We start from the raw sequence: 122,768 nt of genomic DNA, 5'->3' as shown, positions 1-122,768 counted from the left end.
TTTTAGACTTAATTATGATCAATGGGCCACTGTTGGTTTCAGACTTTTTAAAACAAAGGCTCCTTCTTTCCTCCCTGCAGGGCTCCAAAAAGGAAAAAAATCTAAGCTAAGCAAAGTAAAACAAAATGGAGACATAAGAAGCGAAGAGGAACAGACCTGTATTGTACTTCATTTGTTCTCAATGATCAAAAACATGAATGTTTCAGTTCAGTGTAGAATCTCCCTGTGCAATCACATTCTGCTCTTGTATTCATGTTCTACCGATTCCTTGGGTTTGTTTTCTCAGGGCTTTTGGTTCGTTTTTTTGTTTGGTTTTTTTTTTTGTTTTTTTTTTTTAGATTCTTCAGAGCAGTACAGGGATAAGAGAACAAGAAGTGATTTTTTCTAAGAACAAACAGCAGCACGGTTACTGCGAAATACAGCTCTTCTGCAGTTCAGTACTGTGACTACCCACACCCTCTCCTCCTCTTCCCAAGTGCTGTGTTTTCCTCTGCCCTTTCTTTTAAAGAATTGTCTAAAACGTAAAGAAATTCTGTCAAACTACTATCAATTGCTGCTAAAAGTAGTTAGCAACCAGGTACCAACAATTGTGAAGGCCTAACACTAACACAGTTTAATTGCAGTGGAGTTGATTTACATCTCACTGAAAGTAAGGGAGAAGGTTTCTGGCCTTTGATGAAAGCTGTCTATTAACCCTGTTCAGAGCAGGTGTGACTGACATAATGTTTAGACCTGCAAGAGTACATCTCTAACAGTACCTCTATCCAGTGCCATTAAAGCAGTGTTCACAGCAGGGAGATATACATATACAGATATATATAGATATACAAAAATATTTAACATGGATGTCCACTGACACTTGAGATTTTCAGGAAGTAGCCTTTTTTGCATTTTAGGATGATGGGGAGTAGGGCAGGAACATGAAAATTACATTGATTCTTTCTAGAACATGAAATCTCATCCCCTTTGTTTCTTAGATATTAACATAGAAGCAGATCCTTCCATGCCAACTTCACAGAAGAACCATGGTAACCATCCAGAGCCACACTGATTTCAGGGCTCTTATGTCTGTCATCACAGCAAAAATCAGAGCCATAATATGGATTTCCAAAGCTCAAATATGCTCTCTGAATGTATATATTGAGAAGAGAAGTATAAAAGATGCCCTAAAATTCAGCAGTAAGGAATGGAAACATCTAATGCAGAAACTAATCATGTTATCCTTTCCTCCAGGGAAAAATAAAACCCAAACGCTTAGTATATAGATTAAAAATCAACCAAACTTAAAAAACCTCATTATGTAGCTCCTTTAGAGGAAAGACTAGAAGCCTTCAAATGTTCTGTAACACAGACCTGCTGGAGCTTGCATGCTGGATGGCCCTGCTGGAGCCTCATCAGCATCCCATCAGCAGCAGCGGGTACTTGCCAGAGACAGTAAGTCTTGGGCCACAGTAGAACACTGAAGTGAGGGTAACAAAGCCCATCTCAGGGTTTGGTTTGTGTTTTGGCATGCTTGCCAACAACTGGTTAGCTGGGAATAGAGAGAGGATATCAGCTTCATTATGACACAGCCCTAGAGGAGAAAGGATCTTTGCAGAACAACTTTCTAGTAATTGTCAAATTATTAGTGAAGTGCTTTACTTTTCTTTAATTCAAATACAAGAAAATAAGCAATTATGCTTATTGCTTTTTATATCTACAGCTTGCTTTTACTTTACACTCCTTGGAGTCCAACTCTAGTTATTATCTAATCACGCAGAAAAGTGCTGCAAGAGGTGTGTGGGACTCTGGTCAGGCTGTTTGCCCTATGGCCTCCACACTGGGCAAGTCAGAGCTATGTAGGTGCCCTAAGCAGGGACAGAACTGGAGTTGTCATTGCTCTTTCCCTCTCAGTCAGCCCATTAATGTCCTGGAGCATTTCTTTCAGTTGCTTATTATGTGTCCATTTGCTCCCATGTTAGACATACCTGTGCCATACCCCTGCCGAACTTTTTCTTTCCTTAAAAAGAAAAAAAAAAAAGCCAAACAAGACAGTAAACTAACACAAACATACATGCTCATTGCCAGTATTTTTCAACCCTTCTGTACAGCTAATTCTGTATCAGAAAGAGCACAAACCCAGTTTCTTTTCTTTCATGCTGCAGTAGGCTTGGATGTGGGTTTCCTACAGGAACTGTTCACAGAGATACAGGACTGCCCATGCGCCTGTGCTTCCTTCCTCAAAACTGCCATGAAGTCACAGAGACTTTAAAAATACATTTTAAAAAGGGGGGTGGGGGGGAAGAACAAAAAAAGGTTGACTGTGTATATATATTTGCACTTGCAGGCCACTTTGTGAGCCTGCTCAAGTTTTGCTCGAGTTTTATTCTTTTTTTAAATTGTTTTTTCTCATTTTTAATGTATATTTTTTATTGTTACTTAAAGCTCAAGCTTTCATGCTTTCTTGAGTCAGACTGCAGAGGTGTGCAGCAAACACTGTTACAAGAGTTGTGATAGAATCACCAGCATATGATTTGACATAACATTTCACATAGTTTTTTCACAAACCATTTGTGTTTTCAGAGTACTGCATGCCAGGAACAATTTCCACATGGCTTGATACATCCTGCTATGAGAGTGTTCAGCATATTTTCCCTTAAATTGTGTTATGTTGGTGAGTATTACTGAAGGACCTAGAAGGATTTTTCCTATAGTGCAGGAAGGGAAAATTGCCCTTTGTTTTTGCTGGGTCTGTGATACAGTGTGTACATCATGGAACAAGTGTGTACAACATGGACAGTCAAACTTTCATGTATTTATTTCCAGGTTAGTGCCATTTTACAGGGAATGCTGCATAGTTTTATGAAAACAAGGCACATATGCAAAATTCTTTAAAAAGTATAAGAGAACAGCTGCAGCTTCTCTCTCATTCGTGCTTACTTCCCATATACTTCAAGAACGACAGAAGCAAACCCTTCACTGTTCAAGGCTCATAAAAAATATGCTGCACGTTTCTGCATCAGATTTGTGTATGTACTGCAACATGAAAAATTAATGCTGAATATAGTAATTGTCTGTGCTTCCCATTTGTTTTGCTTTGAATTAATCCATAGTGAGAAACCTCACATACAAATATTGCAGTTTCTGTAAAATGTCAGATGATTACACACAGTTAGCTCAATAATTGTGCTGGTAAACTTACTTTGGAGCTTTGGTCTAGAGACAGGATAGGTTTATTCACTGCAAAAGGTGGCTGCTGTGCCACCCTCCACGTGTCAGCAGCCAGGGCAGCAGCTCTCAGTGTGTCATGGATATGAGTGCCTTGGCACTGACAGAGGTCTCACATCCTCCCAGCTCTTCTCTGGGAAAGAAACCTCTCTTTAGGGTCTGAAAATGACTTGTGCCATGGTAACTCTGCTGCTCCACTCTGCAGTGCAGCTCTGCTTGCCAGGAGACAGCTTCTTCTACTCAGGTCAAATCATCTCAGAAAATGACAGAAAGCACCTGCTCATTAGCAGCTTTTCCTTTCTCCTCCTCTTGCACTGCACTTGTTACTCTGGGTCACAAGTCCTGGCATGAATGTGGAGATGCTCTACAGAGCCTGTGCATATTCATCAGTCTGAGTATCGCACTATCTGTCAGTATTTCCTCTGCAGTATTTGACAGTATTTCCTCCGCAGTATTCGGGAGCACTTTGAAAACAGTCCTGGCTGTCTCTCAAAAATCATTGTGAAACAAGGTGCTCAGCTCCCACCCAAGTAAAGAGCAGCTCAGGCTCCATGTGGGTCAGAGTCCAGGTGGGACTTGGCTACCCCAGGAGCTGATGCAGGCTAGACTGGCTGTAGCTGTATCCTTGTATTACGTTCAAGGAATTTTTCCTGCACTGTGCTTGTTCAGTGGAATTTGTATGCAGAGCTCCACAACCACCTCAGGAAAGTGTGATTCATCAGATGGCATTTGAAAAGGGCCATCCCACTGTCTGTCCCCTGGAAAACCCCTGGCTGTACCAGCAAAATTCTCTGGTGGCAGTGCTTCTGGAGGTGGAATCCTGTTCCAGCAGGCATTCCTAGCAGACACCCATACATTTGTATTATCTTTCCAGTTTATTACTAACAAACACACTTAATTTACTCATCTAGAACAGATTTTCAGTATTACAGGAAAAAAATGGTTTCTGTTATTTCTGAAAGCATATATATAAATTTTTCCACTTTCTCCTTTCCTTTGGTCACCACCTCCCTTTGCATAATTTCATTAAGACATATAAACTCTCCAAGATATATACTGGGGGAAGGAGGCCAAAAGCAGCAGTAACAGAAAAAAACACTGAAATATCACCTTCCATCCAAGTTACACAAAAAAATTGCAAAATTCCTTGGCACCAGAAGTATGGGAAATCAGAGCCACCTACTAGCCAGTGAAGGTGGAGTTCCTGTGTGCACAGTCAGGGCTCTGCCAGCAACAGTAGGAGAGATATTTTTACAGACATCTGAAGTAGAAAGCCTCAAGACCCTTTGCTGACATCCATACCCCTGCTGGTCAAACCAATAAAAGGCAGCAGCACTGGAACTGTGCTGTGGTCATACCCCGCCTTATCATGTAAGCTCAGCTCAAGTTAAAAAGTCAGAGATCTCTGTGTACTTTTTTAAAACACAGAAACCAAATCAACCTGCTGTTAAATGTGAGACACGTAGGAAATCAACTGTAGGATATAAGGTGTTGAATTAAAACTTGGTGTCTTCTCTGCCTGAGGATCTAAGTAAGAATAGGGAAAAAGAAAATTAAAGTTGTTTATGAAGTCCTATAGCTGTGGAAGGTTTGATTCCTTCAAATTAAAGAAATTTATAAGCTGAGCACAACTAAGGTAGTTCCCAATCTGCCCAGGATTCCTCCAGCCTAATGAGGGCTCTGCTGGAGCAACTGTGTCTCCATGAACTTTCACCAGTTCCCTCCTGAAAGAAGACATACAAGCTATTTGTTTAAAGCTACTTTCCAGATGCTCTAAGTCCCAAGAAAAGCAAAGCTATATATCAGCAACCATGGATGTGGCATTGTCAGTTCTAGCTCTGGATTAAATCGATACGCTCCCCATTCATGGGAAATGAAAATGAATTGATGGTCTTGGATCTTTTCCCAGCAGGCTGGTGTCCACTGCTCCGTGCCACTGGAATGAATGCCACCATCTGGCTCTCCTCTTCAGCAGAACACACAGAGCAGAGCAAAGGAGTGACCTCCCCTCTCAGCTCCCTGTGTAGCTCTGGATCCGGGTGCTAGGGCAGGCTGACTGGCCAGGTGCTCACTGCTGTTTCCCTGGCTCAGCCAGATCAGCAGAGACAGGGACAACATAAAGATTGGACTTTCTTATCAGCCACAAGCATGTTTCTTTACCTGTAAGTAATGTAAATATTTATCCCCAAATGGCATCTGAAGATCCACATTCTAAATGGTATTTGTATTTTTGCTTGGTATGCCTGGAACAGTGACAATCAATAAAACAAAGGCAGTTTCACTTGCAGGAGTTTGAAGCCATGGTATTTTCCCAATAATCATCCCACACAGTGCTTTGCTACTTAAAAGAACTGCACCAAAGTAAAAACATTGCAGGTACTAATTCTGATCCTAGAGCTTGTAAAAAGATACTTACATAAGCTGAAGGATTGGGTTGTACAACCCTTGCACTGAGCACTTACCTGAGCACAACCAGCCCATTGAGAAGGCCTTGCACAGAATTGTTCCCCACAGTTCTGTTGCTTCAGTAGAAGAGCAAATCAGTTAATGAAAAATGGCAGCATCTCCAAAACAGCCCTGAATTTTAGAGAGTGGGTTTTTTTCTGATAAAGTTAAAGCATAAATGTACAGAAACATCCTTTCAGGAAGAAAATGCTCCCCACATACTAATAGAGGGATTCAGTAGAATAGTTCCTTCAGATAAGAAGTTTTGCACTAGATTTTATTAGGGAGGAAGAATGTAGCCAGAATTTTTCCTGTTCCAAATCAGCAGCAAAAAAGAAGAAACCAAAACAAAACCCACAGGGAGGAGAAAATAATAACTGCAGATATTGTTGTCAAACTTTTAGCAGGTTGATATCAGACCTACCATGCCAATGGCTCAAGTGTACAATTTTCAAAAGAAGCATCTGGAAAAAACCAATTTTCAATTAATTTTGAATGTGAAGCCAAAGAAATTCAGAACAAACATTTTGGTAAAAGAAAAAAGTCCTTTAAGAGGGCTTAGAGCAGGAACAGTTCACCTCTGCCCCAGTTAGTGATGAATCTTTGAGAAGCAACCCAGGTTTTTTAGATGATTGTTTCACTGGAGCTCATTTAACCATATGCTTTGTATGACAGAGCTTCAGGAGGTGAGCAGTGAAGAGGCAGAACAGCCCTGTGAACAGTCAGCACATTGAACTGCAGGATTTCTTTGCTTTCTGTGATGTGTTAGGACCAGTTCCAAACTCCTCATAATCATTGCATTAATCTCACAAGCTGTGCCTCACTTCAACTCTGCAACATTAGAAACAGGAAATTTCCATCCCCTGGCCTTTGACAGCCACTGCCTTTGTGCAAAACCTCACAGAAGGAAACAAGAGCTGCATCTCCAAATGTCGTGACTGCTCCAAGAGACAGTAAGAGTCTCTGTCTGCTCAGTCTGAAAAAACCTTTGCATTTTTAAGTCAGCTTAAAAGAGCTCCAAAACAGTTGGCTCATTCTGCCCCCCAATAAGCACGCCCCTCAGCAACCCCCAGCATGCAGGTGAGTGGAGGAGCCCATCTGGGCCCTTCTGTGGACAGTGCTCTGGAGAGACAAACTCAGCAAAAGCCAGGCAGCAGCCATCCATCCCTTCCCCTCCATGTGTCAGACCAGAGGGGCATGCCTGTCTTTAGCTCAGAGAGGGAGGATGGGGGTATCTGACAGTCCCTTCTCCCCCTCTGTGAGCAGAAGTAGGACTCAAATATCTCCCATCAACTCCTTTGCATCCTCTTGAGACTAAGAAAACTTGTATCATCCCCAATATCCTGTAGCAAGGCATTTTACAGCAGTAAACCTGTTAAACAGCACCATAGCAAAATAATTTGTACTAAAATGAGTTGCTCTTCTTCCCCAGAATGTATCATTCAGAGTTACTGACAGAAGAGAAACCCCTGCAGGCAGTGGGGCTGCTGAGGGCCAATGATCTTGGGGCTCAGGGCATTTTTAACCCAAGTACTTGTAAACAGCCCAGCCTCACTACGCACCACAGCATGGGAAATCCATCCCAGGCACCCACCTGCTCCACTCATACACTGAGGAGCAGCAGCTCATACTGAGTCCTATTAGCTGTTAAACACTGGAAATGCTGTGGCCAGCAGGATAACAAGTGGAGAATCAGCATCTACACACTTTGTTCCACATCACACAGGACTGATGTAGTTTTATAATACCCAGCACCTAGTCCAGTTTGCATCTGTCCATTCATCCTTTAATCTTCTTTGAACTCCAGTTTTGCACAGAGCTAATCACACCACCATCATTTCGCTAATAATAGCAGCAGCCCTTCAGGCTGTCAGGGGCACTGATTGCTGCCTAACCAAACCACAGTGATGCCACATCTCTGAGGTATCCATTACCAGACCCTTCTCAGTCTGGTGAGGAGAGAGCAGCAGAATGTAAAGCTAAAATGCTCATTTTTGGAGCCTCAGAACCCCAACAAGGCTTTTCAGTGTTTCACAACCCATGCTGTCTGCTATGAGCTCCTCTGGGGCACTCAGCAGTTAGAAGCCCTGTAAAGAATGTTAAAAGCATTTAATTAAACAAATATATTCAGAGTTAAATATGTTGCTAAGGATTATCAATGCAAGAACAAACACAAACAAAGCTCCACAGGCACAAGGACCTGAACATAGGGCAGTAACCCTGCCTGCCTTCCTCTGAAATAACCCTTCACAGTGGGTGTAATTCTTCATGGGGCAGCTCCTTCGGAGACACCCTGGCTGGGAGCATACCTGCTGTTCTGGGATAGAGGTGGCCAAAATTCACTTGACTTCCTGTCAGGAAGAAAGGCAGGTTTCAAACCATGCTGTAGCTGCTGTCTACATGATTATTTTACAGTTTTTTAATTACTTCAGAAAAATGTTTTAATTAAGACCTCTTCTGCAGAGTTCTAGTTCAAAACTGCAGCCTGTCAGCTTTGCTGGTCCTAAACAGAAAAGGAGGTCCCTGAGAGAGGACACACTAAAACTCCTCTGTGCAATGCCTGTGTGGACTGTTGGAGCTGACCTCCGTCTTGCAGACATGACACTGAATCACTGGGGTTTCAGATCAGCAGCACCCAGGGAAAACACCCCTGTTCTGGGTGAAGGCTGAAATCTGTGCTGACGGGAACATACACCATAAATATGTTCCCATAAGTAGCTCAGAAGGTCTGAGGAACATTCCCAAGTACTGTTATTCATCCACACAAGCGCTGACTCGCAGGGACAGCGGCACCACACACACACTCCATTTTAAAGCCAATTTACTTAACTGGATTTTAGTACAAAGGCAGCTAGAAACCTATCTCGTTCTCTGGGGTCAGATCATGCTGGCATTTTCTTAGGACTCAAATACACAAACCGATAGTGACAGTGAGCAATTTACAACCCAGCTGGCCTTTGCCTTTTGTTAGGCACATTTCACAATTTCAATAGCTTAAGACCCGAGGCCCTGAAAGGCACCTGGTTTCCAGCTCTGCTGTGCATTACAGCCCTGCAGACCTGAGTACATTCTCAGAGTCTCCACCTGCCAGCATCTTACATCCACAGGACATTCTTGCAGCTACAGTGTGGGAAGAACTCCACAATAAAACTCTCCTGATAGGTAATAATCTGGAAGGCTTGGACACCAACCACCACCTTCGGATGTATCCCCTGGACCTCAGAAAAGCCAAACAGCAAACGAGGGCAGCAGACCCTATGCAACATCCTGCCACTGCCTGACCAGCTGCCAGACCAAAGGCACCTTGCAGAATGGCCTCTGAATTCCCTTTCCATGGAAGGCACCAGAAGTCATGGCTAGATGGAGGGCTGGGCAAACCACACATGAGTGACACTGCTGCTCCTGGGGAGTCTTCTGGCTGTGTGTCCATCCTCAGCATCAGGGCTCCACACTGGGGGGTCTCAGTCCACATCCCGCTACAGACACCACTATTTTATCAAACTTGGTAAACTGAGAGGATTGAGAGAAGAGAAACAGAAGTTACAAACCACACCCAAACAAGAAAGAAAGGCTGAAGGAAGAGGTTTAACCCAGGGCAGAGAGGAAAAAAAGGGTAGAGGAGAAGCACTCACTGCAGGAGAGGCTGTGACAATCATCAGGTGTTCTCTGCATCCTCTTTGAACAGGGTTAGAAACACACAACCCAATTTCCAACAATACGGGAGGCTCTTGAGACACAAAACTGCAGGAGCCGTGGGGATGCCTATGGAAAATGCAATTTTAGGATGTTATGGCAAGCTTTGGTTTGGAAGGCTGCAGGAAGAACATGGTTCCCAGCAGCTGTGTGAGCTGGAAGGGGACAGGACCGTGCCTGCCCAGCACTTTCATGCAGCAGAGTGGAGTGGGAGGCTGGTGGGGAGCTTCAAGCTCTGCTGTGCTGGCAGAGCTCTGCCCCACCCCACCCGGGTATCACCCGCCAGCCAGGAGGGACAATCCCTTCACGGAGAGGCTGCAGCTCCCAGATTAGACTCTGGCCCGACAGTGCCAGGGTTTCCCTGCAGGGCACTGCAGAGCACGCAGCTGGGCAGGGGTGCAGCTCGTGGTAGGGCCCTGCTGGGGAAGTGCCAAGCTGAGCTTATCACAGATAAGTATGTGCACAGGACCAGGAGGGGAAGGGGAGCACGTAAGCATGCCCTCTGCCTCTCAGAGCAGACAGATGTGAAGAAACAAAATAGAAAAAAAACAGGCAAAGTCATTCAGTGCCCCGAGAATTTGAACTTGACTAGGCAGGAGCACCTATAACTTGCATTCCAGATTTTACACTATCTTTCAAAAACTTCTGAAATTTCGAGCCAGAGGTGGGGGCTCTACCTCCTCTCAGGACCATTTATTCTCTTTTTTCTCCCACTCATTCTGCATTTCCTCCTATTATCACAGTCTCCATCTTTCAGAAACATCACATTTCATTCAACAGTATTTCCTTTATTGTGTGGTAAGGGCACGCTCTTTCTTGTATGGCATCTCCCACAGATGCCTCAGGAGGAGTGAGGTAAATCTGGCTTCCACAGAAAAGCAGACCCTCTGTGGGGTGCTGGTAGCAGCCACAACACCCAGGGCACCTCCAGCAACTCCCTCTGGGGTAAGCCTGCAGCATGGGGTTAAGGAAAATGGTTCTAGAATCCATTTTAACAAACCATGGGAAGTAGCAAAAATACTCAGAACTGGTTAGCAGAACAGCAACATGTTCGTGCATTTATTCCTAATGGTCCACACAACCCAGTCCTAACTTGAAATTTTATTGTTTATGGGCACAGCATGTTCATTTTATGGGAACAGACCTGCTCTGTGCTGGAAGACTTCCTGCAAGCAACTGTGGTGTTAATTTAGAAGATGGCTTTCTTCCCAAACAGTCATCATTAAACCAATAACCCCGCATTACCTCCAGCATCAAGGGGCAGTGTGCTGTAGGAGGCAAGACAGAACAAAGGTCCCAGCGATAGTAATTGCAAAAGGGCTTAGGGGCTGTTCTCTTCATGGAAGGGAGAGAGATGCAGCCTGGCCAAACTCCAGGATCTGTGGTTTTAAGGATCCTCACTTGAGTTGTATTATGTTAATGTGCAGCATTACAGAGCTGCCACTTCTGCACCCATGCTCGGCTGAGTTACAGGAACTATTTTCAGCATCTCAGCTAGAAATGACATCTCTCATGACTTTTATCGTGGAATGAGTGCGTGTTTGTAATCAGCTTGGAAAATCTGTTTCTGAGCTTAATTCTAAAGCCTCATCTTTGCTACAGAAACAACTGTACTCAGTGACACAGTGTACCCTCCCTTGAGCAGCCTGGGGAATGATTTGCTGTCCTGGGAAATTTGTCACAGCATAAACCCACAGGGTTTTGCAACCTCAGTGTTTGATGCCTTTGGTGTAAGTGCTGAGCACACTGTAATAAGCACAAGCAGAGAGCCTGAACTGGGAACACTTCAGTAGTGCTGAAATGCTAATCATGTGGGTAACGATGTGAGTTAATCATTAGTTTGTGCAGTAATTTTATCAATTCACAGAGCGAGGCAAGGGATTAATGCCAGGGTCAAAATCACTACAGAGTTAGTCTGAAATCTTTCCATTTTGGTAATCTTAAGGATCAACTTGCGTGTTCCTACAGCACACTTGCTCAAGAAACTTTTTATTTAAATGCCTTCATAAAATGTCTTTCTGAAGAAAAAAAGACCCAGGCATTGCAAGGGCAAGGATATCAGTCTCCAGCCTAAGACAAGGCAGACCAGTCATGGATGCACTGCACCATGGAGAATACTGCACTGGAGAACACAACTGTCAGCACTGTACCTGTAACTGAACTGATGCAAGCTGTCCCTCAGGGCTTTTTTCAAAGGAATTCTAAACTTCAGTCCTCCCAGGCTGCTCAGGATGCAACACATCCACACCTCTGCAAGCAAACAGGTCAATATATTTCCAACCATTTGGTTTGGTTTAAACAGAGAATTAGCAGTTGTCTTGCTGCGTTTCTTCAATCATGGAGATGATTAAGTAAAGAGCTTGTCTAGAGAGGATGGAATTTCCATTGCTGTCTAACCTATCCTAATATTGACAAACATCTGGCAGGAATGAGTTAGGGAACCTTACTTCTGCATGAGGCAGGGTGGCAGGCTTAAAGACATCCTGAGGTATATTCTAGTCCTGCCCAGACTGCTGATGATTTACTGTCTAAATTAAATTGTGCTGGCATCACACATCAGAAACACATTGACAGGGCTCTGTCATGCAGCTAATGATGAGACTGCCTCTGCCTCTTGAATATTTCTACGTGGCATAATTTCTACATGATTTGCATTTTTCATAATCATTGAGACATTTTACCTCCCTCAAAGAATCCACAGCTTATAGACAGGAAAGTGTTTTCAATTCCCTTTACCCCAGGTGAGGAGATGGCTGTACCAAACCTTAAAGTAGGTCTCGAGTCACAGGTTTAGCCTCCCTCCTTGCTGTGGTCTGAAAAGCAGTGCCATCGTCCATAGTGGCTCTGAGGCCAGTTCTTGCATAGAAAATAATCCCATCACACTGGGTTACAGCTGCCCAGATAAACTCCCTCAGCTCAGTGCCACTGTGGCCCACGGCTCTGCTCCCCACAGCCCTTGTGCCCCATGGCTCTGCTCCTCTCATCCCCCAGTGCCACTGTGCCCCATGGCTCTGCTCCTCTCACCCCCCAGTGCCACTGTGCCCCATGGCTCTGCTCCTCTCACCCCCCAGTGCCACTGTGCCCCATGGCTCTGCTCCTCTCATCCCCCAGTGCCACTGTGCCCCATGGCTCTGCTCCTCTCACCCCCCAGTGCCACTGTGCCCCATGGCTCTGCTCCTCTCACCCCCCAGTGCCACTGTGCCCCATGGATCTGCTATCAATACTACAATCCCTCAGCAAATCCAAGACTTTTGTTCTCATGTTTAGCACCCTCACAGGGTTGCAAACCAAAGACTCAACAGAAGCCCGGTTTTCCATTTTCACAACAAGCTGCAGAAGTTACATGTCAAGTTACTGTCAAGTTTCCTGCTCAACTCCCTGTCTTGAGAACTGAGAAGTCTGAAAAACCAGAATCTGCAAGAAATGAGAATGACAGTCAACACAACAGCTGTAGAAGCATCTGCTTTGTTTAACTTGATTTTAAGTAATCACAATGTAATCCAATGGCTTCATATAACTGTATACCACTTTCTCTGCACATCCACGGAAACACAATATACAGCTATTTCTATAAGATTTTTATTAAAAATGCAGTCCACAAAGCAGAACCCCCATACTCAGACATGATGCACAGTGCCTGGGCATCCTGCTTTACTACCAGAGAGGGCAGCTCAGGACTGCAAGTCATTTATGTAGCAGCAGAGAGACTTCCATCAGTGTCAGCATCTTCCCTTACACCAAGAGGCTTGATACCTGCCCAGAAATGCCATAGTTCTGTCTGCAACATTGGAAGCAGTTTCCAAATACAGGTGTTTCTTCTAGGGCCATACACATGTTCTGCAGAATTCAATTAGCCAAATAAAAACAGTGGTAGTCATTTAGATTGTGTACATGGGAAAAAAGACCTTTTTTTCTAAAGTACTGTATTCTAGATAGAAACATACCTACAGGATTTACTGGGAGCAGCAACTCATACCTCTTCCTTCTTGGAGTACAGGTACCACAGAACAAGTTCAGCATGAGGTACTTGAAATCAGAGCTTTTACTATGCAAACACACTTTTCACCCATTAAAAAAATAGATTAGAGGAAGATATAAACATCTTATTTATTAAATCAAATAGAAATGCAAAATATATTTCACATGCCTTACATGGAAAAGAGATGAACTTTCAAGACTTTAAAGCAAAACTGTGTCAGTTGACACGCAGGAAACAGGAACATTATAAACAGTCACAGAGAGGAGGAAGGACTGGGGGGAGGTGACATGGGGCTGCTGGGCAGTTCCTCCTCACTCTGAGAAAGATCTCCTAAAAACAAGAATGGAGTTTATGCTAAGCAAGCATTAGAAGCCTGAAATTAAAATTAACATACACTTATTTTGGAGGAAATTGTCTAAAGTAGTATAGTTGGCTACTAACTAGTCAAAACAGTGGTCTAAGTATATAATGGTATGTATACCATACTCATTAAGTGGACATGGGTTTAATTTTTGAGTATACCATAGTCATATGAAATAGGCATGGGTTTGTTTTTTGAACATCAGTAGGGCCAGCAGGAGAATCAGAAACACCAAAAACAGCTTTTAAAAACTAGATCAATACACAGCCACGTTCTGTGCGACTCTGCTATTTAAAAAGGGGAAAAAGATGAAAAATAGAACTTTTTCTAAATATTTTAATAATTTTGTCATCCTCCAACTCTTCCTCCCTCCTACACACAATTTCTTGAAAACTGAAATGACACTCAACAGCAAATACAAAGCATACACCAATAGTATAGTCCACAGTTTTTCTAAAGAGTCAATAGTCCAGCAATTTTAAAGTGATCTATGTGCAAAAAAAATAAACAAATGAAAGTTTCTTTAAAAAAGAAAAGTCTGCTGCAGCCTTAACTTCTACTTTAAAAAAAGAATCTGAGGATTAGCACTAAGTTTCCCAGTGGAGGATCAGTAACTCCAAGTACTCTGCCTAACCTGTGACTTGGTGTTGCAAAACTGTCAACATCCCAAGTTTACTACCTGCTGGCAAGTGGAAAACAGACTGTATCCCCATGAGAAATAGGAAAACCACTATTCATAAACTGGTCTTCTGAGATACATAAACATATGGTGCAGGTATGTATTCAGAGACTGCTACCTACAGCTGAGAACAGTCCTCCCAGCATGACTAACAGTAAATTATTAACAATAAAATGTGCAAGACTTCTAAGAGCAGTATTTGAAATGTTCCTGCCTGCTCAATGCCTCTAGGCCTAAACTATCTGCTCGTTAATAGTGGTGTAAGTCAGGGCAGCTCTGGTGAAGTTACAGTAGAAATCACTGTGCATGAGGATTTCTGTGTGAGAAGAACAGTCCCTTGAACGACAGACTAGTTCAGTCCTGACCACACTACAATAGGGAATTGTGTTTAAACCATGAGTAATCATGCAATCATCTCCCAGCATAGTACTTCTTTTCTGCACACATGGAATGTAAATGACTGAGATTTACAACTGATGATTTTGCAGATTTAATGGATTATATTTCTCTAATGGTTCTGGCAATGCAAACTCAGTTAAAAAAAACCCAAAAACACAAAAAATGCCAACAAAAAAAAAATTAGAAAATCCCAAGCTCACTGCTGTCTACTTTTTTCTTTATTGGATGACTTATCTGGCACACAGTTAGGATTTCTAACAGTAAGTGTTCAAAGACATCAGATTAGTTGGGCTGGGGTATGGTAAAGTCCAGGTGTGGAAGACACCACAACAGGTGATAAAGCTCAATCATGGTTGAGTGATTATGTCTGTTATTAGTCTAGTAAATGGAGATGACACCCCACATCCTAAGCAAGGGCTGTGAAACAGAACAATCACCAACTCATAAAATGCCTTGAGTTTTCCAGATAAAAACTCAGAAGAGCCAAACATGAGCAGCAAAGCCACTTGGTGTTCAATGGCTTTCAAAATCACCTTCTAAAAGGGTTCAAACATCAAAACTTTCCAACTTGAAAGCCATGTGGCAATATTCTCCCTTTTGCCACCCACTGCTGCACGAGACAGAGGAGAATTATGGAGGCTGAGGGGACACCAGCTGCAGGAAGGTGCTCAGTCTTTGCCAGTGTGGAGGACTAGCACACCAGTCCACAGAATGAATCTCGCCCAAAAACATGAAGCCTTGAGGAGAAGAATGAAGGCAAACACACTTAGCCTGATGCAAAGCATTGAAGTACTGCAGAGTGTCCAGAGGGCAGTGGAGCTGGTGAAGGGTCTGGAACACAAGTCCTGTTAGGGAGGACTGAGGGTGTTGAGCCTGGAGAAAATGAGGCTCAGGAGGGACCCTTATCACTCCCTACAGCTACCTGAAAGGATGCTGCACTGAGGTGGAGGTCAGTCTTTTCTCCCAGGTAACAAGCAATAGCACAAAAAGACACAAGTTGTGCTAGGAAAGGTTTAGATTATTAGGAAAAAAATTTTCACTGAAAGAGTGGTCAAACATTGGAATAGGCTGCCTAGGAAACGGTGGAATCACCATCCTCAGAGGCACTCAACGAAAGCGCAGACATGGTGATTAGGGACATGGTGGACCTGGCAGTGTCAGGTTAATGGTTGGACTTGATGATCTTACAGGTCTTTGCCAACCTAAATGATTCTATGAAACCACATAGTTTAATGCAGGAAAATGGTGGTTGTGGTGCAGTTCAAATCATAGCCAAACTGGTTTCATTTGCCAAGGATAGCTAAACACTAACAACACAATTCAATGTGTGTTTCAAGTGCTGTTAGGCCCATTCCACATATAACATTTAGCCTTGGTCTGTCTCCCCATAATGCACTAAAGTAAAACCAGACCTTAAGGAATAACTTGCATAGTAAGAAAAGGTCATCAATTTAATCATTTACTTTAAGCAGGCAAGCAAATTTGTAAACATTCAAAAGCGGCAGCATCCAAGTTACAAACAATTTAAGGAAAAAAGAATTGAGATTATTAAGGTTCTTTATCCTCTCAAAAATTTTGGAAATGAACTTTTAAAACACTGCAAACATTGAACACTCAGTTGCACTTTTTCTAATCCTGCTAGTAATTCTGCCTTCCAAGGAATTCTGCTTTCTAAAACACATGATCTCACAATTGCCATACTTTTCAGCATTTGCCGTTTGGAAGTCAGCTACCAGAGCGTTTCACCTCAGTCTAAATCCCATTAGCAAAGGGAATGCCTGTGTCTTGATTCAACACCTCTTTAACTTCTGAGGGTAAAGTGTCAAAGAGGTGATCTTCCACTACGAGCCCGCTTTTCCTGAGAAGCTGACACTGCCCCAGCGTAGCTGGCAGACGGTCCAAGCAGTTTCCCTTCAGTTCCAGGTAAGTCAGCTGCAAAAGCTGACTTACTTTATCTGGAATTGAGGTAATACAGTTTTGTCCCAGACTCAAAGTCCTCAATTTAACACATTTAAACAATTGTTTTGGCAAAACGTCGACTTTGTTTCCTGTGATGTGAAAATGCTGAAGATTTTGCAGCAAACCTATTTCTACTGGAATCACCGCAATGGAGTTGTAGCTTACATCCAAACACCTAAGCTTCTGTAAACTGAACACTGCGGCGGGTAAGGTTTCAAGTTTGTTATTGGAGAGATAAAGAGATTCCAAATTCTTTACGTGGGTAATGGATGAAGGAATGCTGACTATTTTATTGTGCCACAGCTTTAAACAAGTCAATCTTTTTAAATGCTGGAAACTGATGATTTCTTCAATTGTGCGTATGCTATTTGACTTTAAATCCAGTTCCTGTAAGTTAGAGAGACTGAAGATAGCGTGGGGAATTCTCTCCAGTTCACAGTTCTGCAGTTCCAACTCTGCAACATTTGTCATTTTCTTAAGGCTATTGAGTACCACAAGCTTAGTGCCATCATTATGAATGACTAGTTTTGTCAGATGTGGTGCTACATCTGTAATATTGGGGGGAATTTTGGTCAAATTGCTCTTCACGTGGAGAATTTTAAGGTGTCTCAGCTCTCTAAGAGATTCAAGCCCTATCATTTTATTATTTTCAGAGTTCAAGTTGCCTATCAAATACAATTCACGGAGGGTTTTGAGCAAATACACCCACGCAGGAATTTCTGCAACATCTGTGAATTTCACATGAAGGCATCTCAAGTGGTCCCGGAGGAAGCTGAAGGCAGTCTGCTCAACCTTTGCAGGGCAGTGGTACAGATGAAGCTCCTGAAGATTTGTCATCTGGGAAATTTTGGCCGTAATTTTCGCTTCAGGGATCAGCTCCAGTTTCAACACATCCAGATCCGTCAGATCAAACACTGCATCGGGGACTCCCGACAGCATGAAGAGATGCAACTCCTGCTTGTCCTGGGCGTTGCGGGAGACGTGCTGCCGAAGCTTCTCGTAAGTCCATTCGTGGTTCAAACTAATGCCGCGCAGTTTGTTCTCGCTCACCTCTGACAAAAACACACCAAATCGCTTGGAATACAGCTGGTCATACTGATCCACCATGTGCAAGAGAAAGGCAAAATCATTTTTGACATCAGGGATATCGCTGAAGCTGCTCTCTTCTCTGACCTTTTCAAAAGAATATTCTTTTAAAGGTATTCGGAACAGCCAGAAAAGCGTGTAGAGGCAGATAAAGCCATAGACACAGATGAGGGAAATATAGCTGATCAGCAGCTTCTTCAGCATGTAAGCCATATTGTGTGTACATTCAAACTGTGTGTAGCCAATCAGGTGTTCCACTTTCGGGTTGCAGATGTGTTCAAAACTGATGGTGTTGACAAAGTTCGCAGTATAGCAGAGAATAAATATGAACTTGACAGTCTTGATGACAGTCTGGCCAACATAGAGCTTATAAATCAGATCACTGTCTTCCACGTGAGCCCGGAACTTACGGACTTTCTCGAAGAGCGCCTTGGCTTGCTCTCCATCTTTCTTATCTAAAATTGTGACACTGGGGATCTCGATCATTGGTTTGTCGGCTGAAAATTTGAAGCCAGATTTGGTTATCATGGGAGTGCTAGCACTTGGGCTTCCTTCATCACTGCTAGTGGATACATACTTGGGAAGGGACTGGGCACCAGTTAACCTCTGTTTGTTCTCCTCAGAGTCCTCACACGCCGTTTCAGACAATGCTTTTGTAGTCCAAGGAGACTCAAAGCACTTCCCCAATATAGACACAAAATGCTCAATTTTTGAGCAAGTCTTGGGATATTTGAACCAAAAATTACTACTGACTATTAAAATTATAGTATGGATGAGAACAAGATAGGGAAAATACTTTGAGTACCAAGGAAGAGCCAAATGATAGCACATCTGGTTAATAAATACGTACTGCTGAAAATCCAAATTTGTTTTACGGCCTGAGGAATCTTTCTGCTCCTTCTTCAGCTCCTGGTCTGATTCAGTGGGTTGATACTGAGAAGAGGTAGCTCCGCTCAGAAGAATGTCAGGTCTTTCAGTAGGGGGACTTCCGTAGGAAACAGTTCCAATTGACGCTTCTTCTTGACCAGTGGTTGTTTCAACAGTGGTGAAGTCAGCTTTCCCTGTTGTATCAGGCTGCACTTTTGGATTTACAGTAGACTGCAAAACTGGCAAGCAGACCACCTGGTCTTTTGTCAGCTGCATGGTTCCAGCAAAAATGGCAACCATTAACATAACAACAGCGAGATAATCCATAAATACATCCCACCATGGTTTCAAGATACGGTAAGTTGGCTGGATGTCACTGAGCGATGCAACTTCTGCAAGGGTAAACATTCCTACAAGAGAACAAAGACAAAATCAGAATTGTTGACTGGGACATTAATTTTGCCATTTAAAAACAATCCCAGCATGACACACATATCCCTCAGAAGGTTTTGGTTTTTCTTATGTTTTTTGGCCTGTCACATACTATCCATCATTCCACTTAGCAGTTTTTCTAAAGGATATGACCAAAACAATGCAGTATTTTAGCAAAACAGAAGGCTTCCACTTCAGGCTAGATCATGTTTGTGTATCTTTGCCACTTCACAGAATCAAAGACTGCTCTGTGCAAGTGAAATATCTGAAAGGTATAATACTATAGCTGATATACATTAATAAAAGGAAGAGCAACAATAGACTACACAGCACAAAATCCAGTTCTGCAAAAATGATAGTTTGACTCTGAACACATAAAATTCAATACTAACAGTGCCTTGCATTTAAACACGCATTTAAAATAGCATTTTTCTAAATGCTTTGCACTCTGCTCATGACTTGGACAGCACATTTTAGGTCCTGTTACATTGTCAGCAAGGTCTCTAATTTTTTTTCCTCTAGCACAACACAGTATCTTCCACTCCTTCCTCCTGAGCATCCACCGGTGTCTCATCAGATTGATTAGTTCCTTTCCCTTTTAAGTATCACTGCACAAGTGAAAGCCTTGCAGCCACTATGTGAAGATTTAGCATAATCTTTTCTAACATACTTGGATATTTTAAAGTAAAAAACAGTTGGATGGGGCCCTGAGCAACCTGATCTAGTGAGTGGCATCCTTGCCCATGGCAGGGGTGTTGGAACTAGATGTTATTTTTAGGAATCTTCCAACCCAAACCATCCATTCAATGATTGGACCAAATATCAGTACTGTATACATTTTTCTCCCCAACTGATTTAACCCAGCTAACCAAGAACAAACCCCACAACTCTTGCTTAATATAATGGGGAAAACATTTTTTCAGATTATCATCACATCCTAGTGATCGCAGGAAGCTGGTTAGTAGGTAGGACAGGAGCTGAATGCAAGGCTTTCACTTTATCTTAAACATATGCACGAGACAAAGCAGTAAACTGACCAAGTGAGAATTCAAACCTCTCTGCAGCTTTGAATAACTTGCTTTGCTTTTTGTTTTGACAAATATGGAGGAATCAACTTATCAGCTTTAAAAAAAAAATAAGCTTCCTGCACAAGCAGGATGTGGTAAAATCATCATTTTGACTGCTGCATGTGTGACCCATATTTGCCATTTCTAAAGAAAAATATCTAGCTTGTGTGCACACATGCAGCTGGGAAGGAGACAGTATGTACACTATCCCACAGGGTCTGTCTCCCTTTGCTTGGGTGAAGAACAGCTTAGCAGAGCCCAAAGAGATCAAAGCAGTGAATAACAAGATGCATTAGATTTATTATTTTTAACTTGCAGCATAGCAGTTCATATAGACCTGCACCTTACACACCCTAAATGACAGTGTCACAGGCAACATATACACAGCATGATAATTAAATTATTTCTAGTTAACAGACATTTCTACACACACAATCCAAATACCAGCCATTGCCTATATGGTCAAAGCCATGCACTAGCACCCCTCCTTCCCCACACCAGTGCAAGCAGCTCCCACTTCTCAGTCTGTGGGAAAGGCCAGCGCTTGTCTGCACTACCACAGAGCTCAGGATCCAAGTGTCTCCTCCAACACAGGGAGACAGACAGCCCCTGCCCTCCCACACTCCTCCCAGCTTTTACCAGTCTTGCATACCAAGCCTGGGATCTGGTGGAGGCAGCCAGAGAGGGAAGGACTTTATCACACTGCAGCACTCATCTCAGCGCTCTTGGCACAGCTGCCAAAACTTAAAAATTAAGGCTGAGTTTCTCAGGGAACCAGCGGAAGGAGCTTACAGTTCCCACCTTCTTTATTTTCCAGTGGGCAAACGAATGTCAAATACTCCTCCCCCATTAGAAGTTTCAGAGGTCTTACAGTCCTCCCAGCTCCACAAGGACTTCCTTGCTGAGAGGTTCCTGAGGTAGCCCCCACATCTCCAGGGTGCAGCTGCTGTACCAAGCGCTGAAGGACACAGTAACACACCCCAGCTATCACAGCCCCGCAGTGCATCACTTGGAACTGAGCTACAAACTCCCACCTTTAATGTCCCCCAGTGCTTTACCTACACCCAGTCACAGCATGACTGCCTGCCCACGAACTGCCACCTTTGGCATTTAAACAGTGTGCATATGAACAGCATCAGCCATTTGTGCTACTGTGAACAGATGGATATATAAAGGGACCTTCCAACTCCTGGGGCCTGACTGCCTGGCACCCACCCAGAACAGGAGAACCACAAAGCAACAGGGGAGGTGACTTTTTCCCCTGAATGGATTTTTTTTTCTTTCTAGAAAGCTCTCTGGAAGGCATACTGTCGATCTCCACGCTGTTTGCACTGTGGTCTCACCTACCTTGGGTGCCACAAGAACTCCTCTCCCAGCAGGTGAGCGCAGCAGGAGAGCACAAGGACAAAGGCAGAGCAAGGACAAAGGCAGAGCAAGGACAAAGGCCAGCCCAGCTCACACAGCCATGGTGCAGGGACAGCAGGGCAGGAGAACGGGATCACTGCTGGAACAAACACGGGCACTGCCACTGCCTCTTCCTCTGGGGCAGCCTTTCCTCAACTTTGCACTGGCTAATTACGTGGGAAGTTACTTCACTGCGGTTTGGGGCATGGCCTCCAGAATTCCTTTCACAGAAAGAAGGTGATTTTTGTGCTTCTGCACAAACACGGGGATAATAAAGCACGGAAACCCAGGCACTGCAGACATGACTGCTCTGAACAACTGAAATAATGGAAAAGAAATGACAGAGCACAAAGTGGTTCCAGCTAAGACTTAGAAAGAACAGCAATAAAAGCAAAAGTTAAAAATCACCTCTGCAAGACCTCTGTCTTGCACACATAAAATCATTCCCAAAAAGGTTAGGGGACACAGCAGAGCCTGAGTAATCCTCTTTGTGAGGCTGTAGGCAGCATGGTGTAACAGGAGCTTTACACTGCATTCAATGTTCTGAACACATCTTTTCTTTCAGGTTACTGATACTCAGAGAATAGTTCCTGTTTTGGCAGAGATTAGCAGTTATAAAACACAAAAAAAGTCCTCAGTGGGACTAACATTGTCTCATAAAAGACAAACCTTTTTCTAGCTAGCAAAAATACATTCTAAGAACTGAAAACAGATTTGCCTCCTTACATGTCCAAAATGTTTAATGTTCTGAGTTTAAAAACCAAAACAAAAAACCATAAACCTACACACCGTATAAGACACATTCTGACAGGCTGCAAATAAATTTGATATTTGCTCTCTTAAATCCATCATAACACGTATTGCTGCTTGATTTTACTAAACTAGTAACTATAGAAGTTACCTCTCACTATATTTCTGTGCACAGCTAAAAATCAAACAATTAAGAGGCACTCAGAACAACAAGCGTGTACAGGATTGCAATGGGTTTGGATTTTCTTTATTCCAGTTGAATTTAAACTATTCAAAGCTTTTAAAACCTACTGTCTGGAATTTTCCAGACAAGTGGATAGTATTTTCAACTCCTTTTAAGAGTGACAAATTGGGCTTTGAGTTTCATTGTAAGTTACACTGATAACACAGAAGTAAGGAAAAAACAAAGAAAAAAGCAAGATGCAAACCCCAGTCTACGTCTGGCAGGCAGAGCCTGCAACACCCTGCCATAGGTGGTCTCCTCTCAAAACCAGTCCTGGCATCTCTACTCACAATCCCAATGCAGAAAACACCTGTGAGCAGGTAGGTCAAACTGAAGAACCTGTGCAAGTCCAGTGCAGCTGAAATGTTACAATACCTGGTTCCTCATGGTGAAAACATGCACTTCTTTCAGCCCTCTTCAGGGCTCACAAGGCACCAAACACACCCTGTGGCTCAGCAGAACATGGGGTTTTAACATACCCCATATCCAGAGAGATCCACACTAGAAAAGTGAGGTCCTTGAAATTTTTTCATTCCCAATATCGAATGTCAGGACAGACTCCTTTTTTAAACATCACATTTTTGTTTAGTTTTAATAAGCACAGACTTTAATTCAAGCCTATGCAGTATGATCCTTAGGGCTGCATAGTTACATTAAGGCTTTAATTTTAACAAATAACCTTTTTTCCTCCTAAACCCTGTCTCCAGTTCTGTAACCTCGATGACATCCTAGGATAGCATCAACTTCTTTCAGCTCCATCTATCCCTTCTAGCTATCTACTGGGTATATTCTTTCTCCTGAAACAAACAAAAAGTATTTAGCCTAAATAAATGCAACTGTTCTAAGCACAGCTGTTTCTTGCTACCTTCTAAGATTTTAGGTGGAAAAACTTGAAGTTCTGAAAGAAGTGCAATAGTGTGATTTGGAGCTCTAGAATTAAACCTACTTTGTTTATTCTGCAGTTATACAAATTACAGTGAAACTGGAATATAAAGAGAAAAAAATTAACAATGACAATACAATTGTCACAGGCCCACATTAAATCAGCAAGGGTAGCAACTAATTTAATAAATCATTCTTCTTAACAATTATAATAATTTCATTAATCTTAAAGAAAAGCTGTAATAGAAAGAGGTCAGAACACAATTAACCTGGTGAATTTCTGATACATTTCAGACTATAAATGCTGAAATACAAAATGGAGATATTTGGGATATTTCCTAAGAAACTGTTCTAGCTTAAATACAGAAGTTAGCAGAAAAGGAAGCAGCAGATTGGTATGTTACTAATGTTTATTTACATCCTACTTCTTCCTGTACTTACAGATAAAAACTGCCTGTCCTGTAACTCACTGGCCCTCCTGTCTTAAAAGCATATTTAAAGTTAAAGCAAATTCAAAGTCAGAACAAACAAATAAAACAAGAATTGTAGCACACGATACACTCATTTACTCTCAGGTTCCCAAGACTCCAAACAAGTCCACTTTGTTTCAGGAAACAAAAAGATTCTTGAATTTGCCTTGTTACTGCATCTGGTAAAGAATTTCCTAAAAAAACCTCAACATTTCTAGCTGAAAAGAAAAAGTGCTACCATGAACAAAATTGTTTTCTCCCTTCCCACAGGAAATTAAGAAGAAAAGTTTTCCCATAACTAAGAGGCTTTGCTAGCTTGTTTTGATCAAGTGACCATAAGTTCAGTGTTATTTCTACTGTCTATTTTGTTGTCTCTCTCCACCAACCATTTCTACTTCTGCAATATCCTATTAGAGCAGACTATTAGACCTTAATGTGACAAGAATGGATTATGAGATTCCTGTTAGGCAGGATGTTAGTCAGGACCCTGCCAATATCAATTGTTCCATGGACAATCTGCAAAGGTCAAAAAGATAGCATTATCCTTTTTTCCCCCTCCTTTTCTTCTCTACAGAACGAAGTATAAGAAGCCCCAGAATCCCTTGTGAAGTAATGCACAGACATACAGGGAAGTCTATGAATCAGCTTAGGCATTCTGAGCACACAGACACATCCACAGCTGCACTGGTTATTCAGTTTCTGAGATGAGAAGTTTAAAACAAACGGAAGGTTTAACCACCAGCAGACTTTTCAATCAAGTAAGAGAGAGAAATTGCCCTGCTAAACTAGGTGGGAATATTACGACTACCCTTAGCCTGGTTTGCAGCTCCTAGTACACTGGCTAAGAGGACTTAGCTCTCTGCTACTTTATTTCACAAGGGATTATTGTGAGCCCACTCAAGCTAAAAAAACAGCTGTGACTACAGCTCCTCCTCTCAACCATCCTGCAAACAAACCCCCAAAATTCAGCTAAACATGAATTTGTGCTATGAGCGCCTCTATTGCCTGAAAAGTCCGGGAAACATTTCACAAGAAAATACAACATGGGTGGTTTTATAGTATTTCTCTACTATAGGAAATGTTTTGGTGCTACTTCAGTGATGGAAGGCATTGCAGAACATTAACACCAGGATGGGGCTTATGTTATCACACACTTCCTGATCAGTGCTTTTATCTCTGGAAAATAAAAAACTGCTTTAATATGAAAAACTGCACAGAAAAAGATTTTCATTATTTCTTTCCATCCAATTAGAATGACAACAATTCCCACTTGCTGTTTCTTCCCTAAACATCTGACAGCAACCAAATCTACCCATCTGAAAACAACCTGCAAGATTAGTTTGGTTTATTTTTGTATGGCTACCCTGTAATGGATAATGACTGGGTAAGGAAGAGCAAGGAACACAAAGCTGGAAGTCTATTTCCTATAGAGAAAAACATTTCAATTAAGGAACAAGAGTTCCACAATAGCTTTTAATTAAATGTTGTTAGATAAATATATATGAAAAAATATGATGCTCTTATTTGATAACAATTAAATGATCAAGGAAGAATAATTAGCATGACTTGCACACTCATTATTTGAGAAACCAAAAAGCAACCAAACAAATCCCCCCACATCCAACCCATCTCCCCAGTTCCCCCATCCCACTGCCCAAACTACGCAGCTATAATTTTGGAATTTCCCTTAAAGCAGATATATCTAGAGAGCAATATATTTATATACACAATATATATAATCTCTGATATAGTCTGTAAATATATTCTCCAGTTAAGGAAGCATCACCTTTATGAACAACATGAATCTCACGGACAGTAGCTTGCAAAACAAAAAATTATCAAAATCTTACTTCTCTTAGACTGCGTAAAGTAATATTAGGCTTCAGTAAGTTGGAGACCAAAAGAAGATTCTTTACATAATCTGTGTCAAATTAGTAACATTTACAAAAATGAGATCTATAAAAGACACATTTTTCTTCTTTTAAAACCTTAAAAACTGCTGCCCTTCAAAGCTGGGCTTTTTCAGGTTGTGTAACACTCTAACCTACTTTCAGATGCTGCTATTTAAGTGTTTATACTGAATCTTCCTTGTTTACCAGCTCTTTGAAGGTCTAGTGCCATACACCACTCCTACACAAATGGTTTTGTAATCAATGTGATATTTAAAAAGCAGTATTAGTAGCCATTATTTCCCTAACAATAAACTGTCAAATCTTACCTCATTCTTGCCTTGCTGTAAATGACTGGAGAGGTCTATTTAAAGATGACTTTCAAAATAGGAGCCATTTTTATATTTCTGAGTAGTTTACCCAAAGCACTCAAAGATTATTAACATAAAGCTCCCACAAAAAAATCCCAAATTAATAACACAATTACCTCTGTATTTGCTGCATGCAAATTCTGTGTCTGCAGAGTACAGAAAATTAACAACCTCTCACTTTGCCTAGTGCAGTACTCCTGAGCATGCTCTTATAGAAGAGCTGCTTTGAGCAGAAGTGCAAGCTTCAAGTTTTAATAACATTTATCCCCAGGCTTCAGAGTGCTGAGCAAGTGCCCAATATACTTCAGAAAGCTCAAGGAGACCCTAAGCTGGATGTTCAGCAGCACTGCTCCATCCTTACTTCTCACAGGCTAGCAGGGACAGAGACCACAAAGGGAAGGAGAGAAGAGATGGAAGAAGCAAACAAGACTGGAGAGAGTGGTCCTTGAGCATCCCTCTACAAGGATCTCTATATCTGCTGAAGAGCTCAGGATTAGATGTGTTCCAGTTGAAGGCAGTTAACCATATGTGATACTACAGTTACAAAACAAACCACCAGCAAGGCAACATGCAAGAAACCAAAAGAGGTGGCTAATGAGACACCAGCAGGGCAAATACTCAAGATGTTTTTCATACCTGTAAGGAACAGTCCATGAATGCACAGGCATTTCATCGGCACAGCTGCCAGAACAGACAACCTACAGGAGAGTGGCAAGGACCTGGCACACAAAGGCAAAGAACATGCCTTGGATGCACCCTGGCATATGCACTCCCACCCTTACACTGCTGCTACACCCCCTCTTATTTATGCAATGCCAATTCATCCTGCTTTTATCTCAGGCAGCAGACCCCCAGAGATCAAAGTCACATCAGCAAGGCTGAGTAACCAAATTTCGAACAGCATTTCCTATTTCACCCAGCCAGAGAGAAAATCCAGTGAGCAGACACTTGGTATCTCATTTCACAGAACTCCCAAAACAGCCAGACCAGCGATCTTGAAAACACAGCTCAACTTGTGCGTGCAGAATTCCCAGTTTAAAACCAAGCACTTTGACTCAAGTGCAGACACAACTGAAAGTTACTGAAGTAGATTTAACCTGTGCTGGCATGGACGTAAAATGCAATTACAAGTTACACCATACAATAAACCAACAGCTGCTTGTGCTCAAGTATAAATATTTAATCCTTTTGCCATTTCTAAATCTGCTGTTCCCTATCCATTAGTTTTCATGACCGCTATCAGAAGTAGAGGAACACACAGTAAACATCTGTCACTTCTACTAACCAGAGCACTTTGGGAATTTATCAAGTTGCAAAAGCAAGCTGCACCAAAATAAAAGCACATCTGGTAACTCTTGTCCCTAGAGGCTGCTTTTTATCACTAAAAACAACCCAGCAATACAATTAAAAATAAATTTTAAATAAAGCAAAAGCATTGGAAGAGAAAAAAAGGTAAAACTTTTAAAAAAATAATTTTTATTTCCTTTTTAGCTTAGAAACCTGAAAAATAGAACGGTTAAAAATGGATTATATCCAAGTTATTCAAAGTTGCTTTTACATAAGCAAGTCCACATGGCTACAAAGCTTGTTACACGAAATTGCTTTATCTCAGATAGAGACAGCACTCAGCAACTCACGCAATTCCTCTGAAAAATACTCCTCTCTGATGCACAGCCATATACACTACCAGTCTCTCTGTCTCCTTCTGAATTCACTCGAACTGGGGCAAGAAAGTGGTAAGAAATTGAACCTGACATACATGGAGCTGATAATTTGGTGATTTTAAGCCACAGAATGTAAAGATAAAAATCTTATTACAGAATACATTAGTAGCTCTAACTACCCACTCTAAATGTACCTAAAGAATAAGGAGGAGTGCCTACCAAAGAGAAATAGATGTGTTGCTGAAGTTCACTTTGGTGTAGATTTTAATAGCCCCACTTCAGGGTAAAATGAACTCTCTACCTTAACTCATGGTACTAAAGTCTTGTTTTACTTAATTTCTAAACTGCATTCCCATCCACATGGAAGCAGGTTTACTGAGTAACTGAAGTAAATGATTTTCAGTGAATACTTTCTCCTCTCCCTATTTTTAATGGACATGTCAGCAACCTTGAACTGGAACATTTACAGCATCCTCATGGAGATCAAGAGCCAAGAACAGACAGAAAGTTCCTTTAACTAAAGGAACAGGATCCATTGTTCCCCATCTGAGCTAGTTCATCTCTTCAGCCTGTAAACATAGTGACTCTCACTGGGTTACATGTTGAACAGAAGTTTCATAAAGATTTGCACACACAAGCAACCAAATTTTCAAATATCTGCAGTGGCACTTTCATTATACCCATTAGCTAAAAGCAATCTAGAAAAGGTCACATTAAAAAAACCCAAAACAAAAAAACTTAACATAAGCAAATTACACACATGCATACACGCAAAGAAGTGCCCACTACACAAGCAGCTACACATAAACATGAGCCTCCTACTCATACATCAAAGTTTTTCTGTTTCTGCCAGATCTTTTCTGTGACAAGAGCAGTAGGAAGGTGCATCAAATGCAGTTGGGAACCAGGATATGAAAAAACACACTCAAAGTCCACCTTTCCTTTTATCCACTCTGTTGTTTTGATAAAAAAAAACCTAAAATGCTCATTTACCGCTCAATAAATAGGCTGCACCCTCAACTTTCAAATACACAGTCTCTCCACTCTTTATGGGACAACTGTCTGACTTTGTTCCTACTTAAATGTCACACAGCTTCTTTTATCCCCAGGGAGAAGGGGATACTTCCTTGCCCAAGCCAAGGTCCAGCTGTAAAGCCAAGTCACAGACGCTACTCGAGGTAACAGCCAGGCAGCCCCTGACAGCCCCCAATCTTGTCACCCCCCAGCCACGGCAGGCACCACACAACTGATAGCCTGCTGCCAACTCTACCTGCTCTTTATCAAGCAGAGAGATCTTCTACACCTCAGACATCATGCCAGATGGGCAACAACTACGACTTCTCACATAAAACCCTGATCAGCAGATGAAGGATGAGTTATTAATGTTACCACATTCCTGCCAAGCTTCCAATAGCTGAACTTCCAGTGGTTTCATGCCAGGAAAAATGCCTGCAGCTGAAGCATTTATCCTCAAAGGGATTTATTTAAGTTTACTATAATTCTTTTTCCTCTTCTAAACTTAAGCTGCTTTCTGTAAGAGATAAGCTATTTGCTTAGTCCATCTAGTCCCATAATTGTTTGGTTCAGGGTGTGTACTTCAGCATTTTAATACAAAAAGAAATTGCGCTGCAACACATTTTTGGGGGCTCTTTGAAATTTTGCTGATGAGTTCAGATCACCTCCTTCCTTTTTATGCTTTATTTTTTCAAAACCCCTTTCAAAACATTGCCTTAAGAACAGAAAGAATGTTCCAAGACTTGCTGTCCTCCTGAAGATTGCAGCATTCCTGCTCTAACAAGCAAGCTTTCAGTTCTGCAAAAAGTTTCAGTAAGGTTCCATTGTATTGCTTCATGCTATTCACCACGACTAACAGATGTATACAGCCCCCAATTAAAATATTTACTATTGGTAAATTTATATTTTGATTTGACTCAAATGCTCCAGCTGGAATTGTAACCTCTTCACTGAGGGTTCTCCAGCAGGGAGTGGGCAGACAACCCTTGCCCCTGAAGGCTCACAATCTAAAAGTGATTATTTGTTAGGCAATAATAAGCATGTTTGTGGCTGTAACATTCAAATAAAAAAAACCAAACTCCCTCAGGCTTCCAGAAAAAGATAAAAAAAAAAAGTGGGATAACAGCCTGATTAAAGTATAATCAAATTTAACGTTTTAATGCACTGCAATCTTTGAGAAGGCTTAACATTATGTCCAGATAAATCCCTTCACAATTACAGCATTCCTATATACTTAGCCATACTCCTCCCCACTGGCTTCAGGATGATGTTATCTCAAAAATAAGGCACTAAATGTAACAGCTCTTGAAACCTACCTTTCCAGTGAAATGGACAATGAAGCTTTCCTTTACAGCCAAATTTGTTTTATAATAGATAATGAAATTGAGTGTATATTTCACTTCAAGTAAAATAAAAATACAGAAAGGAGACACTTTATTCAATCCCATTTACAGACAGATACCACTCCTGCTCCAGCACTTACAACTTTTCATGATACTCCAGGTTTCCATAGAAACTTGCAATGAAGTTTTTGGCAGGCACCTTCACAGACATGCACCCATGTACCATGTCACTGTCTGACTTTTACAGCTGACATCTGCTTGGATGGCCACATCAGAAAATCAGTGCAGAGGCAGCTTTTTTGTTCTGTGGGTAGCTTCCCCTTATCCCAGGTGCTCTCCATTTGAACTCATTTCAGCAAGTTTCACATCACTTAAGGGTAGCACAATAGCTGTTCCCCAGCTGCTACAGAAATAAAAGCAGAGTGCCTTTTAACAGGAGGAAAACCAAACAATCAGATTTTGTTGTTGCTGCTGTCAGCAATTTTCACATCCTTCAGCAGGCCCCAGCCACATCCCCAGGAGGTTCTGTGCAAGCATGAACAGCCAGCAAGGCAAGCTCAGGACACAGCACTACATCATACTGACCTGGCAGAAGAAGGGTCCTTACCTTCTTAATCACCTTCTAGCCCTTCCACCAACATGCCAAGATTTCAAAAAACAGTGGAAACGCAAAGTCTGAGCTTGCCCAAGTACATCAGTGATTTCAGCATCCTGGCTCTCATTGTGACTTCCATCCAGCATAATGCAAGACTTCCAGAAAGAGGTGCAGTCCAGCCCCTCAGGCTGCCCTGGTGTCTTGAGAAGAACAAGAACTTGTCCTAAGGCAAATTCTTAACATCACATGCAGCAGTACTTCTACAGGCACGTGTGATGGACTGGGCATCACCTGTGCACAAAGCAGGAACAATGGAGCAAATGGTGTTTTTATAACACCACCAGAAAACACCAGTTTTGGTGCAGTGGTGGTGGTAAGAGTGAACAACTAGTGTTCTCCTCCCAGGAATGCAGAGATCTCCAGGCACTCACAGTGATCGGATGGCACAGCCTGCAAACACCCCTCTCAGCACAGGGTATCCTGCAACTACCAGGGACAGAAGGGATTATTTGAGCTCTTGGTTTGCATTTCAGGTTGTTGACTCAACATAAAATAAAACATAGAACGACCACAATTTCCCACACAGTGACCTGTATCACGTCACAGCTGAACACAAGTCAACTTCTATACAGACCTATTTGTAAGTCTGACTGGCATTATTTTCACAAGGGTCTACTCAAGAACATTAGGACAACTAGCTTTATTTATACTTTCCTGTAATCTCATCACACACTTGGACAACTGCCTGCGTGTGTGGGTGTACAACAATAATATACATATGACTACATACCCATCAGCCATCAGTCAAGAGTTTAGGATTTGTCATGGCCAGACTGAAACCATCTCAAGTTCTGTAGCAGCCTGTCTCTGACCAAGCATTCTGCCTGCCAAATCCTGCCTGAAGTACATTTTTTTAAAAAAAGAAAAATTTTATCAAGGCCCAGAACTCTATGATAGTTTTTATTCCCTTTTAGACTAAACAGCAATTCTAATCTCAGTTTCAAGTTCCTCAAAGGCTAAAAGAAAAACCCTTTCTCTTAGATATAAAACCACCAAGCAACTTTGGATTAATGAAAATTTAAGTAAATTATTCCTTTAAGTCTTCACTGGTTTCAACTTCCCAAGAACAGATTTGCTTTAGGAAGCCAAATGTTCTCTACGCCATCACAAACCTTGGGACATGCACACATAGCACCAACTGACCCAGCAGGTAAGATCCAAAACGGTGATTTTAAAAAGGCAATGTGCTACTCCTGTGAGCTCTTAAATTCTTGCATAAGGACACAGCCCTAGATCCCAATGCCAAAGCTGGATCCTTGCTCACCACACATAAGCAGGCACTGCTGTTGCAGCCTAGTCTTGAAACATGGCTAATGGCAATTGGGCTGCTTGCTGTGCTCTGAGTGGCAGAGCTCCTTCTGGGTCACACATTCTGTATGAGACAGAGCACTGTGACAATCCTGCTCCTGACTCAGTAGGGACACTGTCTCTGTCTCATCATGCCATGCATCAGATGTAACTCACTACCTTCCACAATAATTCAGTTGTACATCCCATGTGCCTTGCATCTCCAGCTCCTGTGTCTTGGTCAGTTTCCTCAAATAAACACAAACACAAAAAGTGATTTTGGACAAGACTTAGACTCTGCTAGCACTTGATATTTATAGTGCTTAAAAGGTTCAATTCCCTAATTTATATAAAAGCCTTACTGCATTACACAGTGTCATCCTGTTTCAAAAGGATTATGGCCTGAAATTTCAGTTGAATTTCGTCAGATTTCATACTTTATAACACAGCAGAGTGTTTGAGGAAGGCAGAGTTTCAAGACTGACCAGTTATGAAAAGGAAGAACCTTTAAGTTTCTGCCACAGGCTACAGGCTAAAAATTAGAATAAATCTTTTATTCTCTACATTAGCAATACTTTGACCTCAGGAGTAAATTCATCCTAAAAAAAGTTTTCAAGTATTGGCAGTGTGTTGGAATTATTCCTTACTATACAACTCCACTACGAAAAGTTATTGAACAAATGTATCACTGAAAGACACAAAGTAGCAGGAAATGTTGGTATTTCCATGCAGGTGTACAATTCACAAATAAAACCATTTCTCTCCAGTTACTGAAACTCTTTTTTTGGGACAGTAGCCGAGTTTTCCACACATGGTTGATCTGATATAGTGTTCCTTAGTGCTCTGCACAGACATACTTGAAGGTGGCCATATTCACTGATACTTGCTTTGTCAAATTACGAGAAGCAAGCTGTAAATAAAGTTTTACTTCTACCCCTAAAGGAGGGGAGAAAAAACTGAACTTATGAAATGAGTAATCATGAAGTGGTTTAAAAAAGAAACAAAATCCCCATTAAAAATTAAAACAGTCATGGAAGTAAAGGCCAACAGGATTAGACTCCAAGATCTCAAGTTATATAAATAAGAGCAATAATGCTATTATGACTCATTTATTAGAGAATCTTTATTGCCTTCAGTTAACAAAAATGTGATGATGGCACCGCTTGAAATTAAGTTACATAAAATGATTTCTTGCCTCTGAGTCGCTGTTTGTGAATAGCTGCAATTTGAACAGAGATCTCAATAAATCTTCACTATAACACAGACTCAAAATTGGAAATTTCTTAGCAATGTGCAAAAGCATAATCATATTAACATAAAATATTCAATTTTTCCCAGTGAGGCTTGCACTTGAGTTTTTTAATTACAAGGTCTACACCTCTATCATCCAGGGCAAGGATCAGCAAGGAACAATCAACCACATCACAACACCACCTCCAGTCTCTTCCATGATATCTGTCACTGTCAAAGCCACACTACACTACAGGGTCTGATCTTCCAACTCCTAGAGAAGGTCCTCCTGCCAACTGTAACACCATCTCACCAACCACTTCAAGGCAAACTGCTTCTTAGTAATTTTATGTCACTGAAAACCCACAGGACATAAAATTATAAATCATCATAACCATGCCAAAACACAACATGGCCAAAACACAGCAGTAAAGTGTAGCTATTTCTCTGTAGATGAAAGCCAAGGGATTTCTAGTGTTTTATTTCCTCCAATGCACAAAACCTAAATGCCAGCAGCATGCTTCTTGGTAGAAGCCCAAAGACCACTTAAAAGTCTCAATTTTCAAGATGTCTGAGCCTACATAACTTATTTCATTACTTTTCCCCCCCTTAAAGTACAAAAGCAGCTTCAGTTTCCTCTATGATCCTCTCTGACTCTTGGAACTCCTGTGGGTAGACAAGAATAGCAAGAGTTATGAATACAACTCATATTTGGCATTAACTGAACATCTTTAATTTATGACTACAAGTACATTATAAAATGCACATATACACAAATGTGTCTTACAGATCAAGCCATCTTTCCACAGTCAGCAAATGATGCAATTTATTCAGTCATCACAGTCCAGATCAGACCAGTGACACTGTAAGACATCACACAAACAACACAATAGCATGTACTGAAGAACTACTGAAAACTCATTTAACAAATAAAAGCCATCTCGTAAAAAAATCCCATGAGAGTCTTTTGCTGCAGTATATCATCTGTGTTTCAGACTCCGCATTCAAAAATATTTAGCTTTTCTACAACAAAGAATTTAACTTGTGTTGGAATGACTGCGTGCAGGGAAAAATATGGCAGCCATACAAAAGCCACAAAATATCACAACTCACTGTGTTTCTTGATGCAGCTCTTAAGAGCCAATTCATAGCATCTATGACTTCAACGTGGTGTTTTCCTCTGCTCACAGTCCAGTATCCTTACTTGATTCCTTGCCAGATTGGTGCCACATTAGGCTAGAAGGGCAGCTGTAGAGGTAGGACTGACATGTTCCTTTTATCCTTGCAAAGAACTTCAAAGAAAGTCTGCTCACTGGTCTCCATATTTGTGCCACAAATGGCGTGACAACAAAATAACAATTCCCATCTACAAGGACTGCAAATGCTAAAGCGCTTCATCTTTTGAACCTGCTCAAGCTTTACAACTTGAACTACATCACCATTTTTCTCATGTTCTTCTTTTAATACCTCTCTACAATCCTGCAGACAGCTTTCCACCAAGACTCGGGCAGTGAACAGACTGGGTTGCAAGACCCATGCAGAGCCGGCTGGCTTTCCTTGAGCACGTACATGTGTTTGTGTGTGGACAGAGTGACAAACACAGAGGAGCTGTCTGCTCTTCATGTGACATCTCAGGAGCACATACACTGCTCACAGTGCTGAGCAGCTATCCCAGGGCTTGGAAACCACGAAAGGGAAGCAGCACTGACACACCCCTCACAGACATTATGCCTGTACCTACACCTTCCTATCAATACTTTCTGTCCATTTGTATTTACCAGATGCAACTGTCACACCAAATAAAGCTGTGGGTGTGCCTGTCTCACCTACATGTGACCTTGGGAAGGAAAAAAAAGGAAAAGAAAAAAAGTAATGAAAACGACAGCATTTGTAACTCTCCTATAAGAACAGAGAGAAGCTTTCTCCAAAACAAGTGTCAAGAGGTAATTACAAAGGAAATTGAAGACTTTGCCTGACAAAAACACAGCTAAACCTTCTTCATTCCATAACTAAATCTCCTTACTCTATTTCTTTCTCCACTTCTGATGGTATCAATCCTCAAAGATGCTTAATTTTCCCTGTAGATTAATTACTTTAATACAACAAATACTGCATAAGTACCATCACTGAAAAGCTGAGTGTTCAAAAAGCAGTTTGCTACTCTGATCCGTGCATATTCTGTTTGTAGATCAGCATGTATGCCCTGCAATCAGAAGTACAATGACACATTTTAGCACACAGGGTGCGTTCTCCCTTTATCACCACCTCCCCTTCATACACACACCCTCAGTGTTCCTTCAGCCTGAATTACACTCCTTCTCATATCAAATTTAGAAAGAACTCTGAATCACCCTTTCCTGTTGTGAAAGTAGCTAGAAACCGATACAGCACAAGAAGTTTCCTAGTAAACAGCTACAGAATTATAAATCCACCATATTACACCCCATTGTTACCAACTGTTTAATAAGCCCAGAATAGAATCACAAAGATTTACATGAAACTAGCTAAAATAATTTCCTAGATGTCTAATCCTTCCCAGATTCCTATCCATTCTTACCCATAATGGTATCATGCTGCAGTGAGTTTTAGAAATTAACTGTCCACTATAAAAAAGAAAAAAACCCCACACCAACACCCCCCCACCCAAATATTACTCAAACTCATTGCTTGTGAACCTGCTGCCACACTTACTCCATTCCGTTCTACTTTCCCTCAACACTCCTTTAGATGCACCCCCAAGACGAGGAACACAAAGATCTAAGCTTCTGCTTTGCAAGAGAAGAGCAGCACAAAGATTCTAAAACTCTTTATACGCAAGAAAGGTCAGTTCCAGAAAGAGAAGAGTTCAGACAGCATTACACATAAGTTAGTCCGCCCTGCGGAGAGCAATTACTTCGTAGCGAAAGCAGAATGGAAATGCACTCATGTTTCCCAGTCTGAGTCCAAGAAGAACCATATGCACGGTTCGGAAACTCTTGGTCACCACTTGTGGGTTCCAGTTTCTTCAGTTGCTCTTGAAATATTTAACAGAGAAGCTACGTATCTTGGGCCAAGAGGCACCACCCATGTTTATTCCTCTCCTGTAGCACATACACACACACTATATATATATATATATATATTATACATACACTTTCTAGCAGAGAGGCCAGCTGATGCTCAACTGTGCAGCACACTGAAGAACATTTTGGTTTGCAGGTCTGTACAGTCCCATCTATGACTGACTTACTGAAGTCAGTTTGACACCACGTACCACTACTCTTAATAATTCCTGTACTTAGCACAGACGACACTTTCAGAAAATCTTTCAGCCCTGTGAACATTTTGGGTGGAATCCACCAGTTTCCTCTGTTATTTATTTGTTCTAGCACTTATGTTTCCTCACCATTACAAATGCACTTATTTCCAATTGCCTGATTGCAGCTCCCAGCCATCAGTTCTGTGTCATGCCTTGTTTGCATTTTAGCCTCCAGCGTACTTCCCACCAATTACCAAGTTCCTCCACTTATCAAAAAACAGCAAACCCAGCGACAGAATGAGCCTTTCAGGCTCTCCTTGTGGAACACCAGTCAGCCTTCAAATAGCTCCTCTGACTGATGTGAATTTACTCCCATTTTCTATAGGCTGCTCGTGACCTCAGAATTGTACACAGGCCACCTTCCTTCACCCATTGCTCCCCTACACCCAGTTACATCCCTTTGCTGCCCTGCAAGACAGAAAGTTCAGTTGTTGACTCACTATACCCCCAAGCAGGCTTCTCCCCAAGCTCCTATTCTGCCACTACACTGAGCTACAACACCAGCAGGCCCCATGATATTGCAGATTATATTAAATTGCACCTCTGATTGATACAGTTCACTAGGCTGTGCAAATTCCATTGTACAAGCTGCCTCGTCCTTGCTTCCCACACTGCCTAGTGTGATATGGCCTGACAATTCTGTAACTACAGAGCCTATCCTTGTCTCCAGTTACCAGATGAAAAGGTTCAATGGAATCTTGGCCTCACCTCAATCCTTAAAGTAAGATTTCTAGAAGCATTCCCATTTGACAGTGATTCACCACAAGTGACTAACTTTTAAACATCAGTTAGTCAGTTCCTAATTCGTTTACTTTTGCAATATCACAGAGCAGTAACTTGTCAGGACTGGAGTCCCCAAGGGGCACAGCAGTCCCCACTGACTGCCTTTGCTGCAGCTGAGAAAGGGAATGAGAGACAGGACTTGGAAGGAGCTAGGGAGTAGCAGAGAACCACAACAGGTTGAACTGTCTCCATGCCCCTTGCATCAGATGCCTTTGAAGACACAGCTTTATTACATCTCAGATGCTTTAATTTTTCCAGTATTTTGGTAACTATTAATGTCAAGTTAGTTGGAATATGATGCAGTCTCCTACTCTTTCCTTGTCTATTCTGTGTATTTCCTTGTCTATTTTCAGACCCCCAATAACAACAGTTATTAAAAACTGTCTGCATGCCTACAGACTTTTCATCAAGGTCTTTAGAACAATCAAGTCACGGCACTGCTGGTTTACATATGGTCATCTCCGGAAGAAATCTTCATTTATTAAATCAGACTTCATTCTCTGTTGGAATTGCAATGATGGTATCACAATCTACACTTTCCCAAATATGGAAGAGTATTAACGAATATTTCTACTTTTTTGCATGAGTTACTTTTCTATCTCTGTCTAGTTATTGGAATTACTTCTAACATAGTTGAACTGCAGAAAATATTCTGTTAATTCTCCAACTTACTTCCTTAACTTCTAACTTGCATTCTTACATATGCATTTTCCCCTTAATTACTGCTTTTTCTTTGAAATTTCTACATGTGTCCTGAAACCAGAGGGCTGTTAGTATAGATGTCTTCTTTCTTTAAATCAGAATTTCAGCTTTTGGACTATTTAGTATCTTACAGGGATCTGTTTTCCATACACTTTTTTTCCTACAATGACATCAAGTTCTCTGTGATGACAAATACGCTCTTTTCAAGCATTAAATCTAATTTCTTTGGGGCTGCTCTGTTTGTCTATCCTTTACATAAATGGGTCACACTCGATGGTCCCATGGCAACCAACTTCTATCTGTGTGATACCAAAGTCCACGGTAGCTTTCACAGTTGAAGACCTGAAACATGAATTGACCTGCAGTGGACTAAATTTCCATGGCACTTAACATCTTTTCAGGACGCCAACAGGATGCTCAGCATTCTGGAGGCAACCAGAACAAAACTAAACAGAGTGTATAAAGGGAAACAAAACTGTACATTTGCTGATCAGACGCCTCTAAAAAGCACTTCAAAATCTAGTCCTTGGCTGTAAAGATGAGGTATTTACCAAGTAACCAACTTGGTAATCAACCAGACTGGACAACATACAAATTCAGACTCTTACATCAGCCTGCCCCTCACTCTGGTTAACAGCTTCTGCACAGCCCAGCCATCTGCTGCTTGTTTGATGAGCAAGGCAAAATGAGCTGACCTCAGTCTGATCCCAGTGGGACACTGCCACAGAAACTCCTCAGCCAAGAAAGGCAAAGCACACGCACTCAGAGTGTACATCAACATCCCTCCTCTGCCCAAGGAGAAGGCATCTGTGCTCTACCTGCATTTGTCAATTAAACCTTAGCACAGAATCAGTCCTTAGTCTCTAGGACCAAGTCTTTCACAGGGCAATAAAACAAGGTATTCAGCAAGAAAACTACATTTGACTTTAGAATTGCCTCAACAGTAAGAAAAACATTCAGAACCATCCATTTTCACAACCTTATTTAAATAATAGGCTAACTGTCCACACAGTGATGTGTCAGGTGTTCTAGAAGCATGGCAGTAGCAATCTACAGATGGAATCCTGCAGTTCAACACACATGAGGGACCTTTTCATCTAATCTCACGAGGCTGCTGGAACACATACTTGCATGAATTTAGTTTCATTACAAATTCCTTCCTATGTTTCCCAAGTCTAAATTCAGTAACCGAAAAGGCAATAATCTGTGTTCTTGGTGTACATCAGCCACTGCAATGTATTTTGCACAACTGAAAATGACTAAGGAAAAATACCTACAGTAGTTCAGACATTCCTCTTTTTATTAAAGTAGGAAAAGTAAAGAAGAAAATAAAAGACTGCAGCAATACATTAAAATGCAAAATGGAGAGCTATTCCCATCACTTCTCCAACAAATTCTCCCTGAATTAGGCAGCAAATATTCAAAACTGCTAGTCTGCACAGACAGTTCAGTCTGAAGTGCACAATCCTTGTGCCAGATTCCCTTGTCCCTTACCCTTGAGGTAAGTATTACTATGCAGGTTGCCAAAAGCCTCAGATAACAGAACATTCAGCCTTTTTCTGCTACCCAGATTTTGCTAAAGGGCCCTGCTTCATACATACATCTGAAAAAAAGACTTCAGATGGGATAGGGAAGAATTTCAGTTTGGGGTAGAAGTCCAAGATTTGCTCAGAGGGCTTGTACTCCTCTAACTTCCTTCACCCTCCTCCCATCAGTTTAGAAAATCTAAGAAGAAAGCAGCAGCTTTACCCACTAAAGTGCATTCCATTCACTATAAAATATTAAATATGTGAACTAGACATTTCTACTGAAAGTACATGATTAGTGACAGCTTTAAGGATGCCATCAGCAGCAATTCAAAGGTCTATTGCAAAGACTAGAATCAGTTCACATCCTTTCATAATTTCTGCTTAAGGTTAGCAGAGTCAGAAGGTTGAAAAATGAGTTCAGATGAAGGTACAAGATGACATTAAAATACAAGTGCTATTCCTGACTAGTAACACATCTGCATCCACATAAACCCTCCCAAATCCTTAAGAACAGCCTTCCTATATAATATAATCCACTCTGAGGCTTTGTCTGCATAAGGCACTTCGGATTAATTCTTAAGACAAAAACCATGCAAATTAAAAAACTGACTTGATTAAACTGCTCGAGACCTTCAGATGCTCTTCTTCAGAATCAGAGTGACTCTCAATTATTCTGCCTCAAAGATGCAGAACAGTTAAAGCGATTCACTTTAAATTCACACCTTCAGTTGACTTGAATAATTTCTTAATGGCATGTGAAGACAAGCCCTTAACTCCAGAATGACACACAGAATTTACTTGGGAGTAACTGTCCAAAATATCTCCCGTGGGAGACAGGCCCAGACAACACAACACATCAGGATACTGGTTCAACACCAAACCATTCTAAGAAGAATGCAAGAAGCCACACAATCAGAAAAGCCTGAATTCTGGTAAAAGGAATTCCTGACTGTGTATTTGCCAGGTTTTAGAGAAGCATTTCTAGCAGGCACCTAGCCTTGGCTTAAAAACCTTTTTATTCTGACACTATTATCCATGATTCTCTCCAATCCTTCCCTCCCCATCCCTACCCTTTCTCCACAAGCTGTATTCCCCCGCTGCTCTTCTAAACCCCAGCCTGTTGCCCTAACAGCTGACACATGGGGCACTGTCTAAGGCAAAATGTGACAGCCCCTTCTTGATAAATTTTAAGCATCACCTGCCTACAATGCAAAGCAGCTTGGAATAGAAACTGCAGGTGCAGAACCAGCAGAGAAGTGCTTTGACTTCAGATGCTCCCTCCCCCACAGCTAGGCTCTCATTGTTTTTTCCTGGGGATACATCTTCAGATCAGAGCCACAGCCTGCTGCAGATATAGATCAGCTTTGCTCATCCCACCATTCTCTGTCACTGGCAAAAAATAGCTCTGGAGGGAGAGGAGGAGGTTTTCAGCTGTTTTCTTCTCCACTTCTTTCTCTCCTCCCTTGCAGAGAGGGAGAAGCCATTTTCTCATGTTCATGGCTTGTTGTCAGTAACTGTTTTCTCACTCTATAGAGCAGTAAATCCCCAGATGTGCCTGTAAAAGAAATTTAATAGTAGCCACAATGCTCCAGCAGCATCCTCAGCAACACAATCAGCAGGCTTTTCATGGAAGAGCAGAAAGAAGCTGGCTGGCATATTACTTTTTTCCTTACCAAAGGCAGACCAAAGGAGCCAAAAGGAGAGGTCTGCATAGATGCTTCTCCTAGGCACCACTGATACTCTTACAGGGTTCAAAAGAACCACAGGAGAGGGACATTTTCCTAGAAAGGTCAAAAAATAGATGGAGGAAAAGCATGTAATAAACTATTCTTTAATTTTCTCATAAACAGTAACATTATTCTTCTCGAAACATTGATTGACATTTGATCCTGTTATGAACAATTCTGAGGCCTCCCCCACAGAGCATCTAAGCTGCATCACATTAAAGCTGTTCCTTTCTCCTTGCCTCTAGCATATTCCTAACATGTAAACAACTCTGCTGTGCACACAGGCAAAGACACAGCTAGCTAGTGAAAGCTGCAGCACTAAGGGCGCCACAGGAACCCACCCAACCCTAATAACCCATTAATTGCACAGGGCACTGTATTTATTAACTAGAAGCCAACTGCTATTAATGCAAATGTACACGTGAAAAATTACCCCAGTGGAAAAGCTGAAGGAACAGTACAGACTTATTTTTCACGGACTGTCATGTTTCACAAGCTTTGTTACCCCTGTAACCCAAACATACAAGAAAGGCCAGTCTGAATGGTGGAAGAATTGTGACAGACTAGGAGAAAGGCAAGTGCCAGGAAATTCAGCAGCCTTGCTGTCTGAGGATTTCAGCTGATGTGACACCACATGATAAGTAATGTTCTTGTGACCAAGTCTCAAAACCCATAGGGACTATTTCTAGTTCAGCTTAATAAAAAGAAAAAAAACCTCAATCTTACTTCTCACCTATTCAGTAGAAAGGTAATTAACAGGAGATACCTTACAAAAATTACCAAAGTTAATGCAAAAGGATTGTCCAGCTGTACTTTGTGTATGTAAGGCTCTGGACCAAGACACTCAGGGGAGCTGCCCTGGTGAGGCTGCCTCCTTAGGGCAAGTTCCAGTAGCCAGATCCACCCCGCTCTGCCACGGAATCCTCTTACAGCTCCATTGCTCAACTCATAAATCCCTCTCCGCAGGCAAATCTGATAAGGTCTGGAGGAAACACCAATCCATCTCTGACCCCTATCTCATCCATCCAGGAGCTCCACAGTGATCCCGGAGAAAGAGCTAATGAACTGCAACTACTTCTCTTTAGGGACTTCTCTGCCTTAGGATGTTTCCAGTGGCAGGAATCCAGAGCAAAGTGGCTCTCAAGTTGTGAAATGAAAACTGCTGCAGTGCCAGGCTCCAACATGGGGCCCTAGAGCAGGCCAGGGTGCCTTGGGTGACTATTCCATTGGCAGTTCCTTGCCCCTTCGGGTAGAACAAAACCTGGTGATTTCTTGCTGTCCTTCTGATTTCTGCTGTCCACACCTGCTTCACAAACTGGAGCAAATCAGTCATGTCCCAACACCCGCTAGCTTCCTTTGGTTTTTTTTCTCACATTCAGAAAGGTCAAACTATGAATTCCAGACCCTGCTTCTTCCTTTCAGAATGCAAAGTATCACCCTAGCCACATACACACTTCTCCCCTCCCACTTCTTGCCAAATTCCACTGCCCATACCGACACCAGAGCAAGCTTCATATACTTCAAGCTGTGAAAACATCCACTTCTTCCCAGCACCCCTCAAGAGCAAACTACTTTCCTGTCCCCCTCTCCCTACAAACCAGCAGGTGAACACACCCACTCAATCCTGCACACGACATTTACCAAAGGAGGTTTTGCTTGAGTAAAACAAGCATTCAAGAAGGCCTAGTTTTAGAAATCAGATTACATATTCTTCCCCGTAGCTAAAATCTCATCTCCACATTTCTTATTTTCAGTGCTTTTAACACAAATTAAAGAGGTAGTGGGAGGGAGAGCCTTCTCCTTCCATATTTTGTACCCAGGCAAATGGTGGTTTTATCACAAAGGTCAAAAAACAACCTCTTTTTACAAAACTTCCTGAACTCTAACTCCAGTGCTATCCTTGCAAAGGCCAAAATCCCTACTCATAGCAACTCTGCAGTATGCAATAACTATTATACAGCATTTATAAAGCAATGCAACTAAATCTTAACTTTTGACTCAGTAAAATAATGTTCACAGCTAAAGGAGGCCAAAGTATTTAATTATCTGCAGGCTGGAAAATTTAGACAAATTTTCAAGGATTGAGGTTTTGCAAAGTGCAAGGTGTCAGCTGCTGTACCTTACATATCTGATAACATGCAATGTCACGAACACCAACACCAGAAGGTTGTAGCTACATCTTAGTACCACATACCTGGCAGCATTTTTCTTTTTACAGAAGCCTGATCAGAAGACTACAGCCAACCCATAGTTCAGAATTAAGGGGATCATTATGCTAAAAACATGAAGCATTTCAGGTTTAAATTATGAATGATAGCAACAGCTCAAGGTAAAATTACTACGCATTTTCATTCACCTTTCACTCTTATAAATAAGTAAAAATGAAAGTTGGGAGAGTGGCTTTTTGTACACTGTCAGCAAAAAAATGCCTTGATGTATGTTCACCACACACTAAATATTCAGGATTCAGTACCGAAATTGCCCAGGATTGCACATAACTTGCTTAATTAACCAAAAAGTCAAAACACAGGTTATTACCTCTTGTAATATCAGAGTCACAAGACCTATCTTGTATCATAGATCTGCCCCAGACAGGAGCACTCAAAAGGGTGTCAATTTACCCTAAAGAATTCCAAAAGGTTGCTGAAGCTTCTGTGCCTGTCACGGATTGGTTTTGACTGATCCCTCATCTTTGACCTACTGCTGTTGAACTCCCCCTCAAACAGACATTATTTATGTTAATTTAACTGAATTCAAAGGGCCCATTTTGAGTCATCCTTTCAGGGTCACACTGCAGTCAGCAGCATTCTTCACTTTTACCACTATCCCAGCAGAAAGGCAGAAAGCACCCTGGATCCAGGGTTTCCCACCAGACACCCAGCTCAAATGCAAACCTGTAGAAATATAAATCCTTGACTGACAAATGTCTACTGAACAAAAGCAAAGAACCTGTATGTGAGAATTCCTGAAAATCAGGAATGCCATTATCCATGAAGTACCTGGTATACCAGTGCACCTCAAAAAGGTCATGAGGCAAGTACAACCCTAGCACACCAAATGGGAACATTTGGCTCCTTCTAAGTGCTGTAATCTCATAAGAACACTTGAATCAAATTTGACATTTATATCTCTATAAATAATGTGTGAGCAAAAGCAAAGACAAAGCAACATTTGCAGTTCAGGGAAAGACATCAAAATAAACACGTCCCTAGTACTCAAATGTTAACCTACATGTGGGAATCTGATGATCTTTTGAATGGCTGAAAGCTAGGACACAGAGGAAAGGGCATCTTGTTTTTAAATTAATTATTAATCAATCTTTTCAGCCATCAAATCCCTGCAATGACTCATCCACTTGCTTTACCAAAGTCTAAACTGTTATGGGGAGACTGCAATTCCACTGGAACATTACCCTCCTGAGTGTGATACTTAACCCTGTATATATGAGAAAGGATTTTAGTAAATTCATTCCTCTCCCACAAGATCATCAAGTCCTCATTATACCTGGAAAGAAAAATTAAAAAAAAAAAAGGGAAAAAAAAGGAAAAAAAAAACACCCAAAGAAAAAGAAATTAAGAAAAGGCAAAACAATATTTAGAATTTTACATTCAGAGAAACAAGAAAAAGTCCACCTCAGTCATTCACTGCAAAGCCAGTATTCTTCCAGCAACAGTATACACTAAACAATAAGAGGATTCACATCATCATAAATCCTCAATTATCATGTCATTGAACTATACAATTCTTCTACACTCATTCAGACAGTTTCTACTGTCTGTAAAGGAATTTAGACAACTGTGGATTGACAGAAGGTACTTTTTAAGTTTACAAAATTATGAACTTGATCCTATACCCCACATCCATGCAAATCTCTTCTCAAAGTTTGACAGCTCTACTAAATAAACTGAGTTGCAAGACTGGAGCTCAGTTGGTGATACCTATGTACAGAGCTTGCTCTTTTCCTGTGCTAAAATTATATCAGAACATTACAACACATTTGCATATCTCCCACACACGTAACTTTTTGCCAGCAGTAACAAGAGGACACCAAGGCTTAGAAAACGTACCAGAAAGAGATAGAAGGAGAGGGTGGAGTTTCCTGCAGGAACACCCAGGCTGAAGTCCAGCAGCTCCCAGGGAAGGTGCTGCTGTTCTAGGGCCGGATGCCTTTGGATCACTCAGCAGTGTCAAATGTGAAACTCCACCTAGGAAACAAAAAGCTTCCTATTGTTTCTCCCCTCTCTGCAGCCTCCCAGCTACTACCAGGAAAACCAGTTTCACTTCACCCTTTATCCATCAGAATGGTTTACAGATTTCCCTTTTACTATGCTCAGCCTTGGAGCTACCACAGAACACGAGATATAGGGGGGAAAAAAGTCTCTGCTGGGTTATCTCTCCTAGTTCCTCCTGTACGATTTTTCTGAAATACTTCTAGTAGCAGCCCAGAGTGCTGCTGTTGATTTTAATCATGCAGAAGTAATACGAAATTCACATGACCACTGTCAGTTTTCCAGCCACACAAGTTTTGCAAAAACATCAATTAAAACAATCTGCTCTTTCAGCTTTTACCTAGGAAAGCTATAAAAAAAATTACCAAGGTAGCAGAACTTTGGGAAAAGTTTGGTTTACAACACTGGTGTGTAGCTATTTTCAGAAATAAAGTTATTTTCATTAAAAAACAGAAATCACAACAGCACTGGAGATTTTTGGCACTTTACTTCCTCCGAAGATGCCAGTGTGGGAAAAAAAAAAAAATCTAACTGAGCCAAGTAAAAGTAAGTAATAAAAAGTCAGAGGAAAATATCTGACTTGTCATGAATAAAGCGTTACAAAGGTGCAAGAACGAGTTTAAGTGATTTTAGAAGTCAATAAGGGAATCCAGTGTTACTCAAGGTATGCTACACACTAGAAATTCTAACTTGAGTGAATGCTCAAGCTATAGGGAGCCTTCCTTCTGTATCTTCCCAGCGGCCCATTTTTACCAGTCTCACCCTACCACAACATCCCAATAGCAAAACTTGGTTAAAGTGCAAGTAGAACTAGACAATTAATCTGAAACTCAATAAAGTCAAATATTCTGCAGGAAAATTTGAAAACAAGCCCCTACAAGTGTGACAGTGTAACAACAACTAACAGACCAAATGCAATTCCTCCCACAAATTTTTTCAATGATCACGTTACCTGCAGGGAAAGTGCCTTTGTAACATAACATGATTAAGACCCAACTAGAAATAGTGAAATAATCAAAAATTACTTTTGTTAGTATCAAATTAGGCCAAGTACACACCACATACACGGGGATAATATCTACTGCAGGAAGCAGGCTTTTTAACACCAGCACACTTAAGACCTAAATTACCACGGACTGTGGAATGGAAAAATGCAGAACCGCATAAAAGGCAGGCAAACCCTGCTTACAAAATAGCAGTGAGTCAGCTCCTGAGGACTGGTCTATGACTGCTATGAAAACAAGATGCACATTCCTTATGTGCACTCTGATTGTACAGAATGAAAACAAGCCCATCCCCTAAATATGCTGTTAATAGGGTAAATGACATTGCAGAAAAGGTGCAAAAGAAACATCCCTGTTTAACCCATACAAACTTCAGAAAACATTTTCAGCCAGTGCTGATCCACAGAACCTTTTAACCATGCACACAACTACACATGCTTGGGGCATTTAATACACAAGAAACACTCTTATCTGTGGCACCCTGTCTTGGGGACACCTCTAACTCTAAAAGGTCCTTGATATATTCTTTAGAGAATCTCTTCCTAAAACACCATGACCTTTTAGCTTGTCTAGTTCCATCATCTGTAATCAGACTACATAGAAAACCAGGAATAAACACCAAGGCCTTTTGTGACAAGCTGTGAAACTATAAATATTAACAAGCCATTTAATACTGCAAGGAACAACACATAACTACTCCACACATTTAGAGAACATGATTACATTTTCCCTCATTCAAAAATCAAAGATAAATGGTGGGCTTTCATAATTTGTCTCCCTCTTAGCAAGTGCCCTTGGCTATAAGCAGCTCTGTCCTTAACCAAATTATAGCTCATTTTGTTGTTGCTGTTTAGGGGTATCTGGGGGCCTTCTGATCTCCTGCTCTTTTTGCTGTTTTCAGATGTTATTGGTGGACAGGGCTTTTCCTGGTATGCTGATTACTTCTGAGAAAAAAAAATACATTCAAAGAATCCATGCAGCACACACGCAGGGGAAAAAACATCCAGTAAGTCAGCTCTATCAATATGACTTGGTTGACGACTATTAAAACAAGGTGTTGACCACAGAGTATCATGCCAGCACACTCTGAATGGAAGTTCCCTGTCCAACCTCTCTGAAAAAACAGAACTCTGGAAACCAGCTCATTTCAGGGAAGGATTAAAGGTTATTTGTTCAGGTGTCCTTGCACACCAAATCCCTCTGCCAGACACTGCAGTTTATCATTGCTAAACACTTACACTGCAGGAGTACGTAGAGACCTCAAGCAGGTCAGGACCTCAGCATGCAAAGTACAAAATTGATGCATAATACTTGACAGCCCTTGCCTCATCATATTTTTCAATTTCAAGTGTTTGTCTTCCCACTAGCACAGCTATTTGAACAACCCACATAAGGAAAAGAAACTCAATGGCACTGCAAAAAACGCACCCAAGTTCCACCACCAATGTATGAAAGTGCTATCCAACATACAAGGAAAACAGAAGTAGCTCTGCCCCTCGTTAGGATATTACACATAAAGATCTAGCTGAAAGTTAAATCAAAGCAGGTTTGGGGCTTTTTAGGTTGGCATACCTCCAACTATTCTAACAAAGACAGAAGAGGCTGTTGAAATAAACTTTCTTCGTTTATGGATGAGAGCTCCAATTGTCATTTTCCCATCTCCCACAATCTAGACATATCCTCTCAGTGAAGGGAAGAGTTTCTCAGTTGCTGCCTTCAGACTGAACCCCGGTTGAGACAGAGCAAGGGTGCAAAAGCAAATGGCAAGAAAATTTAAATGAACTGCAGGGAGTAGAACTAGTGTGCTAAACCTCACTTTTACATTCCCCAAATTAGTTCCATTAAAGCTGAAAAAATATGCAATAAATCTGAAATGAAGCTTAACAAAATGATCGAGTTTTTGGCAACCTGATTATTTTAACAAGTTGACAGCCAGTTATTTCAGATTGTCTCAGTTTAAATACACATACCAGGACAGCACAATCCAGAGGAGTGGGCCAACACACTCCTGCAAGATTAGCTGTGCTTTATGTTCCATGTTCCTCCTTCTGATACCTCCCAGCTCCATCACCACCCACCTCTGCCTTCACAAATGCTCACCCAGATCCTGCAGTTCCCCATCCCCTTCCCTGAGCTGAAAAGGAAAAACTGGTATGAATTTGAGTGCAAGTTACCACCAACCAGTGACTGCCCAAGGACTAGAGAGCACAGAGACTTAGGAAAAAACAGCCATTAGTCATCAGCCAAAAAGTGGTGACTCGAGAGGTGACTGTCTAGTTCCATCACAGCCCACCGCTTCCTGCATCTAAAGAAAAACCCATGCAGCACCCCTATTTCCAGTCCTTCTCATCTCAGCCATGGCACAGGAATGTCTGCTGCTCCCAGCCCTCAGCCAGCATCTCAGCCTGGTGTCATGGGAGGCAGCAAGTCACCAAAACACACGACCTGCCACAAAGGCAAAGCACGTGGGACTGCCAGATCCAGCTGCAGACTGGACAGCCAGACACCAGAGTGCAGCTCTGGTACAAGCAGCCATCTGGTGGGGTTCTGGGGGAGGAAAGAGTGCAGGGGTGTTTAAGCTCTGCCTCTAAAGCCTTAAACTACAACTCTTCCTCCATAGCAAAGATTGGAAAAAACAAACCAAACCCTAACCTGGGCAGTGCTCCCTTTAACTACCACAGAATTTCAAAACAGCACATGGCAGGGCAAGGAGGAAAAGGCTGTATGGCGTTTTCCTTTTTTAAAAGTTTATTTTCATGGAATTGCTTTTCCCCCAATGTTTCAAATATCAGTAATATTAACAGTCATTACATTGCTTATAGTAATTACTTGAACTGCTTGTGAAAATTGTTTTGTAGAATATCTGGAAAAATATTTTACCTCGAAAGGTAGCAGATTCCATTTATGAGCAGAAAAAAAAAAAATCACCTTTTTTGTCCAACTCCTGTAGAATACAAGACTTAATGGAAAAGAGACTGATACTTTATTGATTAAAACAATTCTAATTATGCATAGAAGAACTTTTCCATGTTTCCAGTAATACACTGAGCAAAACTTGAAATGCAGTCAGATAAGCAGAAAGTCTGGGAGCTCACTGCTCAGCAATAAAGGCCAGGATTTTATATATGCAATCACCAAAGGCAGTGGAATGTTATAATTTCAAGCATATTCTAGCACTTGAAATAATAAATAAAACTAGAAAAATGCATTACTTATGTAAATTTAAACTTTTTCTTAAAGAGGCCCATAAAAGTTGTGGACAGAGTAACACAATATAACAGCCAAACCACAGAACCACTAAAATAATTGAGCAACAAAGAGCTGTTTTTTCATTTTTTCCCTTGCAAATCTCGCTCTTCCCCCCATCTTTACAATCCGAGGTGCAAGGCAATAATGTCACCAACATCTTATGGCATGTGCTTTTACCATCATGTGCAAATACAGCACTACGAGACATGTTGGGCACATCTACACAAGGAAAATCTGGTGTTGGAAAAGTCAACTCTTCCCCAGTCCAATCTCTCCTGTGGTTTCTCAATTGCTGTGTTTCAACTCTCCTGAAACTCAATCAGGTATGGACAAGGACAGACAGATCTCACTCTTTGATGCTGCACCTCACTACACTGATTTAGTGTTCCAGTGCTCACCCAGCCTCTGAGAGAGCGAAAACTGTGATGGGGCTGCCTTCTTCAAAACAGCCTACCAAAGACAACAAAGCCTGAGGGAGCAACTTATTGAGGACCACTTGCCATCTACCCAAAAGGCACCTCCTGAGATTCCAGTCGAGAACTGAGAGCAGGTAGGTATTTCAAAACAACATCATATGTCAAAACACAGAGCTAAGAATGCTGCAGCCCACTGAATTTGATACACATCCAGCAGGAAACAGGTCTGAAAGAAAACAATGCAACAAGACATTACTCCAGGGAAGGTTGGAAGAGAGCAGTGCTGCATTTTGAGCCTGCTCAGATTTTTCTCTGCTATAGCAAGCCAGTGCCAAGCCCTGTCAGTGCCATCTCCTTCCTCCCCCATGCTGCGCTGGTGCCACTGCCCGTGTCCAGGCTGGGGTCAGGCTCCAGAAAGACAAGCTGGAAGCAGCTCAGCTCACTGACCTGTGGCTCTGGAGACTGGCTTTTGCTATAATTAATGGTCAAGACACCTGTCTAGGCAAAAAAATATGAGAGTAAAAACAGTGAAAAAACACTGAAGTGGGGCTGCTTTCCTGCTATTTTCCAGTTATTTTTTGGTTTCTGTCTCTAACAATAACATTGAAAATTCTGCTGGAAGGACAGGAAGAAAGAAAAGATAAACCAACATGAAAATTGTAACACTGGAGTGAGATACACAAAAGTTATTTTCATTGCAAAGAATTACTCAAAACAACATCTATATCAGCACTAAGGAAAACATTGCTTCTGCCTTGAGGTAGCCTTGGCAATAACACTGTTGCAAGCAAAAAAAAGTTAATCATTTTTGGAGATACTTTCAATCAATTTATTTGTCAGTTAATAAGCTTCTAATTACTACTTCTGGTGTTGAAGCACACAAGGGAAACAGTCCTTGCTCTGCAATCCCCTCACCATACCTGCCCCTGGCAGTGGGGTCATTCTGGTTTCCAGATGAAGGTCAGAATTGATGCTTATTATGTGAGTATAGTAAACAAATAGCTTATACAGACAAGTTGTTCTTAAAACAAATCAAAAGCACATCAAGTGAAATGTGATCTAAAATAAGCCAGCAATGTTTCAGAATATCACTATTTCCCCTGGCACTTCATGATGCTGCAGCTGCAGAAATTCCTCTAAAACAATTCAAGACTTAAAGCTTATGGCCCCACAAAAAGAGGTTTCCAGACAGAAATGTATTATAAATACACACACACACACTCTCCATCACAGTAACCAGACCAGAACACTTGCACAGGAAAGCCCCTAGACACACTTTAACATTTTGTTCATTGAACTGTATCAGCCAATATTTTTTTCTTGCTTTCCAGCTATGCCAGCAAAAATCTTACTGCAAAAGCCCTTCTAGTGATTGCAAAATTTTTCTGCCTGCATAAACCATTCCTTACACAGAACATGGTATAAGCAGTACTAGCAAAAAAAATTCCTCTCATACCAGTAGAGGAACCTGAGAAGGAAGTGGTGAGACCAGGTAACAGAAGCATGCAAGTGGGAAGGGTGAAAGGAGAGCATTGCATCAGTCCAGCTTGTGTGTACAGAAAAAAGCAGGAAGCAGTAACTGCCCTCACACCATGCTTGTGCCAGCAGAAACTAAACTGCAAAGTCACAACACTACTACAAGAAATAACAGCATGAAAACACTGCACACAGGTCAGACTGACCAACTTGACTGTGACAGACCTGGCATTTTGTTTTCTATTTGGATTTTTGCATCATGTTTTGTGTAATGTATAATCTTGAGAAACAAACATCACCTAGAAACTCAAGCATAAGCCATTCCATTTATGTCAAGTGGGTATTAACCCTATTTTCCCCAAGAGTTCAAGAGTCAGTTGTGTTAACTGTTTCGCTAAGAAAGATAAGATACTTAGCACAATTTCTTTGCTAAAGCCTATCTCAGAACTTCAAGCCATCTGTAAAAGCCTCTTAGGAGCAAAACCATCCACGTATTTCCCATCCAGGAGTAAACAACATCTCCACTTTTGCTGATGAGCATCCTTGTAATACAGACTCATCCCGGCTATGTGAAAAATACTCAATACTAAGAATAGAGAAATGTGGGTTAGAAAACAACAAAAAAATTTAAGACAAATTCAGTACACTTTTCAAGACTTGCCTGTCTGTGTTTCCACTCAAATAAAAATCTTCCCTGTATTCCTTCTGCCTGTTTTTTTTTTAAAGCCCCGATCTGCTGCAGGTTATCCAGCCTGCCACATCGCATCAACACAGAAACCAGTAAGGCCTGGCTGCAGAATTTAGGTCAGCTCGTCTGTGGAGTACATAAGGTCTTCCACACAGCCATGAATTTCCTAGTAATGCTTCAATAATCCCTCTTCATCCTGCTATGCAGCTATTTCACTAGGAACTGCTAGCTTTCCTCTAGCTCCCCAACAAAGACTCTCCACAGGAGGGATGTTTGCAGGCAAATAAGCCACTATCTCTTCCTTGGGAAGCAGGAAGCTGGTTGTTGAATCAAATAAATGCTGAGTCTTATTTCCCAAGACCAAAAAAAAAAAAAAAAAAGTGAAGTATTCACTTCAATGGATGCTAGAAAAAAAAAAGTTCCTATCTTTTAACCACACCAGGAAAGACAAAATCAGAGCCAGAAATTAGAAATTACCTCTAGAACATTAGGAATAATTTTCTCAACAGATTTTAAACAAATCCTCACTGCTTCCACCTGGGTCAACAAATAAAATAACAAATGTGACTAATAAATTCAGACAGTCTAAGCAAGAGAGGCTAGAATTTCTCGAGAGAAAGCATCACTTGAGGTGAAAAAACATTGTACCTCTTCAAAGAATGCTCCCTCTACCAGTGAATTGCATGCCACCGCCATCCCAAGCACTGTACAAGACCACGTAAGTAGAAGCCCTGTTCTTAAATGATCTCTAATGGTACATAAAAATAGGCACAGTCTTTTCAAAACATGGCCCCCAGAGCAGGAGTTTCACCTAAACTGGAAGGTACAGTTACATAAGACAAAAATCCCAAATTGAATACAATAAATCAAAACCTTGAACTTTTCTGTCTTCATAAAAGATGAACCTAACTAAATCTTCTCAAGTATGACAATCTGAAAGACATGAATGCAAGAATAAATACCAGTTTCCAGGAATGGTTATGGACATCTCAGGAAATAAAAACATAGCAAGCAAACTGACAGCTGGTTTTGTCTTAAAACCCATCAGTCTGCTACCTCTCTGTTCTGCTCTACATCTCCCACATAACATACTGCTCATCAAAAGCTAGCACTGAAGTGTCCCTACTAGAACAAAGAATAAAGCTGAGGAAAACCTTTCCTCAAGACATCAAACTGCTCTTCAACATTCAAACATTTGTTAAGACTATTACTAGCCCATTGTTTACAACTTACATGAAGCCTGAAAATGGTATTTGCAAACACATACTGAATGGTGTTGCACATTAGATGTGCATATCAAATACCCCAGAAAACATATTACATTTATGTTCACCTCAGACCTGGTCCAGAACTCAGACACATAAATGGAGCCATGCCAGGCCCACAGATGTGGCTGTCCTTACTGGGTCTCCATTGCATCACACACGTTAACAAGACCTTCTAAAGAATGTAACTTTTTATAACTAATGATCATCTATAACTTAACTGTGCATCAGACAACTATTCCCATTAGTGGCTCAGTACCTGATCAGGCTGTGCTTCTCCACCCTCCTCCTCTGGCTTCAGCTGGGCTGAGTGCTGGCTCCTGAAGGCTCCAGCAGCAGGAATACCAAGCCAGACTCTGATGATCACTTCCTCATTTTGACAAGCGCCACAGACTCCTCCTATATAAAAATAAACTGCTGTGAATCAAACTGGCCAAAGTGGTCATGGTAGCAGGGGTCAGAGGAATGCCACTCTGCAATACAGAAGACAAAGGTTACTCATCCTTTTGCTGACAGTGCTTCATCTCTGGGGAAGACTGAGCACATCCTTGTTGTAATAACTTTGGAACTACTTAAATGAGCCGTCCTATTCTTAAAGAGCGTAGATCCCAAATGAGCAATTTGTCATTTCCCACATTTTCTTAAACATACTGGCTCATGCTAACTTAACCAAGAACACTGCTACTTCTACATCATCACCTCCCTACACCACCACAAAAGCCCCCAGTGATGTGGTAGCTGCACAGCCACATGCTCCACACAAATGACACTTCAGCTACTGCATTACAGCCTTATGCCAGGCAAGCAGACCACCTTGAGTCAAATGAGCTGCTTGGAAAAATCTCAGGAAAACAACTCTATCCTCTGGGATGAACAAAATAGAGAAGTGGGATTGTCCCCCTCCTTCTTCAGTCCATAACTTCCACCAGCTAAGACCCAGCACAGGCTGTCTTCAACTCCAGAGACCCAGAGGCTCCAGGGCTGTGCAGAGCACACAGACAGAAAGCAACAACCCAGCAAAAAGAACAGCCAGACTCCAGCAGGTAATTCATGAATATTTATTTTAGTTTGTTGCTTATGAAGTATGCCTTGTTATAAATCAAGTATTTTACAGTAATTGCCTCCAATCAACAAACACAGGGAAAGCTGCTGTGTAAACCAATGCTGCTCCATATCCAAAAGGAGTCCCTTAGCAACAGGCAGGATTCTACAGGACTCCATGCAGCCGGCTGGCTGCCACTGCCTTGCTGCACCCCAAGCAGCACTGCTGTGTGCCCAAGGCGTTCCTAGCACTGCCAACCACAGCACACTGTGCCAACACCAGTGCAGCTGGTGCTCACTGCGAGGGCAGCAAGCTCCAGGTACACGGTACAGGGACAGCCCTCCAGAGCAGAGATGCTCCACAGTCAGGGACGACCAGCTGCATCCCCTGCTTCAGCCCCCAGCCTCCACCACAGCAGAGCTGTTCTGCCATGGGGGTCTGCACCCAGCACCAAGAGCAGGGCACTCAACCACCTGAGCTGCTCCCAAACCACTGCAGAAAAAGTGCAAACCAACCTGCCCTCCTCCCTGCCCCCCAATCTCCCTTTAATTTTTTCTGAGGCTTTTTCAGGGCTGGCACCCACTGGCACTCAGAAGCATACAGGAACAAGCCCTGTGTCAGGGCGAGATCATTTTAAAGGTCAGCAGGAACCTGCTGTTCCAGGTTTCTTCTTAGAAGTAGAGACCAGGATAAGGAGATGGGGAAAACACTGCCAAGTCCTCAAATAAAATATGCCTCATAGACTTTTCTTCTTGAAAGGGCTTGGGGGTGGTCAGGTGATCTCAGGAGAAGCAAATCTTTTTATGCAGAACTGGAGTTTTCAGAGACTCCAGGTTTTTAAATACATGGAAGAAATAAACTGTGACCAGATACTTTCCAAAGGTCTACAGCAAGCAGACTTCAGAACAGACCTTTGGATCATACTCTAGGTCTAACAGAAAATGCTCATAGCCACGGGGCCATTCACCTTGGATGCCTCTGTAACCCTTTTTTTTCACAAGGTCAGAGAGCCATGTAAGAAGGGCCTAAACAGAGATCACCATGCCCTCCAATCCCTCCTCAGCACCACCCCAAAGCCATTCCCACAAACAGCAGGCAAAGGCAGTTCCCACCTTCAAAGTAGGACTGTATTTTCTAAGAATGTATCAGCATTTAAGGAAAGGGGCCAGGAGAGGCTGAATAGCACCACCACCACACTTGGTAATGCATGGAAGAACAGGAGAGCTTGTCTTCAAGAGCTGAATCACAATCTGAAAGACTGCTGAGGTCCATCACTGCCACCCCCCCTTCCCAGAACAGGCTGAGCACACAGATTGGATCATACCTGGAGGAAATGTGAAGGATAACAAACAACAAAACACAAAATTTTGGTTTAAAACAAACAAAAACCAAATAAAAAACCAATCTAAAAGCAGAAATTCTTACATAAATCATAGCAGTGCATAAGTAGATGTTTGGGCAATGCCAAGACTAGTGAAGAACTCTTCCCCACGGTTCTTACCACAAAAATTCTCATGGATTTTGTTCCAAATCCCACTTGACAAATTCTCACTTTATGCTACTTCCTTCACCTCCCTCTCCCACTTTTGAAGTGACAATCTCCATTTATTAAAACAAAGCAACATCTTTCTTACAGAAACATCTGCTTTGATACAAGAATACACACCCACTGGTACAGTGAGTATGTGGGACTGTGGCTATGAAGGAGATTAAATAAGGAGCACATGCACCACTTCTCTTTTAACCTCGTCCCCTCTGGCACTCAACTCACTTCAATAGTCTCCTTTCAGGGCCCTACAGCATAGGGAAAGACACCACATTTACATTGGGGTGTTGGCATCAGCCAGTGCCAATTTCATCTGAATCACAGCCAGGCACTTGGCACTTGAGGCACAACACGTGCAACCTCCAAATGCCACGTCCTACATACAGTAGCCTACATGTGGCTGCCTCCATTTGTACAGTCACTTGATCAAACATCTCTTCTATTAAGGAAAACAATACTTCTGATGCTTTTAACAGGGAAATAATCATTGTTAACAGAGTGAAAAGAACCCAAACAATGCACTCAGAACAAATTGTTATGAATTCTGCAGAGAAAGGAAAGGGAGGGAAGCCACAGTATTTTTGGGGAAGAAGTAGAGATTTTGGGGGGAAAAAAATCAACAACCTTAGCTAATTAAATAAGTAAGCAGATCCAGTCATTAGAGTTTTAATTTCAGCACAGCTGAATAATTCTCAGTTCCACATATATCTCCAAGTTCCCCAAGAACAGCACACATTTGACAATCTCTTCAGTTAAAATGCCATCTTCCTCCCTTGCTGCTGCATAAGAAAAACAACAAACCAGCACACAGAAAAAGTGTCATGCCATCAAGAGAGAAGAAAAACCCCAGCACAGATACCTACTATAGAAATACCGTCAAAAGCAGCATGTAACCTAACCAGATGAATACCAGATTTTGTTGCTATCTCTGAGTAAGTTTTGCAAATAGCTGAAGCTGATTTGTGGCCACCCTGCTACTTAACATTCCTGCTCTCTCCATGGTGTGTGCCTGGGAAAGGCATCTTGCCCAAAGCAGAGGGTGGGCTGGAAGGCAGGATTCCCCTTTCAACAGCAGTGCAAGCTCAAATTTGCTCCAGCTGGTCTTGAAACCACACTCCCCTTGGAAAGCACCTTAGGCGTTGCTCCTGCTACATGGGATCCAACAGGATCCCACTGCCACTCCCTGCAGAGTTCATTGTCCATTCTAGGGCCTTGCTGCAGTTTTTCACATGACACCCAACACCCAGTTTAATTTGGGAGCTCTCTGCCTCCCTTCCCTTGGTGGCCACGTCCTCTTCCCCCATCCCTGAGTCAGAGGCTGCATGCAAACTCCTCCCCACTTCCCCTCTTCTGCTGCAGACAGCAGAAATAAAGCAAAGACATGAACTAATCAAACCTTGCTGGTCAAGCAGGCAAAGCTTCTCCCTGCTACAGCTAACTCAATGCCTGACCCACAGGCATGAGAGGGGGCTGCTGTTGATAGCTCTGTGTTACACTCTTTAGCAGATGGCAGCAGGGATCTAAGTCCAAACAGCAGACAGGTAAATAATCAGACACTGAAGAAGACCTCATATGGATGAGGTGACAAATCAGCAGCTATGAGAGTGTGGAGGCCACCATGCTCTCTTCATGCACAAAACAAACAGCAGAAAAGGGTTCTCTGCTCCTCATGCTGACCAGCTGCACACTGGCTGTTTCCAGGCTGCTCTGGGCCCCTGTGCACCGACGACAATCTTAAAATACAAATGGGGCACGTGCAAGCCATTAGTCAAAACCAGGCTTGTATTAATTCAACCCGTAAGATTCAGGTACCCATTATATTTCATGCAATGATTTTTTCAAATACTTTGCTTTCATGCTGACTCCAAACAGAGAAAACTTGGCCATCCCACTGTGAGCATAAAAGCCTTGTTTCTGGAATGAGACACCCTCAAACAAACAGAATCCATAAATTTTCCACTTCCAGAACAGTAAATATAATCTCATGCTTTATAATTTTATGTTATATTTACTCATACTTCACAGTTATCTCATTTCCTACGTCTCAGTATTACTGTTTTCTTTTGTAATTTCACATGTTTCTCATGTTTTTATTTCCAGGCTTTACTATCTTTGTTCTCCTGTATCTCTGGCCGCGGTAGTTTCTTTCTTTAAAATCTGTTTGGGTTAAACTGATCAACGCTAATAAAGACATTTAAATTCAACTTTCAATCTAAGTACATCCTAAATTAACATTCACTAAAAAAACAAAAATCAACATAGCATAAATACAAGTTTTAAACACTGGAAAAAGAACCTTGTCCAAACCCGCACATTTTTCACTTTTCTGAATGACTGCTAGAGCACAATTTTGTTTCTCTCAGTCCACTCTTTTTTCTAAGAAGATTTTTCTTCTATTACTCTTCTGTTAGACACTTTCCTACCCACTTTTCATTGGGACACCAGCACTGGTTAAACTCACAATTTCTGCAGCACCAACAACCTCTATGTATCTGCATTCCTCCACTTTCTTGTTTCCAGAGCCAATAGATTTGTTGTCAGAAGGACAGAAAAATGAGAGGAGCAAAACTATCAAGCCAGTTTTCCCTTTCTCTCTACTATCAAGGCCAACAAGAAAAAACTGTGAGGAAATTTAGTATGGGTTATAAACCAGCAAACATTACTTAAAAAAACTCAAACGCATGAAAAGTTTCATTTCCCTTTTGTCAGCTCCTCTGCTGAACTAGGAAGGTTAGGCTTTGTTTCTCAATTTAATTAGTCAGAAAATAAGTACATAAAAGTTTCTGGATGGCAGCCATTGAGAGAAACCCTGTATGTGGACTTCTCAGTTTGTATTTTTAAACAGTTGGCTTAACCGTGAAGTCTGGTTCCTCCATGCATCCTTGATGAAGGCAATTGCTAATGCATGTGGAAAGTGTGTGTAACCATAGTGGTGTCTGGAAACAAAGCAAGCCAGTCCACTACCTCTAACACTGCTCCCTCAAGTTTTAATGCAGAGACTGTCACACCAAAGCACCTCCTATCCTCCCTCTCCATGTACACAAAGCACCATTTATAAATATGAAATATGGACTTCTTTTTCCCCATTATTCACTGGTATTTACATTGGTTTAATGGACAAATTTATACAGAACAATCCAAACTACATCAGCTTAACACCGTGTTCCTCTGTGCAGGACTGCAAAGGCAACAAAATGTCTATTACACAACACTTCTGTATAAAATATTAATTTTCACAGGGGAAGCTCTTGAACCGAAAGGTTATTTTCAATGATTACCAAATCAGTGTTGTATAAGCTTGGTTATTTAATGAGTTTGAGACCAACAACAAACCATATATTTTTTATTGTCATAACACGAAAAACAAAATCAACTTTTTATGTGCACACATCAAAATACATCCACAGATTCAGCAAGCCTGCACTGGGATAACTGCAGGTGTCCACATTTTTAATTCAAGTTCTCACACCAGCTGAAAGCATGTAAGCTTCCTTTCCTTCCTATTCTGCAACGAGTGAAGAACAGGTAAATATTCAGCCATCACATTCATATATACATCCCATGCACTTGTTCTGTCCTTAAAGCTGTAATCACAGGTTGGAAAATCAGTGCAGCAAGAGTAAAGTGCTTCAAAATCTTCTCCGTACAAAAAAATCCCTGTTTTTAAAAGGCACGTTGGTATCTGTGCCACTGGCCAGACTTGAAAACACTAGAGGTGGGGCAGCCCTGGCTTCTGTGGGACCCAAGGGCAATGAGAAATACCTTCTATAAAGAAACTTATCTCAATGCTGACTTGTAAAGAATGAAGTCCAAGAGAGGAAAAAAAGACAAAGCTGTATCTTGGCTGTGACTTTGTAGCCATTAGGTTGCATGAGGACAGGTAGGAGCCTGTCTCACTGCATCATCAGAAGGACTATAAAGAGCCTTCATGCATGAGGTTTTTACTTTCTCTGTGTATCTTTACATGAGGAATGCAAGGAGGGGGCTCATTTTGAGCATCACTGTCCCCAGCAGATGGTCTCATCGTATTTACCAGCTCCATATGAGTGTCACAGGCAAGACATCTAAAACAGCAACATATACTTTATCCACCTCATCCATGCTCTAACCATGCTAGGGAAATCATCAGGAGATACAACTCAGAAAAATCCTGAGCAAATGAACAGAGAGATTTTGAAACTCCAGTTTGAGAACTGTGCGGTTTTTTTATTTACATGCACAGCAAACAGTTTGAAGAGATAATCTGATGGCAAAAGGTAACAACAGCATTTCATTATCTGTAGTGCCCACCCCTTAGGTCTGAGAAATCTTCTACTACCAATTTTCCAGTCTTCAAAGTAGACTATCATAAGGTAGAACGCCTGAGATGTCTAACTTTTGATAAGACCATATACAGAGGGGTTTTTGTTTCGTTGGTTTTTTTAACACTAACAAGGAGCAAGGCAGATCACAAGAATCAGACTATTCTTCTATTGATCACACAATACATACAAAAAGCAAGACCCTGATGAATAAACAAACACTATCCTCACCCACTGCTGGATGCCACATGCTTTCAGTCTGTTTCTTTCTGCTTCTTAATCAGTTACCTTCAACAAAAAAGGGCCTCCAAAAAGAAAAAATATCTGAGCAACAACTATCCTTCCTCCTCCCTAAGGGTGGCTGTATTTTACACCGCAATTGCTTCTAAAGTCTTGGATGTTGCAATTACTTCAGTCTGAGAACAAATCACTTCTGAGGAAAAAGCTCAAGTGGAAAGAAGGAATATTAGTTTTGAGGCTACATGAACAATATGGTTTCATATCCTGATTTATACTTGAAGAGGGAGAGGAAAAAAAACTAAGGTATTTATTTTAAAACAGTTATAACAAACGAGTCCTTGGTGCAGCCATACTCACTTCCCATACTACTGCTTGCCTCCAAGTGTTGGGCAAAAGTGGCATTTTGCTGGCTTGATTTCATGAAAACATGTTCTCTCTTTCCAAGGATATCTTTCTGAACATTCTGGCAGTTGCTACATGAATATCTTCTAACTTCTCTTCCTATCCATTTCCTGAAGGGGGAAAAGAACCTTTTCTCGCCACAGCTGAAGAGAATATAGAAATAAAAGAGCTTCAATTCTTTTAATTAAATAAATTTGTGGTAAGAGAAAGATTGAAGCAGTGTCAGTTAAAATTAATGATGTGGAAATTAGTATTACTGACAGTATTAGGTGCCAACTTGACTTGTGACGCACTTTTCTTTCTAACATGCCAAAACCAAGACGATTCTCAAGAAGTTAAACACTAGAAATCCTGGCTTTGTTCTTTCCTAAATATGTTTGTAATCTCTGAGGGGAGAAATTGTTTGGCAAGCAATTGGTACCTATTCTTTGTTATATGGCTAAAAGAAAATTGTACTCAATTTGCTCCGACCAAATGATCTTGAGCCAAACCCATCCCCAATGCAAACAAGTCAAAAAATGTAGCTCCAAGTGTTCTCAAGGTTAGAGGCACAGGATAGCCTTGAAACACTAATTATAATGGCTTTCACCAAACATAATGCTAGTAACTGCTAGAAAAGTGCTTTCACAAACACCTTTCTTCATATTTCAGCCCTGTGTGGACCCACAGCAGCTCATCATCACAACCAAAAATAAACATTTCCAAGACCCAGTAGCACTAGTGCGATCCCAGAGAGCCTCCTGTATGCATGTGGACTCATGAAACTATGCATACATGGAAAATCAGTCATGAACACAAGTCTTTGCACAGTGAAGTCCACAGGCTTTTCACTGCTTTTTTAAAAAAACATGCTTAAAATGTCACTTATACAAAAGCACAGGCAAGTCTTTATCGAAATGTAAAGTTTCTGGGGAAAAATATTTCCATTTTTCTTAACACAGCAGTAGCTTTTTCTTTTTATGTTGGTTAGGATATAGTCTTCCCACCACTGAGATAATAAATAAATAAATAAAACAGAAAAAAAGCCACAAAAGGAGAACTATGCAGCCCTATTTCAATGCTAGCAAGAAATGGAAGAATAAACAGCAAAAACTGAAATAACAGGTTTTGTTCTTCCCACTTAATGTTCTGTGCCATTCTATGTAACATCTCAGTATAACAAATACTGCTAATTGTGTTTTATGGTATTTAGGGATCTACAGCAACTTCGTGAATTGGAAGATAAAGACTGCTTTTTTGAAAGGAAATGAAAACCTTCAGAGTTCATTATTTCATGCAATACTTACCCTGGAACTCCCGGGTTTTTTTTGGCGCCCAGTTGAGAAACTTGTTTACTGAGTTCCCTCATGCTCCCCCATTTGTGACTCAAGCTCCTTCTCAGCAAAACAGCCTTCAGCAGCCCCACACAGATTAAATGCATTAAGTCTCAGGCACTAACTCAGTGATCACAGGGTCCATGTACCAGCACCAAAACTCCCCTCTGGCTCCTAGAGGTGCAGGAGAAAGCAAAGGAAGCCCCTGGGCTGGGTGCTGACTTAGCACTCTGGCTGCAGGCAGCCCAAGCCTCCTGCCACAGAAGCAGGACCTGACGCAGCTGCTGGTGCTGACAGAGAACACACACAGCAGGTAACAAACTCAGCCTGTGGACAGGGCCTGATTCAAAATCCACTTACTGCCACTGGCTTTAACAGACTTTGAATGGAACCTCAATACACAGAACAAATGGGAAGACCTAGAGAATTCAGAAGAACCAACATCAACCCAGGAAACTCCAGTACAATTCATTCCTATAAAATTGTGCCAAGCCACAACACACATAGCTGCAAGTGCTTCTGACCACAGGGACAGACATACCCTCTTCCCCACTAGCCTTTATTCTCTTATCCTCCTGTCACTGGCAGCCCAGCACAAACAGCATTAGCTTTTTTCCTGCCTATCCAGGCATGCAGGCAAGCAAACTGTCCATAAACAGGAGGCACAGCTGTGGTATCCCTGTACCACCACTTATGTATCGGTACACAAGAGAAGGAGGCAACAGGCACAGAGGGCCAAGAAAGCAAGAATTACATTTCAGGTGTACAGCTATGTGTCAGTACAATGTTAATCTTTGCAGGGCAAGCACCCAAGTGCTTTCACTCTCTCTGCATTGTTATTACAGAGTTTCGCTCCTATTAATAATTACCTTCCTGTGACTGCAGCAGTTTTTCTTCATTGTTGGTACTGCTACTTAGAATTCCTTTTCCAGACCTCAACACGCCGGACAGATTACTATCCCCTCAAGGATGTCAGGACTGGTAGAGATATCTATTGTGCATACCTGGATCTTACAAAACAAATGACAGCTTAACGCTGCTTCCTTCCCCACACAATCTCACACAGCCGTTGTAAACTTTTCATCTTTTGTGTTGAAGTAATCACAATTACAAATAACAGCATCTATTTAATATTCCCTGCTATTATGTGCAGGAAAGTGTTTTTGACAATAAGCAAGATACAGGCAAAGCACCAAATGACTTTACTATAAAGGCAATGCCTTCCTAGAGACACAGGAGAAAATTGTGTAAAAAAAAATATAGCCACAGAAGTATATTCCTAGGTCAGGACCTCATAAATCAGTTCCAACTAACAATACAAGGTTTACAGGGCATTTGGTAAGGCACAAAGAATGAATAGGATCCTGGCCCCAAGTAAGGCTTGGTGAATTAATTTAAGATGGCAATCAAGAGCAAAAAAACAACACTAACCTTACCCTAAGTTTGAAGAAAGATGGTTTCCTTTGCCTCCAGGAAGAGGTGAAGGGAAAAAAACAAAACACCACTACCAAAACCAACAAGTAAGACAGAAATAAAAGAGGAAAAAAAAAAAAGAGCAATAGAGAAAGGGTCTTGCTACCCCATCTGGCACGAGAGTGCTTTTTCTGATAGCTCAGAGCTGCGTGTTTAAAATCTGAGCCCCGTTCATGCAAATTTCTCCCATCCGAAAGCCCTCTCTTCCAAACAAGTAAGCATTGTCATTCCCCACCTTCAGTTTTAGAGGCAGAAAATACTATCCTTTCCTATCACAGTGATAGATATAACACTGAAAAAAAAACCAAATACTTCCCTGTAGTGTTTGAGGATTTTTTAAAGCTGTAACTGGCAAAGCTTACAAGTAGCAGGTACCCCAAAGTGCTCTCTGCACCAGCGGCTAAGTCAACTAAAAATCACTTTCAGCACCACCATTACAGGAAGTACTGCTAAGACTTATCCACCAAACAACACCACCACCACTACCGTCCTCCATTTTCAAGTCAGAATAACCTATCTCATGGCTCTTACACGCTGGGAACGTCCAGAGGAGAAAGTGCCACGGGCTGCAGGCGTGCTGCAAACGCAGAGCCTGAATCCCCCCAGTGACCGCAGACCGGCTCCCTTAAAGGATGCTGGGCAAGTCACAAGGCTTCTGCGCCTCAATTCGTGTTTGTTTAAGAGCAGTGGCAGCACTTGTGATGGGGGGAAATGGAGGTTGCAAGACACGAGCTGCTGTGCCAAGCTCAGGGATCCTAAAGGAGCAGGAGTCGGCATTGCCACGTACTGGGGAGCAGGGGGAAGGGAGGAGACGCGCCTCGAAAAAAACAGAGATGGTTATCTGACAAGGGCTGGCTCTGCCCTGAAGATGTGCTTTATTGACTAGCTTGGGCCCCTTCAATCTCCGTGCGCTGCAACACGAAGCACAGCTGACCCCACACAAAAGCCGCACAGCTGGCGGCCCCCGGAGGGGCCGGATCCAACCCCACTGGCCTCGCAGTTCCAGCCGCATTCCCCAGCACCACGCCGTGCTCCCACAGCCGCCCGGGCCAGCCCCGCTGCCCCCCGCCCATGCGGGCACGTCCTGCGCGGATGCGCATCCCGCGGGAGAGCAGCGCCACGAGCGCAGCCGTCCCCGGGGCTCCGCCGGCACACGGGCGCTGACAGCAGCACCGGCGAACCGGCCCAGGCCGGTCTGCACGCAGAAAAAGATAAAGAGAAGCGCGACGGAAAGCGTGGGGAGGGAGCGGCGGGGGCGCCGGTGAAGATGCCGCCCCCTCCCCGCGCCCCTCCGCCGCCTGCCCGAGCGCCTCCCGCCGGCCCCGCGCTCGCTCACCTCAGGGACGGCTCTGCGGGCTGCGGACCCCGAGAGCCGCCCGGCCGAGCCGAGCCGAGCCGAGCCGTGCGTGCGGCGGGGGCGCAGAGCTTCTCGGCGGCGGTCAGTCCCGCGGCGCTGCCATGCGGGCGGGCAGAGGCGGGGCGGGCTCGGCTCCTAGCAGCGCCCTGCAGCGCGCACCCGCATGGCTCGGCGAGCGGACAGCACCGGCTGCCGGCGGCGGCGGGGCCGGCGGGCGGCGGCCAATGGCTCCCGCGGCGCCGCGCATGTGAGGGCCGGGCTGGGCCGGCCCCGCCCGCTCGCCCCCCGCGCAGCCGCCGCGCTCAGGTGCCCGCGGGCCGGGGGCGGAGGCGGGACCCGCCGGGGCTGCGCTGGGGCGCGGGGCGGGAGAGAAGCGCCGGTCGGCAGAGCCCGTGCGGTGTTCTCGGTGCGCAGGTAAATGGAACGTGCTGCGTGAGCCAGATAAAACAGTGACAAGTTCAAATTGCATGACTTAATTATTAAAATTTTATCATGGAGAAGGAGGAAAGTTGTTTTATTTGTCTGTCTTGAGCCCCTCAGGGAGCCAAAAAGTCGAAGGCAGCTTTAGCTCGGGCGGGGGGTGGCACCGCTGGGACCGCAGGGACAGATTCCTCCACGGCGGCTCCAGGGGCTGAATGCAGGACACTGAGGAAGAAGCCGAACTGACCCTCATCCTCACCCCGAAATCCACCAGAAAATTCGTTTTCTCCTTTAACTGAAAAGGCACCGATATCCTTAAAAATGTCTTGAACACTGAGCCGACACGTGACCAGACCTGCGGGTCTTTTGAACTACATTTGAAAGTATATTGGTCTTGATCAGCATGGAATTTAAAAAATAAATAAATAAATATACAAGCTCCTCTTTTCCATATTTTATTTCCTCTCCACATTTTCAAGATTTGGAGGAGATAGGAAGTGATCTTTTGGTACTTGTTCAGAATAGCTTTATGTCCCTTTAAAGACTGAGAATTTCCCCTTTATATTTTTAGATGCATTTTTAATCAGACGTTCTGATCTAAATGACTGTATGATGTATCTAAGGTTACAAATGAAAGCACTTCTTAGCAACAATTCACTTCTGAGACCAGAAAAAATCAGGCCAGCTTGTCCTGCTCTCAGCTGTTCAGCACTATTTTCATACCAGAGTTTTCATCTAGTGGGGAATTTTAGCAGAGCTCAGATTTAGTCTAATGAGCTGTCAATTATTTTAAGCTTTGATTTTTACTACCTTCATTTGGCCTTTTAGTTATTTTTTTCCCTGAGATCATCATCACTTGTGTTATTTTTGTCCAACATTTTAGACCTCACTGTTTTCTCAATAAGGTGATTTTATTACCTATTTATTTATTTCTGCTCTGACCCAGTGGCCAAGGCACATAGGGTGTGTAATACTGGGGCTCCACAGTGAGGGAGGGTTAATAGAGGTAAAAGCAATCCAATCTGGTAAACATCAAGGCAAGTGAAAACAGATAATAACAAGAGCTGCTGGCTGGGAAATCCTGAGTTGAAGGCAGCTGGCAGAGAAATTCAAGCGGAAGAAAAAAGGATTTTTTCAGATGCCAGAGCTGGTCAGAGCTGGCTGAATCCACATTCACTTAGCAATCAAGACACTTTGCCAAGCTGAGGCACACCAGCAAAACAAACAAATGTCTCTGGGGATCCGAGAGAGAAGACACCTGGAACTGGGCAGATCCAGATCCAATTAAGATTCCCTTTCCGACAGGGCAAACACAAGTGTGAAGGACTTACCTCCTACAGAACATATGCTGGGTTTCTTGTTTGGTTTTTGTTTTGTTTGGGGTTTTTTCACTCATTTTGGTATGTTTTTAAAGGTAACACAAATGGGTTTTAATTTAAACCACTCTACACCCTCTCTTTCAAGCTTCTCTGGTAGAGACCTGTCCCACTATTTCAGGTTTGGTCTTCCCCAGGCTCGCCTGAGTACTTTTGGGCAGCTCTTTCTAGGTTGCTGTTTCTGGCTCTGACCACCTAGGACATGCTGAGGTGGGACAGAAAAGAGAGGGGAATTATAAATCTAAAAGAGCTCCGTTTGAGGCAAATAAAAATCCCAACTGTTCTGTTATTCTGCTTTAGTCCATAGGCAAAAGTACAAGTCAGCCAACTCCCAAGTTATTCCATGAGATAGAAAAGATGCCAGAAAATAGAGGCTGTGGGGGGAAAATGGCTCTTTTCCACTTGCACAGTTTTGACACTGGCCCTTTACAATTAAATAAACTAATATTGTTATTTTGATTTGTGGCTGAGAAAACTGAGCAATAGCAATGCAGCCATATGCCTGACAGGATATCCTGTTTGGTTTTACAGCTGCATTTTAGTTTCAATTTTTCAAATTCCATAACCTTGAGTAGCCAAATATGTCACATTTTTCACCCTTATTGTTATTCTCATATCATTAAAAGTTTTTTAGAAAATATCAGCTCTCCAACAGTTACGATTTTGGCCAGGTTGAAAGCTGACCATTTATTCTGAAATAATTTCCAGTTCTTTCCTTCTTTCAGTCAAACAGCCATACTGTGCATCTCATATATACCTGCATGACATTGTCCAGCAGGTGTCCAAGTTCAGTCCAAAGGAGCCAGGTGCAAAAGGAACACCAGCAGAAGGTGAACATAAGGAAGAGATGGTGTCAAAAATAGAGTGTGCCAGTGGTTCCTCAGAAAACAGTGAGAAAATTCTATACTGGGAAATATTTCACTCCTGGCTTTGAGTGGGCTGACAAATTTTTTTCCCAAGCAAATTTAAGATGAATGAGAATTTTGGTATTGTGGATTAGACAAGATAACCGTTAAAGATACCTTCCAACCCAAACTATTCTATGGTTCTATGATTAAGAAGTAGATGAGGTTGTAGTTGTACTTGGTTGTACTTGGAAAAAAGTGCAGATGGCTACATAAAAGAGATTTCCCCATTCCAGAAACAGGGTAATTTGACTTCATGGAATGGGCAAAGCATGAAGGGGAAGACTCACTCCGGTTTAAATAAGGAGGAGGATGCATATGAGTCACTTTTTTTGGCTACTGGCCACCTGTTTTCAAGAAAGAGTGTTTCTAAGTGCTGAACAGCTCAGCCTGAGGTGTTCACCCAGGACACATGGGCAGGAAGCCGGGGCTGGGGATGCAGTCAGACTTGTCAGCCTGATCTGCCACTGCCACCCCTCCTGCCCGTTAGTGCCACCCCTGTGCCGTGTGCCCACCACAGTGGCAGCGAGACTGTCTTTCCAGGCAAAACATATCCATGTGTTGGCAGCTGGTTTATTGTCCTGCAAGCAGATGTTGGCAAGGGCCTGCTCTGCACATGCCCACAGCTGGCTGTGGAGAGCCTGTTGCATGGAGAGCCAGCCGTGGGGTGTGGGGCTCAAGGGCTCTGCTCTTCAGAGAGAGAGGGAAGGAGAAGCTGAGGGCTGTGATCCCATGCTACCAGTCTGCCCCATCACCAGCACAAATTGCCAAAGCTTTCAGAAAGTCTAATCAAATTATCAGACAATCCTGCTTTAAATACATTTTTACTGACAATCCCAAAGATATTGAAGAAAAGAAAAAAAACCATGTTTTTCAAATATAAAAAGCATTGCAAAACCCTGTCCCTACTAGGTTAATTTGTAATTCCATCAATTCTTTTTTTTAAATTTCTGCTAACCAACTTTCTTTGCCATTATGCAACCCCATTATAAACAATTATGCAGACCCATGTTACCACTCTTTCTGAAGATATTTTGCTATTATGCTTGTCTTCAAACACCTGGCACAGCAGCCTCTGTATTAAAAACACAGTGACTCTTGGAGGCCTTGAGACCCAGCCTATTCTGGCTGGGATTCTCCCAATTTCTGAACTTCCTGGATGGAAAAAAATCATTGCTTACCTTATCTTTGTGCTGAAAAAATGAGTGAATTACTGTTTTTGATAAACAGCAGTTTCTACTTACATCCTGAACGCCACAGTGTGTTCACCAGTTCTTTTATTTAATTTGTGATAATATGTCAGCCACCCAATGTGCAGTTCCATTTCTAATAATTTGGGGGATGAGGCCTCATTCTTAGCAAGTACCTTTGTATTTTGACACAAGAGCAGCAGCCATGATGGTGTGCATTGCAAGCAGCGTGTGTTATCACACTGCAGCTCAGCAAAGTTGTTCAAGTGATGGCAGGAACACATGCTGGCTGCTTCTGATTACACAGAAGACCTAGTTTTTGTGAGTTCTCAAATTTCATCCAGTGGATATACAAACAGATGGCCAGTCTGTTTCATTCTGTACTAATCAATAAAGGACTATAAAGTCACAAAACACACAGCATCATAGGAGATGGGAGGCATGGCAGGAAGGTCATAAACTGAGCTGCAGGCAAACCTGCCCTTCACCCTGGCAGCTTGCCAGGGCAGGACTTTATTTTAGCAGAAGCAAGAATATGGTTGTACATTGCTTGGCCAGCCCAAGATACAGCCTGTGTCAGTCAGATGCAGAGGCTGGTAACATGGATCTATATACTCAGATCAGAGCCCAGGCAGGAATCACCACTGAGATGCTGAGTACCTTCACATCTTTAGAACTGGCGGGCTGGGAGGGGGCATTAGTCTGTTCCAGTTCACTTCATCTAGCTCTTCCTATTTTCTTAATTTTGCATTTTACTGCTTCTATGATCTCTGCCTCTTCTGCTCGCCACCATTTCCACAAATAGTAAATGCTAAACATGGAGAGTGAAAAAGAAATAAAAATTAAAAACCTGTCATAATCAGAATTAGCAGGGTAAGACCAAAAGAAGCTTTCAGGTATCACACTTTGTCCAGGCCTGTTCTCTGGAACAATTTCCCTGCTTTCCCCAGGACATTTTAGTCTGTTATTTCTTTCTTCAAATCATGCCTGAAAGCCCTTCTTTCCCCTTCAGATCTCAATTGGCTTTCTCAGTTAAATGGCTGTGGCTCCATGTGCAAATGGAGTGACACAAAGCCTAAGTGCTCTACCTGGATCTAGGACAATGGTGGCCTTTAAAGAAATGGCAAGCCAGTTATCTTCAGAGTGCTGAGCTGTACCTGTGCTAGCACTTAACCTTTACTTCCCCAATCACACAGGTACAATAGTTAGACCTTGCTGATTTTGTTATTCCTTTGGAATAAGTTGCCTTAAAATAGTCAAGCCACAAGGGCGTAATGAGGTGCACAGCTGGGCAAAGCTTTCTGAGCAGCCGGAGGAAAAAGAATGTATGTGGGACCAAAATGCTCTGAGCCTGCAAATGACTGATCTCCAATCATTCAAATGGCTGAAGATTAAGGACTCACCCAACTAGATCAGAAAAAAACCCAGACAAACAACCCTCTCCCCAAAAAAACCCCAAAACCAAAACTAAAAAAAAACCCACCACAAAAAAACCCACAACAAAACCAATGAAAAAACCCCCAACCACCAAAAAACTCCCAAATTTGAGGAATACCAGGCAAAAACAGCAGGGAAAAAAAGGGATAAGGGAGTAATATTTATATCCTACATGCTGCATTTTCTCTCTGCCTTCCTATTTTACCATGGAGCAAAGAAACCACCAGTCATTCTGTAGAAGGAGACTACAGAACTCTTATTTTAAAATGGAGCTCCTTAATCAGGGACCCAGAGGTACTTAGAGCTCTTTTCCCACCTCAAGAACTACAAAAGGCCAGCTTTTTTTGTGTGCCTTGGTGCCTACAGAACCCAGATTTGCCTACACAGCATTAAGAGAAGTTGATTTTGCTTGAAATGAGCTATTTTAATCTTCTTACTTTAAATACAGCACACTCTGCTAGTTATGTGTACAGTAATTTCACGACCATAAGGTGCACCGGACTATAAGGTGCACCCCCCCAGGAGTCGGCAAATTTCGCAACTTTGTAGATCATATAAGGTGCACCAGACTATAAGGCGCACTTTTTTTTTGCAGTGAGGAGCTGTGCGGCACGCAACAAAGTAACGAATTACTGGCAGGTGCTCAATTTGCAAACATTTTTCAAAGATCGGTGTAGCCTTTAAACACAGCCCCAGGCGCCCTCCCTGTGCAGCGAGCCCCAGTAGTCTCGCCCGCCCCCGGCACCGGCTGGCATGGCTCACGGCTCCAGGCTCCCACCGCGCGGCCGCGCTGCGTCCCGGCTTCCCCCCGGCCGGTGGCGGCGCTTCTCGCCGCTTTCCCGTGGCGGTGGCAGCCACGCCACTTCTCCCCGCTTCCCCACGGCTGCGCTGCTTGTCACCGCTTTCCCACGGCCGCAGGGGCCGTGCCACCGCCGCCGCTTTCCCGTGGCCGCCCGGGCTGCACCACCACTGCTCCGATGCCGCCGCCGGGCAGGCTCTGCTCGGGGCTGTTGCAGGCTCGCACTTCTCGTTCCCCGCGCGCCTGGGCCGGGGCCACCCGGCTTCTTGTTCCCCCGCCCCCGCGGCCAGGGTGGTGCCGCCCAGCTTCTTGTTCCGCCTGCGCCCAGGCCGGGGCCGGCAGCAGCTCCCTCCCTCCCTGCGCGGCTCCTGCCGGCTGTGGCCGCCCGCTCCTGCCCCCCGCTTGCGACTCGGCGCTCCCACAGCACCGCCCCTCCATTGCGGCTCACACTTCCGATTTGGCAAATTTCGCAACTTTGTCCATTATATAAGGCGCACCGGACTATACGGCTCACTTCTGGGTTCGGGGGAAAAATTTAGTCAAAATGGTGCGCCTTATAGTCGTGAAATTACTGTACGTATTACAGATCAAACAAAATCAATTGCTCCATTCTATCAATTTTGCCCAAGGGAAAACATAGCAACAACACCTCTGAAATCCTCTTCCCAGTATTTTTTCAAATACAATGTCAGTAAACCAAAGTATTCCAGTCACTAAAGCTTCTGCAACTACATATCCACTGTCAGTCTAGCATCACACTATCCACTCTAACTACACATCTTAAAGATTCCAAGTATTCCTGTGATTCCTATGCACAGCCACCATGGCATTCACCATGCTAATTTTAAAACCTGCTTCAACTCCTTTTCTAAAGACTGATACAAAGGAGGACACCTTTGCAATGACGTGGGAAGAAGGACACCTTTACACACACATGCAATGACAGAGAAGAGGATTATTCTAATGTCCAAATAATTTGTTTTCTCTGCATTTGACTTGAATATAAATTAATTGGAGAAAGCACTGGTAATATTTTTATATACTAAGAGGAGGGCATAAGAGCAGCAAATTCACTGCCAACACTGTATAGCCACCACAAACATATACCTCCCCCAGCCTCAAATACCTTCAACTTATTATCATTTAGAAAGAGGGAGAAGGAAGGTCTGATCACGTCTTAACCTAAAATAACGTTTTGCTTTGTCAGGTTAATTATATGTTCTGACATCAGAAACTGAAATTAGCAGGCGATTTTCCCTTGGGTTGCCCAGAGACAGTAGAATGAATCATGCCTGCTCTTGTACTGCACCCGGGACCACGGAGAACAAGGGATGGAAAGACCAACATATTTATTTCCTTACTCTGATCTCTGTGGCTAGAGAGTCATAGCACAATCTGGCTTTGTAGGGGCTGTGATGTGGCTGGCTGGTATTGCTGTCATCCCAAGTGTGGCAGAAATGGCCATCAGCTTCCAATGGGTGCATTTCCACTGCCACAAAGGCATATTCACTGCTTTCCTTTGATCCTGGTGTGAGCCCATAGCACCGGAGTTTCTCAAAGTGTCACTAAAACTTTCTGAAATTAATTTGACATGACAACAGTGTTCAACACAGGGCATTCTCCTCGGAAAAAACCCACAGCCAGACCTTTTGGCACTTAAATACACAGAAAACACTCTCCAAGTAACTGATACCTTCCTCCTCCTTAGAGCTATGTAGCACAAGATACCCTGAAGTTAGCCTAAGTCTTAAATCTTAGAAAGAGCGCCCAGTCACATCTTTTCTTGTCTCGTTCTTGTCTTTTATACCTAAAGTTCTCCTGGAATTTTATTTCCATGTTGGCTGCTTTTCAACCGCTCCCGTTCTCATTCCCCTTTTCTCCTCATCCATTCGCGCTGTTTAAAGCCCCCTACCTGGTGCAGCAGAGCAGCCTGCAGTTACCTCCGTCCACCCTGCCCGCCTCCCTCCTTCCCGGGCTGCTCCTGCCAGGCTTCGCCTGCTCTTCTTCCTCTCGCGGAGCTCCCTCTGCTGTTGGAAAGCCCGAGCGCTGCTGCGGGGACGGATGGATCTCCGGCGGGGCAGGATAAAAGGAGCAGCATCCTTGTCGGACACCCGCAGGGTTGTTCTTTCTGTCCGAGTGTCAGAGCCATAGGAAAACTTGCCTTTATGTTCTGTCTCCAGCTGTTTAGCGTAGGACATGAGCCCAATGGTGTGGAGTAGCTGCAGACCCAAACTACTGATTAATTACAAGAGATAACTGTAAGAAAGGAAGGGAAAACTCTGCCAAAATTACTGAATGAAAAATAGGGCCTCAGCCTGTGAGGCTGTAGGCAAACTGGCCTCACACTATGACAGCCCTGCTGGAGGGCACCTACACACTGCAGGTGCCTGGAGGTTTGTGCCAGCTGCAGCAGGACATGCTGAGCCAGGACATGGGAGATTTAAGCCCCCAGCCCCATGGCATGTGGGCATGAGGAGGGGGGATGTTCCCTCTCCCATGGCTCCCTGCAGAGCTGCCCCTCACCATGTGGCACACAGGCGCCTCACTGCTGGCAAGATGCTCAGCAGCGGTCGCTCTGCTGAGCTTTGGGATTCCTAGGATTGGAGAAAGAGAGCACAAGACACACATTTAGCAGCAGTGAGGGAGCTGGGCCTCAAAACGTGCCAGTAACTCATGCTGGTTCCTGCAGGGGCAGAGCCCTGCTGCCCAGGGATGGTGCACAGCTCCACTCCCATCCTGAGGAGGGGAACACAGAAATGCACCGAGCTGTCCCCTGCTAACGCTGCCACGTTGGCACACTGGTTGCATTTGCCTTCACATGTTGCCATAGGAACTACAGCCCCAGCATCTGCTCCTGCTCCTCCCTGCCATGCTTCCTCTGCACCCCACTGGGCTCAGCCCACTTCTGCTTCCCTGCCAACCTGCCTGATCATGCCTCCCCCTCACTCACGAACTCCCTGCCTCATCCTCTTTTTTGGGTGACAATCAGATTACTGCTGTAGCAGTTAATTATTGCATTAGTTATAATTTGCCTATTCATCTGCTTTTCCCCTTCCCTCCCACCTTGGAATAATTCCATCTCTCCATCCTTTCCACCTTCACACTACCTCTGCTGTCTGACTCCCATCCCCTTTTCTCTTGCACTCCCCAGCCACACAAAGCTTTGCTGCACTGCTCTACCCTTTCCTTCCTCTTTATCTCCCTACTACTCACATCTTTTTTGCTCTCTCCTAACACCACTTGCTCCATCCTCTCTCCCAGTCTTCCTACAGTTTCCTTCACTTTAGACACCCTGCCTACCACCTCAGGTTACTGCTTGACACAGGTCTTCTCTTTCTTCTACCCCCGTGCCGGGGTACTGCCAGCTTCTCCAGGTCTAAGCCAGGCTTGTTCCTCTCCCTGGTTCTTGTACAGTCAAAGCATTACCCATTCTATGCTCCTATTTATCAAAATACCCCAGAAACAGTATCTTCTGCCACCTTCATTAGCCTTACTCAATCCTTCACAGCTCCAAATCCTCACTTTCCTCCAGGCTCCAAGGTAAGCACCTTGTAATTTCCCCTTGTCCCTAAATCCCACTCTTACACTCCTTATTCCTTGTCCTCTGAATGGGAGAATCCAGCCAGCATCACAGCCAACTCCACCCCCAGCTTAACAACCCTGATCTATACCTTTATTCCAGTGCTTGCACCATTAAGTTTCACAGCCTCTCACTCCTCCATCTCTATCGCCATCCCTATGGTTGTGTTGCTGCTTCTGATGCCATTAATTGCAAATTCCCTTTAAAGCTGTATTCCTGCCTGTCTTATGCAATTGCTTTTCTTCTCTGCTGCCTTCTTTCTTTCCACAAAGACCCTTGGATCAGGACCCTGATGTCCTCCTTCTATTCCCACTCCAGGCACATTATTCATCCTTCCTTGCCCTCATCTGTTCCCTGCTCTCTTCACATGGGAGACTCCAGCAACCCTATCTACTCCTTCCTCCCGTGTGAATGACACAAATGTCTCCTGGTTGACCTTCTGGTGACCACCTCTTCTGCCTGGAGTGCTTCAGCTAGCATCTACAGCTCTGCTGGTCCCCACTCCTGATCTAAGCCAACCCCTATCCTTTCCTACGTGAACTGAGTGCTGCTAACACCACCTCCTCTGATTCTTTTACTTTTCTTTGCAAGTCCCTTGCATTTGCACAATCTTTTGTCCTACTAGAAACATCACTCTTTGTTGCTCTGTTTCTTTTGCTTCCACTTCTCCATTCTCATTTCATCACCACCAAACAAGCAGTGGTCATGAAATCGTAACATTTAAACTGTTGCTGCAGGACATGCAGGAAGTGTGCATTATGAGAGAGCACATAAGGATGCTCTGAAGGCAAGGAATTTTCCACTTGTATTATATTTTCATACATACTTCAGACCATCTGTGGAAAGCTGTAAAATGACTAGTTGGAAACATATTATAAAATTGTGTTATTTTACTTAAAACATCAATTTAGCAGACTCAGATCTGAAAACTCAGCAAAACGTGAACAGTTTTCTTGGGCTTCCCAATTTTGTTCATCTTTTAATAACAACGAGGTCTCATAGTTTAATGTGACCCAGAGTCTTCCCCTACCATCTGTGACTCTTGAACCCACATTTGGCAGCTAGCTTGGCATGTGTAACATTTTTCTGTAGTCTCAGGTCCACATGCACTTGTTAATGCAGCCTGGAGTAATTTGCATGTGTGTTCTCAAGTAAGGAAAAGTGAGGTGACACTTCATTATTTTGTAATGACACCTCTGGACCCTGAGATCAGTACATTACCAAGGTTTTGGGGGGGGCTTGTTTGCAGTATTCTTTTACATGCTTTTTGCACACTGTGTTGTCCTGCTATCTATATATTTGGTCTCAAATTTCCAGCTTCCAACACTCCCTATCCATTTGAACAGCATCCTGAATACACTTGAAGTTAGCTTTGTGACCATCTCTTTCCTGCTTCCCAGTATTTGAGAAAGCTTCTTATATCCACCTAGTTTCCAAATACCATTTTGTGGCAATTCTGGCCTGGAGAAGACTGGCAGCTCTATGTTCCTGGTTTTCCCTGTATGAAATTTCTATACTTAGTTCCAAGCTTCTGGAAAAAGAGACTGTCTGTGCTGTTAGCCCCCAACTTCCTTTTTTTTTTTTTTTTTTTTTTTCTGCCTTACATAAAGCAGCTTGTCTTACCTGTTCTTACTGCAGAATTTCTACTTCATGTCTGAATGCCAGTTGTTGAATGTGTCTTTAAACGCTTCTAGCACACCCTCTATGTGTGTGCCTTTTCACTTGTGCTATCAGAAAGTTCTTTTGTCTTTCCACTTCAAAACCAGCCATTCATATATCTCCTGTATGAGTTCCACTGCAAAACATATTCAGGTTAGTGCAATACAGGGTGAGGGAGGGATGGGTCCCAAACTTTCAAATTACACAACCCTATGCTTGATGCTGCTGTGGCATGAGCTCTACTGGTACTCACATACATTGTCCCCCTAACCTTCAGCTGGTTCCATTGCAAACTCCTTTGCTTGGATCACTATTTAGTAAATCTGAATATTTATAAAATGAAAATTCAATGTTACTAAATCCACAGTAAATTCACTGAAAACAGCCTAACTTTTCCAATTTATGCCCACTTACTATGGCACTTTTTCTAGGTTTCCTGCAGTGACAGTGGTCCATCACAATACCTCCAGAGACCCAACCTTCACATACGTTGAGTTCCTGCACATTAATTGTGGTGGGAGTAGCTGGCTCCAGCAGGCAATGTTATTCACTCAGAGCTTGTTTGCAGAACCAGAAATTAATCTCCAAGGGTTTAAGACAGTCCCAGAGCCTCATTCCCAACCCCAGGGAATTCCACATATTCCCCTTCTTTTATAACTAGGTTTTGTTTCACACATAAACCTCTTGATAACAAGCAGCAGCTGCACAGAGCAATGGCAGCTTGTGAGTGAACCAGGATGTTTCTGGTGCAGATGGGAAGAGCCAAAATGCACCTGAGGAAGAATCCAGGAAGGATTAGACAGTCAGTGTCTTGTGATTAAATTGTACTCCACATCAGGACTACTCAGATGGGAAGCACTGTCTAATTTTGGAAGTCTGGAAACTGGGATTAGGAATAGAAAACAGAATGACCAGGGCAGATGCTGTGACTAGTACCCTCCTCCAGGGGGAGGAGTGTGCCGGAAAAGGACAGACAGTTGGAGCGTATGTCAGGGAACAAATAAGCCCTTCGAAACACAGATTCTATTCCTGCAATATTCCCCATTAGATTCCATCAGAAGTCCAATATTTCTATGTGCACTGGCCAGATCTTTGTGTTAACATCAGACATCAGGCAAATGTTTCCTTCTATTGTCTTTGCATCTCCCAAAGGACCTTTGGTTTGAGTTTCTTTGCCAGCAAATAAGCAGCAAAAGCAGTTGACAGATCAAGATCAGTGATGATGGTAGGAATGAGCTGACCATGTTGGTGGTTGCTGTTTATTCTTCTCTGAACAAAGCACAACCAGTTTTCCCAGAGCTGCATGGACAGGAAGGAAGAGCTGATCTCTGCTTTAAGCACGTAATGAACAGGGATGAAGTCCCCACTTGAGAAACTGGCGCTGGAGGTAGGTGAAGATCTCTTGAATTAAGATCCATTTCACTATTTTTTGTTACTTACTTCTGTGTGGATTTTCTAAATCTAGGTGAGCAGAATGTGTCTCAGAAATAGTGGCTGGTTCTCTTGGTTTGCCAGGGAGAAGGACAAGCTCCACACTGCTGCTGTCCAGGCTTGGGGACACAAGCAGAGGAGGGTGCTCTCCTCCTGTTTTGCTTGCCTGCAAACCACAGGTAGGCTGTGTCCTTACCTCCTGCTTTTGGCCTTGGAAAGACAGGACAAGCAGAGAGGAGACAGTCTTTCCACTCAACTCAATTAGCAGAGCCACTACATACAGTAAAATTCTCTTTGAGTTCACATTAGTGTAAGACCCTTATATTTTCCTTTCCTGAAGCTAGATTATTTGGAAAAGAGGCAAGTCACTATATTCATGGACAAGCTTGTTGTGTTCCCTGTAGCAAATCCATGGCTGGATTGGAGTTTGCAGTTTGTCTCAAAGCTAATACAAAATCTGCCTTTGAAGTGCAGTAGGAATTACAGTGGAGTGATACATGCACCTCTGGGATGCCAATCTGCCAGATCTCACCTGCTTTGGACATCACAGTGCTGTGTTTGCTTAACGTGGTACAAGAATTTTTAGAACATAGAAAAGCCAGAATGGATCAGACACACACAGTTGCTGGATCTCCACTTTGCTCTTTCAAGATTTTTCCCCAGTTCATTCCCTTGAGTTTTGTGGATGTTTTCTTACTGTTCCAATTCAAGGCTGTACAGGCTTGAAATACGTTGATGCAGTTCTTTGAAAACCCTGAATGTAACCAGTGGAGAGGACTGAACTCTCCCACCTGGACACACGATTGTACGTTGACACCTGCAGACCAAAGCTGATGAATTTTCTGTGTCTCAGAATTTGAAGGTAGGATGCAGCATTTTCCTGCATCTCTGATAAATCAGCTTCACAAAGGACATGGGTCAGCAGCCAGAAGGGCTTGCAGACATGGCATAGGACCATGAGAGACGTCTCTTCTGCTGGAATAACAGCTCGAGATAAAGCAGGATGTTGTCAACACCAAGATTTCCATGATCTCTATGAAGTAGAGCAAACCTTGAGTTGCCCTGAAAACATCCCATGACACTGTTTATGAACTTGCAGAAGCTCTACCTTTAAGAAACACAATGATACTTTTATTACAAACTGCTAAACCCCATGCTTCGAAAGAATATCTCCTTTTAGGTCAAGAAAGCTTCTTTTACTTCACTTGGGGTAGCTGTACGCAAAAGAACCACAGAAAACTGCATGGGTACACGATCCAGATAGATCACATGGAGAGCACTGAAGGGAAATACAGGCCTCCCTTTCTTCCCATCATTGTGTTTGGAATATGTTTCCAATTGCACTAGTCACAAAGCAATCAAAGAAACTTGTCTACAGTGGCAAACTGAAGATGCCCTATCAGACCACATTACAGAGTGCTACACAGTATTGAATCCTTAGTCAGAAAAACATCCACATGACTGTAGGCCACAATGCACTCAATTTCCATATGTTTTAACTGAAAAGAGAGCACAAATCTTCCAAGAAAATGAAATCTGTCTTTGGAGGATGCCCACTAACACATTTCCTCCCCCTCTTACATCCTTACTTCCCTTGCATGAAACGGGGAAGAAGGGAGGCCACCCCCTGCAGTACCCAAGAGGCAAAGGACTCATCAGCCAGAAACCCTTGGCCCTTCCCAGACTCCCAGCCAGCTCCAGTTCCTGCAGCCCATCCTTCATCATCCATCACCTGTTAATAGGCTGTTCCCTAGGTTTGAGGGCAAACAAAACTTCGCTCATATGGTTTTGAGTGTGCAACATTTAGCATTCCCAGCCTTGGTCTGCTTGCCTGAATGTCTGCTGGTTTTAACAGCTCTGCAAAGGAAGACAAAAGCAAAATTATTAAACAATGCAGTCATGGCCTCATAGTAACACAACAGCTGGGACTGGCCACCACCACAAGGAGCAGCCTGGCCTAAGTGGGCTCAGGAGCTGCTATGGGAGCCTTGGCTATGAATAACTTATCTGGAAGAGCAAAGAGAACCAGTAACAGACTTTCTGTCATGCTCCAAAATCCATCAGAGATGACTGAAGCCTGCTACTGCTATCTTCCAGTACTTGTTATAAAATGATTGATGTTATAAAAATGCTATATCAACCACTACAAAACACTCTTTTTTTCATGAGGTCAATCTTGCAGCACGAGTAGAATAAGTAAAAACTGCAAAATAAAAATGTGTCCTTTTTAATACTGCAAAGATAATTTGAAGATGGTCAGACTAGGAAAGTAAATTCTCCTCAAGCTACAGCTTGACCTGAAAGAGAGCTCCATGCAGAGCACCCCAGTGAGTGCTGCACAGCCGTCTGCTGAGCCTCTGGGAAGGTGTCTGCAGAAATTTGTCCCTTTGCTTAAGGTGCTCAGGCAGGCGGAACTCCCGCTGGAAGGGTTCACAATCCAGCCGAAATCCCATGAGAGGATGGTGGTTCTGGTGTTTGGAGCCCGGCGCTGCCCGGCCCCTACAGCAGGTGCCACTGCGGGCCGCTGCCGGGCTCCGCACAGCCCCGCACAGCCCCGCATAGCCCGGGCTCTGTGCCTCAGCCCCGCACAGCCCCGCACAGCCCCGCACAGCCCGGGCCCTGTGCCTCAGCCCCGCACAGCCCCGCACAGCCCCGCATAGCCCGGGCCCTGTGCCTCAGCCCCGCACAGCCCCGCACAGCCCGGGCCCTGTGCCTCAGCCCTGCACAGCCCCGCACAGCCCGGGCCCTGTGCCTCAGCCCTGCACAGCCCCGCACAGCCCGGGCTCTGCGCCTCAGCCCCGCACAGCCCCGCACAGCCCGGGCCCTGTGCCTCAGCCCCGCACAGCCCGGGCTCTGCGCCTCAGCCCCGCACAGCCCCGCACAGCCCCGCACAGCCCGGGCTCTGCGCCTCAGCCCCGCACGCCCCGGGCCCCGCACTCCGTGGGCCATGACCCGTGCGGGCGCCGGGAGGCCGCTGCAGCAGCCCCGCTCACGGCCCGTCGGCAGGAGGCACCCGGGAGCCGTGCCAGGGCAGCGACACGGGGACAGGACAGTGCTGGCGCTCCGCCGCCCGCTCCCGGCCCCGGCACGGCCCGGCTGCCCCGGGGCTGCCCCCAGAGCGGGCCCGCAGTGTCCGCACAGCCCGGGCCGGACCCCGGCTCTTTTCTTCGCGAGCCTTTGCACCTTTAAAAATCACCTTGGCACTGCACTCCGTCATTGTTACTCACAAGGATTTATGATGACGCTCTGGAAAAAGCCAATCTTCTCCTGTGTCCATGCCGTGTTGTTAAAGCTGAGTCTGTTTACACCCACACATGAATGAACTTCAGAATGGTGGCAGGCTTTTAACTTACTTTCTTACTGATATTTTTGGTCAGGAAGGCATTACACACCGGAATATTTTTAAAGGCTAGCAGAAAGAGAAGCAAAAGCAAATGCACATCACGGGAAGCCCCACCAAAAGCAACAAAAAACAAGCAACAAAATTAGGGATGAAAGAAATTGCAAGGACTTCTAAGCTCATGGAATTCCCTCCCTCATGGGAGGTTCTCTACTGGACCTACCCTGTTTAGATCCTTGGCCTCACTCACCTGGTGGGGCTGGATAAGCAGTGGAATCAAGGAAATGACACTGTGCTGTGCCCCTGCCTGCCAAACCCAATGAAAATTGCTTGTGCCAGCCATCTGAACCCACTCACACCAGACTCCTTCTCCCACAAACATACTTTTCTAGCTGATAATTTTCCTTCCAGTTCTTTCCTTCCAAGGAGAGGAAGAAAATGCTCTGTCAGTGTCCCAGTTCTCAGACACAGCACCCAGCCCTCTGCTTTCTTCACTGCTGCAGTAGTTTGTCTTTAACGTGGACTCTCAGCAGCCACTACTCTAGCAAAATGCTTGAAATTTTGGAGATTATTTTCAACTTCTTGGTAGGCCTCCAAGGCCAGGATGGAAGCCAAAGTGGAAGATGGGAAGGGCCCACAGGAAATGGAGGAGTTACTGGCAGTAGGGCAGATAAGCAGCTGCCCACCCACCACTTTAGACACCCCAATGTGCCCCAGACTGCACAGAGCTTCCAGACACAGTGCAGAGCCTTGGGAAACCAGTCCATGCAGAAGGGAGCCTGCAAGGATGTACTGGAGACCTTCAGTCTTAGAGATGGCAATAGAGGACAAGAGATGGTGAATTCAGAGATCCATCAGAAGGAAAGGAAAAAAGGTATGAGCAAGTGCTGTGATTCTCCAGATTATCTTTTTTCTCTCTTCAGTATCTCTGTGCTTGCAAAGTGACAGATGAAAACTGTGTGCTACTCTGTGCTATCAAAGGCAGGTTTGCTGTGACTGAACAGAGCAGTGTTACCCCCTCTAGTGCCGTGTGAGGGATCTCCAACAGCACTCACCTGCTTACCCAGAGCATTTCATGATGAAGTGATGCCTGCCTATGTCCTTTACTGTCTTGCCAACAGCACTCTCTGCTGCTGGCCAGGTTTTTGCAAGTGCATTATTATGCCCGTGCTGTCACCTACCTCAGCTATGCCTGTCTTTCTCCTGATGACAGCTGGTGGATCCCTCATCACTTCTGACATCTTCCTTGGGGTCACACAGTGCTCAACCTTCAGTGTCTCCTGATGCTTTCTGTAAAGGGAACAGCACAAGCAGCCTCCTCTGGACACACTTAACCAAGAGCACCCTTCACCTTTCCCCAGCACTGCTGCCTGCTCTCAAATCCAGCCTGAGGAAATGAGCTCTCCCCATCAGTTCCCATCTGTGCATAGGCAGGTGTGAAAGGCACCAAGCTGAGCAAGGATGGGGCAGGAAGGTGCCATCACACACAGGGGTTGCTGGGCAGGCTGCGATTTGCCAGCACAGTCTGCCCTCAGCACATGACAGGGTAACAGGAATTACTTCCCTGCCAGAAATGAGGGTGGTAGAAAAAAGACGCCTTTCAGGTTAAGCCACAGAGGGACTGATGGCAGCATGGCTACATGAAAGGACTTTGCTCTGACTATCACAAGAGATCTGGCCTCAGGGTTCTGCTTTAAACCAGCTGACTCTGATGTGTATCAAATCCAGACAATAATAACCAGGTTTAACTTGCTCTTTATGCCCATAAACAGCAACTAGACAGAAATCACTCCAGTGCAAGGGCATCCACATGAGGGTTTGCATCAGTAGAGTTCTGATGGTGTGCTGCAGCCTGTGCCTTCCAGTCATTCAAACTCCTTGTTTCAAGGCCTTTCTGGACATCATGAACACACACTCTCCAGAGAAGAAAGGTTTTTGCTTTGTAGGACTCTATTCAGCTCTCCACACGTTGCTAGAAATCTATGTATCTCCCTATGTTAATGGCTTCATTTCAAACTACTTCCTTTTTAGCAGCAAAGAAAATCAATAGAAGATGCCCATATGATATGATTACATGTAGAAATGACATATAATTATTGAATGACCCAGTTCCCACTTAGTGAGGCTGTACACAGCTGTCATAGAGTTAAGGTACAGCTGAACTTAAGGTGCCTTCCAATCCAAATAATTCTATGATTTCCAGAGCAATGTAACTGTCTCCACCTGCCTTGGCCCCATACTGACGTTTGCCTAGTGCTGGTCTGCTTCTGTGTATTGTCCAGCTGAGAAACTTTTTGCTTGTTCAACTGAATTATTTTCCCAGTGCTTTAGAAAGCCTCAGCTATTGTCCAGCTTGACCTCAAAGTTGCTTTCTCAGACAGTGTCATCCTTTTTCTCCATCCAGAAAGCTTTGGTGTTGTATAAAGGATCTCAAATTTCTCCTCAGTCTCTAACGTGTATTTCTACTCAGGGTTTTTTTTGTTGTTTCAGGTTTGGTTTTTTTTTTCTGGTTGCTCAATTAGACTCCAAGCCTTCCTGCAATTCAGTGATCTGAGAATCCAAGTCACTGTTTCCATCAGAACTGCTTCCTCCTCCTTCTTCATGAGGTGCTTACAGTTCTTCCTTCCTGTGCTCCCAGGCTGTGCCTGCAGATGCAGTTCCTCCCTCCTACTCTGGGCACCCTGTCTCCAGCTCACTCCTGTCATGGCTTTTTCCTCCCTGAATTACAGACAACAATCTTGACTGAGGTTCAGTCATACAATTCTTGCTGGAAATTTCTCTTTGCTGTTTGTAGTTCATCAGACTGTGTTTTCCATGGCCCTCTAGGTCATTGGGATCCTTAGGCTGTCTGGGAGGTGGGACCCATATGGGTTCACCGGGGCAGCAGAGCAGGACCTGCCCCATCATTGCAGCCAGGGAGCAAGGCAGGCCAGGAGGCACCAGGGACAGCCCTAGACCCAGTCATCAGTCACTTTCTTGGGAATGGGACTGTGCCAGGGCATCAGCCCACAGCTGGGCAGTCGCTCTGACTGTAAGTAGGGGCTTTGTAGACCAGTGGGACCACCCCCCATTCTGGATCCTCCACCATGAGAGGAAGTCTTCAGCAACCTCAGCATCCTTCCTGGATCCCTAAAGTAACAGCAGCTGCTGCCACTGCAGGTGGGGCCACATCCAGGCTTGTCCCCTGCTGGTCCCAGCTTGCTGGCCTGGAGCAGGGTCTGACTGTCCAGGATGGGCAGAGCTTGCTGCTGCTGAGAGCCCCGTGCCTGCTGTCAGCCTGGCTGTACTCTGCCAGTGTCATGACATCCTCAGCCCTGCTTGCCCTGCCTGTGGCTCCATAGCTGCTTGCAAGGCCCTTGTGTTTAATTCCATAGATCTCCCCAGCTCCACAGCTGTGACAGCCCATCCTGGCTTTCTCCAGGTATCCTGGGCACATGGTGTGGCGGAAGCACTGGAAGGGCTGCTGCCAAACCCACAGCTTCTGGGTGCTTTGTCAGTCCCTAATATACTGTTCCTCAGGGTCATGCCCTCCCCCCATGACAGCTTCAGCTATTCCCAGTATTCCTCACACTGGCGATGCCCATGGATGGCTTTGCAAGCTCCTGCTTCTGGCAGCACAAGAGTAGTGTCCCACTGCAGCCTCTCTGCGCACCAGTGCAGCTGCTGGCTGCTACAGGTGAACCTTCACATTTTTAACCTCCCCACTTTTCCAAGGGAAGGAAGCACTTCACCTCTTGCAATTAATCTATTGGCTGTTGGGTGATAAAAGCCAGTTCCTAGAGAAGTCAGTTCCTCATGCCTCTCCACTCTGAATTTCCCATTAATAATTACTCAGTCTGTCAGTCAGGTTTGTGGGGTTTTTTGGGTTTTATATTTTACCTACAAGATGTTTCTGTGTCTTTCTTGCATCTCTCTGGTTTTAATGTGATAGCACACACAGACTGCACTATGAACAAGTGGAACTGCATGTTCAAACTTCTATGGAAACCACTGACAGGCTCTATATTTTATGATTTGAAGGTATTCATAATTCAACAGGAAGCTTTCAAAGTGCATACATATGTACATACATTCTCCTTTTTCTTTGATTTAATATTTTGCCTGCTTTTCAGAGAAAGTAGCTGCTCATCACATACCTGAACCATTATAATTTTTAAAGAACTGGAAACCTGAAATTATTTGCATTTGTTTGTGGTTTTTTCTACTCATCTATTTTTCAAGTTACATTCCAAGGAGTGTGTTTTAAATTCTTTTTTCTACTGTTTAAAGACTCATGGACATCTGTTCTGCTCCTACTGTGCTATCTGTGTCCCCATATCAATGACTAAAATCCAAATATCCCTTTCTCTGCAGAGTCCAAAGTCGCTGTAAGATGGGTCTGACCTCTGTTCTGTAATATCATTCAAAGCATTTAACCTAATTTTACAGCTGCACAGTGCTGGCAATGCTAGCAACCCCTTTGCTGTACATCAGCAAACCCAGTAGAAGGGGTGAATGGAAAGGTGAGGATGGTGGTAGAGGTCTAGAAACCTCTGTAGCTTCCTGTATTCTGGTTCCCAGTGTGAGACACAGCAGTTGGTGTGTTCTAGGATTGCCTAGGACACTTGGGTCAATCAAACAGCCTCTGACTGAGCCCCAGTTGCCTCTGTGCTTACCATTGCCCCCAGACACTTGTCCCAAACCTGCAGGGAGAGGAGGGAATGTCAGGGCTGTCCTGGACTATGCTGACACCATGGAAATGCCCTGTGGGCTATGGGGATGGTGGCTCTACACCCCAGCTCTGGAGGCCAGCTGGTTTCCAGGAGCTGTAACCCTCATGCCACCATGGTTTCCATGCCAGGACTTCTGTACTGCCATGTTTCAGTATCAGTCAGGAAGACTTCCTCAGGAAAGAAGTTTCCCCATGCTTAGCCCCCACTGCCTCACCTCCTGGCAAGTCTGTCATATAGGATTGGAGCTCATCATGATGGACTTCACCAGCTGAGCTGGGCAAGTGGCCCAGGAAAAGGGACTAGAAAAAAAACCAGAAGATATTTCATTTTGTGGACAAGGACAAACACTTATCTTCACAGTGCCTGTGGAACATTGGTCCATCTTTTTTTTTTTTTTATTTCCTAAGGAAGAAAAACAAACACAACATACCAAGAAAAACTGCTGCTGCTATTATAATCAGCGAGATAAAAAGAACAATTCATAGTGGCCTTACAGCACAGGGCTACTGTAGGAATTGCTGAACTAGGGCTAATTTCAGCCAAGTTATTTAAGGAGTCTCTTTACCTCATGCTGACAGCATTTTGTATGGTGCTTCTGTGCATTGGAACCACATCCTGATACCCTGTGGGTACCTGTTATTTCCATTTTGTCCAAATGGAAACCCTGGTTGAAGAGAGCAGCATTTCTCACAACTGAAACAATCTCCCCATTATAGGCAGAGGTGCAGCACAGAACCTGTAACTTAAACTTGCTTTCTGTGTGCTGGCTGTTGTCACTTGTGCTGTGCCTGGCATCCTCTGGGGCATTTTCCCGTCCATCTCCTGGCCTGAAGGCAGGCTGGGAGTCCCAGCTGATCGAACTGGCTACCAGCAAGAGGCAGGAAGTCTGTGTGAGCACAGTTCTCTTAGGAAACTGCCCTAAACACTGAGGTGAGACGAGTTCAGTCTTAAAAAAAATAAATGTGGCTCCTGAGTGCTAGGGAATATTTCTGTCACTTGACTCAAAAACAAAACAAAATGCCACCAAGACCAAAACAAACGAAACAAAACAAAAACGAAGGAAGGCTGTGGGAGCCCTCAGCTGTGACACAACATGTGCAATGTCCCCAGTCCCACAGTGCCCCAAGGCTGGGGTGGACTCTTAGAAACTGGAGGACATCACAGGTCTTCTAGGGGAAGTGTCTCTGTCTTTATCCTGACATCAACCACTGAAATCTGTAATTAGGCAGAGTGCTTTTTTGGAGCTGTCCCTATATCTGTAGCAAGGCTGTTCAAAGCATGCAATTACTCAGACCCAACTGTCCCACAGGTGCCAAGTGAAGGACAGCCATGGCAAACCCCTCACAGCCATATTCCTGCTCCACAGGATGGGCAGTGGGGAATGCAAGCACCCAGAATGCAGCCTCAGGTGCTCCCAGGGATTTGGGACATTGCTGGCACCATGCCCTGAGTCCTGCTGGCAGCTCCCATGGCACTGGGAGCAAGTGTGACCTTAGCCTCTGCAATACTGAGGATTTTGCCTGCTCTGCAAGGTGCCTTACTCTGTTCTGAGTACATCTACAGCCTTGAGAAGAGTAAGAAAATTGCCACTTCACAGATATTTTCCCTCTGACTCCTTTCCATTTTCTTGGATCCTCTCTCTGTTTTCAGACTCACATGTGCTGAAGCAATTTGCAGTAATGTCTAGGTATTACATTGCCACTAAGTCCATTAGTTCATAGATTTCTTCTCCCATGGAGTTCCTGCAGCTGCTGCTGTTTTGCCAGTTAATTTCTCATGTATTTACTTTCAAATCTGAATTGAATTAGTGAGCATACATAATGAGGCACAGTAGGAAAAAAACCCAGCAGATAAAAGCTGACACAGACCAGATGCCTCTTCCAGCCACACCAATAGAGAGTGTGGGTAAATGTCAGGTGAATGAGAAAAACGAGGATATAGACAAATAACTTGCAAGAATTTGATCATCAGCTACTTATATAGGGGTTTTGAAAATTCCCTGCCCTAGAGCATCAGTGTTTCTCTGAACTTCCCAAGTATTGTGCAGTTCAAGGGAGACTTTGAGAAGGAGCTCATTTGCATTAGAAAAATGTTGAATACTGTGGGAACCAATGGTTGAAAGAGTTCAGCAGAAAAAAACCATCCTAAGGGAGCACAGCACTTGAATAACAACCAAAACAAAACAAAACCAAAAACCCAGACAATGACTGCTTAGTCAGTCTCCCTTCACCTCCTCAGCAGGATACCCTGCCCATCCTTGAGACTGCTGAGTCTCAGTTTCATGCACCTTTATTAGTCAGTGCCTACCAGCACTGCAGCACACACACACAGAGCGCTCAGGAGACATCAACTCCCCCCATCAGCAGCACCACAAGCTTATAACTACATGCTCCGTTTTCTGCTCTAGCTTCCTGTGGAAAATCAAAGCCCTTACATTGAAGGTAGCCAGCAGCAGGGACTCAGGGGCTGCAGGGAGTAAAGAGCCTGTGAGTGGAAGGTGGGATCCACAGGTGGGGGAAGAGAGTGCCCAGCAGCAGGAATATAGAACACATTACTCTAGAATAGGATGGGGACCCAAAGCTTATCCTGAGAGCACAAAAACACTCACCATGCACAAAGGGTCCTGTTTGCATGGACTGCATGTGCTATGCAGGGCAGAGAGCTTGGTACCCAGCTCCAGGGAAGCACAGCACTCATCCTAGGCCAGTGTCCTACCCCTGCCAATTTGGCTTTCTCATTTAACCTGCACCAACACAGCTGGTCCTACAGCCCTCTCCAGTAAGCAATGCTACACCCTCAGCACCTTTAGTGCAAAGGCTCTCATTCTTTATAAACTTTATTGTAAAGTACATATGAAGGAAAACGTGTGCACAACTCACAAGCATGACAGAAACACAGATCTTTAAATCCTTCTCACCTTCTTTCTTGCTTCTAAGGCTCAGGGTCCTGCATATATTTAAAATGAACACAAATAAATAAATAAATGCACATATTTTTCTCCCAGGTGTCGTTTTCCCTGAGCTGAGAACTGCAGCAAGCACTCAGGTGGGCACAGCTGCCTCAGTGCTGCCCTTGTGCTGCCTGGAGGGGGACCAGGGGCTGCCAAAGCCAAGCAAGTAATGGCAGCCATCCCACTGCCCACCTGCTGCCTCCAAACCAAACCCCTGTCCTGCACTGCCAGGCCACCAGCCTTCCTGGACCTCTCAGATACCCTCAACTGCACTTTTAAAAAATGTGTTTTATTGGGGAAGAACCTGGAAAATAGATATAAAGAGGAACATACCACCCACACATTCTCTGCATCCTCCTCTTCCCAGCCTCATTCAAAAGCACTGTGAAATGGTGTGTGAGTGTAGTCATCAAAAATATCACCTTCACCAAGCAGTTTCATCTTGTTTCCTCATAGAAATTCCCACAGTGAATGGCTCCACTAGGAGCAGCTTACCTGACTGCAGTGGAAGAGGATTTATCCTTTTAAAGACCTCTCCCTTTATATTTCTTTGAATCTCTGTTAAAGTGATGTGAAGTTATCTTGGAAGAACTGGGGGTATTGGCTTTTAATGCCAAGGAATAAGTAATGAAATATTTGTTCACAGAGTCTTAGCTTGTGTGTTTATTTTTCAACTCTCCAAATTTCCAGTCTCCCTTGATGGTGTCCCAGGGTGAGCAGAGCCTACAGTTAAAGGCTTGTTGAAGAAGTGAAAACACAAAATTTTTAACATAAGTGGTTTTATCACTTCTGTTTGCCAGCTATTTTATTAAGTGTTAGGAAAATAAGCAAATTAAACTTCCCACTGGTTTTATTATAAATAGATCAGGCACTTGAAGCCCTCCAGTTGTTTGCAATTTATTTCACAAAAAGCAATATGCCTTTTAATTCTGATGTTCTTCTGCATAGTGACAGAGGAGGAAGGTACAACCCTTTAGTCCTGATTTGTAGTTTGGTTTTTAGATCCACCTTCTTCCTTCTACATGAGTCACTTGTGGCACCTGAGAGAGATTTCTCCCTGTCTGTGCACCAAGGAGGAGTTGCATGATACATCTCCAGTAGCTTTTGGAGGAGAAGTCATCCCTCTGGCTAACCCCTCCTCCAGCAGCCACCTGTATCCTTGGTCCCCCTGTGCATCCTTTCATCCCTCTGCTATTCCTGGCCTCATGTGAGCTGAGATTCCTACAATCGCTGTGTCCTGCAGGCTTTTCAGGAGGCTTTTCTTTCCAGCTCAGTGGCAGAGGAAAGATGATGTTTTCAATCCCCTTTGACTGCAGGCTCTCTCAGTCCCCCAGGGAGGTAAACAGTAGAGGCTGTTTATTAACAGAGGATCCAAGTGCAAAAAAGCTGCAGAAAGCAAACTGGAGTGAGGCATTCACTGAATGAGCCACGATAATCCTGCCTAAAAAACTGGTTTTGCAGAAAATAGGAGCCAAAAGCAGGAAAAAACCACATGTAGCAAGCACTTAGAAAGCCAGAGAAATACAGTGTTTCCTTATTTTACATGTTAGTTGCTCATTTTTATGTTATCAGCCTGAGAATACAGCACTTCCATTAAGGTGATGTGATATCAGGCTGCTTTTATGGCACAGCTTTTTGGCTACTCTGATTCGGTGGGAATTTGAGCTACTCCTTCTGTACCCTGCTCATATGAGAATTTCCTGCCTAGCCAAGGTAATTAATTTGCTTTTAAAAAAGAGCAAAACCCTCCCTTTCCCCACTCCCTCAGGGAAGAACCTTGACCTCTCAGTGAGGCAGCAAGGTTAGCATGCTCCAGGAGGGTCCCTGCAGGCTCCCACTCTGCACTACTCCAGCCTTGCCCAAGCCCAGAGGTGGGTGGCAGGAGACACTGGGCATTGAAGGAGTCAGAAATAAAGTTAGGCAGAGGAAGTTCAAAAATAGACAAGCTTTTCCTGTAAGTCTGAGTTATTTATTTAATTTGTTGTTGTTGTTGGTTTGCGCTTAGGAACTTGTATTTTTTTCCCCTCGGTGATAGGGAAACAAGGAAAGGGAAAAAGCTTTGGGAACAGGCAAGGGAACAAAAATATGTCAGAACAAATGCAGGGGGGAAAGAGAAGGATTTAAGAGGACCAATATTAAGTTTAAAACCTTCTCCTAGATACCCATCAGATTTTAACTCTGAAGAAAGAACAGAAACCAAGACAGCTGAAAAACTTTCTTCCTCTTCTGCCCAGGCTTTCAGCACTGTCATTTGCAGCTGGGTCCCTGTGGCCCTTCCTGGTGCACAGCCCAGGGCTGGGGTTGCTGTGATACCTGCAGCCAGGCAGGGACACCCTAAGGCATAGGACCTGGGCTCCATGCCCCCAGCAAGCCACATAGCCCTGTTGCCTTGGAACCCATTCACTGCTGTGCTCTGCCTTCCCTGACCATGGGGCACTGAAGAACTGGACACAGACAGGATTTCAGCAGCAGAGGCTGAGGGGAGAGGAAGCAAGTCCAAAGGCAAGCAAACCAAACTCATGTATTGCTGACAAGGGTGCATCTACACTGCCAAGGTCTGCAGTGCAGTGTCACCTCTGCCTTTACTCACTTTAGTGATCAGGAGCTTCATTCAGGTATAAACCCCCAGGAGAAACATAGAATAATTATTATCTGCTGTATATATAATTGCCACCAGGATCAAATCAGCACCTATTTCACCTGGAAAATGGAAAACCCCTTACCAACACTGCAGCTGCATACACCCCTGCTTTACTCACACAGAACTGCCAGAACAATTTTCATGGAAGTCTGATGAGATGCACAGCAATAACAGGTCATTTCATCTGTGGATTTCACCTGAGGATCTCAGAGTATTTTACATCACCTCCTGTGAGCTTGACAAAGTCCTTTAAATGCTTCTCCCATGCCAAAGGTGGGGATGGAGATGCCAGAGAGTCACAGAGTGGCTGTTTTAGGGCAATATTCTGGGTACCAGGCTCTAACTTCCATACACAGCTTGAGCCCTGGCAGGAACATTCTGGGATGAGTGCCCCCACTTAGGGCCAGACACAGCCCCTGTCCTGGGGCAATAGCTGGCATCATGCTCAGTGTATGCTTAGCAAGTTAAATAGCAAAGGAAAGAGAGAAACTTCCCCAAGTCTGTCCCCAGCAGCATCTCTAGAGAATTCTACTTTTTTCACTATGGAAAGGGGCACAATCCAGAGAGGGAACATTGCCTGGTCCCTGCCACACAAGCCAGTTCCTGCTGCCTCCACCAGCAGCATTGCCCAGTGAGATCCTCACCTCACACCCTGCCCTTCACCCTTGGGAGATTGTGTTTGGTGTGTTCCCAATTTTCCCTGGCCTCTGTAGTATCTGCTGCCTGTCAGTGACACTGTGGAACAGGCTCACATTCTGAGATGTCACCTCTCTTTTTCACAGCCATGAAAGGGAAAGTAAAATGTTTAAATTTGAATGCTTTGAAGTTTTGCAGAATAAATAAACTTCTTCATGAAGATTGCAATGGGAAAAAATTCACAGTGTCTCCGTAAGACATAATAAATCTGGCATCTATTTCTTTATCTCTGAATCCATGGCAAATAATATATTAAAGGCCTGAAAACAAAGTGCCTGGGGACACCAACTAAACTACAAAACAGGGAATCAGTTTTGCTATCTTGGAAGGCAACTGGAGCACCCAAGGCACATGTAAAGATGGGATCAAATCCTACTGAGAGAGCTGCAGGACTCATAGAAGCATGACACTACTGGAATTCACTTTAAAGGCTCCTAAACTGGAAATATTTTTTATGTGAGAGCTGTTTTCATACGGGATGTCCTCGGAGGCCTGAAGTGACTGTAAATGTGTACTTATGGAGTGCTATGGCCTTCTATGCTGTAGAGAAAAAGGGCGTGAAAAATGGAAAATATATTTGGCATAGAGGCAGCTTTGGGGCGTTTGTTTGTACTCTGTCTGAATTCCTTGCTGGCCTTGTTTCTAAATCATCATCATCATCATCACAGATCCCCAACAGCTGAGTGATCTCCAATGGAATAATATCAAGGCAGGCAGTGTGTAAGGAAAACACTCATACATTAGGCAGATCTCCCAGGCATAACTTCTTCTAAACAAGTACTGGATGCCCAAATGGAAGGATTTAGATGCAGTTTCCAGCTACTTTTTAAACCTTTCTTGGATAGCTGATTAAATGAGGTTTAGATAAGGCTAAGGCTCAAATGTATTGCTGTCAAGGGAAAACATCCACACGTTACAAATGACTGACTTGGGGAGACATTGCTGGTTTTTGTTAGGATGCTGTCTCAGCTGATATCAAAATCCTGGCAAAAATTTTTCAGCTGGCCCATGCTGTATAGAGATTTATACTCAGCTGCTGGGATCAAGCACCCTTGAACACCCAGGGACGGTGGTACCTGCTGTAAATCATTTGGGTAGGGAATTTCTCACCTCCTTTTAACTGCTTGGGATTGACCATCACACAGTTGTTACTGTTCATCTTCCAGCTCCTGCCAAAGGATGCAGAAAGGAGCTGAAGGAGGAGGAAGGAGCCTGTGCCACATGAGGGATCTGAGGCAGAGTGATCTAATTGTACCACTGAACATCCTACCCCTGGAGCCTACTGATTACTTCAGCCAGTGATTATTCCTTTCCCTTTAATCCCTATTTAAAATATCCTGGGACAAATACTAAAACAAATGCTCTTCCTGCCAGGACTGAGCACACCTGCAGCATGGAGAGGAGAGCTGTCAGTGATACTGGGAGCACCTCACCTGCCCTCTGCCACACTCCTCATTCCTGCTGTTTTAGTTTGTTGCCCTCTCTGATGAGATGATGCATAGGGACCCTTGGTGCCCTGTGCTCCAGTCTTAGGGTCCAAGGAGAACAAGGGGAAGACCAGTTTTGTGAAATTCACCACTTCAGTCATCTACTGACCCACTAATTTTTTTTTTCTGGAAAAAAATCAGTAAATATTTTGCAAGACTTGTGACTTACCTCTTGCCCCTTATGAATGAGGACTCTTGAAGCCTACCTAAGGGGAATTGCAGTGATGAAGCTGAGGGGAAAAAAAAGACATTTAAGTAAACAAAGGGGTTTTTATTTTTAGTGAAAGCCCTAAGTGTCCTACTGGCAGCCCTGGTGCTGGTGGGTGGCAGGGGGAGCCTGGCTGGTGGTGTGGGGGCTGCAGTGACCCCATCCCACCGCGCTGTCCGGGGTCACTGGGGTCACAGGGTGGCTGTGGGGCTGACTGTCCCTGATGTGGGCTCTCAGTGTGGGCTGGAACGTGGCAGAAAAGGAGGCTTGTGCCCATGGCAGCTGCTCCCTGCATTGCCGTGGCAACACAGCTGTTTCCTCCATTTCCCCGTTCCTGCCAAGGGAGAGCCCCAGCCCTTCTGGTGTCAACAAAAGCTCGGGAAAAATCCAAGTCCCAACAAAACACCTTTTCACTGGTCTCTCTCTCCCCAGGCCACAGCCCTCTCTTCAATGACTGTAAAAGCCTTTACTCTGTCATGGACTGAACATTCTCTTACAAAAAGTGTTTGCCTTGCTGCTGCAGCCCTGTTTTTGAAAAAGCACTATAACCTCTGAGACCTTGGAGCCCAGCAGAACCCCAGAACCCCTCCTCATCCCTCCACACCCCACAAGATGCAGCAGCCCCCTGCTTCACCACCTCATTTTTTTTTCAGGTTTTATTTGCCCCCCCCTCAGATGCTTGATAAGCACTAAATTATCTCTTCAGGTTCTTTTCATGTTTCCCACCAAAATAATATTTTGCTTTAAAGATTTATGGCAAAGCTCCACTTGCAGCAGGTACAAGCTCAAGCTTCTGTTGATGCACAAGTTGGACTCACCAAGTCCCAGCCCCATTTCTCTGAAGAAAACAACTACAGGTACATGGGTACTCACGAGTGGGTTATGGTGCTAAACAGAGAGTCCCAGAGCTGTGGAGGAGCTGTGAACAGCACAGGTCCTGTGGCAGAGCTGGATCATTGATGCTCAAGGTGCCTGGATGCGGGTGCTGGCAGGGAGGAGCCCTTGTGCAGCTGATTTCTGATAATGGATGCTATCAGCAGTCTGGAAGCAGTACCTCTTCACTTTGACAACCTCTGCAGAAATACTCGATGGCAAAGGCAAAGCATGTGCTCAGCAGCTCCTCCAGCAGTTTGTCAGGGTGTCCATGCCAAGCTCCTGGGAGGGGCTGCTTGGGCAGGAGGAACCAGCCCTACCTGCTTGGTCAATCCAGCCCTGAACTGGCAGGACCACTCAGTTGCTCCTCCACTGTGCAAGTGCCAGGCCTTGCAAAGCCATTTCCATCAGCTCAGAAAGTTACTTTTCTTGTCTATTATACTGATTCATGCTCCTGATAAGCTCTCTGCTTTGAAAAAAAATGTCCAGGCCCATGGCTTTGCAGAAAATTTCAGGTCATTAAAACCACAGGGGAAACCCCCCCCTCCCCCCCCCCAAAAGGTTAGGCTGTTTTTCTGAGGAGCACTGTAGCCACCATGTAGGAGCACATCTGTGATGGGATTCATTTACCAGGTCTTACCCCATGCAGAATACATGTGTGGGCTCTCATGTGCTAATGGTGATGGTGAGAAGGGTCAGTGTTTCCAAAATGACACAGGTGGCACACTGAGACTTTGCACTGAGGATGTAGCAATGGATTTCTTATATTTAAAGAAATAATAAATTCTGTCCCTTTGAGGCTGTAATTTCTCTTCAGTGCATCCAGCACAGAGATGCTGCAGTCAAGTGGGCAAATAAACTGTTTTATGGGTAGCATTACCTTCAAAACACAGGTGAGAAGTGCTCACTCTCCCCCTCACTCTCCAGCCCTGCACTGCAGAGGATCATGTGCCTTGGGAGAGGGACAAATGGGTAAATGAGGTCACAAGTCCCCCAAGCACTAACCCTGCCTGTATTTGCTCCTTCCCTTCAGTTTCCCAAAGCTACTCTTTGCTGAGGCTATTAGTTTGTGCTGTGGTTTTGTTTGCAACTTGTCCTGAACTCGTCCAGTTCTTAGCTGTAGCCAACAACTTGATCCTAAGAGTAACCTTGTGACTGTACTGAAGTTTTGTGCTACTTAACTACTTTCTTCTCTCTGCTCACAACAAGGAAACAGGATGCCAGAGCTTTGCCAAAATATTTTACTGAATAAATAGAACTGCAGGCAGTCTCCACAAGCCAGTCCAACAGTGCCACATGACCCCAGCTGGCAAGAGACAAGGGTTATATTTAAATTCAATTTTAATTCAGAAAAACATCAACACTTATTTACCACAGTTCATAAAATTCATGTGACAGAATTCCTCTGACAGACAGTTTAGTAGCCCTCTTACTCCAGCAACATAAAAGCACAAAGGATCAAGTCAGCCGATGCTCCGGCACATCGAACCAGGCCAGCAGCAACACATGCACTACTCAGACTCCTTGCTGAAATCTCTGGGTGCTCTTGGTGCATTTGGAAGTGCTGAATCCCCTTGCCACCTCTGCCAGGTTCCTGGGGGAACTTAGAGTTGTCTGAAGTAGCTCAGGTCTGCCTTTTGTGTAATTACAGCACTGTAAAGGGACATGGTCACTCATGTCCCATTTGGCCCACTGAGAGGTTTGGAAGGAAGAACATCCTGCCATTACCATTCTCAATGTCCATGCTACTGCCACCTTGTCACAGGAAGGATTCTGCTGGATGTGGTCCCCATACCCCCTGCTTTAGGTGCATCTTCATGAGCCTGGCAGCAGGAGAGAGGATGGACTCATAAAATCATTCTTGACAGTAGAATGGTTCAAGCTTGCCTGCAATGTTTTACTCCACACCCCTGGGATCACACACCTTGCCAGTACTGCCCATGGTGGTACCTGGGAATCTGGCCCTCACCAAAAGCTATCAAATCCCACTGTTCATGATTAATTCACTTCTTGACAGTATTGTATTTTTGAAAACAACTTCCCTGCCAGCAAAAGCTCCTTCAGATGTGTGCCTGGAGCCAGAGGACTGGAGTGAGGTCCTCATGCTTGTCTGGGCTTCCTTATGTGGAAGCTCTGGGGCCATCACCATCCACTGCATGTCTGCCAACCTCACATTCCCCCATGACACTCTAGCCTTCTCAATCCCAGTGGGAACAGGGCAGGTCCAGCCCAGATTTGTACCCCAGGTCCTCTGCATCCAGTGTAACAGAAAAGAGCATGATAGGCAGCACATGTGATGGGAAATCAGGAGCCAAGCCTGGCGGGTGAAGGTGGACCTGCAGAGAGCTGCTGTGCTGAGCTGCCCTGCTGCTGGGACACTGCCTGCCCAGCCCTGCCCTGCCACTGCCCCTGCCCCAGCAGGGAAGATGCTGAGGGGCTCCTCCTCACCCTCTTGTCAGAGCCCCCCCTGTACCCACACTCCTGCAGAGTTCCCAGCCTTTGTGCCAATGGCCTGTGTGCCATTGCTCCTCATAGGGATGGAGACTGCAGGGGGAGAGACCTGCACCCTTGGTAGGAGGGGTATTTCTGAGGCAATCATAGAGGAAAAAATAAGAAAAACATAAACTGTTTTTAATCTGAATCTTCAGGGCTTCATGTACAACCCAAAGGAGAAAAGAGGACAGACATGCAATTTTTTTTACCAAAGCATATACTGCATTTCTCAAATGTAATACATGAAGATGTACAAACATGGCTACAGGGAATTTCCAGTACCTATCTGGCATGAAGTGAAGGACACACTGGCCCTAGCACTGCTGCTTGCTGGCAAGGAGAGGACATAGCTGCTGGTGGGGTTGTGCCCTGGCAGTGCTCTGGGCACAGCACCTGCTCCAGTTAAATCCCACCCCCAAGCACACATATTCAGGAAAGTGAAAGAAGAGGTTTTCTGGGCTCAGCTACCTCAGGCCATGAACATCTCCTACTACCAGCACACTCAGTAAACAGGGTGACATCTTCACCAGCAGCTGACATTGCCACAGGGATCCATCCCCTTAGCAGCTACATCTGTGCCATGGCTCCACGCCTCTGGATGTAGCCCTCAGATGGTATCTCCAGTGGGCTGGGAAGGAGCAATGCTGTGAGGAGTGGACCAGCTTTCCCAGCCCTCCACATTTTCAAAATGCACAGCCTGGATGTAAAAGCAGGCACTGTCAGGACATCTCCTTAGACTCTTCTGTGAGGCCCACAATGCCCCAGGGGCAGCATGTCCCCAGGCCAGCTCCCTGCCAGGGCTTATCCAAAGGCAAAGCCAACTCCAGCTGCTGTGTTTTACCACCCCCTCCCACTACTGGGACCAGGAGCACCAGAGAGAACTAATTCCTGCTCCATCTTGACAGGACATTGCTGTCTTGGTATAAAACACCAAAACTGAAACACATTATTCCTTACAACTTAAAAAAACAGAAATTAGGAAAACATCCTATACCAAATGCAGGCAGCCCAACTGCCTTAGGAGCAATGTCCAAATCTCTTCAGATTTATAGCAGAGTATGTCAGATGCAAGGGCTAACAGCACTATTTCCCTGGCACAGGACAGGGGGGAGGAAGGAGCCTTCACACCCCTGGCTGCAGGCTGGCAGGGCTCCCAGAATATCTCCCAAGCCCTGGCAGAGCAGAGACACAGAGTGGAGGAGTTGCTCCAGCAGGAATGGCTTTATTCCTGGCCATTTTGCTGGCTGTTGGAGTCAGGCAATGGAAGGAGGTGCACAGGAAGCGAGACCATGCAGCTGTAAATCCTGTCAAGTGTAACGATGTTTTTTTTAAGCATATTTTCATGATTTCCCTCCCATGGGACCAAACCCAAAAGATGGTAATGTATGATCTTTAGGTAACCCAGAAACAAAGTGTTTCCCAAACAAATAATCACATTGCAGTCTGATAATGGTCATTATTACAAAAGAGCACTTTATTTCTGCTTTTTTCTGGGTGTACTATATTGCAACGTAACACTATGCAGGACTATTATCATATTAAGATTCTTGCTACAGAATTAAGTTTGTCCATTTGGTCAACTTTCAAAGTGTTTTCTTGGCATTCCTACAGGACTTGTCACCACTTATGCACATGAATTATTGACGTGCCAAAAAAACCGTGATGTAAGACTTGGAGCAGGCACTTTCCAATTAGAATTTGCAAAAGTTGTTGGGGCTGGCTGGATGCACGAGGTCAGCACAAATATCCATTCTAATTTTGACAAGGAGGGAGATGCACATCTCCAGATTTTGATCACAAAGTAGATTTGCTTGTCAGGCTCAATGTACTATGAAGGTTGTCTTCTTACTTTTGATGTAATCTTTGTCATCTCTAATTCTGTCACCAAGGAAGATTTTTATTATTTTTGAACAATGATGAAAAAATACCTTGCTTAAATTCTGGAACCATCATACTTGTTAGGCACCTGATTAATATAAGCAGTTATATAAACTCTTTGTATATATACAAACCATGCTACAGTATTGTCCACAAAATGTCCATCCATTCAAAGTCAAATACCATTGGTCACAGAAAAGTCTAGTACGAACCACATGTGAATATACATATGAGCAGTACATGATTCACTGAGTAAATATGGCACTTTAACATATTTTCCTGGATGTTACAGAGAATTAGGAAACAATCTTCCCTCAGCTGACTCATTTCTAAGTTACTGTATTACAGGTTTGGAAAATACACCCCAGAATAGACAGGAAGAAGTTTAGAAAAGTCAACAGTGCAGCTACCTGAGTTTGTTTCATTAAGAAATTAACAGTAATGTGATATTTTATCATCCACTGTGAGCCTGAGGGTTGTCTACTCACAAAAGCCAAGCTGCCTAACCCTGCTATACATAAAACAGCACAGTTCTCCAAGCACATGGCTCGGCAAGAGGATGAACTGACCTAGCATCTCCAAAGGAACTTGGCCCGCCTTCTCCTTGTACAGACCCCAGCTGCAGAGTCCTGTCCCCTGGCTACTCCCATCCTAGTGTCCATCCAATCCTTAGAGAGCTGATCCAGCAGAAAATTACTCCCTTTTTTAGACTGGCCTAGTTTTCTGCTGGCTTAAAAAGTTGATTTGTCCTGTGGAGGGATCAGACCAGCACCAGACCTGTAAAGGGACGTGAGAAGCAGCTGGAACGTGCTGGCAGGAATAGGGAGCATGGGGGGAGGAGGGAGCTGCCCCTTTTTGGTGAGAGTGAGCTGTCAGACTGAGGAAGCTGTCTCAGCTCACCAAACCCTAGGAGAAGATACAGTTATTAGCGTGAAAGTGCTTAGACCGGTATAGTTTATTCCTAGCAAAGTGAATAAAGATATGCCAGCACAAGGCACTTTATACTCATGTAACTGTGTCCACATGAGGAGTTGCACTGGTATAAATATAATCAGTAACAAACAAAACCCCACATCCCCTACATGATGTATTTACAAAAATGGCATAGAACATGTCTCCAACCTTCAGTTATGAGGTGTGCACAACTTCCATTCAGAAACCAGACCACAAACTACACATGAAACAACATTAGACACAAAATAAATTAGGGATTTAAAATGCTACATCTAGGAATATAAAGATTTTTTAAAAAAACTTTAAATGTAATCCCATATTTAAAATCTAAGTAAGAGAACTATACAGCTCCACCAATTACCTGGACATTTCAAACAGTTTACATTCATCAGGGACAACAGCACTTTGGTTTACATAATTAGGTTAATATGAGCAATGAAATGTTTCTCTTTCTCACATAACATCAAAGTGAAATACATTTAGAATATATATATACTGCCAAGCTGTTCCAGTAAGTGCATTCCACACAGGAGTAAGGGTAGCTCTTAAAACAGCTACAACAATTATAGGTCTTCAATAGAACTAAATCAAACCCCTTTTAAAAAGCTTGATTTGATTCCTTCATGCCTGAACCATTTTTGATTAATCACATGGATTTTCTCCAGAACACAGCCAAGCACAAAGAGTAAGTCTGACTTACTGTGGCAAGCTCATACACCAAATTGCACAGCACACCCTGGATTCATGAGGAATTTCTCATTGTCATTTGTCTCCCCACCTTTACAACTCCACTCACACCAACTGCATGCTTTTGTAGTAAACTCCAGAACTCAGATTAACTGTAGCTCAAGACACACAATGGCACTTAGAAAACATTTATGAGCAACCAATCTGACAACTATCATATATGTTACATAAATTTAAATAATCAGCAATTCAACCCCTCCAATTTATTAACAGCATTGACTCCTAGAGAAATAAGTACTAATTCCTAAATATTCTTGTGAAACATTTATTAAGTGCCTGCATCTCAAATATGTGTTGCTGGACACGATGAAATGATCTGCTCCCAGCAAAATATTTTACTACTTCTGATTAGCTTAATTAGCTGTGAGCAGCACATCCCTTTAAAACCTGACTAAAAGAAATCAAATGGCTGGATTAAGTAAACAGCTGAACATGGCTTCAGAGGATAAAGTTGCCAACCTGATGCACAATCATTGGAGATTACATTATTTTAAAAAGCAAACTTCCAACTGCAGGATTTCCAATTTAATTACTCTCTGGGAGATGAAAACACAGCCTTCATTGCTGTCCTTGGATATGCTGGGTAGGCTGAGACTTGTGAGAAATTAATATATTCATTTAATCTCATTTTGCAAATCTGTAAATGTTCCTGTGCTGAGCTTGGTTTTACACCACCCAAGCTAAATCAAGGAACATATTAGAGGCTATTTCCTTGTCAGAAGCTTTACAAACTGAGTATGATTACACTTTTTCTGGATCCCATTCCTAGAGGGTGCCAAGCAATTTGGTGGGGAAGTGCTGAGGGGGCAGAGAGCACTTTCTCTCTTGCAGCACTGGTGTTTAAGGGACGATGGGGCATTTCAAGACAGCATGTCATCTTGCTGAGTTGACATTTCCAATATGTCACTGCATATTGGAGTTCACTGCACCCCTTCCACTCAAGTTAGTAGGAAAAGGGGCAGCCACATCCCTTTGCACTGTTAGGAAAACTTTCAACATGAGTCACTTTGGTCCCGATTCCACCGTGAACTGTGACCTTACTCCTCCTGCAGCAGAGAGGAAACAGCAGTGAGTGCCTCCTGCTCAGTGCAGCATGTGAATGGGCAGCCACACTGAATTGCCAACAGGTCTTAAAGGAGCTCTGCATGCTCCCTCTCACTTGTTAAAATACAAAAAGAACCTTTTCTACTTGCTTTGAGCATCTGAGAAAAACCCTGTTGTAAGTAAAAAGGGATTGTCAGCCTAGATTTGATCTTGTTAGATGTTGAACACCTTCTACTGCCACTGAAGAAAAGAGGAAACAAAGGCATTCAACACCTGCAGCACCACCTGTTGAAGACCATGTCCTAAGGGATTAACAATAACCAGGAAGACAATATAATAATCTATTACAAACTATGCAACCCAAAGCATACATCTTAAACACAGTTTCCCTGGTGGGATTAGGAAATGGAAAGAAAAACCAGCAGACAAAATCATTTACTTTTACCAGTAAAAATTAAGTTAGATGCCCTTGTTCTATGGGCAAAACAAACTTAAAAATATCTTAAAACAGTGAAAAAATAGGAGAAAATTTTATTTAAAAATATATGTACTCCTTACTCCAAATTTGTTTGTACAGAAAGGATTCGAAAAAGAAAAAAAACCCGACAAATTAAATGCATATTCGGAGTATGCATCCTCTAGAGCGTTTTTGGTAGAAGTGTTATTTCTGTAAAACTGAGCAAGAAGTTATTCAGCTTTCATTTGCTCTCTGACATCAGAAGGCAAAGTTTCAAACAAGTTGTCCTCTACAGTGAAACCAGTCCTCTTCAGAGCTCTACACTCACCGAGCTCAGGTGGGAGGATTTCAAAGTGATTGCCTTTAATATCCAAGTAGGAGAGCAATGTCAAATTAGCAATTTTAGGCGAAAGGACTGACAAGTTATTTTTCCCAATTTTTAGAGTCTTAAGTTTTTTGCAGAAATATAGTTCATCTGGCACACTCTCCACTTTGTTGCAAGTAATGGAAAAGTACTGTAAACTCTGCAGAACTCCTATTTCAGGTGGGATAAAGCGAATGTCATTGTAAGCCAAATCCAAATATCTGATTTTGTTGCATAGGAATAGGTGGGACGGAAGAACCTCTATTTTGTTATGGCTGAAGGAAAGCCGCTCTAGACTAGTAAGCTTCTTTATATGCTCTGGGATGTAGGTTATACTGTTGTACCACAGCTTTAGGATTGTCAATTTTCGCAGGTGTTGAAAACTTACTATTTCTTCAATGGATTTGAGGTTGTTTTCCTTTAGATCCAATTCCTGAAGACTGAGAAGGCTGAAGACTGCATGAGGTATGCGCTCTAAATCACAATGAACCAATTCCAGCTGTGTCAGGTTGACCATCTTCTTCAGGTTGTTGAGCATCACTAACTTAGTGCCATCATTATGGATACACAATTTTTGCAGGTGACTTGAAACATCAACTGCAGATTGTGGGATTTTGGACAAATTACTTTTTATGTGAAGAACTTTTAGGCTTTTAAGTTCCCGAAAAGACTCCAGTGTAATGTTTTTAGAAATATCGTGACTTAGGGAGCCAATTAAATAGAGCTCTTCCAAATTTCTGAGGCCATACATCCAATGTGGAAGTTCTCTGATGTCATCAAACTTGACGCTCAAGATCTTAAGATTCTCCTTCAGAAAAGCCAAGGCAGCACTGTGGATCTTCACAGAGCACTGGTGCAGTGAGAGCTCCTGGAGATTGTCCAACTGTGCAATGGTTGCTGGAATCATTACATTATTAATTATTTCAAGTTTTAAAGACTGCAGCTCAGTAATTTCAAACACTGTGTCTGGTAGTCCAGAAAGCATGAAAAGCTGTAGCTCCAAATGGTTGTGGGAGTTTGTCTGTAGCCTCTGTCGCAGTTTATCTGCAGTCCACTCATTGTTCAGGTTCAGCTGTTTCAGCTTATTTTCACTGACTTCAGACAGGAAGACAGCAAAGCGCTTGGAGTAGAGAGGATCATACTGATCGATCATATGAAGCATAAAAGCAAAGTCATTCTTGACATCTGGGATATCATCAATTCCTGTCTCTTGTCGGACATACTCAAAAGAATATTCCTTCAGAGAACGGTAAAACAGCCAGTACAGGGTATAAAGGCATGTCAGGCCATAGATGCTTACAAAGCACAGGTAGCAGTAAGAAAGTTTAGAGAACAGATGTGCCATTGTGTGGTTACAGCAAAAATTCTTGTATCCTGTCATGTCTTCAATATCAACATTGCAGACTACTGTAAAATTAACTTCTGAGACAAGTGCTGTGTTGTAAGCAATAATAATAAGGAATTTAATTACCTTAAGTACAGTCTGGCGAACATACATGACATAGAGTATATCACCCTCCTCAACATGCAGTCTAAATTTCTTCACCTTTTCAAACAGTGCTTTGGCCTGTTCACCTTCTTTTTTATCTAATGCCCCAGGTGTTCCTTTATCCACAACTAACTTCTCAGGGATTGATTTTAAAGACTGTGTCTTGACCAAAGTGCCTTCAGTGCTTGGCTGAGCAGTATTAGACTTGTTAATGTTGTTCTTCCTGTTATCCTTCTCTTCAGAGTCTTCCCCTGACACTTCAGATAAAGCTCTTGTTGTCCAGGGAGAATCAAAACATTTCCCAAGTATTGAAATGAAGTGTTCAATTTTGGAGCTTGATCCAGGGAATTTGAACCAAAAGTTACTACACAGCATGAAGACCAGTGTGTGTATAAGGACAAGGTAAGGGAAGTACTTGGCATACCAGTGCAGAGCCCGTTCATAGCACACCTGATTGATAAAGCTGTATTGCTGCAGGTCCAAGTCAGTCTTGAGTCCTTTCATTTCAACTGTAGCTGGAGGGGTGGATGGCTTTGGTGGTGGAAGGGAGGTGGTATCTGGTATTGTGTTAAACACATTTGAACTATTAGACTGGTTCTGGCAAGGCTGGACGCGCTTTGGAAGGCATATTATCTTGTCCTGCATGACCTGCAACACACAAACATATCTTTTGAACTGACGTACAAACAATGGTGGCAGTACCAATGGGTAGCTGTCCTTGGAGTACCTCCAGCTCCAGCATTCCCCTGCACAGCCTTCTGCTTGGCCCCACAGGCTGTGCTATTATTATGCTCAACAAGACACTTGCTCTACATGCCAAGAACTAGGCCACTCCTTTCTATCTATGCTTAGCTTTCTATAATTTGAGTAAGAGGGCATTGAGATGATCCAGAAAAAGGAGAAATGTAGGGAATACTTCCAGAAAAGACCAGGGATGTCCTGCTCTGCTGTCTCCTTAGACAGGCTATTACTGCCAAGTGTAATCAGCCTGGCTACACAACGTTCAGAGATAGGCTTGACAGCAGCACAACTGCATTCATGTGGCTGTACTCTCACACTGTGATGCCTTATCACACCAAAAATGGCTGACAAAGGGCTAATGTGAGCATATCTATGCTGGGACATTATTAAATTTAAGTCTTAATGAAGACAGATAAGGACAGTTCTTAAATGGCATTTGTGTGTGCATGGACATAAATTTAATTTAGTTTTTCATAAATATACATAGAGTCCTTATAGAATCACAGAATGATCTGGGTTGGAAGGGACCTTTAAAGATCATCTACTTCCCACACCCTGCCATGGGCAGGGACACCTTCCACTAGGCAAGGCTGCTCAGAGTCCCATCCAACCCAGCCTCAGACACTTCCACAGATGGGGCATCTAAAATTTCTCTGGGAACTTCAATCTCTTTCACTGCCTTAACATACTCACAGTGAAGAATTTCTTCCTAGTATCTAATCTAAACCTACCATCTTTCAGCTAAAAGCCCTTACTCTTTGTCCTGTCACTACATGCCCTTGTCCAAAGTCCCTCTCTATGGGAAGTTTCTGTAGGATGGACTACACACCTGGGGAAAAAAAAATCTAGCTCTGTTCTTGAGTCTATTAAAAAAAAAACCAAACAAGAAGTTTTCTTAATCTGGGATGGTCATCCATGTTGACAAACTGAAGTCAGAGTGCCTTTAGGGACCAATCACCTTTGGTTTAATTTGGGATAACAGTTCTGAGTTCAATGCAAAGCTCCCTATAGGTTGGAATTTAAAATGCTAATCCATGTGACAAACCAATGAGCTCTCTTACTTGCCCTGAATGACTAAGTGGAATTAGCCCAAGCTAAGAATGTTGTGTGTAGTGTAGATGTACTCTTCGACATCATGGTTGCTGAAAGCACCAAATATAAGGTATGCAACAAGAGTTACCAAAATCAGGTGATACCCGATGATTCACCCTGGTGTAGGGAGATGCTGAGATAAGATCTCACGTGTTTTGAACAGTATCAGTGCCATAACTGTTGACACATCAAAAACTTCTGTAGTTAATTTATGTCTGCAAACTGTCTGCTATTGTTATGTCCCTAGTTACATCCTGGATTTATGTATCTCACAATAACTTGGAATAAAAACAATTTGTCTATAAATTCAGTCTTTCCACACATTATTTTCCAGTGTGTTTCCTCCAATCAAGCAGGTAAACTTAAAACAGGTAACAGATACAAGATTACTTACTCTGTGTGATTAATCAAACATCCACTAATGCAAAATCAGCTTTATATAAAGAGATTTTTAAATGTGAATGTTGTATCAACTGAAAATTCTTAGGAATGGAGAATACAGACAAAACTACAGTTGGTGTCATGTGAAATTTGAGACACAGTATAACTAAATCCTAGGCCATGTAAGTGAGCAAATTCCTCTGAAATAAGAGCTCTGTCAATGTGTCCCTTTAGCTCCATTTCAAAGCCATGCCAAGAAATGTGAGATCCATGTTTGAACCGTACTGTAACTTTGTATTTTTTTGGAGTCATCCCAAACAGTATTTTTCATTTCTTTTCTGCTTTTGGCTCTTCAGCAAAATGTAACTAATAGTGACTGACAGTAATATCAATTGTTTATGTGTAAGCATCCTCAGAGACATTTTGGAATGGAAGAGACATAATACCACTTGTGGGTGTTGTTAATAAAATTAGCACATTAATTTCAAATCTCTTTAAAGCATTATGACAGAAATAATATTAACATTTGCCAAATAAAGAAAGACAGGAATTAGAAAATTTCATTTTTTAAACTTAAAAACAGCAAAATGGTAACAAGTAAGAACTGAAGTTGATAATCTGTTTTGTTATGCCAAACTGAGGTGAAAACAGCGATCCAGACACCAGCCAAACCAACAGCTCTTATCTCAGTTGGCACAGTTCCATTGACTCTAGTGCAAGTCTGCTGATTCACAACTGCTAGAAGTCTGGCCTGTGTTTTTTGATGTTGCTACTTAAACAGGTTTAATCCTGAGACCAGCACATTTTTGCTTTGTTCATGGTGAGCCCAAGAGATAAAACAAGATGGGACACCATCCTTCCAAGGTCCTTCCTCACTCATGGTGTTCCTTCAGCAGCCCTGAGAGCACCCACCATGCCTCTGTCCCCTGTGATTTACCTGCAGCGTGCACCCGAACACTCCGATCATCAGCATGGCCACCGAGAGATAGTCGGTGAACACATCCCACCAGGGCTTCAGCACCCGGAACGCCGGCTGCTGCTCCGAGAACTGCCGGAACTCCGTCACAGGAATCATCCTCCTGCAAAACAGCAAGGCCAGCTCAGTCTCCTGCAGCTCACACCCCTCACACTGTGCGAGCAGGTGAAAAAACCTCCTCTGTAAATGAACTCCCAACAGGTGGTATGGAAGTCCCCAGCTACTGACACCCCGCCTCAGGAGAGGGACGCTCGTGCTGTCACTATACAGCTCCCAGCAGGGAGGAAGAGAGAGCTGCAATGCATCAGGGCAAATCCCTCTTTCTGTTGACTCCAGCCATCTCTGATGGGTCAGTGAGACGTTCTGCATCCTTGAACATCAGCCCATTCTGCAGATAGAGACGTTCAGTATCATATGCATTAGCCTTGATCTCAAAGGTCTAGTTGAAACGCTTGTCCTGCAGTCACACTTCACACACCTTGTTGGCTATCATGTTTCATTCACTTCCATTTTATTCATAGTGGTTTCAGAAATGTTTTGGAATATTTTTATGCATACTCACTGCAATTTTAAATCTACTATGTCCTGCATGTAAGTTCCTGAAGTGCTTTAGGTAACCAAAACTACAGCCAGATCAAGGGCTTTATCTTCACCTCATATGTGTAGGCTTACATCATTATGTCCTCTGAAAAATCAGCTAACACATGAGCATGTACAGGCAAAGCAACTGATATTAAAGTCTACAGCATACTGTGTAACTGAATCCCTGAGATCAAACTAACACTGGAACTCCTTAGTAAGTTACAATGGAAAGATAAATTCAGACGGGAATGTAGCAAAAATACTCCCAAGGGCAATTAACAACATCTGTCCATTAACTAACATCATAAATGCTCACCACAATCAGTTCATATCACAGTAACACTGGAGGCCTATAATCCTGATTCAGCTGCACACTGGGACCCATTAATGTGGGTTTGGTGACATGCATTTCTGTGCAGGCTTAGTGATAAGCACACACTTGCTGAGAGGCTGCCCAGGCACTTAGGGGATTCAGTTCATTCAGAGCCAGGAACACGAAGGGAATGGTTCAAGCCCTACTAGCTGCAATTCACTGCAAGCCACCCTATGGATTAAGAACTGACCCCCACTACATGTGTAGAAGGATGCTCACTCTGGCACCTTCTCGGGGACTGCTCTGTCTCTGCTGCCCATCTGATGCTCAGGAGGTACTGTAGTCCCCAAAGGCATAAGGTGAAGTCTGCAAATGCACTTGTGGTAGTAGCTAGGTTGGGGTTTTGCAGCTGAGTAGCACAAAAACTTTTGTTTCTTGCCCCCCTCTCCTCTTGCAACCCTTCCATGTTGCTATAAGCACTACTTGGCCAGACAGGAGAATCACTCTCAGCCTCCTGTATTCTACAGTCTGTCCCCAGGATGCAGGCTACAATGCCAGATGAAACCACACACCTCTTGCACAACTAACAATCCCCAAGATTAAGGCAAGCTGTCCTCCATAGCACTTTCAAATTAATAGACCATCAGTGAAAATGATGGCCATGCAAGCCTGGCTTCACACATCCAGGTCAGAGGCTTGGCAGCATCCTTGCCAACAGGCCTGAATTGCTGCAGTGCTGGCAGAGGAATGCAGCATTTGTTATCAAATGGCTGGCAGCCAAGAAGCACAATTCTGCTTTTTGTGTGCTTGCCTTGCAAATGTTGGCAGACATATCAGGGAAGATATACCTCTACAGAAGGGAAAAGCTCGGATGGCTGCTAGGACAAACCTTTGTTGCATTTCACTTTTCTTTTATAAACACAGGTTGAAAAAGTGGATCTCATCAATTAGAAGTGCCCCATGTAGCTTTAAGCACATGCCCAGCACTCCTTCAGCCAAACCTCTGCTGGCAGCCCCCAGTGGCACCTGAGCTGAAGAATATCATGCACAATCTCTCTTCCATTCCCACATGCACTTCACTGTTATTGGTAAGGAATTACCTTCTCTTTTTCATTTCTACATAAAATGCAGGTGACTGAATAGCTGCTGGTAAGCTTTTTTTTTTTCTTTTTCAATCAAGCATTGAAAAACTTAGAAAACTCTCAAAGGAATCCACTACTACAAATGTTAGCTAAGCAGTTGCCATGCAACAGTCCTGCTCAAAGTTTTGTAATACACATACTACTGTTGGCTCAGATTTTGAGGCCAGCTGGCTGACTGGAATGCCATCAGTACACTCAAGAATACCTATCAACAGATTGCTTTAAAATCACAACATTTTCTACCCACCCCTGCAATAATGGCTTAGGAGTGCTTTTTCACATTCTGATGGCATAGCCTCTTGAAATCCTATTTGTAATATTTTTTCCCAAAAGGATAAACAATTTGAGTGCCAGGTAAAGACAGATTATGTTTCCTGCAGTGGAGATTCTTGACAAAATGCAAGTGCTCACATGCACAGAAACATGTGGAGACCCAGGAGTCACTGGTTAGACACCCAAGCAACTGTGGAGCTGAGCCACAGTGTTATGAAAGGCAGCAGCACTGAATCAGGGGCAGTGCCTGACAGCAGATGGGACTGGAAACTATCTTGCAAATTACTGCACAGGGACAGCTTTCAGACCAAAAAACCCTTAGGCTGTTGTTTTTTATAGGTTTCACTATGTATTTTTAGGGGTTTTCATTAGATCATGTATTTGCTTTATTTCTCCTAAGTGATGTGTGGGGAATTTAGATGAAGGCAGATAAGTTCTGATACCAGGAACACATGCTGCCCTGATCCCTTGGTCCCTTCAGAGGCTGTTGTTTGCATAGCGTGACTCCTCATTAGTAGAGTGCACATACTGTTACCCGAATTAATGGGCCAAGCAGAGCGAGAGCTGCACACAGAGAGCCCCTCTGAGCCATCCTAGAAAACCCATCTCTTGGGGGTGGAAGGCTTGCAGCCCAACACCAGACATCAGAACCTGTCTGCCACTACTGTTTTCCCATATCGTTAAAAAAAGAAAACAAACCTTACTGAATGACGACAATAGTACCACACATAAAACAACAGTAAAAAACCCAATAATGTCTACTGACAGATGATATTTCTTAGCTTTAGGGAAAAAAGACATTCACAAGAAACTTCAAAGGGCAATTGAATGTGATGAAATAGGAAAACCATTCTCCAACACTCACTGGAAGAACCCTATTGCCTCTCTCCCTTGCTGTATTAAGAATCAAGGAAAATGCTGGAAAGCATTGCAGAGCAGCCTAGGCTAACCAGCACTGCTGACATCTGCATGCAGAACAAAATGACACCAAGTCACTTTCCATTTATCTCCCACTTCCCTCTAGCTTTCTTTCCATTTTAGCTTCTCCAGGGATGGAAGCAAGTCAGATCTCAGAAAAGACACAGCAGGTCCACCGGGCTCAGAGCAATCCTGAAAAATCCCTCCTGGCCATGTCCAAAGTCCAGATCTTCCCCACTGCTACACCCAAAGGTGCACCACTGCCAGACTCATTTATAATCACACACAAATCAGGTCTCCACAAAATAACATGGTTCAATCAATCATCAATTTGAACAAATCAAGGGATGCTAAGAAGTCTCACTGCAGTCCAAGTCACAGCACAGACACCATCTCTGGGTTCATACACATATACCATACACTGTACACCATACTCTGTAGTTTCTTATCTCTCCTTGTATAAAGGAGATTAAACACAATGAGTTCAACATTTCAGCTGGTGAAAACTAAGATTGCATTACTAATTTGAGTTCATTCACATTCAAAATGTTATTTAATTGCACAGTACATTGTAGCCGAAATGCGGCATCTGGCTTATTACAAAATACTATTCTAACCTCCTTCAGTAAATACTAGAGCTCTAAATACTGGATATTCCTTTCAATTAAAACCAGAACTTGTTCTTTTTTTTTTCTTGTATTTTTAATAATCCTCAGACCCTAGAGAAAATAAATTGGTACATGAGATAAATCATCTGATATTCAGCTCCCAGAGAGAAATAAAAAAGGAATTTGGATTAGAAAACAGTTGTACTGGCTGTTAAGCAGTGTTGTAGAACATAGATGTGGGTTTGCCAGATTAAATAAAAATAATAATGATTTTAAAAATCTAAACAGGAAAATAAAGTAACAAAAAATCCCAAAACAAACAAAAGGGAAAAAAACCCCACAAAAACACTGGAGGGGAGAGAAATCATTAGTGATTCTTATTTTAAAATTTCTAAGAAATGTAGAAAACTTGGTGATTGAAAATGAGTATGTAATAATAAGATTAGATACTTGAATCCAGGTACAAGTATGATATCTACTCCATCAGAAAACCCAACTACAGGAATCAGCTAATGCACAGGAGATTAGGGGTGAGACACAACAAATTAATGTGTCCTAAAAGAGCTAAGGAGAATAAATAGCTCCAAGTCAGAGACAAAAGTATTGGAACCAAATTAGACTTAATAAATCAACAGATTGAATTAAAGGCTGACTGTGAAATGCCGCAGCGTGGAGCGAAGCAGCCTCTCAGGAATTGGTTTGTATCACAGGGAATAAAGGAAAGCAGTGGGGACAGCGGGGAAGTAAGGATGGCTCCTGCCAGTGTGGCCAAAGCCAAAACCGAGGCACGGCAATGCACGTGGTGTCTGCTGCAGAATACAAAGGGAATCAATCCATGAACGTCCTGCCCACGGGAGGTCAGGAGGCAGCCCGGGGGCTTTGTGGGGCTGTGTGCCACCAGCCCGAGTGCCACCAGCCCCAGTGCCACCAGCCCCACTGTCACCAGCCCCAGTGCCACCAGCCTCACCAGCCCCAGCAGCCCAGCACGCCCTGGCTGGCAGTGCTCGCAGTCACAGCAGGGCCACAAAGCCCTGGCCTTGGTCAGTGCCTCCCAGGCAGGCACTGTGAGCTGCTGGGCACGGCTCCGTGCCCACCGTGCAGCAGCACACAACGGACCCCAGTCAGACCAGGACACACCGTGCCAGAAGGGCGAACACAAGCGACATGGAAGTGGACACGCCCCCTCATTAAGCTGCATTCATCTTGGGTCTCGAGAGACTCTTCACAAAGCAAAAACAATGCTCAGAAAACTGCCCCTCTGCCACAAGCCTGAACAAAGCCGCTTTTGGCCTGCAGCACCTGCCAGGCCCCAGGCCCAAGCCCTTGATAGGTGACATTGCTATTTTTAAGCGGATTCTCCTGGAGTCACTCCGTTCATTTCACGGAGCGGAGCTGTGCGGATTGGCAGCACCCTCAGGACAATGCCAGGGTCATGCAGCTGGGGAGGGCTCACCACCAGGAACAGCACCTGCCACCCCCACTGCTCCCCGCAGCCTTCAAGGCAGAGCCTGTAGAGACACGCATCAAAAGCACCACAGTGAGGAAAAGAAGGGACTAAGTGGGAGCCTGTGCCTTTATGTCACCCAGGCGGGTCTGACAGCATATGATCCTCACTGAGGCACAGCCCAGCAGCTCCTGCCACCATTCCCCACCACGACAAGCTGAGGCCTGTGCCGTGCCATAGGAGAGCTGCCACTGCTCCACACCTTGCCCAGGCTGCTCGGTGCCACAGCAGCCACCCTGTGCCCTGGCTATGGCCTCCTGCCCTGCACAGCCGAGAGCCCGTCTGTCCCTGCTGACCATCGTGTGACAGAGGAGTGGGGTCACTGCTGCTTCATGGGCTCAGGCAGACCAGCACTTGCCAGAGCTGTGTTTGCCATGCTATAGGTGTTACTCACCAGCAGTCAAACCCTTTGCTATTTTGTCCTTCCACTAGTGGTTACTCAATCATGTCACATGTGTTGAAGCAATCAGCGTTATCCATTGCTTGTTTTGGGGAAACAGTCAAAGCTGTGCACCAGAATAGGGGGCCCTGGATGTCAGACAGGCAGCTATCATTCAAAAAGTGCTAGTTTGGCAATGGCAGACTATGAATTATACACCAGAGGGAAAAAGAAGAAGGAACATAGCTGGAAGAGAAAGAAATAGTGATATTGACAGCTGGGAAGCACAAAAAATTGGTGGGATTTCTTAGGTTGACTAGAAGAGATGTTTAAATGATTAGTCAGCTGACATTTAACCTCATTTCCCTGACATCCCACCACCTCCCAAGAGTGGCACAGAGTGCAGTCAAGGCCCAGGTGGTACGGGAATAGCCCTGATGCCCACTAGGGAAGGAGCTTTCTTCCTGGCATGAGGAGCCTTAGGCTGCAGGACCAAACTGCAGCCCAGCTGAGTATAACAGAAGGGTCAAAAGCTCAGATGTCCTCAAGAGCCAATTCAGACTGGCACTGCTTGGTCTTTCACATCAGAGATCCACTCAAAGGAGAAAATGCTAGGCCAATCCTGCTCTCCTGGCTGTTTTAAACACACTGCATGTTAGGATAAATTATGAAATGCCTTTCGGGAATAGCGCTGCAAGAAGGTCTCTGGGTTGGTTCCCATACATGATTTATTGCACATTCATCTTCATTAAGGGAACGAGCACAGTTCATATTTAACACAAAACAAACTTGTGACCTGGCAGGAGGACACAGCAGAGCCCAAGGGCTGTGGGCCACGTGTGCAGGGGCTGCACACCAGTGGGTTTTTACACAGGACAAGGCACTGCACATCCCAAACCCCACTGTCCTTGTTGTAAACATTTGTTACTCTGCACAGATACCATAAAGTCACTTTTCAAGTGTTTTGTGCTGTTTGGTCTCAGCTGCCATGGGCCAGGAGGTGATGTTAAGCTTCAGCTTTTCAGCACAGGGCTTGAGGCTGCACTGAAAAACAGAATTTTGCATTCCTATTTTACCTGCTTTGGAGCTGCACACTGACACAGTTAAATAAGCACAAGTAAGGGAGTTTTGTAGTCAGGTTGACAGTGATGTATTCTCAAAGAAGACATTTAAACAAAATCACTGGTCTGTGCAGAGCCCCAGGGCTTAGGGCAACAGTCTCCTCTAGACAGCTGATCAACACAGCCTGGCCTGAAAATGGCATGGTGCTATCATCATTTATATATTCTGTTGATTATAACTTTGCTAAATTTGTATTTTTAGGTGGGACTCAGTCCCCAAAACAACCATAAGGAAAAACTTGTGTCATTTAAAACAAAATCTGAACAAAGATCTAGCCAGCAATTGTTCAAACCATTCTAGAAACAAGCTTAGGAAAACAGATTGGATGTGAGCCCTACAAAAATTGTGGTCTTTTTATTTAAAAGACCCATGCCCCAAAATTTGACCTGTCTATTGGGAACACAGTTTTTACTGCAGTATGAACAGGTGCCTACATCTGGCTAATTTATAAACCTTTGGAAACTGTGGGTTTGTGTCCTTTGATCTTAGCAGATGAACACTTCATTTTCAGCATGTGCCCAGAAACCCCTCATAGCTCCTGGCACTGCCTGTGCTGGCACCACAGATAACAGATAATGGTCCTGCTTCATTTCATCACCTAACCAAGAAAGGACTCAAAGTAGATGCAGGGACAAGACACCAAGCCTGGGAAATTGAGATTAGACCAAGGGGGAAATATGATGATAAGGGCTGGAATTAGTAACTCCTAATTCCAAAGAGGTTTATGTTCCATTCTTATCTGTGTATTCTCACATTGTACATGCAGTGAAATAACCTGAACTACCCTGACACTCAGTTTTGGTAATTATTTTGCTACGTGTTTGCACCGACTAAAATGTCCAGCATTTTGGTAAGCGTAGGTCAGTTCCCATGTAGCAGATGATAAACCTCTGCTACTGACTTCTTGTATTTGCAGCATTTCAAGAGACCAGTTTCCCTGCTAGGCTTTATTGCCATTGGTGTTTCCTGTAACACAAAATTCAATTTAAAAATAATATTTTTAAAGGCATAATTTTTTTTGGCTGGAAGAACTACTTTGAACACTGGCTTGTATTGCTACTGTTTGAAACATGATGGTTCCCTTTTTGTTCCATTGGCTGCAATGGAGATTTTCACAGGAAGAAATACCATCACTCTGAAGTAAGAAGTACAAACAAATGATGCTGTTTCTTAAACATAAATCCCATGTAAAGGAACTGGAAAGACATTAAAAACAAACCACTTGCATCCAAACAGTTATTTTTAACAGTCCATGAGTTTACTGTATTTTCAAACAAATTCATGTCCTTGTGGATGAAGCTGGTGAAGAAATGTGACCTGGAGGAACAACAGAGAGTGAGTCAGGAGTCCCCACTGGGACATGGACGGCCTGTGCACGCCACATCAACCCACCATGCCACCACTTCTACAGCTGCAAAACAGAAAGGTACCTACTTTCTTTAGTACCCTTGGTGGGAAATGTGAATGAATAGCACTGCAAAACCACAACACAGCTTTTCGCCAGTTTTCTGCAATGCCTGAATCCAAAGTGATAGCATGTCACAACTCCCCTGAAAAGCTACTGAAGTGAATTTGATTTCATACTACACATTACCAAAATTAAATGTCACAGTTGGTATTAGTTTAGCAATCTGGAGAACAGACAAAATACAATTAGCCCACAGAAGATATTATTCCAGTACCCACAGCTTGGTGGTTCCACAAAACGTGCTTTGCCTGTGTGACAGTTGCTCAGAGTAGGAAGGGGTTTCACTTCCAGATGCACTGAGGACAGCTACGCTGTGCCACCTGAACTCCAGCAGGGTCCCAACCAACAGCTGGAAAGCTGTTCCATTATGTCACCTGCCAGAACCAAGCTTCCCCAGAGCTGTAGCTCTGCAGGACCACAACTGTGGGCAAGATGCCAGCAGGGGATTTAGTGCTGGAGGGAACTGCAAAGGGTGGAACTTCCAGACACATGCTGAATACCTAGTCCACTCTTTTCCCTCCAGGTTCCTGAGGCCCACTGCAAGCATCCAGTGTACATTAGATTTCAGCTGCCCCTCTGCCTAACAGCCAAGAGGGAGCCTGGTGCTCAGAGACAGCAGCAAATCCCCCTGCTTTGCTCTTGGTACCATCTGCTGTGGCACTGGAAGCTCAAACACCTGAACACAAAACTCAGAGGAGACATAAAGGACATAAAGAGGAAGCAACTTTAATAAACTGCATTTCAAAATATATGTTGCAATTTCCACCTACATATACAGTAAGTGCTGCTTTGGCAATGAATCCCAGACAATAACCTTGTTGTTAGTTCCAAATGAGTCATAACACATTTTCATGTATTACACACCAAAAAGACTTCCTATTGTCAGCAGCTCTTTGACTTCAACTTGGTTGGACTAAAGACAAAAAAATGTTCAGTGCAAGACTGCCAGATAAAGTCTCAGTGAAATCAACTGGAGTTCTTTCCATACCAAGCATATGGGCCTGTGTGGAGAGTTGGCTTTGCTGAACTATTTCTCCAAATCTAAAGAAAAGTACACTCCACACATTATGTCAAAGCCTACTTCAAAGGCAATACTTACCATTTTTCAGCTCTGGGAGTAACATTCTTTGTTTATCAGGGCTATCCCTCAAGATGCCTGCCCTCTTTCCAGAGCTGCAAAATGGTTTTAATGTGAGTGAAAGCCTTTAACAGCAAGCCAAAGCACCAAAGCAAGTAACTATCCAGTAAGAGATATTTTAGTATTCCTGAAACTAAGGAATCTAAACGATTGAGAAATAAAATCCCATCAAGTTTTAATCAGTTATGCCAGGTTTTCTACAAACACTATTTAACACACTCAGATGAAGACAGAAACAAGACTAATAAAATGTCTCATAACAGACAAGACAATATTACATGAATCAGTGCCGTTCATCATCAAAGAAATAAGCGCCTGAGGCTAATACAAATGCTCATATTTAAAAATGTTAAGCTGATATAATTAAAAATTAATTCCTAATTGGGACAGGAAGCACAAAAGGTCCATTCTGAGTCTTAAGCAGCTCAACCATTGACAAGTTAGTTAAAAACATTTTATGCGGCAGCTGAGCCAAAAACATTAAAGAATTCCTGTTTTCATGATTTGGCAGAGTTTTTCATATAAAGAATCTTTTTTACTCCCACTTGCATGCAACACAAAAGAGCTTTCTAAAACGACATGATAGTCTCATAAAACATGGATCCCAAAATACATTGATAAACATACAGGTAGTCTCAGCCTGAAGAAGCTGGTGGATTATTTTCTCCCAAAATCCTTTAGATTAATCCCTAACAATAAAAATAAACTCATGGTATCATCCATACTCCTGAAAGAATAAGAAAGACTAAAATAGATAAATTCAAGCACATAAATTGCATGTGATCTACACACACTCAAAGAGATACACTAGTAACTACAGAATCAGAATTGGTATTCACATAGGAGGACTTTTAAAGACCATGAGCTGGAAAACCAGGACTGCCTTCTCTACTACAACTTTTCAGGACAGTGTCCATCCATAGACACCCAAAGAGGGATTAGCTCTAACCCCATCCTACCAAAAAATCTGTTGCTGCATAAAACAGAAAAAAAGGCTGTTTCCATCAAGCCCAAGCTGTGAGATAAAAGCAGTTGCTGGGGGGCATTCTGACAACACTATAGGAGGTGTTCAAGTCTTTGAAATTATATCATCATGGTTAACTGACTGCAAAGAGCAAATACTCTTTTTAGTCACACTTAAAAAGGGGCTTTTCCAAGAATACTGTCTGTGAACACTGGTGAAAACTACCTATCACTGAGACAGCTCAGGAAACATTCACATCAGCTGTAAAATGTGATCTATAATGGTCCTTGATCAGAGCACCAAACCCTCTGACAGCAACCTACACTTCAGAACTGTTGCATTCTGCTGTAAATGGCACACATATGAGGATCTTACACTGCTGCATGCTCAGGCAGGGCTTGACCTGTGCTCTGCTTCACCCTATGCTCCAGAGCAAGCAGTTAGTCCAAACTCCCATCTTCCTTCCAGTGATAAGTAAATAAAATTGGAAATGTTCTCAGCATGTTGGCAGTCTTATTGCTGGGTTGCTGAATTTAGGATTCCCATCAATAAAAAGTCATTGTGTACAATTGCCAGTGAAGGGAGATGTGAGCTAGCATCTCCATTTTCAGCAAATCGTAGGTTAATCCAGGATTGGAAGCTGGTATAAAAGGCTGTATTCTGCTCACCTAGAAGTCAGTGGAAAAGTTAAAATTTACTTTGACAGAGAGAAATTAATTTTTAATACTATGGTACAGAACCAGATGTTTTTATATATTCTGGTTCAAATTCAGTGGAATTTTATATGCTCATCATAACAGAAGCATTAGCAATTTGCCCTGGAGAGCAATGCCATCCTGTGCTTCAGGGGAAGCCCTTGTTTTACTGTAAAACCAAGAAAAGACATGCATTGTATCTTAAGGCAGGATTCTCCCAAACGAGTGGGAAACGTGCAAAGCACTGCATGGCATTATCCTTTCAAAATCTGACCAGATCAAACACCAGATATCAGTCCTTCAAGGGAAAAGGAGACTGTACTGGAACTCTGCACTGGAAAAATTCTGAATAAAACCTCATCCTGGTCCAAACCTATGACTCCCTGCAGGATATAGTTGTAAAGCTTATGCTGTGTCTGATTAGCTGCATGTGCGAGACACTAAAATGTAAAATTCATCCAGTGACAGAAAGCTCACCTAGGGTCTGACAGGCTGAAAGACAGCTCCAACAGATTTTGCCTGCCTGGGCTGGGAAGGCAGAAGGGCCTGCCCTGTGTTATGAATGAAAGCAATGGAATTAATAACATACTCACACCTGGGCAAGAGGCTGAATCAAACCTAGTATCTTCCTAGCCAGAAAGAGGTCTTAGAAACACAAACTCAACAAAAGTCACCACACTATAGATTGAATTTGCAACAGACTTTTGTAGCACAAAATCCCAGGGTAAACAGCCCAAGGATGAAGAGAGTAAAGTTTCCATTATGTTGAACATATGAAATCCAACACTTGTTAAGCCTTTTGACAAATCATTTTGGGAGGGGAACAGCTTCTTTGCTTTATTAAATAAGGTTTTAAAGTATTTAGAAGGTTTCTTTTTCCTGACGTCAATTGTTTCATTTTCAGTGTTTCTTTGGTGTATAACCAGCCCTCCCCTGCCCTTCACAACTCTGACAATGAGGACAGCATCTTTCTACCAGGTTTCCTTAAAGAGGAAAAAACTATAAAATTAAGCTCTAGCCCCTGTTATTGTGAATTGTTTGGATGGTAATAGAATTTTTTTTCTTACTTCCCACAGTTCTCAAAGAGCCCTGGGTTGGGAAGTGCCTTTCTGCCGCTCAGCATGGCCCACTTCAACCAGCTGCAGCTGAGGTCAGCGGACAATCAGGGGAACTGCTCCTCCCAGCACTGTGACCCAGTTCATTATTTTGGGTCTCAGTGTGCTGTCCCTCTGGCGCTGAGGCCACCTGAGCATTGTTTAACACTCCAGCCTGCCCAGCCCGGATGCTGCCCCCCTCCTGGTCAGAGCTCCTTGCTGTGGGCTCCAAAGCCAGATAGCGAGGTGGGATGAGGCTGCCTCAGGAAATCAACTTGACCTGGTACAGGAACTGATTGCAAGATAGCACGAAGCACTGAGTGAGCACTTGTAAGGAGAACTTAGCAGTCTCTGATTTCATTTTTTGCTGAAATCCAGCACTAGTTTTTTCCAATACTGGGCATACAAAGCAAATAGATTTTTAGCCCTTCCTTCAGAAGGCTTATTTCTAAAACTGCTTACAAGAGTAAATAATAACAAATAAAACACACAGAACATTATACTATGGCAAAACCTCTAGCAGGGCCTGTCAGTATTCAGACTAGAAGGAAACAGCAGCATGGCTGCCACAAATTTAGCGAACTCAGAAAGTAACTGGAAAAGGAAATGATTCAGAAACCACAGGTGCTCAGCACCAAGCTGCTGTGCCTTGCTGGCAGCCCTGGGACACAGGCACTTGTGAGACAGACAGGAATATAAGTCCAGGTTAAAATTAGGGATCTTCTCAGTGCTCAGCCAAGCTCTCCACACTGATCTGCACCACAGCAGCAAACAGGTTTTTCCAGGAGAAGAGTGAGCCCAGGGGAGTGCTACCCACTTGAGTGCTTTCACCATACCAAAAAGAAAAGTAAAATCAGTTCTAACACACCCAGGGGCAGGAGCGGGGGGAGAGGGGAGAAGGCAAGATGCATAATTGGTTGAATTGGGAAGGGAGATTTTAAAATTATTATTTATTTCCAATGTTATCATGTTTTTCTGCACTATCTTGCAAAGCACTCTTCTGACTGTACAATCTTACAGCATCATTCAAACTTACAGTGATTTGTGGGAGCAAACATTACATGGTTGTCTTCTAACAGTAGTGCTAATAATACTGAGTCTCTTGTCACAGGAAGTACTAACTCCAAAAGTAAAAAAAAAAAAAAAAAAAAAAAAGAAATAATTACAAAGCCAAACCATAACTAATAACAAACTAACATACTTATCTGAACAGTAAAATTCCTTACTTTTAAACACTTTAACCCTCCTGAAATTCTGGTAGGATACGTTCACTGGTCTAGCATAAGCCTCTCATTGTGCTTGGTCAACTCTTTCTAATGAACTGGACAAACTGCACTAGGTGAATAATGGGCAAAACTGCCCATCACTCTGCAAAGCTGATTTTAACCGATTTAAAAAATCGGGATGTTTGTTGTTGTCATTGGTTGTATTTTTTTTTTTTTTTAAATCTCTTCAAAAACCGAGCTATGGATGCCGGAGCCCCGTAGTGCCGCCGGGGCTGCGCTCCCCTCCCGGCAGAGCCGCCAGGAGCCTGCGAGGGTCGCAGAGGCTGCGCGGCCCCGGGGAAGGACGGCGGAGGCAGCGGCGTGCGCGGCTGGACCGCGCCTCCCAGTCGGGCTCGCATCCTCCCCGTAATGCGGGCTGCTCTGCGGCTTGTTTTCGGGGAAAATAAGGCCACGGGCTTTCCCCAAGCCCTCTTCCCCAAAGGCTTGCCCAAGCCGCCCGTCTCCACGGCGACTGTTTCCCACCAGTGGCCCCTCGGCGGCCCCGCTCCCGGGAAGCCCCGCTTGGCTACGGGCCACCGCTGTGCCGGGCGCCGCCGGGGCTGCCCCGCCCGGCAGGGATGCGGTGCGATGGATGGGGCGTGGGGGGCTCCCCGCCCGCTTCCCGGCGCTCCTCGGCGGGAGAGGAGCCGGCGGCGATCCCAGATAAAGTTTGCCTCCTCCGGCACTGCCCAGGGTGGGAGGGTGTCGCCGGCGGGCAAAGGGGGGCCCCGGGAGCCGCGGGCCGGGCCGGGCCCGGTCTCTTCTCCCCGCGGGGGCGCAGCGCCGGGCCCTGCGGGGCGGCTCCGTCCCCGCGCGGTCCCCTGGGGCCCCCTCCCCGTGGCGATGCCCAGTCTCCGGCGCGGGCAGCGGAGCGCCCCGGGAGAGGCAGCCGGGCGCGGCAGCGCTTACCTGGAGCGCGGCCGGGCGAGCGGCTCGGGGTCACGGGCGGCGGCGGCAGGGCGGCAGCGCCAACATCCCGCGGCGAGGTGCGGGGCTCAGTGCGGCGGGCAGGGCAGGGCAGGGCCGGGCCGGGAGGCCGCTCGGAGCCGCGCTCCGCCCGCCGCCGCTCCGCCCCCGCCGCCGCGGGGCCACGTCTCCGGTCTGACGCACGCCGCGGGTGCCGGGGGGCGCCGGTTGGGCCGTGCCCCGCAGCCCCGCGGGGGCCGTGGGCGGGACGGCCGCGCTCCGCCCGCGCCCGGTGCCCCGGAGCCGCCGGGAACGCTCCCCGGCAGCCGCAGGCTCGGTGTGCGGGCGCACCCGCGGCATCCCCGGCCGGAGGAGCGGCTCGGCGGGGGCTGGCGGAGCAGCCGCGGCACGGACGGGCCGGGGCTGCTCCATGGCCCGCACGGAGCGCGGTCGGTGCCCTGGGGAGCGGCGGCGGGCGGGGGGAGCCGCGAGTCACCGGCCCCTCGCGGGCGGCTTCGCACCGCGCCGGGAGAATGACAGCACAAATTGTGGTGGAAAGATCTGGACCTCAACACGCAGGGCCGTGGAACGACTATAAAGAGACCAGGCTGTAAAGCGCCTGGGACCGTATTAACAATGGAAAAGTGTCTCAGAGAGTGACAATTGGAAACACAAACTTCT

The 122,768-nt window shown here is 43.8% G+C and overlaps 2 protein-coding genes across 4 annotated transcripts; both read right to left on the bottom strand.

Annotated features, from left to right (window-relative positions):
* Positions 1–13,433: 13,433 nt before the first annotated feature.
* Positions 13,434–73,724, bottom strand: LRRC8D (leucine rich repeat containing 8 VRAC subunit D). Of its 3 annotated transcripts, none has more exons than XM_033067698.2 (3): positions 73,436–73,724; positions 53,982–54,121; positions 13,434–19,085 (listed from the first exon to the last, which is right to left on the bottom strand). In XM_033067698.2, exon 3 carries the CDS (start codon positions 19,081–19,083, stop codon positions 16,516–16,518), a length of 2,568 nt encoding a protein of 855 aa, XP_032923589.1. In that variant the 5' UTR covers positions 19,084–19,085; positions 53,982–54,121; positions 73,436–73,724; the 3' UTR covers positions 13,434–16,515. The 3 variants fall into 3 exon arrangements, with proteins under 3 accessions (XP_032923589.1, XP_032923588.1, XP_032923591.1); XM_033067697.2 differs by lacking the exon at positions 73,436–73,724 and adding an exon at positions 65,376–65,468; XM_033067700.2 differs by lacking the exons at positions 53,982–54,121; positions 73,436–73,724 and adding an exon at positions 65,376–65,412.
* Positions 73,725–99,040: 25,316 nt separating this feature from the next.
* LRRC8C (leucine rich repeat containing 8 VRAC subunit C) lies at positions 99,041–122,166 on the bottom strand. The gene is made up of 3 exons (XM_033067760.1): positions 122,091–122,166; positions 107,678–107,819; positions 99,041–105,174 (listed from the first exon to the last, which is right to left on the bottom strand). The coding sequence occupies exons 2-3, from the start codon at positions 107,813–107,815 to the stop codon at positions 102,904–102,906; spliced, it is 2,409 nt and encodes an 802-aa protein (XP_032923651.1). The 5' UTR covers positions 107,816–107,819; positions 122,091–122,166; the 3' UTR covers positions 99,041–102,903.
* Between the last annotated feature and the right edge of the window lie 602 nt (positions 122,167–122,768).

The sequence above is a fragment of the Catharus ustulatus genome, chromosome 9 (assembly GCF_009819885.2).
Source record: "Catharus ustulatus isolate bCatUst1 chromosome 9, bCatUst1.pri.v2, whole genome shotgun sequence".
Taxonomy (NCBI): domain Eukaryota; kingdom Metazoa; phylum Chordata; class Aves; order Passeriformes; family Turdidae; genus Catharus; species Catharus ustulatus.
The sequence above is the reverse complement of the archived record's forward strand: the minus strand, read 5'-3'. Positions and strand labels throughout refer to the sequence as shown.

What these genes read in the sequence shown, in the direction of transcription:
- LRRC8D (XM_033067698.2), bottom strand. Translation starts at nt 19,083, where the DNA reads ATGTTTACCCTTGCAGAAGTTGCATCGCTCAGTGACATCCAGCCAACT.
- LRRC8C (XM_033067760.1), bottom strand. Translation starts at nt 107,815, where the DNA reads ATGATTCCTGTGACGGAGTTCCGGCAGTTCTCGGAGCAGCAGCCGGCG. An exon ending in TGTTCGGGTGCACGCTGCAG is followed by an intron (nt 105,175 to 107,677) that starts GTAAATCACAGG and finishes TGTGTGTTGCAG; the next exon opens with GTCATGCAGGACAAGATAAT.